The sequence below is a fragment of the Aegilops tauschii genome, chromosome 1 (genome assembly GCF_002575655.3).
Source record: "Aegilops tauschii subsp. strangulata cultivar AL8/78 chromosome 1, Aet v6.0, whole genome shotgun sequence".
NCBI classification, from domain to species: Eukaryota; Viridiplantae; Streptophyta; class Magnoliopsida; order Poales; family Poaceae; genus Aegilops; species Aegilops tauschii.
The window spans coordinates 152077970-152222148 of record NC_053035.3 but is presented as its reverse complement, the minus strand read 5'-3'; the positions used below and the strand labels follow the sequence as shown (position 1 = coordinate 152222148).

The following is a 144179-nucleotide window of genomic DNA, read 5'->3' as shown; positions in this document are numbered from 1 at the left end:
TCTTCCGTTCTTCTTTAATATGTACTCTCTCCGTTCCTAAATACAAGTCTTTGTATAGATTCCACCATGGACTACATATGGAGCAAAATGAGTGAATCTACACTCTCAAATGTATCTGGATACATCTGTATGTGATCCATAGTGGAAATCTCTACCAAGACTTATATTTTGGAACGGAGGGAGTATGATAGTAGTACAGTATGTTCCTTGTACTGAAGATGAGCAGGGACATTTGCAGTGTAGAGGTCTATACGGTCGGTTGTGATGGACACTTTGAGCCTCTTTGATTTGTAGGATCTTGTAAACATAGGAATAGGATTTGTAGTGGCCTGCCCACTTGAATCCTATAAGAATAGCAAGGAAATGCGGGGAGTTGTGTCGCCTTTGAGAGTTACACTGATATTAACAGTACCACACCTTCACTTGAAGAGAGCTGGTATCCGAAGCCTTTCTAGCCATACCGGCAATACTAGCACATATATTCCAGCAAGTTCCACTTTGCTGATTTTACTCTGATGCTTAAGGTTTTCCCGTTATATCTACACTATGATGTATCTAGCTGCTTTGTGTCGCACTAGTAGTAGTCCACTCTTGAAGCTAAACACTGCAATGACTTACAAAATTGGCACCAAGGCATTGAGTGCCATTCTGGATGCAATGAAACTCATACGCTCCCCACCTGTTGATTCTTGTTCAGAATATGATCCTAATGACTATTCTAACCTCGAGGAGTCAAAGGCAGATGGCCTGTCCTGTTCACCCATCAAGGTGCATGTTCTAATTTGGCAATGTTTTATTGATTGCGGGTATCTTGCATATGTTGTCTTGCATTTCTTCTACTTTGTTGCACCGCCATCTGCTTAGTTTACTCATCATATATGTCAAGATGCCATGCCCATCCATTATCAATACATATTCCATCTGTCATCATACCATGTTTTTCCACTCAAATGCTGTTCTTGTGCATCAGACATCAAAAAGGAAGAGGGTGATTGCCGAACCTGAAGGAGCACCAGCAAAGTCCTTGAAAAACGTGGTGGTGCCGGAGAAATCAGACATCACCCCACTTATATTGGTTGTACAACCAGTGACACAAAACGTAGGACCGAGTCCAGCAGACTGTACCCATACTTCACTAGCCACACCACTAGCCCCACCACACAGGACCTGCACTCCAGCAAAAGGTATACCGATTTCATTTGCCATAGCACCAGCTGTACCACAGAAAAATCCCACTCCAGCAAAAAGTACAGCAAGTCCACCGGCCGAAGACCTATCCCTACTGCAGAGACGGCCAATTCCTGCAGATTGGAACCCCATTCCATTTATTCCCAGTTTAAAAGACAATGCTTTCAATGTTGTTAGGGACTACGTGCATATATTCCCATCATGGGAAGATTATTTTGAAGACAAACACCATTTTCACATCTTCCTGTCCAACTTACGTGTAAGTGCTATTATTCATGGTTATTATTTTCCTGTTTTCTACTGATTGAACACATCAATGATTTACATTACATTGTTGTAACTAGGCGAGGGTCAATCTGGATAGTCATGACGAGCAAAGCTTGCTTGTGCTTTTCAAGGAAGCATTGCAGCAGTATCGGTGTTACCTGAGGAAATCACACTTTGATGGCAAGTCTATAAACGAATTTCTGGTGAAGTCTCCTGTGCTAAATTTAGAAGACATTGAATGGAAAACCCTTGTTATGCACTGGTCTCGTTCCCAGGATGAGGTACTATCTATGAAATCACATGACAATTTGAACTTCTACTTTTCCGCATGTGCCTTACGGATCTTTTTTGCAGGAAATCTGCTCGAAGAAGATTCCGGTTTGACAAGAACGACAGGATATCGCAAATATGCTGCCCGCTGCTTTGCTCTTGTTAGTACCTGTTGTCTTGTATCACTATACTTGCATACATACCTGGTTCATTATGTGACAGCAGTATGCATGATAGCTTGCTTATCAATTGTTTGATCCAAATTATCTGATCTGTATGAATGGTTACATTAGTGTAGAATATATCCAATGCCAATGTTTTTTTAGCTCTGCATTGTTCTTGTAAGTACATGCTGTCCTTTATCAGTGTACTTATAATGACATGTAGTTGTTCATGTACCATCACTCTGCAGCTTATTTTCCTTTGCCCTCCATTTTCTACACATCAGATCTATATTTACTCTTACCATAAGGTTGGTACTGAAGAAGTTTAGCTGTGCATTGCTCTTGGTTGTACCTTTTGCCTGTATCGCTGCACTTACATTTATAGCTACTTGGTTATGTAGCATCACTCTTCATCTTATCTTAAATATTCTCCATTTTTCGAATATTATCACATCTATATTTACTCTTAACAAAATGTAGAATAAAGGCAATGCTTTTGAAGAAGATTCTGTGGTAAACTTCTTGAATTGCCCCCCCCCCCATCAGCATGGACAAGGCCTTTATAGAGCCTGTCTTCACCAATAATGTAAGTTTGTCCATCTCAAGCCTTCAAACTTTGTTGTATATATTTGGTTAGGCATGACTGCAACAGCTGTTTATTTTTGGTGTTTGCATCAAATTGCTTGTTTAAAGTTTATTATGTAGTTCATAAACAAAAGTTTGTCCTTTCTCAATTTAAGTTTTCAGTTGTAAAACCAAGTTCCTTCTTCATACCATGTAAATTAAACTATACAGAGCAAGTGATCTTCTTCTGCACTGCATGTATGCTTCTGTTCTTCATCCGTAATCCAGTGGTGTGGTGAACCTACCCACGACAGCACAATGTCATATTCTGCAATGTCTTAACTATGAACAATGTCATATCATTCTACTATTATTTAAACCGTCTCTTTATTTGCCAATCTGAAATGGTATAAATTGACAGCACACTAACCATTGATACTTATGAGTTCTTGATCTGTAATCCAGTGGTGTCGTGAAGCTGCCAACTCCTTCACAATGTCATTTCCTGCCATGTCTTGACCTGAACAATACCATATTGTGTTAATGCAATTTTAAACTGTGTCACTTTATTCGTCAGTAAGAAATGTGATGAATTGTCAGCACTGATACTTTTATGTGCAAAACCTGTCATCTGTCTGCTTGTTTATCTTTCAGAGTGAGGAAGATATAAGGGTTGAACAAGCGCAGTCTCATCATCTTGCTCAGCTGCTTGCGCTGCAGCTCCCCAGCAGGGCTAACCTTTCTTGAACTCTATTGAAGTGCTGTCGGTTTTGTATATTATTTTGTCGGCGTGTTTATTTGCACCGGTGGCGATCTTTGATGCCCAGTGTATGTAATCTGCTGTCTGCTTGTGCTTTATGATCATAGTGGCGAACTTTGATGCCCAGTGGATGTAATATGCCTTAATTTCTTTATTGTATAGTCTAGGTTTTTTCTTATTCACGATGCTGTAGTTATTTTACTGTATATATATCCTGTCTTCGTAGTAAACCGGCCAAACCGTAAAATTACGGTACATAATCGGGCCGTCATGCAATCACGATGTAGGTTGGGCCTGAAACATGCCGAACAGCTCACGGGCCGGCAGCAACCCGAAATGAACCCCGGCCCATGATTGTGCGAATCAAATCACGGGCTTTTAACAGGCCAAAATTGTCTCGGTCCTTGTTTGGCCCAATCAGATATCGGCTGCGAGCAGGCCGGATGCAAACCGGGCCGTAGTTAGGCCCAACTATATGACGGGCTTTTAACAGGCCGAAATTAATATAGGGACGAAATGTTAAACGGGCCCTGAACAGGCCAAAACTAATATCAGGCCGAATTACTAAGTGGGCCTTTAGCAAGTGGGCCCAAAAGCATAGTGTCCAGTTGACGGGCCGAATCTGATATGGGCCATAATTGAGCCCAAAGCCTCTTAAAGGGCCGGACCTGATCTGGGCCGTAATTTGGCCCAGAACATGGTAGGCTTTTAACAGGCCGGATCTCATATGGGCCACTATTAGGCCCGGAGCGTGGCAGACCATTAATGGACCGGATCAAATATGGGCCGGCATTTGGCCCAAAACATGGCAGCCAGTTAATGGGCCGGCCTACTAGGGTCCTCAAAATCTTGTGGGCCTACAGCTGGGCCGGCCCATTAATGTTGGCGAAATCTTGTGGGCCTTTAGCTGGGCCGGCCCATTATGATCCGCAAGAATCTTGTGGGCCTTTACCTGGGTCGGCCCATTGTGGCACACAAAAATCTTGTGGGCCTTTACCTGGGCCGGCCCATTATGGCCCGCAAAATCTTGTGGGCCTTTAGCTGGGCCAGCCCATTATGGTCCAGAAAATCTTGTGGGCCTTTAGCTGGGCCGGCCCATTATGGTCCGCAAAATCTTGTGGGCCTTCAGTTGGGCCGGCCCATTTAAACTTGATGGGCTGGTCCACGTGTCAACATATCATAGGCCCGTCTCGCCCATTGGATGAGTGACACCTGTGCCAACGCGGACCTGACACGTGTCTCCTCCAGCCAATGATGATTTTACACGTGGAAAATCCCCATTGGTCGGGGCTGTTAACGGGTTATCAGATCCAAAACCCGACCCGATAGCTTAACGGCGTTCCGTTACGGTGGATGCCACGTGTCGGTCACCCTTGACGAAAGCACTTCTGTGACGCGCGCTTTATCATCATGGAAGTGGACACTTCCGTGATGATAATTTTGGTAATGTCATGGAACACTTCTACGACAGCACATGTATGACTATCTTGATTCTGTCATAAATTTGTCATGGATGTACATGCATGACAAAAAACGCGACCTACTGTGAAAAACATGTATCATCACGGAAGTGTATTTTTTTTGTAGTGAGGGAAGACGCCGCAGTGGATGTCCACGCGGAGAGGAGTACGAGGATTTACTGCTTCGGCTGCAGTGTGAGGCTGCCGTCGCCGGATAATAACAGGAGGTCTGGGTGAGTACAGGGATGGCCAGGCCAGCAATGGTAGTAGGGTGGGGCGGTGAGGCCTGCGTAGCAGCACAGCCGGCCACAAGATGCAGGAGCAGGCGGCACGGGCGGCGATGGTTTGGACGGCTGGAGAAAGAAGACCAGAGGTTGAAGAAGCACGATGGGCGTTGGATGGACATCGTACGGTCGTTGCAACTAGAATCATTTATATTGACTAAGTTGACAAATCCTGCATCCCCGTCAACTTAGTAGGCCCACATGTCATCCTCCAAATAAGGTGGGTCCCAGCTAGCAGGGGGAGTATTCTTTTTTTGTGCGTAGTAAGGAGGCACTTCCTTGCGTTTGAAGATATAGCTGGTGTGGGTCCAAGCTGTCAGTGGGAGGAATGTTTTTTCACGAAATACCGAGGCCCTTCCCGTGGGTCCTCGCTGTCAGGTGGAGCAATCATTATTTTGCGTGTAATAAGGAGGCACTTACTTGCGTACGACCGTGGACCCAACTGTCATCCTCTCCACGTACAGTCCTCTTCCGATGGATGGCATTCGTTGACCACCTTCACCACGCCGTGCCGATAGCACCAGGGCAGTGGACAATGGCGAGGCCTAGGAAGGGAACGACCTGGAGCCGGGGAAGACACGGCAGTGGTTGCCCACGCAGTGGGGAGTACGAGGGTTTACTGGTTCGGCTGCCGTCACCGAAAAATAACAGGAGGTGTGGGTGAGTAGAGGAATGGCCTGGCCAGCGATGGAATAGGGTGGGGTGGTGTGGCTTGTGCGGCAGCACAGCCGGCCACGGGAGGCAGGAGCAGGCAGTCCCACCGGCACTGGTTTGGGCGGCTAGAGCAAGAAGATCAGATATTGAAGAAGCAGCACGGCCGTTGGATTAACATCCAATGGTCACTGCTGCTAGAATCATTTGTGGACTAAGCTGACAAAGCCTTTCGTACACGTCAACCTAGTAGACCCACAAGTCATCCTCCAAATCTGTCCCAAATAGCATACAACCCGAAATTTCTAGCCAGATTCAAATTAATTTAAATACTAAACTTACCTTTACTTAAATCCAATGAAATTTTACCCGCACAAAAACAATGTAATTTAGAATATCAAAATCCGAAAGAAAAAGTATTTTGGAACTAATTGCCTCTTTGCTGTATTTTTTCATTTTACAACCCATTTCTTATTACTTATAGCCCATTTTTTGTGCCCGAATGCATCCCTCCTCGTCTTGAAAGATTCCCGGCCCAGCAGGGCATAGAAAAGCAAGTAGGCCTACATTGGTTATTCTGCGAAAAAACAAAATAGTTGGCTAGCAATTTTTAGGAAGGAAAAAAACTGGGCTAGTCATGTGGTAAACATATGAAATAAAAGCCTGGGCTAGACGGGCCACAGCTCCCGCACAATCCAGTTGATACCCTTCTTCGTACCGAAAACAAAAAAATATTGTGCGCGCTGGTGGGCCCTGGGTGTCTGCCGCTCCTTGTGCAGTTATCTCGCTTATTGACTACGTTGATAGTGGCGTGCGACCCAGATGTCAGGAAACCATCAAGAGGAACCCTTTTTTTCTTGTAATAAAGGAGGAACTTGCTTGCCTACCGCCATGACCCTGGTGAGTCCCTACTATCATCCTCACCATGTACAGTCATCTCCTTATTCCTCTCGATTGTTGACCATGTTGACAACACCGGTGGGTGGTGCCGCGACAAGCGAACCAAGGCAAAGGACGACGGTGAGGCCTCGGACGGGAACGAACAGTTGTAGGGGAAGATGCGTAGAGTTTTAGGGTGCAATGTGGCCATGATGCATGCGTGGCACCACAGCCAGCTGTGGGAGGCGTGAGCAGGCGGTCCTGCCGGCGCTGGTTTGGCTTTGGCGGCTGGAGGAAGAAGAGACTGAAGAAACACAATGGATGTTGAATGTCAATCCAACGGTCAAGGTTGGCACAATCGTTTGTTGACTAAGCCGACACCATGTAGCATACTTTTTATAGGAAGAAAAGAAAATTTGGGGTCGTTCGCCAGATAACATTCCCGAAACTGCGATCGTTTGATCTTGCATCGCAACTAAAACTGCCAGGAAAATGCGTTCGTTTGCCGTCATCCTCCCCGGGAACGTTCGCAACATAAGTGACTAGCACCCTTCCTTTTCAACCGAGAGGTCTTGGGTATCAGTCCCGGGAACCCTCAATTTTCTCCTCCTTCCTTCCTCGCAGAAAAATCAAAGACTTGAGAAGGCGTACAGAACAAGCTAGTGTACGAGTAAAGAGACGTTGCTGAGTTTTAGAAAAAAGAGAGACATGCTCCTGTAGCTGGTTCGAATCCAAACATAGACTATGACTATATATGGTGCTATGCTACTCTACAAGTAATGAAACTGACATATCCAATGTTCGCTTCTCCTCTTCTCTACTTACTCTGCCTAGCATCAGAAGCTCTAGCCGCAACAACCATGTCCGCTGGCGGCTCGTCCACCTGCTCTTCAGCAGGCAACAACCAGATATGCACCAAGTCGACACCCGTACCATCGCCTGTGGGTCTCATCACACCCCCGCCGGCACACGCACCGCAGCCGGTTGCTCATCACAACCTGCTACCGTTGGTGTCGTGCCACTGCTGCAAATCATGGAGAGTCATCCGTCGCGTCTCAACCACAATCCTCAACCCTGGCCGAGTCTTCTACAAATGCTCGAATCATGGGGTAATAATGTGTTTAAGTGTTGTTCCGCTCCTTTTAGTTGCTTGTTTTTTTAATAGTTTGGTTGATCTTCCAATTTGATTCATGTAAAAAAGGGAAGATACGTGTGATTTGTATTTCTGGGAAGTTGCTGATGTGGGGGAATGGAACTATGATGATTATTTGGTTAGCTGAGGAATCCCAATACCAGCAGGTTGGGGTGTTGGACAAATAACTGAAGGAACAGCAGAAGAGGAAGATGCAGAGCAGAAGGTTAAAGATGCAGTTCCTCTGATCATGGCCAAGCCACATCTTCTTAACGGCCTTGACAACAATGAGGAGATGAAAGAGCTTGTGAAGATAATGGGAAAAATCGACGTGCTCTGTAGGATGATTGTCTCTTTATTTGCAGTGTATGTAGCACTCGTGATGTATTCAGTGGGATGACATGAGCACTTTGCTGAAACTAGTAATGAATGAAACATGTTTAACAGGCTTGGCGTAGTGTTGTGAACATCTAATGATTTCTATTAATGGAAATTAGGGGTATCCCCTTTTGCTCATAAATAAATAAATAGTAGAGGCCCTTTTGCTAATAAATAAATAAATTAGCAGAGGCCCTGTCGGGTCAGCTTCGTTCCCATTCGAAGACGTAGAGCAAATTGCAGTCCAACGGCAAACTATGTAATCAAATACAAGTTTCACAGCCAAATATGAGTACAACTAAACAATAATGTCATCATGTTTTAGTCGTCATACAATGACCAAACACAAATCAACATACATAATAAGTGATGTTCTCACAGCAAAATACTAAACAACAACTTCATCAGGTTTCAGTTGTCATAGCAAACACAATTTCACATAGTAGATAAAAAGTCGTCTTCTGTCAGGCAAATACGACAAAAGCAATCTAATCATCATCCACAGCAGCAGCGTCAACATCTTCGCCATGTGTATCAGTCTGAATAGTAATTCCCCCCAGTGTCATCTTCTTCTTCATCCTCAATGTCCTCGAACGTTGGCGTCTTATTGATCAACTCGCGTATGTCCACAGCCCGACAGGCAATCTTTTCGCCAGTGTTATTGACGTGATGGTTCTCAAAGATATTAGGAACATCTGTGGAATCTTCTACATCTTGTTATGCAACTTCATTAAATGAATTCCTTTGCTCAAACCTTTGCAATACTATCCAGTCATCGCTACGTGGATATGTGTCTTCCAAGAAAAATATCTATGTTGCTTGATTTGCCAAAATAAAAGGCTCGTCGGTGTGGTACGCCGCCTTGACATTGATGGATTTGAAATAATCATCAACTCTGGATTTTGCGATCCTGGAAAACAGGTTATACCAACGACAACACAACAGAACCACACACCGATGAACCTCGAAGCTGGAGATATACTGCAATTGAACAATGTCTGTTATGTTAGCATACATTTCAGTTGTCTCTTTGTCGTACGTATCCGTGCTCATGATGTCATTGTTTTGTGTCTTCCTACCTTCATCGTGTGCAAGGGTGTTGTAGCGCACATCTCCAACAACGCAAGATTCATAATGTCTTACCCGAGTATCAGGACCCATTGCTAGTGTGTAAAGGGCGTCATCAACTGCCTGCCCATCCTCCCGCATCTTCTTAACCTATGGTTAGAAAATAGACAAGCTAATCATCTTATGTACTCAATATATTAAAAAACTGGCAGTGCAATTCAAAAGCTTGCATGGCTCTTGAACCATTTCGTAAATCTTGCCATAACTAGTTTGTCAATGTTTCTTGGATTTTGCGGCAGTAACTCCTTTTTGTAGATGCTGCACAACATAGTGATCGCGTCAAACATCTAAATATATAAGAATGTGCTGCAAGTTTAGTAGATTACGATGTATAAGTTGCAATACTTAGCACTTACGTGATATAAGGTAGAATCTCAGGACAGTTATTCAACACATACCAAACCATTTTGTCCAAATCTTTAGGTTTGTCGTCTTGTCGACTCTTCCTTGTAACTCAAACAGAACAATCGAAAACATTGACCTCGGGATTGTCTTCACCCACCTCTTTGCTAAGCTGATCAGTTGTTTCAATGTATTTTGAACAGAATGTCAACACTTCTGTAGCAATGTAGGCCTCTACGATGGAACCCTCGGGTCTAGCTCTGTTCCTAACATAGCCCTTGAAAGTGCCTAGTCGCCTTTCAATAGGATACATCCGGCCATACTTTACTGGACCTCTAACTAGTGCCTCATCGGGCAGATGAACAGCCAAATGCACCATCACATCAAAGAAGACTGGAGGATACATCTTCTCAAGGTCGCATAGGATAGTTGGTATCTTGTCTCTAAGACGCTCCAAAGCATCTATCCTGATATTTCTACTGCAGAGTTCCCTAAAGAATTGTCCCAACTCTGCAACTGCTCTGTATAAGTCAGGGTGGCCCAATCCTCTAAGAATAACAGGTAAAACCCTTTGAAGTAGGACGTGGTAGTCATGACACTACTGCAGGATGCTGCTAATGCGACACTACGATCAGAGACCCTTCGACAAAACTGTGTGTGATGCAATAATCGCAAATGGTGGTGTAAAAAACCGTCAAAAAAGGTGCAAATTTTTTGCGATGATGGATGCATCAAACACGGTTTAGATTTTAGTTGCATGTGCGATGCAGGGCATACGATTCAGTTCAATTAACTGTTTGCGATGAGGAGGAACAAAAGAAACAGGCAGCCAGATGAAGGTGTGTGCGATATACAACATACGGTTCACTCGGATGAACTATTTGTGATTAGGAAACACAAAAGAAACGGTCAGCCAGATCAAGGTGTGTGCGATATACGGCATGCGGTTCACTCGGATGAACTGTTTGTGTTGAGACAAGAGAACAGAAACGGTTCAATATAACAAGATGTGTGTGTGATACGCGGCAAACAGGTATGTAATCTGAAATGTGTGTGAAGACCGATAATAACACAAACGATTGCTTCTAATAAGACGTATGTGATATGTTGTGTCTACACAACATCTATTGGCCATTGGGCGACGGGCGGTCATCCAGGTACGCAATAAGGATGCGAAGAGGCATCCTATATCAGTAAGGACTAGCTGTTCCACCAATAGCTCATGTAAGAGAACTCTCAAGTTAACTGTGCTCAGGCTGGAGCAGCCATCAGATGGGTGACTGGATGGGAATTTGCCTTCATGTTAAATTAACTGATGGGATGGGTCATACATGTCAAATTAAATGACCTCTATGATCCATCCCATCAGTTAAATTAACCTCAAGGTCCTTGTGTTTTTAACACATGTTAAAGAAGGTCTACCGCATTACTTTCTGACAATGTGCGATACGTGGCATATAGTTGATCCATCCGACCTGTTTGTGATGGAATAAGCCGTGTGTGTTGAGGGCAAACCCTTTCTAGTAAACAATCGTTTGTGATTGATGAATTCATCACCGACGGGTTCCCTAGTGTGGTCTGTGTTCATCTAATCATCATCTACTTCTTGTGCTAGCTCGATGTTCCTTATATGCTAAGTTTCCATTAATTGATGGTGTTTTATGAACGCGCCACCGTTTCCTGCCATTTCCTCACCTGTTCCCGCCACCCAGTGATATTGTGCATAAACCTAGGCGGCGCACGACGCACGGAGGCAACAAGCACAGCCTGTAGCACATCCACCTTTTCCAAGCATGCCAACCCACCAAAGCGCCACCTCTCCCATCAACCTCGTCGACGAGGAAAACGAGCAGGCACCACGGCCCGTCGAGGCTGGGCCACTCCCTGGCAACGCGATGGACGACGCCGTGATGCACATCATCACCAGGGTTGAGCAGACCCTTGGCGCATGGCGCTTCAGCGCCGCGGATCAAGATAGGCATGTCAGCGCTGAGAGGCTGTAGCTCGCCGCACAACATGATCGATGGCGCGCCGTAGAGCAAGCTAGGCACGTCCGCGCCAATAGGCTGCGGCTCGCCGCACGGCGAGACCGTTGGAGCGCTGCAGAGCGAGAGGTGCGGCGTGCCGCACATCAAGACCGGATCCATCGGCACTTTCCTGCTATCAACAAGGCGTCGCAGCTGGGTACACGTCCCGTCAGTACCCCCATTCCTCGCCAGGAGTGGGCAAAGGCCCTCTGCGTTGTACTTGCACCAGAGGCCGGCCGCGCCATACTTGCACTGGACGCCCGCCGCGCCGTTCGCATGGGTCGCGCCGTTCGCATTGTCCGCGACCCACTCGATGCCAACGCGCTGGTCGGTAGGCTCGACCGCCTCCTTGGCCCAGTTGTCCACCTGGGCGCAGTAGAGGAACATGGTCGTCGCATCCTCGAGTTGGTGATCTCCGGTGAAATAGCCAACTTGGAGCTCGAGATCGCGCTCCAGATGTACCGCGAGCGTGTCAACCGCTTGGACGAACGCCTGCACGAGTTCAAGCAGAGCCAAGAGCTACCGTAGGCAAGGGCTGTTGGTCATGGTCTCATGGACGCATTTTATTTTGTTGAGTCGTTTCGACTAGGATAGCTGTGTATGCACAACAATCATAGCATTGCTCTGTTTCAATGTGTGTACTCTGTTTTCCGTTCTTATATGTTCTATTTAAATGTGTGTATTACGCTTTCCATTCTATATATGTGGATGATAACAGCTAGATTCAAATTAGTATAGAAAAACATATAGAAAATGGAATTCATAATATATTAATTGTTCATTAGTTCATCACAGAATACACAATATATTACAGAAAAACAGCTAGATTCAAATTAGTTCATCACAGAATATATATAATATCATCACATATACGTGATGATACTTAACTACTAGGTACGATGCATAAAATTGAAAACGAACAATACTAAAACTAATAATCCCTCCTCGGGCCAGTATTCTGGCAGCCCCTCGCCAGCAGCTCCCTAGTGTGCGGCGTCTTCCCAGTGCGGAGGCAGTACTTCGCCTCCTCCGCCTCGCAGCGCTTGACGTACCGATCTGCCTCTTACTGGCGGACGAGCGCGAACGATCTTGCCATTTCATTGGGCACCCACCGGAGCTCCTCATCAGTGGCATGCTGGAGTTTATCGGCCCACCTCCACGCAGCGACGAGGTGCCCAGCACCTTTGACCTTCCTCGCGAAGGTCCTGTCTTCGTACACCTCCTCCACATGACAATGCGCCCGCCCCCAAAGCTCCTCCGCCTCCTTTTTCAGGCAGCATCACGAGCTTCACATGTCGCCTAGTCCCTGACTTCCTCCTCCGCCATCTCCTTCTTGAACGCCACTTGCCTGGCTTTCTCAGCCGACGGCAGTGACTTCCACAGACAAAGATTGTACTGGCCCCAAAACCAATCCAAAGTTGGGAGATTCGGCGCAACCTCATCCGGCGGCGCGTAAGGGTCCTCTTCGCTACTATTCGAGTGAGCGTCCTCGGGGGGCGGCGAATCCTCGTCGGGGCATGGGCAGACCGGCGGCGCCATGGCAGAGATTTGAGAGAGAGAGAGGGCAAGCGAGGGGAGGATGTAGATGAGAATGCAGGCGGGACGACGTGAGCAAGGTAGCATTTATTGGCGGCCGGAATCTAGATCGACGGGAACAGTACACACGTCGGTCGCCGGAATTTACGAGTACTGTAGTTTAAATTACACACGATTCCCGCAGCAAAATCCGTGTGTGAACTTAATAGCTAACGGTTTCCAATATAGAACAGTGTCTGATTAATGAACCCCGCCACTCACCGACCAAACCTCGAGTTGCGAAATGGAGTGCCAATCGTGTGGGGGCCAGTTGTCCTGCCAGATCTTTACATTTTCTTTTACCAGATATTTACATCATTTGATGATTTTTTAACTCGCACACAAGTACACAAAAATATGATTTTTCAAACCGTTATGGTTAGCCGTTGCATGTAGATGTAGTACAAATTTGAATATACAATAATTAAATTGCTAGAAAATCACTTAAATGTCTTTAAAAGGTCAAATGACCCCTAGAATTTTCCAAATTTTCACATGGCAGTTGTAGTAGTGCATGTTAAACATACAAAAATTGAAAGGCCGTAGATGGAAGCTATCTCCCGTTCGTCATCAAACATGCATTGTTCCCTCTCGGAACCACGAGCGTTCTAGTGAGTTGCTCCAGTTTGTGAGGGGTGTGTGTCCAAACTTTCGTCAAACAGGCCATTTTTTTACCACATCATCTTGGTGGCATGACATTACATCAAACAAGGTTTTATGTTTTTCTGATCATTTTTTAATTTTTTGGAATTAAAATGCCATGGCACTCCATGCATGTGTCCATGCCGTGAGACCAATATGTTTGAAAATTCCTTCTAATTTACTGCACATGGAAGTAACATGCACACAAGTAAACAAATATGGTTTTTCAAACCGTTATGGTTAGCCGTTGCATGTGGATGTAGTTCAAATTTGAATTACGGTCATTAAATGGATAGAAAATCACTTAAATGTCTTTGAAAGGTCAAATGACCCCTCAGATTTCCCAAATTTTCACATGATAGTTGTATTAGTGCACGTTAAATGTAGAAAAAAAATTGAAGGCCATCAGAGGAAGTTGTCTCCCGTTCGTCATCAAACATGCATTGATCCCTCTCGGAACCACGGGCCTTCTAGGGAGTTGCTCCGGTTTGTGAGGGGGGTGTGTCCAAACTTTCGTCAAACAGGCCAATTTTTTACCACATCATCTTGGTGGCATGAAATTACATCAAGCAAGGTTTCATGTTTTTCTGATCATTTTTTTATTTTTTGGAATTTAAATGCCATGGCACTCCATGCATGTTTCCATGCCGTGAGATCAATATGTTTGAAAATTCCTTCTAATTTACTACACATCGAATTAATATGCACAAAGTACACAAATATGATTTTTCAAACCGTTATGGTTAGCTGTTGCATGTAGATGTAGTTCAAATTTGAATTACGGTCATTAAATGGCTAGAAAATGACTTAAATGTCTTTAAAAGGTCAAATGACCCCTGGAATTTTCCAAATTCTCAAATGGCAGTTGTATTAGTGCATGTTAAATGTAGAAAAAAATTGAAGGGCGTCAGAGGAAGTTGTCTCCCGTTCGTCATCAAACATGCATTGTTCCCTCTCGGAACCACCGGCCTTTTAGTGAGTTGCTCCAGTTTTTGAGGGGGTGTGTCCAAACTTTCGTTAAACAGGCCAATTTTTTTACCACATCATCTTGGTGGCATGACATTACATCAAGCAAGGTTTCATGTTTTTCTGATCATCTTTTTATTTTTTGGAATTTAAATGCCATGGCACTCCATGCATGTGTCCATGCCGTGAGATCAATATGTTTGAAAATTCCTTCTAATTTACTACGTATGGAATTAACATGCACACAAGTACATAAATATGATTTTTCAAACCGTTATGGTTAGCTGTTGCATATAGATGTAGTTCAAATTTGAATTACGGTCATTAAATGGCTAGAAAATGACTTAAATGTATTTAAAAGGTCAAATGACCCCTCGAATTTTCCAAATTTTCACATGACAGTTGTATTAGTGCATGTTAAATGTAGAAAAAAAATTGAAGGCCGTCAGAGGAAGTTGTCTCCCGTTCGTCATCAAACATGCATTGTTCCCTCCGAGAACCACGAGCCTTCTAGTGAGTTGCTCCGGTTTGCGAGGGGGTGTGTCCAAAATTTCGTCAAACAGGCCAATTTTTTTACCACATCAACTTGGTGGCATGACATTACATCAAGCAAGGTTTCATGTTTTTCTGATCATTTTTTTATTTTTTGGAATTTAAATGCCATGGCACTCCATGCATGTGTCCATGCCGTGAGACCAATATGTTTGAAAATTCCTTCTAATTTACTGCACATGGAAGTAACACGCGCACAAGTAAACAAATATGGTTTTTCAAACCGTTATGGTTAGCTGTTGCATGTAGATGTAGTTCAAATTTGAATTCTGGTCATTAAATGGCAAGAAAATCACTTAAATGTCTTTAAAAGCTCAAATGACCCCTGGAATTTTCCAAATTTTCACATGACAGTTGTATTAGTGCATGTTAAATGTGGAAAAAAATTGAAGGCCGTCAGTGGAAGTTGTCTCTCGTTTGTCATAAACATGCATTGTTCCCTCTCGGAACCACGAGCCTTCTAGTGAGTTGCTCCGGTTTGTGAGGGGGGTGTGTCCAAACTTTCGTTAAACAGGCCAATTTTTTTACCACATCATCTTGGTGGCATGACATTACATCAAGTAAGGTTTCATGTTTTTCTGATCATTTTTTTTATTTTTTTGATTTAAAATGCCATGGCACTCCATGCATGTGTCCATGCCGTGAGACCAATATGTTTGAAAATTCCTTCTAATTTACTGCACATGGAATTAACTCGCACACAACTACACAAATATGATTTTTCAAACCGTTATGGTTAGCCGTTGCATGTAGATGTAGTTCAGATTTGAATTATGGTTATTAAATTGCTAGAAAATGACTTAACAACTCGTTTGGCTCCTATCATTTGGGTGGAAATTCGCGGATTTCATTTCCGAATTCCGATCCCAACTTGTTTGGCTGTCACGGAATTGGACCTTGGAATTCATTTCTCAAATCCATTGAATAGGTACCATACCTAGACCAAAATCCCTCCCTAGACCCTATCATTTGCGTGGATTCGACGCAGCTCTCCTCTCCCGACGCCAACTACTCCACCCCACCGCCACTCTCCTCCGGCAAGCTCACCCTCCCAGGTTCCCTCTCCTCCGGCAAGGTCACCCCGCCCCGCTCCCTCTCCTCCGCCACGGTCGCCCCGCCCTGCTTCTTCTCCTCCGCCAAGGTCGCCCCGTCCCGCTCCCTCTCCTCCGCCCAGGTCCTCTCCTCCGGCAAGGTCGCAAGGAAACATCGGAATGACACCATTGCATCAAGGTTTCTCGTCCCTCTCGCCGCCGATAAGGCTTCTCATCTGCCTCTTATTCCCACTACCTTCTATCGCATCTCGCAACCTTAACCAGTTCACTCTATCGACAGCAGGACGGCATCCTCATCAATCTGCTCTCATCCACTGCAATCTTTTGCGGGATCCGTTCACCTCTTGCCGTCTCCGCTGCAGATCGATCCATTGACACTGCCCCATTCTATCTCCGCTGCAGATCCCGACCTTCAAGCCCACCTTGTTTCGGCACCTTGCAAGGTACATTAACAACTAGTACTAGAGGCTCATGCACTTGATTGTAAAGTGGCTCCATTGGCCATGAAGTACTCTTCTCTGTGTGATTCTTGCAACATGAATAGCATGGATGGACGAGAACGAGATATCACTTTTATCTTGTCCTGCTTTTCTAGAACAGACGATCACCAAGGCATCTATCTATATCTGTGTAATTAGTAGTACTTGGTAGTGCTTGTTCACATAAATAATGTTTGGTCGTTATGGTAGATGGTACCTGCTGTCTCTCTGGAGTTAGGAGATGGTCGGTGTTCATCACGGTTAATTAGGGCGTCTATTAATCTTGTGAGCATTGAATTATCATCATCGCAAAGCTGCTCTGCTTGCCTTGCTACATGGAAGCTGCTCTGCTTGCCTTGCTACATGGAAGCTGCTCTGCTTGGCCTCACTCTCTGCCTTTCCTGGATAACTGAATGATGGATTGTAGTTTCTGTTTGGTTTTCTTGTCGAAACTACTAAAACAGATAACTGATGTTTATTATTCCATAAAAAATCTTGGATTGTTTGTTTTAGTTACGAGTAAGAATCCATGACTAGATTAATCATCCCAAAGCGTTGCTTGGCCTTACTTCATCTCAGCCAGCAGCTTCTCAATCCTGCCTCACTAACTCACTCACTAATGAAGTTTCAGTACTAGTAGAACAAGGTTTGCAAGTTATGCCGCTAACCAACTGAACCATATTTTGAACATACATAACAAGGTTTAATGGTTATTTCTTGACCTGGTGTACGTATATGTATACTCTCTAACCTGATCTATAGCTTTTTGTTTACTCAGGCTGTAACTACAAATTGTCAGGTTGTACGTATAATGTATGGAACCTGATGCAATTACAAAGAGAATGATAACCTTACAAATTTAACCTGGCAATTTACAAATTACTAATGCTACATCTCTATATGGAACAAAAGCTATTGACCAATTTGTACATATTGTTATGACAAATTTGGCAGTGTAATTTAAGTCTTTGTCTTGCTAACATTATATGTGAAGGGTAGGGTAGTATACTCTTTGACAATAATTCTGGAAGGAAACAAGCTATCCAGCAAGGTTATTTTCAGGTTTTGAAACTTCATATGCAAAGCAAAGTACAAACCACCTGGTCTAGTTTGTAATCGATTCCTTTCTTGCCTGATGTATAATGTCAGGTTAATTTTGTTCTTGTTATTATTGCTTAATTCCTCTTCAATTTATGTGCTTCTTTTATTTTATTTTTCACTACGATATGTGCATGTAGACAAACAATGATCTTGAGTTCTTTTTTGTGTATCACTAGTAATTGAGCATGAGTTTTTGTGTATCGCGAGAAACCCTCCTCTCCTGAAGAAACACTTGATGCTCTCAATGCAATTGCTCGACTGGATCATGATGACTTGCTGGCAGCTTATGATATCCTCATAGCAGATGACCGCAAGTTCAAGGCCCTGTAAACCATGAAATGCACATATTTTGCTTGCACATAAATATTCAGTGTGTTTGAAGGTCTGTCATGAATTGGTCTTTTTTTCTTCAGTCGAGAAGTGGCATTAGTAGTCTAGAATATATCAACTAGATGCACTTATTTAGTGGCTGAACAAATATATGTGCTTACTATATAAATACCCTCTGTTTTATCTAGTCTCTTACCAACTTGGTTTCAGTCCTACTTAACCTACTCGGGTTGATGGTTTGTCGCTATTACCTTCGATTCATGATAATACACTCTGTCCTTCTGTATTCGGTTGTGGAAATGAAGTGCAAGATGACCTTTGAGCAATTTCTATGTGAAGTTGAGGTTTTTTAACCCTTCCTGAAGATTGTTGCCAAATGAAATCTAGATAGAGATTTCATTTCATTTCATTTCAGCCAAATGAAATGAAATCAGGGGAGCCAAACGAGCTGTAAATGTATTTGAAAGGTCAAATGACCCCTGAAATTTTCCAAATTTTCACATGACAGTTGTATTAGTGCACGTTAAATGTAGAAAACATTTGAAGGCTGTCAGGGGAAGCTATCTCCCGTTCGTCATCAAACATGCATTGTTCCCTCTCGGAACCATGAGCCTTCTAGTGAGTTTCTCCGATTTGTGAGGGGTGTGTGTCCAAACTTTCGTCAAACAGGCCTATTTTTTACCACATCATCTTGGTGACATGACATTACATCAAGCAAGGTTTCATGTTTTTCTGATCATTTTTTTTATTTTTTGGAATTTAATGCCATGGCACTCCATGCATGTGTCCATGCCGTGAAATCAATATGTTTGAAAATTCCTTCTAATTTACTCCACATGGAATTAACACGCACACAAGTACACAAATATGATTTTTCAAACCGTTATGGTTAGCTATTGCATGTAGATGTAGTTCAAATTTGAATTACGGTCATTAAATGGCTAGAAAATGACTTAAATGTCTTTAAAAGGTCAAATGACCCCAGAAATTTTCCAAATTTTCACATGACAGTTGTATTAGTGCACATTAAATGTAGAAAAAAATTGAAGGCCGTAATGGGAAGCTATCTCCCGTTCGTCATCAAACATGCATTGTTCCCTCTCGGAACCACGAGCCTTCTAGTGAGTTGCTCCGGTTTGTGAGGGGGTGTGTCCAAACTTTCGTCAAACAGGCCATTTTTTACCACATCATCTTAGTGGCATGACATTACATCAAGCAAAGTTTCATGTTTTTCTGATCATTTTTTTATTTTTTGGAATTTAAATGCCATGGCACTCCATGCATGTGTCCATGCCGTGAGACCAATATGTTTCAAAATTCCTTCTAATTTACTGCACATGGAATTAACACGCACACAAGTAAACCAATATGATTTTTCAAACCGTTATGGTCAGCTGTTGCATGTAGATGTAGTTCAAATTTGAATCATGGTCATTAAATGGCTAGAAAATCACTTAAATGTCTTTAAAGCTCAAATGACCCGTGAAACTTTCCAAATTTTCACATGACAATTGTATTAGTGCATGTTAAATGTAGAAAAAAATTGCCGTAAGAGGAAGCTATCTCCCGTTCGTCATTTAACATGCATTGATCCCTCTCGGAACCACGAGCCTTCTAGTGAGTTCCTCCGGTTTGTGAGGGTTGTGTGTCCAAACTTTCGTCAAACATGCCAATTTTTTACCACATAATCTTGGTGGCATGACATTACATCAAGCAAGGTTTCATGTTTTTCTAATCATTTTTTACTTTTTTTGAATTAAAATGCCATGGCACTCCATGCATGTGTCCATGCCGTGAGACCAATATGTTTGAAAATTCCTTCTAATTTACTGCACATGGAATTAAATCACACACAAGTACACCAATATGATTTTTCAAACTATTATGGTTAGCCGTTGCATGTAGATGTAGTTAAAATTTGAATTACAGTCATTAGATGGCTAGAAAACCACTTAAATGTCTTTAAAAGGTCAATGACCCCTGAAATTTTCCAAATTTTCACATGACAGTTTTATTAGTGCACGTAAAATGTAGAAAAAATTTGAAGTCCGTAAGGGGAAGCTATCTCTCGTTCGTCATCAACATTTCCCTCTCGGAAACACGAGCCTTCTAGTGAGTTGCTTCGGTTTGTGAGGGGTATGTGTCCAAACTTTTGTCAAACATGCCAAATTTTATACCACATCATCTTGGTGGCATGACATTATATCAAGCAAGGTTTCATGTGTTTCTGGTCTTTTTTATTTTTTGGGAATTTAAATGCCATGTCACTGCATGCTTAATTGTGTCAGTGCCGTTAGACCAATATGTTTGAAAATTCCTTCCAATTTACTGCACATGGAATTAGATCGCACATAAGTACACAAAATATGAATTTTCAAACCGTTATGGTTAGCTGTTGCATGTACATGTAGTTCAAATTTGAATTCCGGTCATTAAATGGCTAGAAAATCACTTAAATGTCTTAAAAGGTCAAATGACCCCTGAAATTTTCCAAAATTTGACATGACAGTTGTATTAGTACTACAAATTTTCTCGTACATTTAAAACACCAACCATTGCCACTTTACTCCAAATTCGTCTTTCACAGCTAATAAAAAATATCGAACATCACACACAATATTTTTGTAGGAACCGTTCGTGATGAAAATTCCTGGGTCTATTTAAGTTTTCCTCTTTAAGCTTCGCCGGCTCGTCTGCTCCAGTGCCCGCAACCCCCGAATCCACGAATCTCGATCCCCATTCCCGCACCCCTTTTTGCAAAGATGATGTTGTGAAAACGCTTCATGAAGGCCCGTACGATGGCCGCATCCTCCCCGAGCGCTGCCGCCTGCGCCGAGAGCGCGGCCGCCTACGCCGAGAGTGCCGCCGCATCCGCCGAGAGGGCGTCTGCGGTAGCCGAAGGGTAGCTGCAGCAGCCGAGATGGCTGCAGCTGCTGTTCGATGGCGGCTGCAAACGCCGAGAGCGCTCGAGCTGCCGTCCGTGCCACTGATGTCGCCCTGGCCCGGGTCGAGGCCATCCATGCAAGTCGAGGACGCACACGCCAAGATATTCTTGGCCACCTCAGAATCCAGTAAGCAACCCACGTATGAAAAGGCGGCGGTGGCCATGGAGCACCTGCTTCCTCATGAGATCACCAAGCGGGAGCTCGAGATGCAGGAGGCAGCGGAGATTGAGGAGCGCTCGGAGGAGGAGTTGCAAGTGGCCGAGGTCGAGGTAGAGAAGAGTCTGTCCATCAAGGAATCGGTGATGGAGTACCAATGCGAGCTCTGGTGCAGCCACTACTACGAGCACTACAACCTTGAGGACGGCGCGGAGGACGAGGACGTGGACGCGGTCGAGTTCAGCAGGGGGGATGTGGAGTCCACCAACGGCGGCATTTCGCCAGGACAAGTCATCGACGTCTCATCTCACACCGGTGATGCATAGGCCGCCTGGCGGCGGATTTGTTAAAATTATGCGTACTTAGGCTTTGTTTTTAATGCTGGTCTTTTGTTAGAGCAATCTTTAGGTCAACTGGCTCTATTTAATTACTAAAATTGCTCGATTCAGGAAGTGTGGTCTGTGTGCTATATGCTCTTTTGTGTGCCCAAATTAGCAAGCGATGTTAAATTATGCAATGACGTACCCAGGGAAATTTCCACCAAAATTTGAATAATCAAACTCATCCCATGCGTGTAAAGCAGAAGAATCGTTTGCAATGAACACAATCGTTCAAAGTGAATGGTGTCCGGCGGCACCCCGCACAAAGTTTCCCTCCACATTTCCAAAATTTTGGCCTACCGCCAAAATATCTACCCCCGCCCCCTTTTCTCCCCAACCACAAGTCACATTTCCCCTATTTCCTCCTTCCTTCCTTCCTAAGCTATAGCCGCTTCCTCGCTTGCTTCCTCGCTCTCGCCGTCTCGCATCCTACCGATGGGGTCGCCATGGTCTTCTTGAATGACCTCTCCAGCGGTTCCTCCTCTAACGATGACTCCTTCACCACCCGGGTACGCCTCTCTTCTCTCTCTCTCGGGCTATGACTTGGAATAAAGGATTTTAACCCAACGGTCGATTTGAGTCATTTCTTCCTCTTGTAGCTCCCTAGGACCATCAGTTGCAACGAATGGGGTGGGGTGGCTCAAGATCTGTCTGCTCGTTCTCACCATCAATCTCCATGCATGAAGCTAGTTGCGTTTGAATTGGTGGACAGTTTGAGGAAGTTTCTGGCATGTGCAAAGAAGGTGAGACCCTCTTTCGTGGTTACAAATCATTTGTTAGATGTGATTCAGACACTGTCACGGTTCCAACCCATTCAAACCACACCTTCAACCAAACACATCCTAAGACAGTGTCACGGTTTGTATCTAGTATCTAAACATGTTGCCATCTCATTAGCGGTGCCATTAGAAAATTATTTGGCACCGCTTCAGCAGTTTGTGCAGCCAACTTTGGTCCACACATCCGAGCAGCCAAGCAGTAAAATATTAAATCTTTATGGCATGAAGGAACTGGGCATCGGAGCAACTAGGTGCTCTAGAGTGCTGGTCCCTGATTCTTTTCTGCTGCATCGGCTCGCCATTGCAGGGCACTGGTGCGAGATGCAGCAACAGTTGTCTTTACACTGGTTTTGGCATACATAGTGGACGACCTTAGTGCTATTAGTTCTATGTTACTAAATTTGTGCATGTACACACCTATTAGTATCAATTTGCTGTCATCCAAACACTGTCGCTATGCTGTTGCAGTTATACTTACCTTCCTCATAAAATGTTCAATTTGTTGTTTATAGTACATGAGTAAGAACTTGTAGCATTGTTGTAGTTAATTATAGCTTCTGATGTTTCAGAATTTGGTTGTTGTCTCAGTAGCAATTAATTCATTTGCACATTGATCTTTTTCAGAAGATATGTCATAATTAACCTGTTTCTTCAGTTTTTCAAAATAAGTATTGGTGATTTTTTTTATGTTGCTATAAACCCATTTCCCCTACAATTGTTACTGATCTAGTTTTAAATATTATAGGATGAATGGAAGTGTTCTTACTTGGAGTGGGTTGATCAAGAGTGGCCACAGTCTTTGAAGATGTCCCTAGCAAAGCTCTGGAGCATGTATGAGGAAGAGAACAGAGGAAGGCTTAGAGAAAGTGTTGTCAACGCTGAAGAATATTTGAAGATGCGGGATAAAAAGAGGAAGGTGGAGAATGAGCTCAAATTTTTTTAAATCACACTTTGCGAAGATGGTGTTGGCGAAGGAGGAGGCACTTTCCCAGTTGGACAGTGCAAAACAGTTTCTTACTGAACTAAAAGCAGAGGTGGATAAGACGTGCCTGGATGATCTCGATTAGGGAAATGTATATATTGTTCTAATATTGTTCTTATGAAGTTGAACTAGCAATATGTTGTACTGTGTTGTTTCCAGGTAGCTATCGTACTATGATGTTAAAATATATTTATGTGCCTCATATGAAATTGGCAAACGGTTGTTCGATATGAAATGTGAATTTGCGTAATACTGGAATTATTTATTGTAAACTAATAAACCTGCTAAATGGGTCATGGAACTTTGCAAACGGTTCTGGCAATAAAAGCGCTTGTGATGGATAGCCCAATGCCACACAGTTTTCTTCATCAAATCGTGTGTGATGTAGTTGATAAAAGCAAACGGTTAACAAAGGCAGAGCGTGTGTGATAGTTACACCTTTCACACACGAGCCTATATATAAAACTGTGTGGGATGTACATATGAACGGAAACGTTTTCCCTGGATTGACTGTGTGGGATGTACATAAGAACGGAAACATATTCCTTGGATTGACTGTGTGTGATATACATACGAACGGAAATGTTTTCCCTAGATTTTTTTTTGACTATGTACTGTGAAGAAAAAGCTCCACAATCTTTTATTTAATATTAAAAGGATAGAGGTCCGCCTATATACAAACTAGAAAGGCAGAAAAGAAACTTACCTACTTACCTATGCTACAAAATACAACAATCTAAGGAAGATTATTAACCCAAGCTAAGAAAGCAGGTTTAACACTCTCCCTCACTCTATGGTACAACAAGTTGATATCATGTACAAATTTACCCCTCCACATGCCAAACGAGGCCCTCTCTGATCTGAAGATCTTCCCATTCCTAGTAGTCCAAATGCACCAGGCCGCAGTGAGCATAACCTCAAAGAAGAATGGTTGCTGAAAATTCTTCTTGGCGTGCAAAAGGCAGAAGGTCACATCATGTCCGCCCAACCAATCAATCTGGAGATAAGACCAGACCCGTTGACTGAAATTGCAGTTGAAGAAGAGATGGAACCTATCCTCATGCAGACGGGCGGGACAAAGTACACAAAGGTTAGCCTCTTGATCAGTCCTCCAATGTCTCCTAAGAAGGAGGTCTCGAGTGTTTAGCCAATCAAAAAAGAGCAACCAACCAAAAACCTTGATTTTCATCGTGCATGAACTTCTCCAAAGCCAAACACAAGGCGTAATTGTCGAAAGGTGTGTGTGCATTATGGTGTAAAAGCTCTTAGCAGAGTAACCAGTCTTTGAAGGCCAAGACCACACATCAGGAGCAGTAGCATCTCTTTGCAACATAGTGACCCAAAGAAGGAGGTGATCAAGTTCTGAAGCTGCTGCGCTCGAGATTGGCAAATGAAACATTGATGTCACATCCTCAGAATCCGGGAAATCCATGGCAGAGATCTTGTCATCCTTGACAAAGGAGAATAAGTGAGGCAGCCGGTCCCGAAGTGGTCTGTTTGAATTGTGTAGTATCCAACTGTCAGACCAGAACAAAATAGAATCTCCCTGATTCACAGTGGCTGTAGAGATTGCTCTGTAAGAATCAGCCAGCTTGAAAACGTCCCTCCACCAGAAAGAGCCACACAACACCGTGGCCTGGGGTACAACACCATCATAATAAGAGTTCCAGATAAGAGAGACCCAAGGGATGTCTTCCTTATTGAAAAACTTATGAAGATGCTTAATGAGTAATCCTTGGTTCTGAAGGTGCAAGTTAATTATGCCAAGACCACCTTTATCCTTGGGCCTGCAAACCAACTCCCATGTTGCAAGTGACTGTTTGGGTGTGTCTGAATTGCCACGCCAGAGGCATTGTCGTTGAATTCATTCCAGTTGCTTAATAATGCCAATTAGAATGTCCAATGATCAAAGGAAATAAATGGGCATAGAGGACAACACAGAGGTCAGCAACTGAAGCCGGGAGCCTTGATTCAGCATGGCAGAGCTAGCAGTAAGCCTTCTTTCCATCCTATCAACCAAAGGCAAAAGATCAATAATCCTTGGCTTAGTAGTTCCCATGGGGAGACCTAGGTAAGTGAAAGGAAGCGTCCCCAAAGAGCATCCAAACACAGCAGCAAGCCTAATGGCCTCCTCATTGTCAATGTTAAGGGGCACCATTGTGGATTTCTGGAAATTCACTTTGAGGCCAGTTGAGGCATAGAAAACATCCAACATTTCCTTGAGAGCAATGAGCTGGGAGTCCACTACAGGTACAGTTAATATAGTATCATCAGCATATTGGATGATTGGAAAATGTGGATCATGGGAGGGAATTGGTAGGGTGAGGACTCCATCAACCAGCATTCTGTTGACAACTGATTGCAGAAGATCGGCAACGATTACAAAGAGCAGAGGAGATAAAGGGTCCCCTTGCCTAACACCGCACTTGCACTGAAATTGTTTGCCTGGCACTCCATTTAACAAAACCGAAGAAGAACCAGAAGATAAGATTTCCTTAACCCAAGCTAGCCATTTGACATCAAAGCCCTTCTACTACAGGATTAACAATATTGCTTCATGCTTGATCATGTCAAAAGCCTTGGCAAAATCCAGCTTCAAAATCAGTATAGGTCTCCGAGATTGCTTGACTGTGTGGGATATTGTTTTCCCTAGATTGACTGTGTGGGATGTACATAAGAACGGAAACGTATTCCTTGGATTGACTGTGTGTGATATACATAAGAACGGGAATGTTTTTCTGGGATTCACCATGTGGGATGTACATACGAACGGAAATGATTGGGTTTCGATGCCTCGCCTAATCGCACACGAGCTCATTTTGCCCCAGCCTGTGTGCCAGGAGGGCCTATCCCCGGCGGTTTCTGGGTCATGTGGGAAGGACCCCCCTATCGCCCACACTCACTTGGCGACGGTTCCAAATGTCGTCGCGGAAAGGGGTTAAAAACCGTTTGTATAGCACTGATGCGTACCAGTGTGAGTTTTCAACCCTTTTACCTTGTTTGCATCTGCACTGACTCTCCTTTCAGGGTTGGAAGCAAATCCATGTGGGAATCTCACACGTGATAGGACCTTGCAGAATTCTTTTCTATTTACCTTGTACAAGACATACACAGCTGGTGCCATATCCCGTGGTTTACCTTCATCTTCCACCTGCAAATCCTTTCTGATACCCAGGTGTGTCAAATCAATATTAGATTTTAAGGTATCTTTCGTCTTGCCTTCAGTATTAAGAAGTGTGCCGATAATGTTGTCACATATATTTTTCTCGATGTGCATCACATCAAGATTATGCCGCAGATCCAAATCTTTCCAATACTACAAGTCCCACAAAGTGGACCTGTGGGTAAATAATAATCTCTCTTCTGCCCTGCCACGCTTCCTTTTCCTGCTACCATTATCAGGATGGTTTCCTGGCGTAATATGCCTGACCTTCTCTAATTCCACTTGCACCTCATCGCCGGTGAGCCTCTTTGGTGCATCACGGTTTTCATGCTTTGCATTGAACACATTTTTTCGGTATTTTGTAGGACACGGCTTGTCCTTGGCAAGGAAACTGTGGTGTCCAATGTAACAGATATTGCTAAGTATTGCATATGACAGCGGATTCTTGTCACAGCGAACACATGCATTGTAACCATGTGTCGTTCACCCTGACATAGTGCCCAAAGACGGATAATCATGGATGCACCAAATTATAACAACACGCAGAAAGAAATCAGCTGGTGAGCTGCTATATAGGCTTGAGTGAGAACACCCCTCCATAGCTATTGAAATTCCTCCACAAGAGGCTCCATGAATAAATCAAAATCCTTTCCAGGACTTTTTGGACCTGGGATGAGAAAGGCCATCATGTAGTTTGATTCTTTGGTGTAGACATTTGGAGGCATGTTGTAAGGGATAACAAGCACTTGCCACATGCTATATGTGGCGCTCTGGTGGCCAAATGGGTTAAATCCATCTGTAGCTAAGCCAATTCTAATGTTTCTCGGGTCAGCAGCAAACTTTTTGTGTTTTTGATTGAAGCTTTTCCAGTCACTACCATGGGATGGATGGCTCATTACATTCTGATCTCTGTACTCCTAGTTCCTAGAATGACACACTACATCCTCTCTTGTTTCAGCATCATGAAACAACCTCTGCAATCTTGGTATAATTGGAAAATGTCTGTGAACATTATGAGGAATCCTCTTCACAGCATCGCCACCTTTCCATCTTGATGATTTGCATTTTGGGCATTCACTTAAGTTGGCATAATCCTTCCGGAATATAACACAATTATTCTTACAAACATGGATCATATCATATCCAATGCCAACTGCACGAAGGAAATTCTTCATTTTATTGTAGGTGTGTGGCAGATCAGACGCATCTGGGAAAGATTTGCGGAAAGCAGCCAACATCGCATCGAATCATTTGTTGGTCATCCGCTCAGATGTCTTCACCTGAAGAAAGGTGACCATAGTTGAGAATACTGACGGCTTATTTCCTGGGGTGACAACCATGTTGCATTGTTCCAACATGCGGGCCCGCCGTTTTTCTTCTGCAGGTGAAAGTGCATGAAATGCGCGAGCATTTCGTACATTGTTTCAATGTTGGTAAAACTCACTGGCTCCGCCACCACCACCTCCTCCTCCTCCTCTTCCACCTGAGCATCAGGCAGATCAAGATGGTGATCTGCTGCTTCCACATAATCAGTAACATTGACGTTCACAGCTTCCCCATGATGAACCCACCTAGTATATGTGACTGACATCCCATACAAGTGTAGATGATTTTGCATAGTTGACTGGGGTCTTGTAACCGAATTCATACAACTGCTACACGGGCAGAGCACATCTAATTTCGGACCACCGTACTCACCTCTGATAAAGTTCATGAAGTTTTCAACCCCCTCGACATATGCAGCGGAGAATCTTCGAGCAGAAGTTATCCAAGTCATGTCCATCTATTAGACATACAAATTAGTTCTTCTACTAGATATTACAGGAAAAACAAATATGCTTTTTTATGAAGTCGAGAAAAAATACCTAGGTCGATGTCTAAAGCTATGGAAAGATATTTGGACAATCAGATCTAAGTAACGAAATATATGTAAAGCTAATTCAGCAAACAGATTTGAGTGCTAAATTATGGCAGCCTATTTCTACAGTCAATGAGGCCGAGCACGTAGCCATCGAAGGCCATCTTAGCACAAAGATCGAGTATACAATGGTGTAGCACTATTTGAAAGGATCGAGAAGAGGTGTCTAGAGGGGGGTAATTAGACCCTGAACAAAGAAAAGTAGCAGTTTTTTAATTTCTTCAAGTTAAGGTGGAGTTTTAGCACAAGTTTAAACATTCACAATACATTTCAAGCAAGCATCACTACAAACAAAAGACACATCCGTGACATTTTGGGCCGAACGAATTTTTTTCTGTCATACTTATGACACTTCTATGACGATAATTGTGACAAAACCCGGTATCATCATAGATGTGGTGGGGTCCTACTTCTATGACCAAAAATCATGACAGAAAATGGGCTTTTCATCCTGGGAGGGCCGGAGACGCAGCTGCATGACATTCTTTGGGCCGTCCATGATGGAAAAAACTATGGTAGAAGCGAGGGCGAGGAAAATATCGGGGAGTTCCCGGTTACGGTGGCCGGTCGGGGGGCGAGCGATGCGCGTTTCTCTCGTATGTATGCGCGTGTGTGCGAGGCGTTGGGCTCTAACTGAACCCGAGCGAAGCGTTGGGCTCTAACTGGACCCGAGCGATTGCACTGCAGGCTACGCGTTACTGAACCCGAGCGATTGATCGATCCCTTGCTGTTAACTGAACCCAAGTGTGATTCCTTCGCTACTGCTGCTAACTGAAGCCTATCGATGCTGCCTCTGGATGAACAGTGAGCGTTGTTGAGGGGTTTTGGATGAATAGTTCCTGGTGGGGGTTGGATGAACAGGACCCCGTGGTAGTAGAGGTCGTTGCCGCTGGATGAACAGTACCCCCGATCGATCGAGCCGGTGGATGAACAGGACCCCGTGGAGGGCTGGACGAACAGGACCCCGTGGAGGGCTGGACGAACAGGACCCCGTGGAGGGCTGGTTGAATAGTAGCCGGTGGAGGGCTGGATGAATAGTAGCCCGTGGAGGGGTCGTTGAACAGGACCCCGTGGAGAGGGCTGGTTGAACAGTAGCCGGTGGAGGAGCGCGCGGTAGAGGCTGGATGAACAGGAGCCCGTGGATGAACAGTCGACGGTGGATGAACAGTAGCCCGTGGAGGCAGTCGACGGTGGAGATGAACAGTATCCCGTGGAGTCCCGTTTTGCGGTACGCCACACCCCTCCCGATGAACAGGACCCCCGTTTCGACCGTAGCGCTCCAACACAAGTCAGTTTCCTCCGTTTTGCGGTACGCCACACCCCTCCCAATCAACAGGACCCCGTTTCGACCGTAGGAGGTCCATTTCCTCTGTTTTGCGGTACGCCAGACCCCTCACGATGAACAGGATCCCGTTTCCACCGTGGCCGGTCGAACACAAGGCCGTTTCCTCCGTTCTGTGGTACGCTAGGCCTCGTTTCCATCGGCTGTTCCATCCAAGCCAGTTGGCTCCCGATGAACAGCACACGTTCCGTTGCCTCCCGATGAACACGACGCATTCTGTTTCCTCCCCATGAACACGACGACGACGCAGTTTCTCCATTCCGACCCAGCCATGTACACGAGCCCTGGCCGTACATATGCGCGAGTAGGCGTTCAAGACCCCGCCCGTATGTACGTACGTGGCCGTATTTACTTCCTTGCAACATGGCCGCTGTACGTACGTGTACATGCTACGCGGGCGCCTCTACTACCACACGTGCGCGCCTCTACTACCACAAGTGCCTTCCTTACACGGCCACGGTTCATCGCTGCAACCTGCAGACAGATTGAACGACCAGTATGTATGTACACGTTCGCGACCAGAATGACAACGCTACGTATGCTTCGACCGGGTGGGTCCCAGCAGTTAGGGGGGAATCATTTTTTTTGCCCGTAATATGGACGCACTTCCTTGCGTGCGAAGATGTAGCTTGTGGGTCCCAGCAGTCAGGGGGGAAACAGTTTTTCGTGAAATACGGTGGCCCATCCGATGGGTCCCTGCTGTCACGTGGATGAATAATTATTTTTTGCGTAATAAGGAGGCACTTCCTTGCTCCGGCCGTGGACCCAGCTATCAGCCTCTCCACGTATAGTACTCGTCCGATGGAAGTCGGTCGTTGACCACATTGACCACGCCGCGCTGACAGCACCAAGGCGGTGGACGACGGCGAGGCCTAGGAAGGGGACAACGCAGAGCCGGGGAAGACACGGCAGTGGATGCCCACGCGGAGAGGAGTACGAGGGTTCATTGGTTCGGCTGCGGTGTGAGGATGCCATCGCCGCAGGGCCTGGCCAGCGGTGGGAGTGGTAGGGGGAGGTAAGGCCTCCGCGGCAGCACATCCGGCCACGGGAGGCAGGAGCGGGCGGCACGACCGGCGTTGCTTTGGGAGGCTCGAGCAAGAAGACCAGAGGTTGAAGAATCACAACGGCCGTTGGATGGACATCGTACGATCACTGCAACTAGAATCGTTTATATTGACTAAGTTGACAAAGCCCTTGGTACGCGTCAACTTAGTAGGCCCACAGGTCTGCCTCCGAAACGGTGCGCCCCAGATGTCAGGGGGAGGAATCATTTTTTGGGCGGTTGAAGCTAGAATATCCGAGATTGAAGAAGAAGCACGACATCTGTTGGATGGACATCCAACGGACACTGCTGCTAGAACCGTGTGTTGACTATAAGTTGACAAAGCCTTGCATACGCGTCAACTTAGTAGGCCCACAAGTGTGTGGCAGAGAACTTATAGCCCATTTGCGATTTGTAAGAATGTACAGCCCATTTTTGAATTCTAATGGAATTTACTACAGCCCATTTACAGTTTGTTAAAAGTACAGCCCATTTTCTAGCTAGGACAACGATTAATAATTTCAACCAACCGTTCAAAACAGAATTCAATAAAATTTCCCACATTTTAAGGGGTCCGAAATATTTTTATCCCAAAATTTCTAGTCAGATTAAATACGATTTCAATATGAATTTGTATTACGTAAAAATCCAAAAAAACATTGCGCGCACAACAATTAATGAAATTAAAATTTTCAAAATCTAGAAATATTATTTTATAAAGTAATTACGTGTTTGGTGCATTTTTTTATATTTACTGCCCAGTTTTTATAATTACACCCCATTTATTATTTCTTAAAGCCCATTTTCTTGTTAAGCCTAATGCATCCCTCCTAGGAAAGATTTGCAGCCCAGCGGGGCGGAGAATAACAAGTTGACCTTGCCTGGGTATTCCTAAAAAAAAAGTATAGCTAGGCTAGCCATTTTCAGCTTGAAAAAAATTAATATCTAGGTTGGATATCTGGCCTAGGCTAGACGGGCCACAGCCCGCCCAGTTAATACCCTGCTCTCCTTTGAACAACAACGAAAACATCACTCAAGAAAAACTCTACAGTGCTCACACCTCAAAAAGACAAATACTGCTCGAGCTGCTTGGTCCCAGTTGTTGGTCGCTCCTTGTGCAATTCTGTAGCGACCAGACCTCAGACAGTCTAGTCTCTGTGCATTAGTGTCATGCCTGGATCGGTAATGCTGACACGCACAGTACTTGAAGGATTTATAACAGAGTAGCAATCACACACTTATTACATCGAATATCTCAAAAGAGAACATAATACAATAAATACGGCTTAAGGCCATCTAAAAACGATAATAGCGGAAGGCTTGGAAGATAGAGTGAGTCCATCAACTCCAACGGCATCACTGAGTATAAGACCACGACCTATGGCACCTTACTCGTCGTCTGAAAAGTCTGCAACATGATACGTTGTAGCCCGAAAACGGGTCAGCACATGGAATATGCTGGCAATGTAACACATAGAGAGTAATGAACAGAATAATGCTATCACTACATGCATAGTTGGCGGGTGGAAAGCTCTATGGTTACAGTTTTGCGAAAAGCCAATTTTTCCCTACCACGAAGGAATAAATTTTATTTAACTATCATGGTGGTTGTTAAACATTGAGAAGGTACCTCCAACTCAATCCCAATTAAGAACGTGATTAACCCAATCAAATTAAATTAAGTAACATGATGATGAGATTCACATGATAATCCAAGAACTAGATACTCAAGATGTCCATAACCGGAGACACGGCTAACCATAATTAGATTTTACACTCTGCAGAGGTTTGCGCACTTTTCCCCACAAGACTCGATCGCCTCCGCTTGATTTCTCGCACTACACTGTGTTTGAGAAACGGATGACCGAGACACAGTCTTTCAGAAACAATACTCTTTACTCCGGGTGGACAGATACACCTACTTTCCCCTACATCTGCTAGCCCACCTCTTCAAGAGGTCATGCAACCTACTCAACTATTCTAGAGCCCATAATAGCTTGTGGCTGCACACGGAACTTTCTAGCATGAATAATCTCATGATCCCTTTGAGTCTGGGTGGCGGTCCATAGGATGATCACACGGGTACTCCGGGATATCCAAAAATACAGGCAACACTGGGTTCTCCAGGTGCCTCAATCCACCCAGATGTAAATTAAAGTAGCCACCTTGAGTTGAACCATTAATTAACAATCTCACATCTGTCTGGAAAACTCTCAAACCCAATCCACGTCTACGAGCATAGCATAGCAATATAAGCAAACATAGAAGTAACTCCCAATGGTTTGATATAAACAGGGCAATAGGTACTACCTCAACTACTTCCCAAAACCCACATTTTAATCAGATCCTAATCATGCAATAGTTTGAGGATTGATCTAATGCAATAAAACTGGGTGGTAAAGAGGTATGATCAAAGTGTTACTTGCCTTGCTGATGATCCGTGAAACCTAGAGACTCGTAGTAGCACACTTCGCACTCCGGGTACTCTATCGCAAACAAACAATACATACATAAGCAATCAAGCAAGGGTGCACCGATAAAACTCAAAATAAGAGATCTAACCAGAAAGTTCAACTTAAGAACTCCGGTTTGCGAAAAGAATCAAATCGAACGAAGCAACGAAACTCAAACGGCGAACGAAACAAGCTTCATTTACTAATCTAGACCTAAGTCAAATTTTACAGTACCAAAATCTTGTTCAAGTTGGTTAAACAGAAAGAGGGTTTCGAGAGACGAAACTCTAGGCGCTTGAATCGCCTGATTCCGATAAACACCGAAAAGTTATACTAAAACGAAAAACAGATCGGAAATCGCGATCGAAAATAATCGCGAAAAATCCTAGAACAAGAAAAACTAACGAACAGGCTAACGAACGAACGTTCGTTGTCTGTAACTATCGGGGGAAAACCGTTCGTTAAAACGAACGTACGGACGAACGTCCGCAAAATAAATAAACCGGAAAAAAAACTAAACCGATCTATATATATAAAAAACAAACGCGGGTTTTATATAAAAAACCGATCGGTTTTCCGGGAAAGACCGGCGGCGGCGGCTACCTCGGGTCCGGCGGGATTCCGGCGAGGCGCGGGACGACGGCGGCTCCGGCGGCGGGCTCCGGCGGGGTTGGCGTCGAGCGGCGGGGCGGCGGTGAGGGCGGGCGGTGGCGGCGGCGGAACGGCGACGACGGCAGCATTCGGCGGCGCGGGCGGCGGCGTTCGCTGGCGGGGCGGCTCGGCTCGGGGTGGGCAAGAGGTGGCGGCGGGCGGGGTACTTAAAGGGGTTGGGGGCGTCCGACTTGGGGGAGGGGGCACCCCCGGGCGGCGACGGCGGCGCTGACCCGGACTCCGGCGGGAGTCCGGCCCAGCCACGCTCGGGCGAGGCGGCGCGGGCAGATGGGCCGGCTGGGCCTTCGGCCCAGTTCGGTCCGCGGGCGAAAAAAATATGAAAAAAACAATTTCGCCAAAATTTAAATAAATCCTAGAAAAATAAATAAAAATCTAAAAATGCCAAAACAAATTTTCTCCATCTAAATAAAATATTTAGAAAAAGATGAACATTTATTTGGGCCTAAAATGCAATTTTGAAAAACGCATATTTTTTCCTAGTTCAAATAAAATCAAATATTTGTTTTTAATATTTTTCCTCCAATATTTCATTATTTTTGGAGAAGTCATATTATCCCCTCTCATATAATTGATATGAAATATTTTCGGAGAGAAAAATAATTAAAACAAATTATCCTATTTACAAAATTTGAGAAAACCCAAATATGAAAATAATGAAATCCCCAACTCTCTCCGTGGGTCCTTGAGTTGCATAGAATTTCTAGGATCGCAAAACAAAATGCAATAAAATATGTTATGCAAGAATGATCTATGTATAACATTCCAAATTGAAAATTTGGGATGTTAGAAACCTACCCCCCTTAAGATGAATCTCGCCCTCGAGATTCGGGTTGGCTAGAAAATAGGTGAGAGTGGTCCTTCCGTAGATCTTCCTCTCGCTCCCAGGTGGCTTCATCCTCGGTATGGTGACTCCACTGAACTTTGCAAAACTTGATAACCTTGCTGCGGGTGACTCGGCTGGCATATTCGAGAATCTTGACTGGTTTCTCCTCATAGGTCAAATCGCTATCCAGCTGAATCGCTTCCAATGGCATTGTATCTCTCAGTGGTATCTCAGCCATCTCTGCGTGGCACTTCTTCAGCTGAGAAACATGGAACACATCGTGAACTCCCAACAATCCTCCGGGCAATTCCAACTTGTAGGCAACTTCACCCATACGCTCCAAAAATTTGTATGGTCCTACAAAACATGGCGCTAACTTTCCCTTAACTCCAAAGCGCTTCACTCCTCGAAGTGGTGATACTCGAAGATAAACTCTGTCTCCGACTTCGTAAACTGTCTCCTTGCGTTTAGAATCCGCATAACTCTTCTGCCTGGACTGGGCCACCTTGAGCCTATCGGGAATCAACTTCACTTTCTGTTCAGACTCTTTAATCAAATCTGGTCCAAACAACCGGCGGTCTCCAACTTCGTCCCACAACAACGGTGTCCTGCACCTCCTTCCATACATAGCTTCAAAAGGGGCCATCTTCAAACTGGATTGATAACTGTTGTTGTAAGAGAACTCTGCATACGGAAAATTGTCGTCCCAACTAGATCCATAATCTAGCACACAAGCTCTCAGCATGTCCTCCAAAATCTGATCGACTCTCTCGGTCTGTCCGTCTGTCTGTGGATGAAAGGTTGTACTGAACTCTAGCCTGGTACCCAAAGTTTCGTGCAATTGATTCCAAAACTTTGAAGTAAGCTGGGTTCCTCTATCTGATACAATGGTCCTCGGAACTCCATGCAGACATACGATCCTGGTCATGTATATCTTTGCCAACTTAGCACTTGTATAAGTGGTCTTAACTGGGATGAAATGAGCTACCTTCGTCAAACGATCGACTACAACCCATATCGAGTCATAGCCTGAACGAGTCCTGGGCAATCCTGTGATAAAATCCATGCCTAGCTTATCCCACTTCCATTCGGGTATCGGCAATGGTTGTAGCAATCCTGCTGGCTTCTGATGCTCTGCCTTTACTCTCTGACATACATCACAAACTGCTACATACTCCGCAGTATGCTTCTTCATTCCGGTCCACCAGAATCTGTCCCTTAAATCCAGGTACATCTTGGTATTTCCTGGGTGAATCGAATATGGTGAATCATGGGCCTCTTGCAAGATCAACTTCCTGATCTCTGGATCATTGGGCACATAAATGCGGTCCTCCAACCATAAGGTATCATGCTCATCCTCACGAAATCCCTTGGCTTTTCCTTTACTCATCCTTTCCTTTATCTCGGCAATTTCCTTGTCTGTCTTCTGAGCTTCTCTGATCTTATCCATCAAAGTAGACTGAATCTCCCATGCTGCTACATAGCTTCTCGAAACTATTTTGAAACATAGTTCACGAAGATCTTCTGCTAACTCCTTGGGTAACTCTCCAGTCATGAGTGTGTTGACATGGCTCTTGCGGCTCAACGCATTGGCTACTACGTTAGCCTTCCCTGGGTGATAATGCAATCTCATATCATAATCCTTAATGAGCTCCAACCATCTCCTTTGCCTGAGATTCAACTCCTTCTGCGTGAAAATGTACTTCAAACTCTTGTGATCCGTGTACACCTCACAATGGTTTCCGATGAGAAAATGTCTCCACGTCTTCAACGCATGTACTACGGCTGCTAACTCCAAATCATGTGTAGCATAATTCAACTCATGGGGTTTAAGCTGTCGTGAGGCATATGAAACAACTCTTCCCTCCTGCATTAGTACCGCTCCAAGTCCTCGACGAGAAGCGTCACAATATACTTCATAATCCTTGCGTTGATCTGGCAAAATCAACACTGGCGCTGTAACCAAACGTTTCTTCAACTCCTGGAAACTAGCCCCACATTTCTCAGTCCAATTGAATTTGGGGTCCTTCTTCAACAACTCCGTCATAGGCTTTGCAATCTTCGAGAAATTCTCGATGAATCTCCGGTAATATCCTGTGAGTCCCAGAAAACTCCGGATTACTCCAACTGTCGTGGGTGACTCCCAATTTGTCACAGTGTTAACCTTGGTGGGATCTACTGCTATTCCTTCTCCGGATATAACATGTCCAAGGAATCCAACTTCCTTTAACCAAAACTCGCACTTGCTGAACTTGGCATATAACTGATGTTCTTTGAGCTTTCCAAGTACCAAACTTAAATGCTCCTTATGCTCTTCTTCATTCTTCGAATAGACCAGAATATCATCAATGAATACTACGATGAACTTATCCAAAAACTCCATAAACACTTTGTTCATCATGTTCATGAAATAGGCGGGTGTGTTAGTCGGGCCAAATGACATAACAGTGTACTCATATAGCCCATACCTTGTGGTAAAAGCTGTCTTGGGTATATCCTGCTCTCGAATCTTCAACTGGTGGTATCCTGATCGCAAATCAATCTTCAAAAATACATTAGCTCCTTGTAGTCGGTCAAACAGATCATCGGCAGTGGGTACTTGTTCTTAATTGTTACTTCATTCAATCCACGATAATCAACAACCATCCTCAACGATCCATCTTTCTTCTCCACTAGAAGTACGGGTGATCCCCAAGGTGACGAACTTGGGCGAATATATCCTTTATCCAGTAACTCCTTAATCTGCTTCTTAATTTCTTCCAAATCCTTAGCGGGCATCCTGTACGGTCTCTTAGATATTGGCCCAGTGCCTGGCAAAAGCTCAATCAAAAACTCGATGTCTCTATCCGGTGGCATGCCTGGCAACTCCTCTGGAAATACGTCAGGGAAATCCTTTACCACTGGCACTTCCTCCTGTACAACTCCTGATAAGGAATTCACTTGAGTCCTCTTCGGCAAATGCCGGGATACATACTTAATCCTTCTTCCTTCTGGGGTAGTAAGCAGAATCGTCTTACTGGCGCAATCGATGTTTCCTCCATACATAGATAGCCAATCCATTCCCAAAATCACATCCAAACCTTGCGACTCCAAAACTATTAGGTCTGAGGGGAAAACATGCCTACCTATGGTCAATGGCATCTGAAAACATCCTTGGCTTGCCATATACTCTGCTCCTGGCGAGGTTACTAACATAGGTGTTCTAAGAACTTTGGTGGGCAACTTAAACTTATCCACAAATCCCCTTGATATGTATGAATGTGATGCACCAGTATCAAAAAGAACGATTGCAGTAAATGACTTAACCAAAAACTTACCTATTACTGCATCAGGCTGTGCTTCAATCTCCTCCACATTAACGTGGTTCACCTGTCCCCTGTTGAAAGGGTTCGGCTTCTTCCCCGAGCTTCCATTGCCATTTCCATTCTTAGCTTCCGGACATTCACTTGCATAATGTCCAGTCTTCTGGCACTTGAAACAAGTAACGTGGCTTAGATCCCTCTTGGCTGGGGTTGATGGGTTGGTACGGTTCTGTCCGTTGCTTCCTCCGTTCCCATTGCCATTCTTGGGGCCACTATGATTGTGCGAGCTCCCTCCATTGTGATTGTGACCTCCATGGTTATGCTGAAGGTGTCCTCCCGAGTTCGGGGTAAAACGAGGCTTCTGGTGAGCTCCTGTACTGTACTTTCCTTGTCCATACTTCCTCTTACGGCTCTCAATCTGCTGTTGCTTCCCTTCAATCATGAGAGCTCTATCTACCAACTCCTGGTAGTTGTTAAAAGTTGCCACCATCAACTGCATGCTCAGCTCATCATTCAGTCGTTCCAGAAACTTCTCCTGCTTAGCTGCATCCGTAGCAACGTCATCCTGGGCATAACGTGCTAACTTACTGAAATCCTCCACATACTGGCCAACGGTACGTCCTCCTTGGCTTAAGTTGCGAAACTCACGCTTCTTCATGCCCATAGCTCCTGCTGAAACGTGGGCAGTACGGAAAGCTTGCTGAAACTGGTCCGATGTGACGGTGTCAATGGGGTGAGTGGCTGTGTAATTCTCGCACCATGATGCTGCGGGTCCATCAAGCTGATGTGCGGCAAAATGCACTCTCTCCGCATCTGTGCATCCTGCAGTGATCAGCTCCCTTCCAACCTTGCAGAGCCAATCATCTGCCACAATCGGCTCGGTGCTACTGGAGAACACCGGCGGATTCAGCCTAAGAAAACGGGCTAAGTGATCAACAGGTGGTGGTGGTGGTGGGTTGTTGTTGTTGCCTTGGTTCTGAACTAGTGCTTGCGTCAGGGCATTCTGCTGCTGAATCAACTGAGTGATCTCCGGTGGGGAAAAAATCTGGTGTCGCGTCTCGGAGGCAACTGATGGGTTTGGAAAAGATGAGAAAATAGGATAGAATGAGGTCTAGAGGGAAAACACTACCCATATGCACATGAGACAATCACAATCATATCACTCCAATCAATTCAAACAAGGCATACAATCGATCTAACTATCGTTACAAAGTGCTTGGACTATACTATATACATGGTGGAATACTGCTACTAATTTGGTGGTCTACTAGAAAAATTGCTCAGTCGAAGACTCCATGATATCTGCTCCGGCTTCATCCTCCCAATCATCATCACTGGGGTCCGAGTCAGTGTCGTCGATGATGATGTAGTTCTCCGGGCAAGTAGAATCGTCATCATCTCCTCCTAGTGCTGGGTCTCCCATGAAAACTCCTAGCTTCTTTGTCAGGTCGTCATTCTTCTCCAACAATGTTGCGATTTCCTCCTCATATCCATCGCATGTAGCCTTGAGTTCTTCCTCCAGTTCCATGATCCTTGTCTTTGCCTTCTTCAGTTCTATCATGTCTGCGCACATCTGGTCCTCCTGGCGACGAATGTGCTGGTTTAACTCCTAAATGAAAGCTGCAATAGATCTATCCTTCCTGGTGTTGATCATCTCCCATTGCTCGTCTCGGCGTCCACAAATCTGATAGATAGTGTCCTTGAGATCATTGTGGTACACTTCTCCAATGCGTCCCATGGTGATGTGGGCTGCCATGCTCTTTCCTAGACTCTAGGTTGGTGCATCAAAGGAAAACTCTATGGGCTCAGTGGCTGGCATGAATGTCCTTCCTGGAACTTGAACTTGAATCATCCAGCGCTCCTCTTCTGGTAGTGTGGCGTTGTAGGTTCCGGTGAAGCTTGGTATTCCGATGTTCAGGTACTTAGTAACTTCCTTCAAGTGTCGTCCAAAAGGTGTATCCTCATCCGGTTGCGCGAACTTGTTCCTTGCATCCGCCATCCTAAAAGAGTGGAAGAGGAGGAGAGGCGTTAGAAATGAGAAGAGAGTAGTGATCTAGGGCTTTAGCATAGTGGTCATGTCCTACAGTCAGCGTGTGCTCTGATACCCTCTTTGTAGCGACCAGACCTCAAACAGTCTAGTCTCTGTGCATCAGTGTCATCCCTGGATCGGTAATGCTGACACGCACAGTACTTGAAGGATTTATAACAGAGTAGCAATCACACACTTATTACATCGAATATCTCAAAATAGAACTTAATACAATAAATACGGCTTAAGGCCATCTAAAAACGATAACAGCGGAAGGCTTGGAAGATAGAGTGAGTCCATCAACTCCAACGGCATCACTGAGTATAAGACCACGACCTATGGCACCTTACTCGTCGTCTGAAAAGTCTGCAACACGATACGTTGCAGCCCGAAAACGGGTCAGCACATGGAATATGCTGGCAATGTAACACATAGAGAGTAATGAACAGAATAATGCTATCACTACATGCATATTTGGCGGGTGGAAAGCTCTATGGTTACAGTTTTGCGAAAAGCCAATTTTTCCCTACCACAAAGGAATAAATTTTATTTAACTATCATGGTGGTTGTTAAACATTGAGAAGGTACCTCCAACTCAATCCCAATTAAGAACGTGATTAACCCAATCAAATCAAATTAAGTAACATGATGATGAGATTAACATGATAATCCAAGAACTAGATACTCAAGATGTCCATAACCGGGGACACGGCTAACCATGATTAGATTGTACACTCTGCAGAGGTTTGCGCACTTTTCCTCACAAGACTCGATCGCCTCCGCTTGATTTCTCGCACTACACGGTGTTTGAGAAACGGATGACCGAGACACAGTCTTTCAGAAACAATACTCTTTACTCCGGGTGGACAGTTACACCTACTTTCCCCTACATCTGCTAGCCCACCACTTCAAGAGGTCATGCAACCTACTCAACTATGCTAGAGCCCATAATAGCTTGTGGCTGCACACGGAAGTTTCTAGCATGAATAATCTCATGATCCCTTTGAGTCTGGGTGGCGGTCCATAGGATGATCACACGGGTACTCCAGGATATCCAAAAATACAGGCAACACTGGGTTCTCCAGGTGCCTCAATCCACCCAGATGTAAATTAAAGTAGCCACCTTGAGTTGAACCATTAATTAACAATCTCACATCTGTCATGGAAAACTCTCAAACCCAATCCACGTCTACGAGCATAGCATAGCAATATAAGCAAACGTAGAAGTAACTCCCAATGGTTTGATATAAACAGGGCAATAGGTACTACCTCAACTACTTCCCAAAACCCACATTTTAATCAGATCCTAATCATGCAATAGTTTGAGGATTGATCTAATGCAATAAAACTGGGTGGTAAAGAGGTATGATCAAAGTGTTACTTGCCTTGCTGATGATCCGTGAAACCTAGAGACTCGTAGTAGCACGCTTCGCACTCCGGGTACTCTATCGCAACCAAACAATACATACATAAGCAATCAAGCAAGGATGCATGGATAAAACTGAAAATAAGAGATCTAACCAGAAAGTTCAACTTAAGAACTCCGGTTTGCGAAAAGAATCAAATCGAACGAAGCAACGAAACTCAAATGGCGAACGAAACAAGCTTTGTTTACTAATCTGGACCTAAGTCAAATTTTACAGTACCAAAATCTTGTTCAAGTTGGTTAAACAGAAAGAGGGTTTCGAGACGAAACTCTAGGCGCGTGAATCGCCTAATTCCGATAAACGAGCGAAAAGTTATACTAAAACGAAAAACAGATCGGAAATCGCGATCGAAAATAATCGCGAAAAATCCGAGAAAAATAAAAACTGATGAACAGGCAAACGAACGAACGTTCGTTGTCTATAACTATCGGGCGAAAACCGTACGTTAAAACGAACGTATGGACAAACGTCCGCAAAATAAATAAACCGGAAAAAAATAAACCGATCTGTATATATAAAAAACAACCGCGGGTTTTATATAAAAAAACAGATCGGTTTTCCGGGAAAGACCGGCGGCGGCGGCTACCTCGGGTCCGGCGGGATTGGCGTCGGGCGGCGGGGCGGCGGTGAGGGCGGGCGGCGGCGGCTCCCTGCGGCGGCGGCGGAACGGCGACAACGGCGGCGTTCGGCGGCGCGGGCGGCGGCGTTCGGTGGCGGGGCGGCTCGGCTCGGGTGGGGAAGAGGTGGCGGCGGGCGGGGTACTTAAAGGGGTCGGGGGCGTCCGACTTGGGGGAGGGGGCACCCCCGGGCGGCGGCGGCGGCGCTGACCCGGACTCCGGCGGGAGTCCGGCTCGACCACGCTCGGGCGAGGCGGCGCGGGCAGATGGGCCGGCTGGGCCTTCGGCCCAGTTCGGTCCGCTGGCTAATTTTATTTTTAAAAAAAACCAATTTCATCGAAACTTAAATAAATCCTAGAAAAATAAATAAAAATCTAAAAATGCCAAAACAAATTTTCTCCGTCTAAATAAAATATTTAGAACAAGATGAACATTTATTTGGGCCTAAAATGCAATTTTGAAAAACACATATTTTTTCCTAGTTGAAATAAAATCAAATAAAATCCAGATAAAATCAAATATTTGTTTTCAATATTTTTCCTCCAATATTTCATTATTTTTGGAGAAGTCATATTATCCCCTCTCATATAATTGATATGAAATATTTTCGGGGAGAAAAATAATTTAAAAAAATGATCCTATTTTCAAAATTTGAGAAAACCCAAATATGAAAATAATGAAATCCCCAACTCTCTCCGTGGGTCCTTGAGTTGCGTAGAATTTCTAGGATCACAAAACAAAATGCAATAAAATATGTTATGCAAGAATGATCTATGTATAACATTCCAAATTGAAAATTTGGGATGTTACAAATTCTCTTGTTTATTGACTACATAGGTTGACAATGGTGTGGGACCGTGATGTCAGGAAACCAGGAGGAAGCAAAAAATATTACAGTTGTATATAATAAGGAGGCACTTGCGTACGTGCGGCTATGGCCTGGTGGGTCCCCACTGTCATCCTCTCCAAGTAAAGTCATCTCCTCATTCCTCATGTCGTTGACCATGTTGACAACGCGAGACGGCGGCGCCGCGGAGAGCGCAACAACTCGAAGGACGACGAAGAGGGCCTCGCAGGCCCAACGGATGGTCTGATACAGCGCCCTCTGCTCATTCGGGAAGCCAGGATCATAGGGCCACATGTCCGCAATGGCATTGTCGTTTGCTTGTTCACCGGTGCTCGTTGAGGAGACGGAGGTTGCAGCACAGGTCCTCCTGTGCTGGTAGCTCTTCCGCCATTAGGGCGTCGAAGTGGGCCGCACCTGCTCTATGGTGAACACGGCATGAACCGGCCTGGACAGTGGCGCTGGCTCCTGGTCGAAAGCTACGCCCATCGTCTGATTGTCGTCGCTCAGCTCGGCGAGGTCGCTGGCGAGCCAGCATGTCTCGGCTGCTGGACCGACCCGCTGCAAAGCACGAGTCTGACTGCCCTGGCCCACCCAGACCGCCTCCCTCGCCCGCGCGTGCTTTTCGCCCGAAACGGTCAGCGCCGCCCGCCCTGCTTCCCGGTGCAGGCGATTGCTCCGCCTTTAAACAACACAAGTGTCGTCCGTCCGTCCGTCTGCCGCGCACATTAATGATACGCGGTTGCCGAGGCGGCTACTCCGGCGCCACACGTCCATCCCTCCGCCGCCCACCATTGCTATATAAGCTGCTGTGCCGGCCATAGCCGCAGTTATCCACCTCCGTTCCCTTTCTCCTGTCCACACCACTACTCCCACCATGGCTTACTCGCGCTCTAGCGCTCTTCGGGACGGGCGGACGATGAACCACAAGGAGATGTCAGCCATTGCTACTGACTGGCTGGCCGGCAGGTAGCCGGAGGACGACGACGTCCCAATGGAGAACATGGTAGTCGACGATCCGGCGCCAACCCCCTCCTGTGCGCCATCCTCGCCGGTGCATTGCACCATGACCATCGGCGAGGCCCGTGCCCAATACATGGACACGGTGAGGCAGAAGCGTCAGGAGCAGTTCCGGGAGGCGCAGGCGGATGCCGCCTACAACCACCATCTCCTCCAAGAGCACCTGCAGGCGGAGGAGCAGATCACCGCGGAGCAGGAGGCGCTGCTCGACTCATACCGCTCCGCCCGCGAGGGCCGCCTCGAGCGCTAGCGGTACCGCATGAAGGTGGTGGAGGCTGCGGCCGCCTACAAAGAAGGTGATGAAGCGGGCGAGGCGCTGTTTGGCGAGACCGAGGACGAGGCAGAGGACAATGCCAGCTCCGACGAGTCCCCGCTCCACTGGCGCCTACAAGGCCCTGCTTCGCCGAGGCCCCGCGGCGCCAACAACGAGGTAGAGGACACCGCCGGCTCTGTCGAGGCCCCGCCCCACCAACAATGAGGCAGAGGACATCGCCGGCTCAGCTGAGGCCCCACCCTACCGGCAACGAGGGGGAGGATTTCCCCCGCTCCGCCGAGGCGCCGCCCCGCCGGCAACGAGGCAGAGGACATCGCTGGCTCCGTCGAGGCCACGCCCCGCTGCCAACGAGGCCGCACCACACAGAAAACGAGGAAGAGTAGAACACGGTAGGTCGCTGCCGCTCGGGTCCAAGTAAGGCCACCGCTGCTACCCTCCGGTTGAAGCCAAGCTAGGCGGGTTGACCATTGACGGCCGATTAGCTTCTTGGCGGCGACGTGGAGTCGGAGAGCTATGTTGGAGAAGTACGCTGCTTCAGTTACTTAACTGCAGGTGCAGTTGGTTCACTGGCATGTGGGCCCAAGAGGCATTTGGCCCACATGTAAGTCATGCAACTGCACCTGTTGTTATGTCACTGAAGCTCAGTCCGCTGGAGAAGAAACTTCTGTTCGGCTCAGCCGGACACGGGTGCTACGGTTAATTAATTATAGCTCCAGCGCACCCCTTTTTAGTTGAAGAATGTATGAAATGTAATCAAATCTGGCATGTTTATATGAAATCCTGCAGTGTATGAATGAATTTAGTTCGATTTGTTTGAATTCTTGTATCACTGGCATTAGATGAACATGCAAAACAGTACATACTAGCATTATTTCCAGGGTGATCACCTCGTTTGCAGCAGTTTCACATGTACTCCCTCCGGTCCTTTTTAGTCTGCATATAAGTTTTGTCTGAAGTCAAAGTATCTATACTTTGACCAATCTTACAGGAAAAAAGTATCAACATTCACAATGTAAAATCAACTGACTTGAAAGAAATCTAGTATGCTAAGTAAAAAGGAACAAAGGGAGTACAAAATTTAGCGTTCCTGTACATTGCAATCAACACACATGCCTGGCAATTCATAGAGAACATTCAAAACAATCGATGATTATGCATCTCAGTGATTCACATGTCAGAGCCAATATTTACTTCACAACTAAAGAATAAAGAAAAATCGATAGACGCTGCTAACAGCAAAGGGCGTCCCATTCGAAAATATCAAACGCATGTCTTCTTGCTAACAGCAATGAGCAAAATTTGACAAGTTTGTCCCATTCCAAAATATCAAATGCGTGTTGTTTTGCATACATCAATGAGCAAACTTTGACAAGGTTTTCCCATTCCAAAATATCAAATGCCTACGATTGTGGAATGGCATCCGTTCGAACATTGACATGGCACCTCATGCTAAATAAACCAGCTGTTCTTTTTGTGCAGTTCCACCAAAATCAACCAAATTCGTGCGTAGATTGTATGATTTCGCCTTTATATGTTGCAACGCCTTGAACATATCGGCACCTCCTTTCTTGTGGCGAAAATGAATGATTCGAGAATATTCGATGTATTCGTGAACATTTTGTGCAGTTCCCATTGAAATCAAGCTGAGCACCCCTGTTTGCACAAATACAAAAAAGTGATTAGTATAAAGCAAACTGTACTATGAATTGACAGTTTAAACAGTCAACCTACATGATCCATGCAGAGCACACATTAAAAAATGGAACTCACCGGAAGGAATCGTAAAACAACATTGTACTGGCCATCACAACAACAAAGATGCAGATCCTTGAGTCCTTCTGAGCTGAAGTTAGTTTGTTCTTGTGGGAAATAATGTAACCATCCTTCAAATACACCCTTCTTAAGAAGAGAGGCTTGGCTTCTTTATCCTGGCATAATCAGAACTAAGCACTTCACGTACTCCATATTCTTCTTCAGAGGTGGATGATCCTGTTGTGCAAAGACAAGAGGACAACTAAATGCTAGCATCCTTGTTTGCTCGAAAAAAAGGAAAGGAAATATTTAAAACAACACAGATGAAGCACTTCTCAAGGACAATACCACTTTCTCATGACAGTATCTAAACAGTAGCACAACACCAATAGAGATGAGGAAGCTCAATCATATGGATGAAATCCGTGGGCGAGTACCAACCTTTGTCAGGAGGCTTATTGTGTAGAGCATACAGATCAAGCACTTCTCCGGAACCATCAGTTGTTTTCTACTGTGGTTGCCATGCTTACTATATACTCCTCGATTAGTTTAATGTTTCCAACATCTTCTTGTGCAGTTCCACTAAAATATATGGTATCTTCAAAGAAGATCCCTGTTTGCACAAGTAGAGATAATTACATATTACATTAAGAGTAGCATCAAATCAGTGGCAAAACAATTGCTCGTTCCAGCCATAGCAATAAATTAAGATGCAAAACTATATCATTACTTGTGTCATCCAAGTTCCAGTGCTTCATTACAGCATCGGGAGTTGATTTTTGTTTTTCTTCCGCTTGTTCTTCCCCTTCATAACTTGGTTCAATAACAGACAAGCTTCGCCTTCAATGTAAGATTTGGCATGCCAATTAGGGAGCACAAGTATAGCACTAAACAACGAAGTTAATTTTCAGATGAAAGTGGCAAAATACAGGCCAACAGTTGTGAAATATCCTTATCTTACCTCAATGGGATATTACGTTGCACATACAGATTGGAAGTCTTGTCTCCATTTGTCCAGTTCCCTAAAATCAAGCAACATTAGCATACAAGTAGCACAACATATGAAAGCACACTGCACAATCATGTGAAAGAAGGCTAGTACTGACCTCTCATGACGGGGAATTCAAACAACTCACAAGAAGAAGATCTGAACCAAATTTGCCAACACGGATATGAAGTAAGATCTCCTCTTGTGCAGTTCCACTAAGATCAAGCAATCAAGCAACGTTGTCGGTGTGACATTTTGGTTGAACTGCACAAAACACTCTTAAAACAAAAGTGTTTAGTGCAGTGCAACAAAAGGTCACAATAGCAACGAGGTGAAGTAGATAACCCTGTTTACACAGAGGTGCAAAGGAAATAACTAGTGGTCAATAACGGTGGATGACATAGAAGCCAACAAAAAGAAGCATCTAACTTATCTAAATGGGAGAAAGCAAGACAGTAGCATTTCTCAAACGGTGTCATTTATTAATATTAACAGAGATATTATATTAACAATAAAATTTGTTAAACATGTAATTTGCTTTTAACTGTGGCATTGCATCAATTTTCCAGCGGCATTATTAGAGGGTGTTTGTTTACAGGGACATTTTGGTGTAGGGACTAAAAAAAGTCCGTTTCAGTCCCATCTAAACCAAACAGGAGGGACTTTTAGGGACTAAAGAAAGAGGACCCCAAGGGAGAGTCTTTTTGGGACTTTTCCAACAGATTGGGACTTTTTCCAACAGTTGCCCCTGCCCCGCATCGCAGCTTGTCTGTATTAGTTCATTACTGGGGGTAACATGGTCTTTTAGCATGTCATTTAATAACCTCTAGTCCATGTTTAGCCCCTGGAACCAAGAAGGTAGGGACTAGGGAGTTTTTAACCAAACAGGGCCTTAGATTAACAACAGCTAAAGAGTTGCACGGGACAGTGGACGCACCAGCACCATGTGCATCTACTGATGTATGAAGGGGTGATGCATAGTCTGTTGCAACAAAGAACAAAAAGAACCAAGGAGCATATTTGTGTTGGTCCTAGTTTTGTTATCTTTAGACACCTTTCCCTATGTGAGCGCAGCAAATCTAGTCCCGCTCAAACTCTACAGCCTTGTCCCCCAAAACAAAAGATCAGTTCGTTATAGATGTGCGTACAACATTTGTCATTGTTTCCCCTTTTCGACCAACGTAGGTGCTGGATAGCCAGTCTGTACTAGTACTTTCCCCCCTTCCTTTCCTCTTTGAACCACGTCCTAGATTCATGCTATACAACTTTCCCCACTACTTTCCTGTTTGATCCAACACCTAGATTCGAGTGCAGAAGCAGAAAAAGCCCACATGCAGCTAGAGCAATGCATGTGGAATAGGTAAATTATACCTTAAGGTTCTTGGGGTGGGGTTCGGTGGGCGACTAGAGGCTGTTCGGCCCACACTATGTACGACGACGAGGAAGAAGGGGTCGGAGGCCCTCCCGCACCGCCGCTGGGTGAAAGAGAACTGTTGCGCCAGTAGTGGATTCCCTTCCTCGCCGATGGCGACAACGTTAAGCCTCCTTCCCTTCCCGGCGGATGGATCCTGCCGGCTCTTTGACCAGCAGTGAGGGGAGAGAGAGAGGCCAACAAAGTCTTGTTTAGATCTGGAGAGGGTGAGAGAGTGTGAAGAGAGCAACTACAAGCGTTGAGGCTCCAGCGTGTGTATATATACTGGAGAGAGAGTGTGAAGAGTGCAAACCCTAGAAAACAAGCGTCGAGGCTGTAGCGTATATGTGATGAGGTGATTAAATGCTCACTACGAGATCGTATAGCTCCATATCCATCCATTTTGACCAGTCAAAGAATCCTCCTGGCACTGCCCCAGATCACTTTCTCTCTCTGTCATGCGGGGCCTACCTGTCATTGGGTGGAAGAAAGAAGTCGAACAAAAACAAAATTATGCTCAAGTGTAGTTATCGAACCCGAGACCTCAAGTTTGATGAGCGAATAGCCTAACTAGGTACACCACCCCCACGTTATGTTTTACGAGAGGAAAATAAGCTTTAATACATTACTGCATTCGTGTGACAAGCATGCCGTGTTTTTTTGCGTGGGAGTCATTGGGATTTAAATCATAATCGTGTCACGTGGCTTTGCTGGTAAGGTCTTTTGGGATTTAAAGCAGTGCTGGTAGTACAGAAATAATGCAGCCTTAGTCACCTTACTTTTCTCCACGTAGTACGTTGGGTCCCACCAGTCACAGGGTGAAACAAACAAATCAATAAGAAAAATTATAAGCGCCAGCGGTGTATCTTACCTCACACATCTCGGTACTGCTCGTGAACAATGTCCAATTGATCCCTCTGTTCGCTCACGTACTGTTTTAAGTGAATCCGTATTATAACATGCACACAATTTTGGGCACTTGTATTCGACCTAAGTCAGTGTGCCACTGTATCTCGTACTACTCCCTCCGTCTAGGTGTAATAAGTCACGTTAGAAGGTGCAGCAGGACCAAGGTGCAAGAAGATTTTTTTTTGAAACAAGGTGCAGGCAGATTGGAGGAGAAGGAGAAACTTGACCGGTCCTTCCTCCAATCAAAGCCCTGATTTCTGTCTCTAAACACAACAATTAATCACAATAACTAAGAGATGCCGTTTTAGCTACCATGCAGGGCCATGTATTAACTCGCATGCATCAACGCGTAGTTGCGCTCCATGCATTGGGTTTCCGGGGGAGATAACAAGGCAGAGTAAGGAGCGTTTGGTTACATTGCTAGGCTGGTCATAGTGGTGAGTAACTTGGACTAGTAACATGCATATGTTACTAGTCTATGTTACTAATTTCATAGTAGGTAGTAACATATGGATGGTAACATGCAAGTCTTCATTAATTGAGATATAGACTCATTTTACCTCGGCGTGTGTGTGTGTGTGTGTGTTTAACAACATGTGTGTGTTAGAGAGAGCGACACATCGACCTACTCCTACAGAGAGATGGTGTGTAGTGTACAATTTAGCCGCGAGAGTCGGTGCATCCTCTCGTTTCCGGGCGTCCGGTCGGGACAGGCGGGACAGCTGCCACACCCGCTCCTGACCAGCCTGGCCCACCCAAAGCCCCTCCATCGCCCGCGCGCGCTTCCCGCCCGAAACGGTCAGCGCCGCTCCAAAGAATCGGTGCCGCATTCATGCCCGGGCAGAGCGAACGCGACCTCTCACTGACGCCTGCGTTGAAGGGAGAAGCGGATTCAAGAGTGATGGTTGCTTTGTCCGTCCAACTTACTGCTGGGTCTATGTGATTTGACGGCTCATTGGTCGTTATTACTGAGGTGGTAGGACTGCTGGATGTCCCATGCTTTCGGTGAAAGGAGGTACTACTAGATTACAATTTTCTCCATTCTCAGCGGAGGAGTGCGAGAGCAGTGAAAACACGCAGGCTCAGTGATTGCATGGCCCACCTCACACTATCACCATATTTTCTAGACACCGTGCGACACCTAACTCTTTACATAGTACTAGTATAGTACGTACTATAATTTATCAGCGAGATAAATTTTTACAATGCTATGAAGCTTCCAGCTTCTGTTTCATGTATCTTGCATCCAAGGTTGCCCGTTGCAACATTTCATCAAATACAAAGGAGACTAACATGCATGCTATTGCATCTCAATGATTGACAGATCATAGCCAATATATACTCCCTCCGTTCCAAAATAAGTGTCTCAACTTTATGCAAGCTTTAGTACAAAGTTGTACTACTACTAAAGTTGACACTTATTTTGGAACAGAGACAGCTAAAGAAAAAATGATCCATGCAGTCCCTAGCCCTTGAACCATAAACCCTAACCAGGCTTTAATTTTCTGGCAACGTTGGAGCATCCGAAGAAATGAAGTTTGCAACCCTTTGACCATCAGATCATTTTGTGCAGTTTCACCAAAATCGAGATGAGCATCCCTGTGGCAAAGAAATTGAAGAAGCGTGATTAGAATAAGATTACTAGGACTAGTTGATGAGACATAAACTCATCACAAATATAGTACGTACAGCCAGTAGAGGTATGTGTGGGGCAAAGAAGTAGAGAAATATCCACATGGAGTGATGTGGGCAGCTGGAGCAGTGGTGCAAGCCGGCTGTAAAGGGAGTTGTACCTGAGGGATGTCTGGACGTAGCTCAACCTAGAGGAGGGCGGCGGGAGGAGGCAACTGCCCACGTCGCGGCAGTGAGCAATGGACGAAGGCAACCTCACCGGCTTTGTGAGAGAGAACGGCGGGGACCCCTGATCGGGACGTGCCGATAGTGGGTTTTCGCCGTCGGCGACGGCGACCGCACCTACACTAAGCATCCACTCCTTCCCCCGGCGGACGTGATCCGCCGGGATGTTAGAGATGTGGCCACAGCCAGTTTGTGCGAGAGAGTGTGAAGACTGAAGAGAGCAACCCCAGCAAGCAACCGTGTAGGCTCGTCCTGCCTATGTATATAGTGGAGCGGTTTCCTTTTCTCTCCATATGAACCTATTTGTATTGCGTACGTGACACTGAAGAAAAAAACATTATTTATAAATGATGCGGCACCTACTACTCGTTCTCCTATAAACCTTGCGCTTGGCATCTCCAAAATATTAACCTTGCGATTGGCTCTTCGCCTCTTCGGGAAGTCGAGCAATAATGGTACTGCAGTATATATCGTTCTGGATATATGAGACCGAATGAATTGTTGCACGTCCACCACGTGGGCGAGGGTCGAGGGGCGAGGGAGAGTGCGTACTATTACGTATGTTTCAATATGGACTACATACGGAGCAAAATGAGTGAATCTACACTCTAAAATACGTCAATATACATCAGCGTTTGGAGTATGTACTAGTAGTTCATATTGAAATCTACTAAAGGACATATATTCCAAACAATATGATAATCTCTCTAACCAAGGTAGGGACGAGGAGTAAACGAGGGGAGTAGCAAAATTTTCTCCTCGTCCAGCGAGCCACCGTGCGCGTGGGCGAGGGAGCGGGCGTAAGGCGTACTAGTAAGCAAGCTTCACCTCATCCTGTGAGCCACCGTGCCCGTGGGCGGGGGAGACGGCGTACTAAGCAAGCTTCTCCTCGTTCTACGAGTTGACGGGACACATCAAAAGTACTCTAGTGTATAGAGCCTTGCCTCTAAGGTAGGCCCCACATGGTTTGCCTCTTTTTTAACATAACGCGTCAAGTCGCAATTTGTTTGTTCACCCGTGGTAGACGATCCTCCATCAAGTGAACAACCAGTACACGTGCCAAATTACCACGTGGGCTGCCTTTTCCTACAGAAATGAGCTCCACCTGTACCCGCGCGGGTGTGGTTGGGAAAGAGACGTGAGTACGTGCGCCGTGCGTGCACCTCTTCTCTTCGTGCAAGTCCCCCACCTACGTCGGTGTGTGTAAGAGAGATACAAACCTAGACAGATGGCGTGTGTGTTCGTGAGTGTTTTTTGTTTTTTTGGGGGGGGGGTGGTGATTTCGTGAATGTATTTGTGGGAATATGTGTCGATGACATCTCAAACAAAATTTTGCATGCAATGTGTGTGAAATAGAGGGATATCCATATCATATAGAGAGGGCCAGAGGGGGCGATCCACGAGAAGAGAGGGAGGGATCATAGATATCGATAGAGTCAAAGAGAGGATCAAGTGGGTTGGTGCGAGATGGATGAAGAGAGCCATCGAAAATGTGTGTGTGCAAGTCAAAGATATAGGGCGATTGACCTACCAGAACGTCAGAGGGCACAAGGCAAGTTTGTGTGTGGCAGGGAGACATGACTAGAGCGCTCGAGGTAGCGGTGTGTGTGTGGGGGTGGGGGTGGGGGGAGGGGAGAGGCAGAGGCCTAACTAAAGAGGTAGAACGACTCGTATATGTGTTGAGAAGGAAAGACCCAGCTATGTCTTGAGGGAGATGGGTCAACATCCATACATAACTGAAGGACGGGAAATAGGTTGGGACAGAGAGAGAGAGAGAGAGAGAGAGAGAGAGAGAGAGAGAGAGAGAGAGGGAGGGAGAGGGGTAGAGTGCTGGATGGGTGATGGAGTTGCTTCTCGAAGATGGTGGGAGAAGCCTACTAGACAAACTGAGGGTAGAACTGCAATATTACAATAAGAGTGGGGATGTGTTTCTGTGTGTGCCTGTGCGTGATAGATCTGTCGGGACGCATGCATGGATGATGAAGGGGAACCATGTGTTTGCTAAGCAAACCTAACTAGATCGGTAGATCAATTGTTGTTTGTCGGAGGAAGGGAGAGACATAACTAACGAGGTAGATCGACCGACGCGTGGGAAAAAATGAGTTATAATTAAGGACCTAGCTAGCTATATGTATAGCGGGAGATTGGTCGGTGTACTTCCATTATTTAGAGGCAAATAAGGCCCAGCGAGACGGATAGACAGAGAGAATGGAGCTAGGAGGTGGTGCGAGAGGCCAAGCTACTAGATAGATAGGGGGGAGTGTGCGGTTGTGAGATCGATGAAAAGAGGGGCGAGAGTTTACACATGTGTGGGACCGTATGAGAGACACGAGGCATGGACACAGAAAGGAGGAGATGGAAGGTGCGTGTGTACGTATGTTGTAAGCAGACGCTGGAGAGGTTTATCGATCAGTGTGTGTCGGAAAGGAGTTGTGGAGACAGTGGGAGAACGACCTAAAGAAAAAAAATGATTGTGCGCGATGGATAGAATGCTGTGGAAGGGGGAGGGCGAGGAGGGTGTGTGCATGCACGAGACAAAGTTAGTGCTAGCTACAAAGGTTAGAGGATTGTGTGGGTGTAAGAGACTAACAAAGATCATAATTTGATATGAAAGTGGATTCATATATTTGAATAGGAGATCATAGTGTTATAAACATATGCATGCATGAATATAGCGGTGATACGCGTGTTGTGGTTTTGCACATGTTATACCATAATGTGATAATGCATGGCGTTTGCTACTCACAGCTAAATGTCGAACAATCTAAACCATACTATATATCGAACAATCTCACATTTTATTTGAATTTGTGATAATGTGTGGCGTTAGAAACTTACAACTAAATATCGAACAATCTAAACAATACTATATATCGAACAATCTCACATTTTATTTGAATTTGTGGTAATGTGTGGTGTTTGCAACTCACATCTAAATACTTGTAGGCGTAGGGGGCGGGGCACCATACATTATGTGATAAACACATTATACATATGAGACATGGTTTAGATTATGAAGATCTAGCTAGAGCTTGAAATGTACTGTGATTTGAAATCAACATAAAGTGGATTTAAAAAATCGAGTTCGAGTTCATATAGTACACATAGTTCATATCTAACTCGAGAGTAATCATGTGGTGTGCTGTGAAGATAATACACAAACGATGGTTTAACTTGACAATAATGATGATTGTATATCTTATTAAAATAGAGAAACGAATTCAAATGGTTTGACTTCACAACAATCATCATTGTAGATCTTATTCAAACAGAGAAACGAATTCAAATTTAGTTCATATTGAAGCGGTAGTATATACGTTTGGAATGCACTAAAACGTTCATTTGAGTAGCAGGTTGCATGCATTATACACGTAGCGAAATATTTTAATTGAGCATAACATGAATTCAAAGTTTTGAATGACATTTGTAGTGCGAATTGATTTGGTACAGTACACGGGACTAGACTCTCTTGTGTGTTGCGAATTGATTTCTTTTTGTTTTTTCGTCGACGGAAGTGCGAATTGATTTGGTACAGTACACGTTGGGCTTGTCCGGAAATTTCAACCCGCGCCTTGTTACCCCGAAATATTTAAGATATATATTTGTCTCGTTGTGCTCCGACAACTCCCTCCATCTCAACCCGCGCCTTGCTATTCCAAAATTACAACGCGCGCAAAAACTCCCACCTCCTGTGAAATCCCGACACACGAAATGCCCGTGATACCCTTGAACCGAAAGAACCGCCTAGCTCAAATCGGTGGGGTTAATTTTGTAACTTACCCCACATTTCGGACAAGCGCGTCCCTAAGCCATGGTTCCCCACTCCCATCCCATCCGCCCACCCATTCTTACACCGAGGCCGCGAAAACCCGCGAAGCCCCACACCCTCCTCCATCTGCCACCCAGCCGGAGCCTCTTCCCCGATGATGTCGTCCACAGCAACACCTCGACGTCCCTCATCCACCGTACCGGATGAGGATCCGTCATTGATCGCATTGTCTCGCCGGTTCAGCCACCCCGTCCTCCACCTCCAAGGAGCTGTCCCGACGTTCCCCTCGTCTTTCGCACCACCTCCATTCCCACACCACCGTCTTCACCTGCACCACCAAAAGAGCATCATCATCACCGCTTCCTCAGATGGAGCTGAGGCCTAATCGGCGCCACCAAAGAGGTTGTACACTAATCGCCGCATTTTCTTCTTGATTCGATCTCACGGTGCTGCCGGCGCTTGTTCCCGAGCCTCCACGGCGTGGCTCCATCCACGGCGGTGTCGCCGGCCACTTCCTCCATGGCGTCGCTCCCTCGGCGGCGATGTCCACATCAGTAGGAGCTGCTGCTCCTTTAGCTCTCGCTCGCGCTGCTGCTCTACTCTTGCTCTCGGTCCCCTGCTTGGTCTACTCTTGCTATTGATCTTGCTCTTGCTCGCGCTGCTGCTCTCGCTCTTGCTCTTGCTTGCGATGCTGCTCCGATTTAGCTACACTTCAATCGACTGAATCGACTTTTGGGCCAGTCAATTTTCATGGGGTGGGGGGGCTCGCCGGAGTTAAGAAAGAACCAGCTGCAGCGGGGAGGGGGGCTCACCGGAGAGGTACCCCACTATCTATCTTAGGGTTCAGGGTGAGGGCGGTGCTCGCCGGCGGTGGTGGGGCGGTGGCGTGGGGAACGCCGGAGAAAAAGCTAGGAACGGGGGGGGCTATAGGGATGGTCGGGGCGGCGGCGGACTGGCGGTGGGGAGTGGTTTTGTGGCATGCGGGGCGGCACACCACCGGCCGTGGGCGGCGGAGGGCGGCGGTTTGGTCGGTGGTGGCTGGCGGCTCAGGGGGCTAGAGGTTGAAGTTGAACTGCAGGCCTTGATTTTGTATCCAAAGGCTGGAAAATCGACTGACCAGAGATGAAAAATTCAGTCGACCGGCTCTCGCACGCGCTGCTGTTGCTGCTACTGCTTTTCTGCTACTAGCTAGTGCAGTCAGTTTCGACAGTAAAATTCAGTTTCGACAGCAAAATTCAGTTTCGACCGCAAAATTCAGTTTCGACAGTTAAGTTTAGTTTCGACAGTTAAATTCAGTTTCAACAGTTAAGTTCAGAGATGAGCGGCTGATGTATTTTACACCTAGCACTTTGTGGTTATGTATTTTACGTCATCTATTGGAGATGCTATTAGAATTCCACTCAAGTTAACGTTGTCTCTCATGTCCTGCTTCAGCCTCGGCGTCGTACAACTCACCGGAGCTGCTCCAACGACGAAACCCTCCATCACAGCGGAGCAGTACCCCGGGCTCCATCTCAAGATGCCTAAGATCTTCTTCCCCTCCTCTAACAACCAAGTCAGCCGGATCATCCTCACCGACCAACCCAATCATGCTGAGATCGACATGGCTTCGCCAAAGAGGTTGTACACTTGTTGCATCTCTTTTCTACTCTACATGTTATATATATTGTCCATTGAGCACACGCAGTAACATGAAATACGATTAGTTTCTCCTACTATATGACAAGCACTGAGGTACCAGGCAACTTAGCTATCCGTGATGGACTCTCTTGAATGCCATCATTATTTATCTCTGCATGTTTGAGCTGTGCATTTGTCGACGGGCCTGGGAGTTGTGCTAGTACGGCAGTGGCCTGGGTCCAAAGTAGTAGAAGTAGGCAAGTAGCACAAAAACAGTTTTTGAGTGTAGCTTTTCCTTGCTCAAGCCTGCCTACTAGAATCGCCAGTGCTTGAAAGGAAAAGTGAAGGAAAAACATAGGAATTGGAAAGTTTCCTATGGTACTACTATTCATGCATTTGGTTCAAAGAAATGGAGCAAAGGAAAACTGTAGGATTTGTTCCTTTAGTGTCTCCTTGAAAGAAAAGCCGTACGGATTTTAATTTCCACATGTCCTCCTTTTCAAATTCCTATTCATGAAGGACAAGACTAAGAGATAGTAGCATAATAGCATTATAACCGTACATTTTCTTGTGGTTTGACTTAATCTCACCATGCTTCTTTGCATCCTATGATCTTCCAATTCTTATGAACCAAACACCCAGATTGGCAGAAATCCTGTGTTTTTAAATTCTATGTTTTGCACATGCATTCCTATCCTATTATTGTGTATTTCCTACCCTTGTGTTGTTAGAATCCTCCAATTCAAATGAGCCCTTATAGAATTACTTCTCTTACAGATAGTTGTCAAAGAAAACCTTGTGTGGTTTGTCCCGCTCCTGCTGCGCCGTAGTCCACCCAAGCTCAGCTGCTCCAACGACAGAAAGGTCCAGCACAGCAGGGACCCGGCCTCCAGACTGTCTTTCGCCGCCTCAGATCTTCTTCCCCGCCGCCGGCAGCCATGACAACTGCATTACCATCATCAACCGAGCAGATGACCTCGAGGACTACACGGGTCCGCAAGAGAGGTTGCACTCTTTCGTGTCTGGTTACGTTATGCATCGCTTAATATTACATGCTACTTTATCGTCCTGTTCACCGATTAGACTCAGCTCCAAACTAATGGTCAAACTTGAGTTTTTAAATGGTTGTGGGGTACATATCGGGGCCGCAATCAATAGTATATATCTACTATCTGGTTAATCTCTGGTGTCGACTATGAGTTTCATGTTGGGTGGGAAACAAACAGTAAAGAAGCCATTATCTATATTTTTTAACTGAAGCCATTATCTGCCTGCTATCATTGGTTTTGGGTCTATCCACAGGTTGCTACCATCACTCTGGATTTCTGCATGCACTCCTTACATAATCTCACTATGTTTTATTCCTATGCATGTCAGTTATTGTACACAATGGAACTGAACATGTAGAGCAAAAGAGACGAGCCTTGTGTGACAATAAAATTTCATGCAGACGTCGCTCCATGGTAGGCGCAAAGGCAGCCCCCCTCCACCCATTTCAGATTGTAATCGAGAGGAAGATATCTGTTCTGAGGGGGATTCAGAAGGAGAAGACCACTCCTATTTACCCCCTGAGGTCTTCGCTCTAACTTGGCATGTTGATGTTGGTTATATCATGCATATGGTGCCTTGCATTGCTTACTTTATACATCAATTATGTCAACTTCTTAGTTTAGACATGCTTTGTGTGAATGCGATTTGTTTAGTTTATTCATCGTTTATGTGAATTATGCAATGCCATCTTGTTTAGCCAGGCATCATATGTGAATTTTGCAATGCCATCCTGCTTAGCCAGTCATCTTATATGTGAATTATATCAGGCCATCCTTTTTTCGTTACATATTACATTTGTCAACAATGTTAGTACATTCAACTACTCTTCGTGTGCATCAGCCATTTGACACGGTGATGGAAAATTCTGGAGTGAAAACAAGGTCTTCAGAGTAGACTATGCTATCTGATGAAGCGCATATCTCGCTGGTTACGGATAGCTCCTCAGAGGAGGATTCAAAGACAGATGACCAGTGCTATTTCCCCCCGAGGTGTATGCTCTAACTTGGCAGGGTTATGTTGCTCATATCATGCGTATGGTGTCTTGCATTACTATGTCATTTGATTAGTTTATACATGCTTTGTGTGAATGCCACCTGTTCAGTGTCTAATTACCATATATGTGAATTATGCATTGCCATCTTGTTGCAAGACATTATATATGTGAATTATGCAATGCTATCTTGTTGCAAAGGCATTATATATGTGAATTATGCAATGCCATGCTGTTGAGCCAATCATCATGTATGTGAATTATATCATGCTATCATTTTTTTGTATTACGTGTTCCATTTGTCGACAATGTTTGTATATTCAACTAGTCTTCCTGTGCATCAGCCATTTGAAGCGGTGATGGAAGTATCTGGAGTGAAAACAAGGTATTCAGAGCAGACAATGCTACCTGCTGAAGCAGACATCTTGCTGGATACAGAGAGCTCCTCAGAGGAGGATTCAGAGACTGATGACCAGTCCTATTTCCCCCCTGAGGTCTATGCTCAAACTTGGCAGGGTTATATTACCCATGTCATGCATGTTTTCTTGCATTGCTTAGTTTTTACATCATATATGGATTGTCATCTGCTTACTTGCTTACTATATAAATCATATATTTGAATTATATCATGCCATCATGTTTACATACACAGCATCTATCTGAATTATGGCATGGCAACCCATTTAATAAATACATCATCTAGTTATATCATCTCATCCTGTTTAGTGTTTACAGACATCATATTTTGAATTATGTCATTCTATTCGGGAATTATATCATGCTATCATGTTTCCATAGGCGGCATGTATGTGAATTATGGCATGTCATCCTGTTTACATAGTCATCATATTTTGAACTATGTCTTTCCATCTTTTTTAGTTAGCCATCATAATGTGAAATTGTGTCATCCTATCCTGTTTAGTTACCATCATATATGTGAAATTGTGTCATGCTATCCTGTTTGGTTAGACAACATAAATGTGAATTATTTCATGCCCTCTTTTATTCCCCACTATCCATTGCACCTGTCTATCATACAATGTTTGTACATTCAATTACTTTTCTTGTTTATCAGCCATTTGAATTGGAGAGGGTGATGGCAGTATCTAAGGGAGTAACAAGACGGTCTTCAAAAAAGATAGTGCTACTAGTTGATGCAGATAGAACCACGGTTGTACTTGCACAAGAACCAGCCCCACCACACATAACCCAGACTCTCGCAGACTGTACCCCTACCCAGTTGGACAGAGAACCAGCTACACCCCTTCTAACCCCAACCCCAGCAGATAGTAACCCAGTTCCAGTTGACACAGCACCGTCTCCACCACAGAGCAGCCAAACACGAGTTGTTAGTAAGGGAATTGCAGTGCCCAAAGCACGAGGACCACCACTCCAAATCCCAACTCAATGCTTAAAGGAGAAGAAGAATTTTTCTCAGGTCAGGTTCTGTAGCTATGGTTCATACTCCTTTGCTCTTGCATCACTGTATTTACTCAGACCAACTATTTTCAAATTTGAAGGATAGAATTGAAACTCCAATGGCGCAACAGGTATGTTTTAAACCTGTTTCTTTAACTGGTTTGCTGTTGTAACTTGCTCTATGTTGATTTCAGTTTCAATTGAATAAACAATTATGTTCTCATGTCATGCACATTACAAGTGTTGTTATTGCTCTATAGTTTCCCACAATTATATTCTGTCTATTATGCTTTGTCTTGAACAAATATTATTTGAACTGTGTCTCTATCTTGATTTGGCAACAAAAACTAGAATGATATAGACCATAAAGTGACCATGGTAAATAGATATATGTTTGTTTCATGCTGTTATCATGTGCACTTTACTACTGAACTGATTTACCAAAATGAGTTTCATATACAACATGACCTGTGATGTGTCTGCTTGTTTCTCTTTTAGAATGCGGACAAAATATTGGAGAACAGTACCCCGTTATGCAATGGTAAAGGAAGTAATGCAGATAAGGTTCAAGATAGTGAGACATCCCTATTGGTCTCCAAGAAAGCTGATAAAAACTACCTTGACGACAGTGAGAGAACCCAAAAGTCCTGTCTTGATGTAGTGTTCGAGTTACAGGCCACTACTGCTGGCACAAGCTCTTCGAACTTGCTGCCTGAATCAGTTTGTCTTCTTGAGTCTCAACTTCAAGTTGAAAGACATGAAGGACTGAGGAAGTCCCTGCAGAATTCAGATGCATACTTTCTGGTGCAACAGCAAGCGCTGGAGGATTTAAGCGCCAAACAAGAGAAAGTTAATAAGCTTGCTAAGCATCTTGCCAGCATTATGGGTACCCAGGATATTGTTTCTTGAGATCTTCTTAAGTGGTTTCAGTTCTGGACTTGTTTTGCTGCGGCGTTTATTTGCACCGGTCGCCAACTTTCACAACCAGTGTATATGATATGCTGCTTTGTTCCCTATATTTGCACTGGTGGCGAACTTTGATGCCCAGTGGATGTAATATGTGTAATAGACGTGATAGCCTAGCGTAAGTTGCTTTCTTATTTATTTCCTTGTTGTCTTGTTTATTTGTTTGCTTGTAGTCAGTGTTGTTCTTTTTCCGCGGTTTGCTAGTGGCCGCAATAACCTATTTTTTAAAACTAGGCCACAATAACCATGGGCTACATATTTACTGTAGTTACCATGGGCCTCCTACGGGCCATAGAAACAATGGGCCTTCTTAGGGCCATAGAAAGAATGGGCCTTCCACGGTCCGTAGCATCAATGGGCCTTCTACGGGCCATAGCATCAATGGGCCTTCTACGTGCCGTATGATCGATAGGCCAAACATGGGCCAATAACAGACCGCATTATGGGCCGTAAACGGGCTAGATTTGGAATCGTCCGTTCATGGGCCGACAATAACAGGCCGTCGTTAATCGGCCATATTTGATGACGTTATGAAAACGGCCCAATGGAGTAACGGGCCGCAAACGGGCCGATTGTAACCGCGGGCTGAATTTGGCCCACAGGCAGAAAAGGCCAATGATGGGCCGTAAGTAACCGAATGCTGGAAATGAGCCCAAGAATAAATGGGCCCTGAGAAGACCGAAAGATAACACGGATTGGAAACGGCCCAATGGAATAATGGGCCGTTAATGGGTATAAAGGGGTACACTGTTCATTGCGGGCCAGATTCACCACGGGCCGTTAATGGGCCAAGAGTTACAAATGGTCTCGTATGGGCCGAAAGACATCATGGGCCATACATGGGCCGGAAGTTACAACGGGCTGGAATCATATTGGAAGGCCCTGATGAAGCTACTGGGCTTAATTCGGATAGGCCGTAACGGGCCGCGAGTTAGTGGGCCGTAAATGGGCTATATACGAACAGGCCGTTAACAGGCTTTCCGCGGGCCAGCCCGGTACCTTTTGACCAAGTCACACGGGCTGGCCTTTTCACCGGAATGGGCCTCTGTTGGGCTGTGCCACGTGTGGACGTATCATAGGCGCCTCCTGTCCAATGAATGGATGACATCTGTCCCAACGGTGAGCCAACATGTGTTTCCTCCAGCCAATGAGAATTTTACACGTGGAAAATCCTCATTGGTCTGGGCTGTTAGCGGGTTATCGGATCCAAAACCGGACCCGATAGCTTAACGGCGTTCCGTTACGGTGGATGCCACGTGTCGGTCACCCTTGACGAAAGCACTTCCATGACGCGCGATTTATCATCATGGAAGTGGACACTTCCGTGATGATAATTTTGGTAATGTCATGGAACACTTCTACGATAGCACAGGTATGACTATCTTGATTCTGTCATAAATTTGTCATGGATGTACGTGCATGACAGAAAACGTGACCTACTGTGTCAAAAATGTATCATCACGGAAGTGTCTTTTTTTTGTAGTGCATGACAAGAGTGTATGAGCAGCAGAAAGTAAAGCATGCAAGTTGCAAGAATGTAAAGGGATGGGATTGGAGTATGCAAACGCAATTGGAGACACGGAGATTTTTGGCGTGGTTCCGATAGGTGGTGCTATTGTACATCCACGTTGATGGAGACATCAACCCACGAAGGGTAACGGTTGCACAAGTCCACGGAGGGCTCCACCCACGAAGGGTCCACGAAGAAGCAACCTTGTCTATCCCACCATGACCGTCGCCCATGAAGGACTTGCCTCAGTAGGGTAGATCTTCACGAAGTAGGCGATCTCCTTGCCCTTACAAACTCCTTGGTTCAAATCCACAATCTTGACGGAGGCTCCCAAGTGACACCTAACCAATCTAGGAGACACCACTCTCCAAAAGGTAATAGATGGTGTGTTGATGATGAACTCCTTGCTCTTGTGCTTCAAATGATAGTCTTCCCAACACTCAACTCTCTCTCACAGATTTGGATTTGGTGGAAAGATGATTTTAGTGGAAAGCAACTTGGGGAAGGCTAGAGATCAAGATTCTTGTGGTAGGAATGGAATATCTTGGTCTCAACACGTGAGTAGGTGGTTCTCTCTCAGAAAATGAATGCTGGAAGTGTAGGCACGTTCTGATGGCTCTCTCCATGAATGAAGAGTGGGTGGAGGGGTATATATAGCCTCCACACAAAATCTAACCGTTACACACAATTTACCAAACTCGGTGGGACTGAAACATGAAACTCGGTCGGACCGATTCAGTTCAAAATGTGAACGTTAGAGTTTTCGGTGGGACCGATATGATCAACTCGGTGGACCGATGTGCTAGGGTTAGGGTAAAACCTCAACTCGGTTTGACCAATTACACAAACTCGGTGAGACCGATTTTGGTAATAAGCAAAATAGAGAGTTGGTCAAGCAAACTCGGTGGGACTGATTGCATATCTTAGTGAGACCGAAATAATTGCAACAGGCAACAAAGAGTTTGCAAGCCCATCTCGGTGAGACCGAGATCCCATCGGTGAGACCAAACTGATTAGGGTTTCTGGCAGTGGCTATGTCAAGTGAACTCGGTGGCACCGGATAGATCAAATCGGTGGGGCCGAGTTTGACTTTAGGTTTGGGACATATGTGGAAATGTGAAAGTGGTTGAGGGCTTTGGAGCATATCACTAAGCATTTTGAGCAAGCAAGCCATTAAGCAACACCTCATCCCCTTTTAATAGTATTGGCTTTTCCTATGGACTCAATGTGATCTTGGATCACTAAAATGAAAATGGAGAGTCTTGGGCTTTTGCCAATTTTCTGTCCTTAGCATCTTGAAGGGGTTCCACATCCTCTTGTCCACGCCACTCCACTGTTGAACTCATCTGAAATATACTAGGAGAAAATATTAGTCCAACAAGAGATATGTTGGCATTAATTACCAAAATCACCCAGGGAGCACTTGTGCTTTCAATCTCCCCCTTTTTGGTAATTGATGACAACATACATCAAAGCTTTGGATAAAGATATAAAGAATAACAAGTAAACCTTTGGAAGGACATGTAACATGCATATGCTCCCCCTACATGTATGCAATCATGTCAATATGGAATATAAGAGCATGTGAGTGCATAAGCATGACAGAGCAAGCAATGAGTTACATGTATCTTGGCTATATGCATCAGAGCAAATGATGTAAATATGGGAAATGTACCTTCATGTTCATGAGTCCTCCTTGCAAACAATATGTACATCAGCAAGAGATCATCATGCACATGAGTGTGATGCATATACTTACCTTGTGGTCTTGAGCTGGCTTTGGAAGAGATGAACCTGAGTAAACAAGTTTAGATAACACAGAAACATCTACTAAACAGAGAAAACAGCAAACCACAAGAGAACCAAGATTGGGATGACATGTAGAGAGTGAGTACTAGGTACTCTATTGGATATAGACATGTCCCCAAAGAGTAAAGATATGCAGTGAATTCGAAGATTTCCTTCCCTTAGATGTCTTACTCCCCCTGAATCTTATGTTGGATACTGGGAGAAGATAGGGAAAAGAAAATCAAAGCAGCAGGATAAGATCAGAACACAACAATCATAACACATACTAACATGTTTTCCCCTCTAAAACACATGTGACTTCTCTCCTCTTGAATACCAAGCATCTGGGGCTCTCTCTCTCTTGAGGTGATTAAGCACCCTTCCCCTTTGATTTTGATGTGATTATGCTTTGATGTGATCTCTCTCTCCCCCTTTGACATCAATTTCCAAGAAGGGGTCTTCTGGAGTGTGAGTCGAATAGGTTTGGTCCTTGAGTCACATGACAAAGCAGCATGTAGAATGTGATGCAGGTAGAGGACAAGAATCGTTGAGTGGAGCTGGAACAAATATGCAGGCTGCAAATCGCAAAATGTCTCCCAGCATTGAAATCGGTAACACCTAGTTCAGTGGCACCGAAATGGTTCGGTTTGACTGAAAGAGACAAACCGGTGTGTTCGAGTTCAACACAGATAGAACATTTGTCATCTCATCTCACTAGGCAAATAAGATCTCGCAAAGATTTGCAAGGAATTTACTGAAAGATTTGCAATGAATTGGATGCAGGCAATGCAGAACATAATAGAGAAAATAAAGAGATCTAGATGAAGTTTTTTTAATAAAGAAGGGGAACAAATATGCAAGAGACAAATGCAATCATCATAGATAAACACTAGAGAACTTCATCTAGAATTGATCGGCGACAAAGTCACCTATGTTAGGGTATATTGACTCAGGAGTCAAGTGAGAACACTTGATCGTAGGTCATACTCATTGTTTAAGCTCAAAATGAGGTTACCATTTTTCGTTTAAGCATTTTGATGTATTCACATCTTGTTGAGTTGCTTTGACCCATGACTTGGGGTAAAGCTTCTCTAAGATGGAATAACATACCTTGGGTGGTGGTGTTGATCTTGATCATGTAGTTGAACTTGTGTGGGAAGCTCAAAGTTGATGTAGCACATCAAGAGTTGGGAGCACCACTTGTGGTTTGAGTTCATCTACCTACATGGGTTAGTTTTGCAAGGAAGAGCACTTGTGTATCCAAAATGAAAATCATGAAAGTTTGATATCAAAAGAAATTGTCAAAGGATATGTTAAAAGGATCCATGATTCCTTGTCTTCAACCACCATATTATAGAGACTTGGTGATGTAAAGATCGCTCAAGATGTGAGTGATTTGCAATCTCTTAGATTTAGATTCAACCAAGTACCTACAAGAGTTAGATAGCATGCAAGGGTGCAAATGTATCCAAGACATATGATCATCATCATAAGAGAAATATCAAGGATTAGTCAAAGGCTCATGCCTTGCATGTATCCAAATGGAGTTTCTACTCCAAATTTGAAGCATCAATGATGTTCCATTCACCTCTGAAATGGTAAAATACTTTCTCATCAAGCGGTTTGGTGAATATATCCGCCAATTGCTTATCGGTACGAACATGTTTAAGATCGATATCCCCTTTAGCAACATGATCTCGAATGAAATGATGACGAACTTGAATATGCTTAGTTCGAGAATGTTGCATGGGATTGTGAACAATCTTAATAGCACTTTCATTGTCACAAAGCAATGGAACATGTTTCGCATAGATCCCATAATCTTTAAGAGTTTGGGTCATCCAAAGTAACTGAGCAATGATTCTCTACCTGGTAATAGCTGGCTGGGATCTTTTTGGTGGAAGGCAAACCTTAAGCTGATTGATAACTATAAATCCTTGGCCAGATGCAACATAGGTGATGGAAAGAGTGCTTATTTTTGGACTGATCTTTGGCACTCACACTGCTTGCAAGACATGTTCCCCCACCTATTCTCATTTGTGAAAAACAAGGATGCTACTGTTCACACCTTTCTCCAAACTGAATACTTAGAGGACCTATTTCATCTGCCTCTGACTGTGCAAGCTTTCCAGGAATTTGAAGCTATAGAGGACATCTGCATTACTTGAAGGGCCTCTGATACTTTGGATTGCACAGATACATGGAGCTACATCTGGGGAACTGAGCAATTCTCTGTGGCTAAGGCATACAAAGTGCTGATGGGAGTCAAAGTTGTGCCACAGCAGTTCAATTGGATCTGGAGCAGTTCTTGTCAGCCAAAACATAAGGTGTTCTTTTGGAGACTACTTCATGACAGGCTCAATACTAGAAATCTTCTGAGAAGGAAATCATTTCAGCTGGGCAACTATAACTATGTTGTCAACAATTGCCCACAGGAAGAGACTCTCCAGCACCTTTTCTGGACTTGCCCTTTTGCTGCACAGTGTTGGGATCTGATCTGCCCTTCAAGACAGGCAAATGTGTCAATCATGGAAGCTTTTCTTGACCTCAAGCAGAAACTTCATGTTCCTTTCTTCATGGAGATAGTCATCCTTGCCTCTTGGGCTATTTGGATCTCCAGGAACAACATGATTTTCCAAGCAATTCAACCCAGCATTCAAAGGTGGAAAGCCATCTTCAGGGAGGAGCTCTCTCTTCTCAGATTTAGAATTAAAAAGAGCTATGCTGGAGCATACTGTTTTTGGCTGGATAATCTTGTGCTGTAATCCTTGTTTTTTTCTTAGTTGTTTAGTTGTTTTTTTTCTTTCTTTCCTATTTCTTTTGTTTTTCCTTCTTGGCTTATCTCAAGCCTTTTGTACTCTGGTTCCTTTCTGGGACTTTACCTTTTTTAGATTAATATAAACAAAAAATTGCAGTGGGGTTTTGCCCTACTGTGTACAGTCAAAAAAAACTGAGCACAACATGAACCGGCGGCAATGTATTCCGCTTCGGCGGTGGATAAGGATACCTAGTTTTGTTTCTTGGAGGACCAAGACACAAGAGATCTACCAATAAATTGACAAGTACCTGAAGTGGACTTTCTATCAACCTTGTCACCAACATAGTCCGAATCGGAGTAGCCAACAAGATCAAAAGAAGACCTCATAGGATACCAAATGCCAAAATTTGGTGTATGAATTAAGTATCTCACTATCCTTTTCACAGCCTTAAGATGACATTCTTTGGGGGTCGCTTGATATCGTGCACACATGTGCACACTTAGCATAATATCGGGACAGGAGGCACATAGATATAACAATGAACCAATCATAGAGCGGTAAACCTTTTGGTCAACTGATTTGCCATCCTTAGTCAAGTCAAGATGTCCACTAGTAGGCATGGGTGTTTTGATACCTTTGTTTTCTTGCATGTTGAACTTCTTGAATAAGTCCTTAGTATACTTTGTTTGAGAAACAAAGGTACCCTCCTTATTTTTCTTGATTTGCAAACCAAGAAAGAACTTGAGTTCACTCATCATAGACATCTCAAACTTCTCCGACATTAGCTTTCCAAACTTTTCACTAAAATGAGGGTTAGTTGAACCAAATATGATATCATCAACATAAATTTGGCACACAAATAATTCACCATTAACCCTCTTAGTAAAAAGAGTATAATCTATCTTTCCAATCTCAAAGCCTTTTTCAATAGGAACTAGGTCAAGCATTTATACCATGCTCTAGGAGCTTGTTTAAGACCATAAAGAGCTTTGTGAAGTTTGTAAACATGATCAGGTTTCTTAGGATTAACAAAGCCGGGAGGTTGTTTAACATAAACTTCCTCCTCAATTTCACCATTTAGAAAAAGCACTTTTAATGTCCATTTGGTACAAGGTGATATCATGGTGATAAGCATCAGCAAGTAAGATGCGGATCGACTCAAGTCTAGCAACGGGGGCATATGTCTCACCATAGTCCATACCTTCGACTTGAGTGTAGCCTTGGGCGACGAGACGTGCTTTGTTGCGAACGACTTGTCCATCTTCGTCTTGTTTGTTGCGAAACACCCATTTGGTACCAATGATGTTGTGGTTGTTGTCGGGCTTCTCGACCAATGTCCACACTTGGTTCCTCTCAAAGTTGTGTAGCTCTTCATGCATGGTATTTATCCAATCTGGATCTTCTAATGCTTCTTCAACCTTCATAGGTTCAATGCTAGAGATGAATGAATAATGTTCACAAAAATTAGCCAAAAGAGTTTTTAAGCGAGTGATTCTCCCGGTTTGGATATCATTGAAGATTTGTTCGACGGGATGGTCTCTTGAGTCTCTTGCTCGAACTCGTGAGAGCTTTTGCTTGGGTCGGGGCGGAACATCTTGTTCATCATCTTGTTCTTCTTCTTGGCCTTCTTCGTTGTTGACGTTGTCGTTCTCTTGTCTAGGTGGAGAAGAAGGTTGATGAGGTTCATCTTGGTGTACTTCCTCGTTTTCTTCCTCTTGGCATGTCCCACTTGTGGATGCTTCCATGTCAACTCTAGGTGCACCTTGTCGTGAGGTAGAAGCTTCCAATTGGACGGACGAGGTACTCTCCTTCACCGCCGTTGGACGAATCTTGCCAACAGACAAGTATTGGATTGCTTCCGAAGGGTCTTTGTCTCCTACATCAATTGGCAATTGCTCTACTTGCGAGCCGTTAGATTCATCAAACTTCACATTACCGTCTCTTCAACCTTTCGGGTGAAATTGTTGTAGACACGGTAAGTGTGAGAGTTTGAGCCATAACCAAGTAGGAAACCCTCATGAGATTTAGGAGAAAATTTAGAATGACGATCCTTATCAAGAATATAGCACTTTGAGCTGAATACTCGAAAGTATCCAACTTGGGTTTTGTTACCGATGAGAAGCTCGTATTCCGTCTTGCTGAGTAGCTTGTGAAGATACAAGCGATTTGTTGCATGACAAGCTGTCTCAACCGCTTCCTCCCAAAAGTGTTTTGGCGTCTTGTACTCATCAAGCATCGTTCTCGCCATCTCAATAAGAGTCTGGTTCTTCCTCTCAACAACACCATTTTGTTGAGGCGTGTACATAGCCGAGAACTCGTGTGAAATCCCTTCTTCGTCAAGAAAGGTATCCACATTTTCATTCTTGAACTCCGTTCTGTTGTCGCTGTGAACCTTCTTGATCTTCACTTCAAATTGATATTGGGCCTTCCTAGCAAAGTTCTTGAAGATCTTTTGGACCTGTGATTTATCATCAAGAAAGAACACCCACGTAAATCTTGAAAAATCATCGACTATGACTAGACCAAATGAGTTTCCACCGAGACTTTTATAGGCACTGGGACCAAAGAGATCCATATGAAGTAGCTCGAGCGGTCTTCTCGTGGTCATGATGTTCTTCACGGGGTGGCTTCCTCCAACTTGTTTTCCTGCCTGACAAGCACTGCACAGTCTATCCTTGTCAAATATAACATCTTTCACTCCAAGGATATGATCACCTTTAATAAGCTTGTCAAGATTCGCATGCCCACATGACCTAACCTTCTATGCCACAACCAGCCTTTAGAGGATTTAGCAATTAATCAAGTTCTAGGTTGAGCCTTTTTAGTGAAATCAACAATGTAAAGATCACCTCTACGTATACCCATAAAGACCATATTATGATTATCTCTACGAAACATTTGGTAATCTACTTCAGTGAATAGGACATTGAAACCAAAGTCAGCAAGTCTAGATACGGAAAGTAAATTGTAGCCAAGAGATTCAACTAGCATAATATTTTGTATGGAGCTATCATGTGAGATGGCCACCTTACCAAGGCCAACCACCTTACCCTTTGAGTTATCACCAAAGGTGACATACTTTCGAGGGCCGTCGTTTTCAGCTAGCTCACGAAACATATCCTTGTCTCCGATCATGTGATCAGTATATCAACTATCAAGAACCCATTCCTTTCCTCTAGCCATGTAGCCGCGAAGATTAGCCATAAGACCAAAGTGTCTCATAGACTCATCGAGATCAAAGTCACTATCATCATCCTTGTCGGTGTCAAAACCGGCGGATCTTGGGTAGGGGGTCCCGAACTGTGCGTCTAGGATCGATGGTAACAGGAGACGGGGGACACGATGTTTACCCAGGTTCGGGCCCTCTCTATGGAGGTAATACCCTACTTCCTTCTTGATTGATCTTGATGAATATGAGTGTTACAAGAGTTGATCTACCATGAGATCGTTTTTTTTTTTGAATATTTACTATGAGGCAAAGCCCCACAGCCCTTTATTAAAGAAAGCACAACTGTACAAACAAATTACAGACTATACAAGGAATGAAAAAGAAAAGAGTCTACCTATGGCTAAACAACCCTACCTGCTTTACAACAAAGAATCAACCCAAGCCAAGAGTTTTGGTTTAATACAATCCTTCACCCTATGAGCAAGCAAAGAAATATCATGGATGAATTTACACTTCCAAGCACTGAAAGTAGCTCTCTCAGCTCTGAAGGTTCTGCCATTTCTTAAAATCCAAATATTCCATGCTGCTGTTAGCATAACTTCAAAGAAGAAAGGGTGCGTGAAGCTGGACCTAGCATGCATGATACATTGCAGAATATCTGAGCCTCCAAACCAATCGATGCCCAAGTAACTCCAGACTCTACAGCTGAAGGTGCAGTTAAAAACAGATGGATTCTATCCTCATACACCAGCTCACTGCAAATGAGACATAGATTGTCATCCTGGTTTGAGCGCCAGTGTCTCCTAACCATCATGTCCTTGGTGTTAAGTCTGTCAAAGAATAATAGCCAGCCGAACACCTTGATCTTCATGGTGCACTTACTCTGCCATAGCCATTTGCAAGGTTGTATTGTAGGTAGGTATGAGTGCATGATCAGGTAGAAACTTTTGGCAGTGTATCCTTCTGATTGACCAGGCCATATCCAAACATCAGGTATAGCGGGGTCTCTGTCTAACTGCATGATCCAACCTTCCAGCATGTGTAACTCAGCAGCAGCCTCATGAGAAAGAGGCAAATAAAACATAGAGTAAAGATCCTGGGATTGAAGAAATTCCTGCACAGAGATCCTATCATTATTGACAAATGAAACAACCTTGGCAATCTCCAACATAGGGGTCTAGCAGAGCCCCCAATGTGCCAAGAATCTGTCCAGAACAGAGCAGAATCACCCATGTTGATATGAGCTGAGGCAATAGCAGTATAAGCCTCATGCAGCTTCAGAACATCCCTCCACCAGAAAGATCCAGCATGAGCTATTGCCTGTGGAACCCCATGATCATAGTAGCTGTTCCAAATCAGGGTCACCCAAGGAACATCAACCTTGTTATAGAATTTGTGAAGATGCTTGATAAGAAGTCCTTTATTCTGGATGTTCAGATTAATAATACCTAAACCCCCTTTATCTCTTGGCCTGCAAACCAGCTCCCAAGCAGCCAGAGACTATTTTGGAGCATCACTATTACCCCTCCAAAGACATTGCCTGAAGATTCTATCTAACTGCTTAATGATCCCTGCTGGAATATTGAGGCTGCACATCTACCACGAGATCGTAATGGCTAAACCTTAGGAGCCTAGCCTATATGAGTATTTGGTAATGAATGTGTCCTATCCGGACTATGCTCTCCGGTTTATATAGACACCGGAGAGATCTAGTGTTACATGGAGTCGGTTACATAAGAAGGAATCTTCACAGCTGGTCGCCTAGCTTGCCTTCCATGCCAAGGAGAGTCCAATCCGGACACGAGTATGGTCTTCGGTCTTCATGTCTTCACAGCCCATCAGTCCGGCCCATGGATAACAGGTCGGACGCCCGAGGACCCCTTAGTCCAGGACTCCCTCAGTAGCCCCTGAACCTGGCTTCAATGACGAGGAGTCCGGCGCGCAGATTGTCTTCGGCATTGCAAGGCGGGTTCCCTCACTCCAAACTCCGGAATAGTCTTCGGATGCAGTTGATATATCCGGACCTGTGTATATAATTGCAGAAAATACAATATTCCATGAGTTTAATTTGTCGGTAACTATTTATGACATTGCATCACGCCTGCCCGGTTGCTATTTCCAACCGTTGGCTGGCATGTCGCCCCACGTCTCGGGACGCGGTTTTACTGGCACGTCTTGTCAAGGAAGAGATCATGTTCCCTTATTTACGGGATTTTCATTAATGCAGGCATGGGTAACCCAACCGTCCCCCGGGTACAACTCTCCGAAGATTGGTAAGTTTCGAGACCCAGGCGGATACGCTTAGTATTTGGGGTCTTTATATAGGGTCCCAGACTCGTCTTCTTCCTTTGCGCTTGCTTCTTCCTCAACCCTAGCCACCCCAAGTTTCAACCCTCGGGTTCCCATCGCCACCAGCCCTAATCATGTCCGGATCCAGCCGTCAAGGCCGGTGGGTGGCTTCTTCTGTCACAGAGGAGGATATTGCGAAGCTCCGCGCGGCGAGGTATCTGACCCCGGAAATCCTTCACCGCCTTCCTGCACAGGGGCAGGTCGTTCCTACCCCCAAATCCGGCGAGAGGGTAGTGTTTGTGTCCCACTTCCTCCATGGGTTAGGGTTTGCGCTCAACCCCTTCGTCCGGGGGCTCATGTTCTACTATGGGCTGGACTTTCACGATCTGGCCCCGGACTCTATTCTCCTCATCTCCACATTTATCGTCACGTGTGAGGCCTTCCTTCGGACTCCTCTGCACTTTGGTTTATGGCTCAATACCTTTGACGTGCGGCCGCAGGTGGCAGAGGAGGAGTAGGCAGAGTGCGGCAGCGTCACAATTGGCAAGCTTGCCAGTGCGGTTTGGTTTGAAAGATCTTTCGCCAAGTCTTCCGACCTATGGCAGCAGGGTTGGTTTTATATCAACGAGCCGCAGGGCTCCAAGTGGGCGGCCACGCTTGCATTCCGACCCGGCCCTCCAATTCAGCTTGCTTCATGGATCAATAAGGGACTGGACTGGGGATCCGTCAATGAAGTGCAGACTCTGCAAGGTCGCATCCGAAGCCTTACCGAGAAGGGCATCCGTCTTGTGAATGTCGTTCAAGTAATGCTAGTCCGCCAGACCCTGCCATGCCAGCGGCAGCCTCTCCGTATGTGGGAGTTTAATCCAGAAGGGCGGCGGCCTCTTCAGCACTTCTTCGGCACCACGCACGAAGGAATGTGGAAATTATATTTCGGGGAACGAGAGCAATGGCCGGACACCACCGAAGATGTCGGCCTTGACTGCAATCATCCGGACACTGCGGTAAGTACTCAAACTCCGAACACCTTCCATTCAAGCATCTCTCGACAAGATACTGAACAACCAGTCCCTATACAGGGCTGGATAAAGAAAGCGGTGTTAATCTGGTGTCCGGCGCCCCTTCTCGAAGACTCTGCGACCGCCCTGCTGATGAGAATGCTGATTCCCACACCGTACCAGGTGTCTGCAGAGGGGGGCGAGAGCGGGGAGCCCGAAGGTGATACCCGGCCTGCGAGCAAATTAGACGCTGTGTTCGGGCAAACCGAAACTCTTTTGCCCAAGGGCAAAGGTGTGGAGGAAGCTCTTCATGGCAAAAAGAGGGTTGCTTCCGAAGATCGGGAGGGGAAGCCTCCCAAGAGAGGAAAAATGCCATCATCGGGTGGCTTGGACCGGGCAAGCGATGTTGCCGCAGAGCTTTATGATGAGGATAAACCTCTGGCCAAACCGTAAGTGCAGCAGGGTACTTTAATAATACCTCATTCCTTTCTTATTACTGAAGTAATCTTCCGACATACGTACGTCTTCGCGGGTTAACGCCTGGTGTTTCTCAATCGTCCTCCTCCTCGGGAGACCTTCTTCCAGAAATGATGGAGAGTGACACGCCTTCTCCGGCCTCCTCGCCCAACAGGGCGGATAATTCTGAGGTATCGTCCCGGGGGGCTCCTCCCGGTCGATGAGTAGTGCAGGAAATGGGGAAGGCATTACCCGAAGGTGGCGCCTCTGTCACTCAAGGTTTGGGCATCAAGCATGACGGCCCCGCACTATCCGGTTTACAGCCAGAGACGATTCTCGAGGCGAGTGAGCAGATTCCTTCAAAGGAATGCCGTACTTCGGCGGCGGTCTCCGGAGACCCAGAAGCGCCGGCAATGCTGATGGACATGCTGTGACAAGCGTCCGTTTCGGAGGAACACCGTGCCTTGATGGCTACGGTGGTCGAAAAGGTTCTATCCGCGAAGAGCGGGTTGAACGAGGCCTTCACGAGCCTCCTAAAGGGTTTTGAGGTTTGTGATGTAATTTTGCCAATGGAGTTTTATTGAGAATGCACCTGTTGTATATGCAGTAGCCCCTGAGACTCGGATTGCCTTCCAAAGGAGCGATCGGAGGATCGAAAAGATATTCTCAGGTACTAACCTTGATTTCTTGGAATACAGGCTGCCTCCCCTCCGGCGGCTACCCGAAATACGGAAGTGGCCGAACTGCAGCGAAAGCTGGATATTGCGGAGGATGACATTGCATTGATCAACAGGGTATATATTCCGAGCATTCCTTACACCAATGTGCTTGTAATTTAAGTCGTACTCTAAAAAGAGTTTTATATGAAATGTGCATGAATGCAGATGGTGCTGCCGCCGTGGAGGCCCTTCGGGCGGAGCTAGCCCGGGCCAAGGAGCAGGCCCGGCTTAGTAATGCGGCTGCCGAAAAGGCATTGGCTGAGTTGAAAGCCGAACAAGCTGCACGGCGCCAAGACAAAGAGAAGATGTCCACCATGGCGCACGAGTTAGAGAATGCAGCTGGCCGCTGTAAACTTCTTGAGAAGGAAAATAAAGCCAAAATGGCTGAACTTGACAAGGCCTTACGAGAGGCGAGAGAAGCATGGTCTGAATCCAGAGCGGCCCGTGAGGAAATCCGGCTGGTGGGGAGATTGCGGCTGGCAAGCCCTTTTTGCTGCAGACTAAGTTCGACAATCCGAACTATGTTCAGCTTAACCAAGTATGGAGTTCTCCAGACAAATTTTTGGACTTACCGAAGATTTCTTCTGATGCGGTGCAGTTTTACAACGCACAAGAGGGATATGCAACGGAGAAGCTTTTCTGGTCATAATCGGCGCGTCAAAGCGTCCTCTGTTGCTCAATGAACAGATGTCCCAGTGGGCCGAGCTTCATAGGATATCTGGCGACGCCATGAAGAACGTCATAATCCGGTTGTGGCCAAGTGAGCCTATTCCGAGTAGTTATTTTGGCCTGGTGCAGCGGCTTGTTGACGCGGTGCTACATATCGACGCTGTGAAGCGGTCGGCCTGCATTGAGGGTGCACGGATGGCCTTTGCCCAAGTCAAAACATTTTGGGGAAAGATGAAGGCCATTGATGTTGCGGCGAGGAGTCCACCCTAGGGCCAGGACCGTAATGAGCCGGAGCACTATTTTGAAGACGTCTTAGATGCCGCCCGCTTGATAGAGGGTCAATGCTCGAAAGATATAATGTTCGAATGATTTATATAATGGTGTAACAGACAACTTTATAGTTAATCTATTTATATTTACTCAAAAGCTTGAATTCCTCCTGTGTGGCCGTTTTAGTATAATCTGAAAGTTTTCCAGTCGTCGGCTTCAGCCCCCTTGTAGGAAGTACGGGGGTGTTCGGAAAAGCATTTAATCACTCTTTATCCAACGTCTTGGTCCATAAAGGAGGTGATAATGCGGCGAACTAGGCAATCGGACTATAGGGCGTTAACACTTTCACTTAGCCATAGGAGTTTTATGGTGGGGCTACGACATAGCCCCTGGTATGTATACGGCGCATAGTGCCTTACATATGTTGATCAAAAAAAGATCCCTCGTGTGACACGGAGAATCACTAAAGATTCGAATAAGTCGTCAAGTGGTTGACCAGCTCTCGCCGCATCATGACAGTCAGTTTTCGGCTTTCTCTACTGAGGTGCTCATCCGGTCTAGGCCGGGGCACAATCGCAGTAGTTCTCCCTTTACTACCCTAGCCGATAGAGCGGAACGTAGGGTAGCAAGCACAGGAGCCGGGTAACCCAACTATTGACCAAAGACAATGATTCGGAGCTGATGCATATAAGGCCAAACTTGCGACACCGAAGTACGCTATAGAGATGTTCGGACTTTTATTGGCGACTCGTTTGTTCCCATACCGGGCCCCTGGCAAGTTATGCCGAGGCGCGTCTTGTAAGGCAGCCGTTACGGCCGGACTCATTGTAGAAAGAGCATGAAAGATTAGTTCGGTTAAAGTTTACTGGGAGCAGAGCGATATGCCAATGATGAATATATATAAAGAGTACAAACCACAACCCAGCTATTTGACATGCTCGGGGTTGGGAACAGAGGAAAAGGGCATGGTACAGGCTCAAAAGAAAGAGTGTGGTCTACAAAAGCTTATTTTGGACCTCCTGTCGCACGTCTGCGCCGCCCGTCCCCGGGGAGGGGAATCTTTGATGGGAGTGTCCCCTTAGGTGAGTGTGCGGATCCGAACTTCGATAAAGTCCGATGTAGATGTTGTCCTAATGATCACCTATTTTTAAGAAATGATACAGAAAAATAAGAAAAACGGATAAAACGTTACGGGGATTCTTGCAGGGTTGTCCATATTGCGCTTCCGCCGATGCCCATGGTATCTTGAGTGCGTAGTGATGTACGCGTGGTGTAAACTTTGCCAGTACAGTAGGTGGGTGGCGGAAGCCGAACTGCTATTTCCGTTCTGGGAGCGGTCGAACTTCAGAGGGAAAGTGTTTCTGGCCCCTGGTGTTCGGCTGGCGAGCCGATCCGTCGTCTCTATCGCTTGGTGGCCTCCTCCCCTTGTGATCGGCGTTGAGCTTGCCTGCCTGCTTGAGGACCCAACAATTTCTGTTGGTATGATTAGCTAGCCTATCAGGTTGACCGTGAATCTGACAAGGTCGGTCCAATATCCTGCCAAGGGTGGATGGTCCATCCTAGTTTGCCTTTAGCGGCTTCTTCCATTGACCGGGCTTCGGATTGTGAAATCCAGTGTTCACCGCTGTGTCGCATATATTACTGTGACTGTTGTGTTCGGTTCGTCGTGGCTTACCGTTGCCGTCTCGAATTTCGGAAATGCCCGGGTCGCTGGCGTTGTTGCTTTTACGAGCGAGCCAGTTGTCTTCTCCTGCACAAAAGTGAGTCATTAGAGCGGTAAGGGCTGTCATGGACTTGGGTCCTTCCTGGCCGAGGTGACGCGCTAGCCATTCATCCCGGACGCCATGTTTGAAGGCTGCGAGGGCTTGTGCATCCGGATAGTCGACAATTTGGTTCTTTTTTGACTAAGAACCTAGTCCAGAGCTCCCTGGCTGACTCGCCAAGCTTCTGGACAATATGACTTAAGTCATCGGCATCTAGTGGCCGGACATATGTTCCTTGGAAGTTGTCTCGAAAGGCGTCTTCCAAGTCTTCCCAGCTACCAATAGAATTTCTGGTAAACTATTTAGCCAGTAGCGAGCTGGCCCTTTAAGCTTGAGAGGTATGTATTTAATGGCATGAAGGTCGTCTCCACGAGCCATGTGAATATGGAGGAGGTAATCCTCGATCCATACCGCGGGATCTATTGTTCCATCGTATGATTCGATGTTAATGGGTTTGAACCCGTCCGGGAATTCGTGCTCCATTACCTCGTCGGTGAAGCAGAGAGGGTGTGCGGCTCCTCTATGTTGGGCCACACTGTGAAGCACCTCCGGCGGACTCCGCTTACTGTTTTTGGACCGAGCGTGGTTGGGTCTGTTGAGATAACCGTCGTTACTGGTCGGGGCATGTCCCCGCAATCTGGGTGTCGGTTTTGTGTGTCCTGTTCTACCCTCCAGGTCTTGTTGGATGTCGCGAGTGTTCCCCCAAGTTGCTGCTTTGTCCGGACCAAATTGTGGTCGGCCCACCGTGTTGTTTGATGGTGATGTGGGCTCCAACGCCCTGCCATCGTATCGAGGGAGCCACCTACTCTTGGGGTGGCTTTCGTCTGGGCCGCTAAGGTTATATTCTTCAGCGGCCAGGACCTCGGTCCATCTATCATTGAGCAAATCCTGGCTTGCTTGAAGCTGCAGCTGCTTCTTCCTTAGGCTCCTTGCGGTGGCCATAAGCCGGCGTTTAAAGTGTTCCTGCTCGAGAGGTTCCTTAGGCATGATAAAATCCTCGCTGCCGAGGATCTCCTCTTCCTCGGAGGGTGGGAGATAATTGCTGTCCTCCGAGTCTCCATATGTGGCCTGTTCATCAGGGCTGTCCTGCCCGCTCTCCTGTTCCTCTGGTTCGGATTCTACCTTAACAGGGTCTTCATTGTCCGGAGTGTTGTCTTTTCTGGTGCTAGCAGTGTTTTCTCTTGGGCGATGTGGCTTGGAGCGGCGCCGTGGGCACCGGTGTTCGGACTGTATACCAAGAGGTTTATTCTCGACTAGATCCTCCTTGTCATCGTCGAGAGCGCCGTTGGGTGTGTCTATCATACACACATCATACCAGGAAGTGGCCATCCCATGTCTAGCGGGTAGAAAGCTCTGGCCCTGCCCCTCATCATCGTCCATACCGGTGATGTCTTCGGAGCGGGGGTCAGGCGTGTTGGTTGGGTCTTCGACGGTGGCTATAAAGTGGGTGGCGGGTGGGAGGCAAAATTCTCCATCGTCTGCCGTAAGTTCGAACCGAACATAGTTCAGCGATGAGCCATCTGCCAGGGATAGGTTTTTTAATGAGTTAAGCAGGTCGCCCATGGGCGAGAGTTGGAAGACATCTGCGGCGCTGAACTTGAAGAACGATAACCGATCGAGTTTGGTATCCGCGGGATTGCAGGGTTCGGAACTCGATACCGGAGAAAAGTCCGGGGTTCCATTGATGCAGATGCCATACGCAGTGGAATCTGCGAGCGGCTCCAATGCCGCAGAATCGGTAGCCCCCGCAATGGGGTTGAGCTTCCCATCTTCGGGGGACTTGATCTGCTCCGGATCTAAGGCCAGAGTTGCTGCAGGAGCTCTCTCCTGGATGCGGCCCGATGACAGGTTTAAGCCATGTCCATCGGGGCGGCGGGGAGCGATTGCCGCGGTCTCGAATCCATCGAAGATCAAGTCTCCACGGATGTCCGCAACGTAGTTCAAGCTTCCGAATCTGACCTGATGGCCAGGGGCGTAGCTGTCGATCTGCTCCAGATGGCCAAGCGAGTTGGCCCGCAGTACGAAGCCGCCGAACACGAAGATCTGTCTGGGGAGAAAGGTTTCTCCCTAGACAGCGTCATCATCGATGATTGAAGGGGCCATCAAACCTTTTGTCGACGGCACAGTGGAACTCTCAATGAAAGCACCAATGTCGGTGTCAAAACCGGCGGATGTCGGGTAGGGGGTCCCGAACTGTGCGTCTAGGATCGATGGTAACAGGAGACGGGGGACACGATGTTTACCCAGGTTCGGGCCCTCTCTATGGAGGTAATACCCTACTTCCTGCTTGATTGATCTTGATGAATATGAGTGTTACAAGAGTTGATCTACCATGAGATTGTAATGGCTAAACCCTAGGAGCCTAGCCTATATGAGTATTTGGTAATGAATGTGTCCTATCCGGACTATGCTCTCCAGTTTATATAGACACTGGAGAGATCTAGGGTAACATGGAGTCGGTTACATAAGAAGGAATCTTCACAGCTGGTCGCCTAGCTTGCCTTCCACGCCAAGGAGAGTCTAATCCGGACACGAGTATGGTCTTCGGTCTTCATGTCTTCACAGCCCATCAGTCCGGCCCATGGATAACAGGCCGGACGCCCGGGGACCCCTTAGTCCAGGACTCCCTCAATCTTCATCATAGTATCCATGTTCAACATTGTCTTGTGATGGATCAATTCCTACAGAGAGTGATTCATTAGATAAATGATCATCACAATATTCATCTCTATGGATTCTAATGGCTTCGGAGATGATATTGCTAATGATTCCAACATCTCCTTTGGCACGCATGAGGTTAGTAAGCTCAAATAGACAATCACCAAACTTAGGATCATTGGAATTCATCTTACTCAAGGCAATAGACTTATGAAGAATCTCATTTAGGTTTTTCAAGGAATAGTTTGGAAATCGTTCCTCAAGAAATCTCCATATAGTGTAAGCACAATCAAGAGTAGGCAAGCAACCAAGCAAATTTCTAGGCAAACCTCTAGTAATAAGATTGACGGTTCTAAGGTTGCGAATCATGTCAATGGACTCATCAAGGGTAGGATGCATAGGATCAACAAGGGGTGCACAAGGGCTAGTAATGTACTTGTTGAAATAATATTCGTTGAAAATCTCAAGCATCTCAATTTTCCGCTCATGAAAGAACTCTCCATCAAGTATAGGCACTCTATGTCTAAGACTCCCCAACGTAGACTCATCCATCTTCCTCCAATGGTGATTAAACCAAAGCAATGGATACCAATGCTCTAATACCAATTAAAAGGATCGAGAAGAGGTGTCTAGAGGGGGTGATTAGACCCTCAACAAAGAAAAGTAGCAGTTTTTAATTTCTTCAAGTTAAGGTGGAGTTTTAGCACAAGTTTAAACATTCACAATACATTTCAAGCAAGCATGACAAGAGTATATGAGCAGCGGAAAGTAAAGCATGCAAGTTGCAAGAATGTAAAGGGATGGGATTGGAGTATGCAAAAGCAATTGGAGACACAAATATTTTTGGCGTGGTTCCGATAGATGGTGCTATCGTACATCCACGTTGATCGAGACTTCAACCCACGAAGGGTAATGGTTGCGTGAGTCCATGGAGGGCTCCACCCACGAAGGGTCCATGAAGAAGCAACCTTGTCTATCCCACCATGGCCGTCGCCCACGAAGGACTTGCCTCACTAGGGTAGATCTTCATGAAGTAGGCGATCTCCTTGACCTTACAAACTCCTTGGTTCAACTCCACAATCTTGACGGAGGCTCCCAAGTGACACCTAAACAATCTAGGAGACACCACTCTCCAAAGGTAATAGATGGTGTGTTGATGATGAACTGCTTGCTCTTGTGCTTCAAATGATAGTCTCCCCAACACTCAACTCTTCCTCACAGATTTGGATTTGGTGTAAACATGATTTGAGTGGAAAGCAACTTGGGGAAGGCTAGTGATCAAGATTCTAGTGGTAGGAATGGAATATATTTTTCGCGTAATAAGGAGGCAGTTGATTGCGTGCTGTCAGGCCAGCAGAGGGAGTAGGGTGGGCCGGTGAAGCTTGCGCGGCATGACAGCGGGCCACAAGAGGAGGGAGCAGGCACTCCCGCCGGCACTGGTTTAGGCGGCTGGAGCAGGAAGAACAGAGATTGAAGAAGCACGTCGGCCGTTGGATGGACATCCAACAGTCACTGCTGCTAGAATCGTGTGTTGACTGACAAAGCCTTGCGTAAACAAGTCAGCCTCGAAATTTGTGGCGTGTACAACCCATTTGCTATTATTTTTATAATTTTTACTCATTTTCTAATTCATATGGAATGTATTGCAGCCCATTTTCCATTTTTAGAATTGCTGCCCATTTTCTGGCCAGTACCAAGGTTAAAAAATTGAACTAAAAATGTGCGAAATTTTGAAAATTTGCAATTTTTTGCCGGGGAACAAAATATTCTTAATCCAAAAATTATTAGCCATACTAAAACAAATTTAAAAATTAAATTAGTACTATGTCATGTTAAAATCCAATGAAATATAAAATATCAGTGAAGAAAAAAACAAAAAAAGAAACTAATTTTCCCATTTACTTTTAACAGATACTGACCAAACTCGTTGGCCAGGCCGGAATGCATCCCTCCTCGTCTCAAAATATTTGCAGCCCAGTAAGTCAGAGAAGAAAAATAGGCCTAGCTTGGGTATTCTTCAAAAAGAAATAGTGGCCTACCTATTTTCCCAAAGAAAAAACTGTTTGGCTGGTCATGTTGTTAGACGGGCCACAGAGACCGCACAACCCAGTTTATAGCTTGCTCCTCCGAACAAATCCTCAAAAAAAATTGCAATTCTGTCGTTAATTGACTATACGTTGAAAATGATGCGGGTCCCAGATATCAGCAGGGTGGATTAGAGTAAAAAAACGAGGGGTGCATCTGAGTAGTAAAAGAGGCGCTTTGCTTGTGTTCGGGAGTGGACCTGGTGGGTCCGTACTGTCATACTCACATCTACAGTCCTCTCCCGATTCACTATGTTGACAGGGCCGGACGGCGGTGCCGCGGTGAGCGCACCAAGGCGGAGGATAAAGTGTTGTCGCCAATGTGCTGGGCTGGGTTGGACATTCTTATTGAAAAATAAAAATGACTGGAACTATTTACGACGTTGACTACGATTTGCATGGGTCCGCTGGTTGCAGGAAGAAAATGGTGGGAGAAAGAAGACTGGTCTCTATCTTTGCCTAAGAATTATATCGACTGAATGTAACGACAGTGTCATAGGAAATAATATCCTCCTGTTAAATCATAGGAAATAACGACAGTGTCATAAAGAACTGGTGCATGAGCATTTAGCTTTATTTATTTATTTACTTATTTATGTTTAGGGGACCATGAGCATGTACCTGGGCCGGATTCATGTGAGAGCCTCCCTTCCAGTTAATTATGGGCCCCTCTATTGGGCCTTCATCAGTGGGATGCATGTTATCAACAAGTGGAAAATGTGTTCCTACGAAAAATAGTATGCGCTACGTACGGTACGGGGCACTAAAGGATCGGACCATGCAACGACTTCCAAAACATTGTGTTTGTCGTTCTAACAACAAATTTATTCAACCAACAGACGAAATATACTACTGATTGTACATTGAAAATAGCAACAGTAGCAACCAGGGCTGGGGGTGCAACAGAAGCAGTAAGCAGGCCAGAAGAATAAAGACGCAACTCTCTTTTCCAAACCAAACATCAGCCATCATTACTAAAGGGCTACCAAAAAAGAACAAGTGTATGCATGAAACTAAATAAAGATCCTACTACACCAAGTGTATGCAGCTAACTAACTGGCTCAGTTAGACGTTACTATTTATTAAGCTGTGGAGATTGGATGACGGCTTGAACCAGATGGGTGCCTGATGGGGGAAACTCCAGCCAGCAGGTCGAAGTCTGATACTTGCGACCCTCTCTCCTACTTTGGGCTGCAGAGCGTGGCGGCACATATCAGGGTATGGTGCATGCAGAGACGCATGGTACATTGTGTACACACATTTTTGCCTGATGAACAAAACCGCGATGCCATCATGATCCTTGTCATCGGTTATCTCCTGGTTAATCGGATAATTCAGTCTGAGAAACAGAGAGCGTGTACCAAGACTACTTACCAGCCTCCAGTCAAAAATTCCTGAAGGCCCAGAGAAGCTGGGATCCTGCTCAAAGACCTTGCAGTGACTGTGATTGTATTCCGTGAAACAACACGTCCTGTACATGTGAACGATCATCAATCGTTCGCCGTCGTCTGATCGAGCCAGGAACCACCTGCAACTGCCCTCTTTTCTTTGAAAGGTTCTGGGATTAGGAAGGGTAGGGACACCAGGCAGCCTACAACATCATATCAAGTTGGAGTCAAATAAAAAAGGGCTCTTAATGTAGTCAATCTTAAGAACAGCATGTTATGAGCATGAATATTTTTTCAGTAAATGTTGACAGTAATATAAGCAAGCCATCATGATATCATAGGAAAGTAACATACTGCTGTAACAGCCGTTTGCAGCGATGACTGGAGTAGGCCAGCAATATGTCCAGCCATAGAAGGAGTCGACAGCGTAAATGAATCCCTTGTGTTCAATGGCATCAGAGAACCATGGAGGATGTATGATCCTGCGATGGACGTGCAGATTTATCCACTTACCGCAGTGACCTGTCAGATAGGCAAGACCGTGGTTGAAGAACGCAATTAGCCTGAAGTCTTTATAATTCGCAGATCTTGTGGGCACTTGGCAGATTACAACCTTGAGCAAATCAAACTTGGTATCATGTTGGCTACTGTAAGATTCCGAGTATTCTGGGCCGTGGTGCCAAAGCAGTGCAGTGTTAATCGAAGGAAGGGGGATCAATCGCCTGGTGTAGACCTCCACGAGCATCCAGCTGCCGCCACCATCGACGAGCAACATCCAAGACGTGTTCATGCCGACCGAGTACATACCGTTAATGTAGTTGAGGGTGACCGGGATCGGATCGCAGTCAAGAGGGTTGATGCTCGCCACCCTACGATCGTTATGCTGCGTGACACGCCATTTCTGAAGATCAGGCGGCATCAGCAAGCAAGGAGCTAGCTTAAAAAGGTCCGGCCAGAGGGCTTTGGGTAAACAGTACAGCCCCAACGAGCACGCAGCGAGCGGCATGGTACTGAGATTGTCCACACGCGAAAGAATGAGCTTGATTACCTCTGTGGGGAGCAAATTCCAGCCACTCTTTCGGCGTACGCTGCTCGGTTTTGCCATTGTTAGTTCTTGGGTTTCGGAAGAGGGCGGAGGCGCCTTAGCGGGGATGGAATATTGGACGATTATGTGCGGACAAGGATGGAGAAACGAATATGTGTTGCGGGAAGTGTACAGGTGATGATGACTACAGCACGCCGCTTGACTTACGAGACACGTACCAGCAGCGTAGGGTCATATCGATGCCAGACAACTTGCTTGAGTGATCATAGTACCGGTACTCCCTACAGTACCTACTACTATGCCCTAACTTGCTTGACTAGAGTAGTAGTGGAGCAGGACTCTGCTCTACTACTAGCACCGGAGGATTAGTATTCTAATCTGAAATAGTTACAAACTTCAATGCAAGTAATGTACACTGTACTGACAGTGGAACCCACAGAGTACTTAGAATACAAGATTAAGGATGCAATTAACTTTTTATAGAGGGAGAATCATACACGCAATTAACTCAAATGGATTGGACGTGACTCTATTATTCTCCAACGGCAACCGGCAAATTTCCTTCCGCGGGCCGGAGTAGGTTTCTCGGTTTGCATGCGGGTTTAACGGAGGGGTTTGATGGAGGCGAGGAGGCGTGTTCAGCCGGGCGTGCAGCGGGCGGTGTAGTACTATTCGACTTGACAGCTACTAGTATATTATAAAAAAGAAAGAAGAGTAGTAGAGATAGAGATAAGAGTAGAGATAGAGACTACTCCCTCCTTTCCGGTTAATAAGGCTTATCTCAAAATCTTAGTTTTTCCATTTTATAAGGCTCAATTTGGTTGTTCCCCATCACAAGTTCAGATTCCAAGGTGCATTAAATAATTGCATGCAAGTATTAAGAGAAAATTGACCAATGCATGTAATTTATGCATGCATGCATTGCAATGAATACATTGGTAAACATAATTTTTTTAGGAAAACAAGAGTATTAATTGGGTGCTTTTGCAAATTACAAAAAGTATTCCACCACTCACCATCTACCTTGGTTGGTGAGATTTTTGAATTGAGCCCTATAAACCGGAAAGGAGGGAGTAGGGAGGAGCACCATGTACTGCTTCATGTGCTACTCCTGTGCTCCATTCGGCCGCCGCAACCTCCCCTGCAGCCACTCCCTCCTGCGCTTCATTCGGCGGGCGCTGTTCAAATTTGGGGAGCGCACTCTCACGACTGCTGGCAGCAACGACTTCACCGACGACGACTTCTTCCCGGCCTCGGCAACCTCTTCCTCAACGACATGGGCGACAACCTCAACGCCAACGGTGCTGCTCCCGTTGCACCGTATGTGTTTTTGTCCTTCCTGTTTGAAATCGTGGTAGAATTCATGTTTCTAGTCGGTGTCCTAGATTTGATCTGTTCATCTACTATGCTATTCCACATGATTAGTTTAATCTCTATTATAGTCGTCATGATTCATTTTATGCTTATTCCGACTAAATCTCGTAGTAACTTGCTCATATATTCAACTGGCGCACCGTCCCCTACAGCCACTCCCGTTTCATGGACGGCCTGGTCGATGCCTCCAAGGAACCCATCGTCTACTGCTATGAGTGCCCGATGCCGTTTTGGGGCTCACCGGCGGACCTCGTGCATCACCTCACGCAGCCCTCCGTCTATCACTACTGGCCCTTGGCGGAGAACATCAAGCACGAGACGTGCTACCCGTTCACCGTGCCAGAGTCGCTGGAGGATCACCGCCGCCTGCTAGTCTCGAAGGAGGACGACAACGTCTTCCTCTTGATCGTGGGCACCGGCGAGGCCCGCGCAGGCCGCCGCCCCGTCTCTGTAGTGTGCGTCAGGGGCGACGCCGCTGACGCTGACACTGACACGAGGCCGATGTACGGGTGCGTGCTCACTGTTACTACCCCTCCGAGTTACGTGGGCGGCAACACTGGCAACAGGAAGCTGACTAGGACTGTGCCAAGCTGGGACCTTCCCGCCGATGTGGACATGGAAGACGCATGGTATGATTCCCCCCCCCCCCCCCAACGTGGTGCACGGGGACTCCAAGGAGGTTCACCTGGACATATGCATTACCAAGTTAAATGTTGATCATTAGTCTTCGCTCAATGCAATGCGCTGTCTAAGCATGTGGAGACTTCCATGCATGATCTTGCTCTATTGGAGTACTGCGCATGAATAAAACTGTATCCATTTATGGTTTACTCTAGAATCTTCGATGTATGAAATTTTTACTACAGTACTGGTGAAAGACTTATGATGAACCATTTCTTACATCTCCTCTGCCCGCTTCCAAGTCATACTGATTTAATCCCTCCGTCTAGGTGTATAAGGGCATGGTTAATACTTAATAGTATAGCCAACTGTTGAGTATAAGAAAGTGCCATGTCATCTGTAGCCAACATGTATAACAATCGATACTCAAAAACTAATTCTTAAAGATCATTTCTTGCAAAGCACAATAAGTGTTATTTCTTCACAAGTTTTGGATGCAGGTTGAGCAGTTGAACGCTTTTGTTTGCAAAAGATACTTTTTTTATCTATTTCACCCGGATGTTTGTGAGCTCTAGAGATGAAATAATATCCGAAGAAACCTATTGATACCCGTTACACATGAGATGACCCCCACATCCTTTGTCAAAATAAACAACTCCCCAATCAATGCATTTCACTGTTCTGTGCAACGCACGGAACCTTACTATAGATTAGTACGACCAAAAATTGAACTAACATTATATATAGTACGGTAAATGCTGATGCATGTCACCTAAAATTATATCGTTGAAAACTATGTTCAAATACGAATCCAACGATATAGTTTTTGTTGACATGCACTAACATTATGCAGTTAAATATTCAGTCAAATTCAATGGAGGACTAATAAACCACGACTGATGTAGTACTAGTGTAGAGGCGGCGCTGCACGCGAGTCTCACCCCACTCGTGGCGCGGCAGTAAAGCCGTCATATCACAAAACCCAACCACTCCCAGTAATTAGTGGCCTGGTAAAATAAACGGACAAGCAACCATCACATCCCTTCATCTTTTTTGCATTTCATCTCTCTGCATTTACTTTCTCCGGTTCATCTCGCACACTCGATCCCTAGCTACTACCCCTAGTATCCCTAGCTACCACTCCTAGGGCCAGTTCTTTTGGCGGCTTAAAAAATAAGTTGTCTCTTCCCCAACTTTTCTGATAAGACTAGTCATAGTGGAGAGTAACATTAAGGCGCCTCACTCATTTATTTGGGCTTCTAAACTACTACTAGTACCTCCGTCCTGGTTTATTCGTCACCATTGTAATTTGTGCTAAATTTTGACCAAAGATTTAACTGATAAAATGTTAGTGCATGTGACATATGCACGTACTTACAAAATGCATACAGATACACAACGTTTCAAACTTTTCCTTTTACATACTTAATTAAGGACGCTAATAATACCCGAACGTTCGGGAATTATCATTTGCATCCTAAAACTAATGAGGTCGCCTTACGAAACTAAATTATATTCCTAATAAAAGCCATGGCGCTCGCAGGAGCGCTTGCGGCGCGCCACGAGTGCCCTGGTGCGTGGCCGTTTTCCAGTGCGCCGACACAACGCCTCTTCCTCAGCCTCGCAACTCGCGAGGTGCTGACTAGCGGCTTGACGGCGGGCGAGCGCGATCTCACCGGTGTGGTGATCCGACGCCAAGAGGTACTCCTCCTCGCTGGAAGCGTGCACCCGGTCCACGTACCGCCAAGCGTAGATGAGGCGCTTGGGCCCGACTGCACTCAGGGCTTTGGCACGGGCGTCCTCCGCCACCCTCACGACCCTCGCACGAGCCTTCTGCCAAAGAGCCAATTGCCTGACTCTCTCGGACGCGACATAGGCCTGCCAGGCAGCTTGCCCCGCGGCGCACTTCTCTTCCTCGGCCTTCTTCTCCGCCTCTATTTTGGCGCGCTCTGCCGGAGGCAAAGCCTCCCACAAGGCGACATCCATTTCTTTCCAAAGCTCCTCAAGGCTGGGGGGCTCGGCGGGCGGCGCGGCGTTCTCCTCGTAGCGGGGAGCCGACGCGCGTGCTGGCGAGATTGGGAACGCCGACGCGTCCACCTCGACGCGTCGCGGAGAGGAACGGAACGCCGGCGCGTCCTCCTCGACTAGTGGTGGCGAGAAATGGAACGGCGACGCGTCCTCCTCGACTAGTGGTGGCGAGGAACCGAACGGCGATGCGTGACCGTCCGCGCGGTGCAGCGAGGGGCGCCTAGGGCTTGGGAGGGGGATGCCATGGTGGTCGACGTCAGAGGGAGGGGGGAGATAGCGATGAACGTGAGTGTTCTTCCGAATGCCGTGGGAGGCGCAATATTTATAGCGAGCAATGGCACACCTACGTAATGTATGGACTGAGCTTCACTGACTGAACTGCAGGTCCTGTTGAGTCACTGACATGTGGGCCAGATGCCTGTTGGACCCACATGTCAGTGACCTAATGCACCTATAGTTAAGTAACTGAAGCAACTACTTAGGCATATTTGTTGGAGGTGACCTAATGCACCTATAGTTAAGTAACTGAAGCAACTACTTAGGCATATTTGTTGGAGTAAATTATGGGTGAGGAAAGGTGTGGAAATATTGCTGGTCACAACGGATTGGACGAGCGCGGGGGAGGAGAGTCATGCATGCGGATTTATTCCACACGGAGTGGAGTGGTGGGACTGCTGGCGGGAGAAGGAGAGTCAAGCAGGCGTTCAGATTTCAAGGTGCACTAAATTATTGCATGCGATGATTAAAGCTGGCCATAGTGGTGTTAATGTGGTACTCCCTCCTTTCCGATTTATAGGGCTTAATTTTAAAATCTCTTCCATCAAGGTAGATGATGAATGGTGGAATTAATTCCGTAGTTTGTAGAAGTACTTAATTAGTACTCTTGTTTTTCTCAAAAACTAGCAAGATGCCCGTGCTACGCTACGGAGGGAGTCACAAAAGATCGGGTGGACAATGTTTACTCAATAAGTGGAGCCTACTGAACAATAAAAGATGCACCAAGATATCAATCAAAGTGATGCCATATTGTTGCTAAGTACATATCGAGCAAAATCAAACATATGGTTTCCGGCCGATGAACCCTGTCGTCCAACCCAAATATTTTCTTCTCAATTTTCACCTTGCAGAAGACTTGTTGTTCTCCCTACCTAGCTTTCTCATTGATCTCGACAGAGAACATGCGGAAGATGAAAAATATGTCCACACACATTTGGCAATTGCGACGACGCCAACCAGCTTTTATTTAACACATGCTTCTGTAGTATATTTAGACAAAGGAAAAAAAGAATAGACGTCACTTACATACATTTTGTATGGGGCAATGAAACAAAATGCTAGTAAAAGTTGCTCCTGAATCATATGTACATATGAGTGAGTGTGCATATACGTACGTACAAAACTATTAGTACAGGATTAATTGTAACTTTCTTACATCTGGATGTAGCTTGAAAGATTGGATGTGGAGCTACCAAGCAAAGAAAGGCGCTGATGACAAAGAGACTTGCTGTAGGCAGCCTCCGATTTTTTTTTCAATCAGAGAGAGTAATAAAGACAGCTATTAAAAACAATTCAAACACACGTATGAATATTTTTACAAAAATAGTAATCGTGAATGCTAAAGCAAGTGCCTAGTTGTCTTTCTGAAAGTCCTCTCCACTGGGAGCAGACATGCTTCTCCACATATGCACAATCTGAAGTCAATACAAGCAATGGACATAGAGAAACATAACATATAACTAACGCAGAAGTAACACTTTTCTCATAAAGGAAGGAATGCAGAATTAACAAAACAAACGCTGCAACCACAACATTTTTCAGTGACAATTTACTCGCTGCATCTATCAAGGATGAAAATGATACAATAGGCATATGGTACAACTACAGTCCGGCACACAGAGGCAAATGCTAATTATTTTATCTCTAGGGCATAAGCCAACAATAATGAACGACAATAGTGCTGCTGTACTTGGGTGCTCGTGATGAAATTACATCTATTGGCAGCAAGGACACAAATAAATAGAACTTGCCGGAGTGCATTACTTGTATTAGGAATTTAAACAGAGATCATCCACCTAAATACTGAAAGTAAAGTGGCAGCTCTGAACTATTGGAAACGCTAGTTTACAGAATTTTGAAGCTCACCTTGCAGATAAAAAGAATAACCTGACGATATAATTACTCATGCATGAGCTTTTACATGGTCAAGCATGTCAAGCATACAAGCTTCCTCTAAAGGTATTTACAGATTTGTACTTCGATTATCCGGAACTTTAATTATGTGCATGAAACTTTTCTCCGTGCAACAATGAGCTGCTCATATGTGTTGGAGCACACAACAACAACAACCAACAATTATAGAAGAGAACCTAATGATCTATTTACTATTGTGATCCAAATTCTGAGCATAGGCAAGAAAAAATATAGAAGTATAAGCAGAGATCCATGCTGTTGTTCGACATATAGCTATAGATGAGTATCCGCTCATCGCATTCACTGAAGTAAGCAAGGAGGCGGACAACATTGTCGTGCCCGAGCCTAGCCATCACCTCCATTTCTCTTGCGAAATCACTATTGCATTTCCTTGTCAGCAGACTGCCTAAGCCTCTTCAACCATCGTTCTCCCTGTCTCCCATCAGCTAATTGGCCCTAGTGATTACAAGTTATTAAGCTACTGTATTGATTAGTCTATATCTCTAAAAAGAGCTGATTAAACTATTGCAGACCCGAAGTTGATCAAATAAGCAATATTGGGGATGAAATATATGTGCGTACACACCAGCACTGACATTGGGCACGGTGCACCAATGGAGGCCAGTGCAGCTCCACGTCCTTGGCAACGACAGCCTGGACATCCCGCCGGGTGGCCGGGAGCGCAGGCCAGGACGACGCGGCCATCTTTCTTGGTGGGATAATTTGGGATATCACTGAGGAAGAAACCTATTAGATTTAAGAAAAAAAGTGTATATGACCCCATAAGTATTACATTTTGGCCACATAGCCCCCCTGAGGCCCTGACCTCTAAAACCGGGATCTTAATCCCCTCTACTTTCTAAAACCAGACAAATCAACCCCGATGCTCTGGTAGGTGGTTTTGCTCACGTGGTGGTGAGGTGAGATGGGAAAGCACCAATGTGATAGCCATTCCGTCGAACACTTTAGGTGCCCCCATTAGCGTGCTCCCAGCATACATGTCGACCGCATCTCCTCCAAGAAATGCCACAGGATGAACCTGGTGAGCACCGACGCACGACTAACTCTACAGACTACAACCCATACACATGCCTCCACAAAGCCTACCTCAATGGAAGCCACTGGAGGACACAAGGAGCCGACCGGCAGCACGCGTTCGAAACCGGCGGCACGAGCGTCTACCTCACTTTCGACCCACTGTCGCGTTAGATCATCTACCACTCCAGCCTCCAGGGATTTCGGCTCTCGTGAGCAGGGCCGGTGAAGAAATTTCGGGGGCCCGGGGCAAGGTAACACAGAGGGGCCCTGACACCACATAAACATATGAGTATTCATATTACTATTTTTTGCAAAAAAAACTCAGTACACTATAATCTATGTTGCATTGAGTATTTATATTACTATTTTTTGCAAAAAAAAAAAGTCAGTACACTATAATCTATGTTGCATTCTGATCTAGAGTACGAAAAAACGAGATCATGAACATTGAAGGTAAAAGTTGTTCGTTCTTGTCCATCGACACTTATATGCGGAATATTAGGTAAATTCGGTACACTTTCGTACCCACTCAAGTTATTATCATCCTTAATTTTTCACAGGTTGTTTTTAACAGTAACTAAAGCTAATTATTCAGAATTATAAGCAGTTGCATCTGTTCTAAAAAAGTGTCAATAGTTCATTTCTATGACTCCATCAAGTCATTAGCAGATGGATACATTCTAGATGACATCTTGGTAAATTAAGAGCAGTCTTGTAGTTACTGGAGCAAGGCATGGAATTAGCACACAAACATATGATAGAAGAAACTAAAAACGCTGCTGATTAAACTAAAAAAAATGCAAAGGAGGGCATGGAACCAGGCACCTGAATCACGTAGATGGCTAGAAAAGAAAATTAGAAATTGCAAGATCTTGTTGCTGCTTACAGTTCACGGACAAAAATCTGGGTTCCTCTTTTCTAACTCCAATCAACACGAGCAATCAGAGTGCTTGACACAGCGATGTAGGAGGATGACCTTCACGCAAGACCTTGCCTTCACGAACAAATGAACAATCAGAAAAGCCTGTAAAGGGAGAGACGGGATTTGCAAACTGCATTATGTTCTTCCATTAATCACGCCAACAACTAAAAATCACAATTAGACTAAGCAGACGAGGCGCCGTGGACCTGCCTGATTTTCCGCCAATCTAGGGGAAGAGAAGGAGTAGAGGCCGAGGAGACTGCGCGCGCGGAGTGCCCTCAGGACCGGCCCTGCTCGCGAGTACTTCGCGGTGTGCAGCTGTGCGCGGTGCTGCAGTGCGACGACTTCAGGTACCACTCCCGGGAGTACGCGGTGCCGCCGCCGCCCCTGCCAGTGGCGGACGACACGCTGCTCGCCTGCGTCGGCGCGGTGTTGTACTAGATGAGCGACCCGCCAGAAGGCTGTCGTATTCCTTCGTCCCGCACCAGCCGTGCTACCAGACAAGACGGAGGACAACAACTTGAACATCGGAGCATGCGCGCAGCAAGAGCGACCGGTGCCCATGTCTGAGCGCCCGGAGCCGCCGAACCTTGTCATCCCGATCCGCGTGCCCCATGGCCAACCGGGTCTTCGCGCCCGCGTCGAGGTCAAACTTGGATACGGCAGCAACCACCTCCATGTCTCCTTCTCCAACAGCCTGCACCGCTGCACGCCAGATCTAGAACGAAGGAGTGACGCCGGGGAAATATCAAATCCAAATCTGCTTTATTGAGACCGTAACTACAACTAATCTGGGACGTGACACTCCGTCCAACTCAACTCCGGCGGTCGCCGCGGAGGAGAGCGGAAGGGCCGACAACGTGAAAATTGGGAGGGGTTCTAGAAGAATCTGTTTCACGAGGGAAAGAGAAACCTCCAGAGAGGCAGAGACCATGGTGTTTCGGCTGTTGCACATCTCAGTCACAATCTCAGCCTTAGATTACAGATCCGACGGTACATATCGCCCAAAGGCAGACACACCATCATCACCAACTTGCATTTTTATAGGAGTAGAGATTTGTGTAAACCGATGCATTAATTACACCACATGCATGCATGACCACTCCTATAAAAATCTCAGTTGGTGGTGATGGTATGTCTGCCTCTGGACAACGTGAGCTGTTCGATCTACTTGGAACCAACGGCTGAGATGTGTGTGCATAGAGACATGGCCTTGCCACCGGAGGTACTGTATAGCAGATATTTACCCACCTCTGCCACTGTATAAATACGGAACTACTCATTCCAGCCTCATTTCCTTTCTGGTTCATCTCCTTGCATTCTTGCCGACGGCAGCGAAGGTTTCTGAAGATGGAGTCCAGACTCTAGAAACCACTACAAAAACTATTCCACCGCCTCTATCTTGGTAAGAGTACATGAAATTTTTGAATCGAGCCCTTTAAACTAGAAGGAAGGTAATGGTACTCTAATAGTTAACCTTGTTGTGATGACTAGATAGGACATGGCACGCACCTGGACGGAGGAACTAGTCTGCATTGTGCATTTAAGTTTTATCTAAAGTCAATGTACCTCTACTTTGACCAAACTTATAGAAAAATGTACATCAACATTCACAATGTCAAATCAATATTTTTATACTCATTATAAAACGTAGTTTTTATACTCATTATAATCAGTATTGTAGATATTGATATTTTTAGTATAAATTTGGTCAAAAACTTGGCAAACGGTTGACGGAAGTAAAAAGGACCAGAGGGAGTATCATGCACGCGGAGTAGGCAAAAGAAAATTGCTCATTTATAGCCGGTTGAAGTCCCAAAGGGCGCGACCGCGCGAGGGAGGCGAAGGTCGTGGGAGGCGCGACGGTTAAGGGAATTAAGTGAAGTTACATCCACGCGCCGGCATGGTGTGCGAACAGGAATAAGCTATACCGTCAGGCCTACGATATGAGTCTAGTAGACATGACATCTAGTGGGTCCCGCATAGTACTCGAGAACTCTTTGGGGGCTTGCGGCCGTTTATCCACCGGGCAAGCCAACAACCCCACACCGTTCGCACGCCCTACTCGTCCCCGTCTTCTACCTTACAATAGTTCGCTCCCAGTCGTCCCGTCTGTCGGATCTGGGGTTCCGGCAAAACCCTTAAGGTTCAAACTCTGGGGTGCGCGCGAAGTCTTTCCTTCCTACCGATCTACGCCCTAGCTCGCTAAGATCTCGCGGACGAACTCGACGAACTCGCAACACAGAAAGACACGAGATTTATACTGGTTCGGGCCACCGTTGTGGTGTAATACCCTACTCCAGTGTGTGGTGGTGGATTGCCTCTTGGGCTGATGATGAACAGTACAAGGGGAAGAACAGCCTCCTGAGATTGAGGTGTTCTTGTGCTCGTCGGACTTGAGTGGATGTGAGCATGGAGTGGATCCAGCCCAAGAGGAGATGCCTCTACAGTGGTGGCTAGTTCTACTTATATAGGCCCTGGTCCTCTCCCCAAATATTGAGCGGGAAGGGAGCCAACAACAGCGGGCAATTTGAAAGAGGACAGCTAATACAGGCTATCCTGACAAAAGCGGTCTTCGCCTGCGAAAGGGCTCTGGTGATGACGCCGTCTTGGGCTCCACGGTGACCTCCGTCCTGCTGGCCCGCTGGTCTTGGTCTCGTTGCACCGATATGGAAACCCTTGCCTGATGCCTCGGTACTCCATGCCTGCGCCTGCCTGGTGTCGATCATCATGGCTCACGTCATGAGAGCCTCGCGAGGTTTGGCCCGCCTTGATATCTCCGCTCCTCGTGAGCCTGCCTGGGGAGGCCGCTCCTGAGGAGGTCTTGGGTCGCCCGCCTCGCGAGGCTTGGCCCCTTGCGAGGGTCTTGAATGCTTTGTTGATGAAGATGGGCCGTACAGGCCCGCTAGCACAGCCACGCCGTGGGCCGCAGGCAGGCAAGTCTGGGGACCCCGTTCCCAGAACGCCAACAATAGCCCCCGGGCCCAAGGTGCGCTCGGGCTTGGCTTCGAGGTGAAGCCAAAGGTCAAGCACGAAGCGCCACGGGGCCAAAAAGCCTGCGGCCTTGGTCGACGCGTGGCGGTTGATTGGACGTGGGCGTCTCCACTTCCCCACGCTGCCTTGGTAACTGCCCGACTTGACAAGTCCTTGCGACATGCAAGGAAAACCATCATTACCTGTGATCGTGGAAGGCGCCGGTTGGCCTTGTTTTGCTATAAATGGGGAGGGGCGGAGCCCCCGTCGCCCATCTCTTCCTCGCTTGCTTGCTTCTTTCCTCCTTGCTCCCCTGCTTGCAACAATGGCGCCATCGAAGAGGTTCTCCGCCGCGGAGAAGGGCAAGGCCCTTCGGGAGGGTCCCGGCTCCCCGGCGCCCAAGCATGGACGTGGCCGTCCCCGCAAGCATGCCACGACCCCCGCCGTGGCCCCCGGCTCTCAGGGTGGCGCCGCAGCGTGCGGCAGGAGTCGCTCTGGTCGCAGCAGTCCCGTCGACGAGAGGAGACATGCCGTGGTTGCGCGACCTCCCCGACCGCGGTTCCATGCGTCTGAGGTGCTGCCGGAGTTCGTTGTCTGGTCGGAGGATCCGGCCTCTGGATGCAGGCAGACGGTTGCTGCAGCCGGGCTTCTTGGGTCGCGGTCGAGGTCCCCGTCGCGGGCAACATAGCTCTGGCCTTGGCGATGGTCGGGACGAGGAGGAGGATGAACCCGCCGGCCGCGCTTCGTCCGGCTATGGTGGCTCCTCCCTTGACGACAGCTCCAGCAGCGGCGGCCGTGATCAGCCGCCGCGCCCGCTTCGAAGGTGGTTGCGGGTCGTCCCGTCGCCGCGCATCGGTGAAGTGCGAGGAGGGGTCCGACTAGACCCGGGACGTTGCCGAGGCCCTGCCCCGTCGGCTGCTGCAGGGGTGAGCGCCGCTTTTGTCATGTTCCCCTTTTCCTTCCTGCATCGAAATGAAACCAGCATGGACCCGGAGGGGCGTGTATCGAACCATAACTCGTTAACCATTATGCTACGCTTGTTGTTTCAGTGCCGCGTGGTTATTTTGCGCAAAGATAACTTAGCCTGGTGCATCCGGGGCGCCTTCCCCCTCACGAGGCGTTTATTTCCTCGTGTCCATCTTGACCTTGTGGTCTGCGATTGCTCAGGAACTGCAAAAAATTCGTTAGGGAGTTTGCCAGGAGATTTGTCACTCACCCAAGCCTTGACCCGGCGCTTTGTATCGCGGTACCCATGGGGCACGGATTAAGAGAGATGCGCCAGCTTTCGGGCTCGAACGAGGGTGGCTCGCGAGAAGGCAGAGAGAAGAAAAACGCTCGCGAGGGCACCTGCCTAGCCCCCGTCCCGAGATATGCGAGAGAGATTACACGAGCGAACCAGAGCCAGAAACTGCGGTAAGAGGCGAGGGAACCGAATCGGCAAGGAACACCAAAAGCAAACTTCGATTAAGGAAAAGCGAGCCAACTACGGAAAGCAAATGAAAAGCCGCGTCCGGCACCTAATCTAGTCTTTAAGTCTTCTCACCAGCGCCGAGCTAAGTGCTGCCACTAGGCATGGGAGGGAGCCCCAGGGCCTGAGGCCGGCGCTCCTGAGACTCCGGGGCATGTACAGCCACACTCATTATTACGTGAGAGTGTCACGAGCGGTGATTCTTCACAGGCACCGGGCCTTCTTCACAGGCTCTGGGCCTATCTTCACAGGCTCTGGGCCTTGCTTCATGGGTAGAACTTCCGGAGGTGCTGGATGTTCCAAGCGTTCTGGATGGGTATCCCGTCCTGTGTCTCCAGGCGCGCGGCGCCAGGCCTGGAGACATGGACGACCCTGAACGGGCCCTCCCACATGGGTGAAAGCTTGTGCAGCCCTTCCCTGGAGAGGACCCGCCTCAGGACGAGGTCGCCCACCTCGAGCGTCCTGGAGCGGATGCTGCGGCAGTGGTATCGCCGCAGCGCCTGCTAGTACCTTGCCGCCCTTAGTGCAGCTTTGCGACGGCGCCCCCCCCCCCCAGCACGAGGTCCATCCCCTGCGTGGTGTCCTGCTGTGTTTCATCGAACGCCAGGACCCGTGCGGAGCGATGCTTGACCTCGTGGGGAAGGACTGCTTCAGCTCCGTAGACAAGGAAGAATGGGGTCTCGCCCGTTGGCTTGGTGGCGGTGGTGCGGATAGACCACAGCACGGACTAGAGCTCGTCGTGCCAGCCCCTGCCACAGGCCTCGAGCTTCTTCCTGAAGGTCCTGGTCTTGAGGCCCCTCGGGACCTCCGCGTTGACCGAAGCGTAGCAGATCTACGTTCTAAGGTTAGCACAATAGGTTTTGAAGAGGTTACTAGTGAACTGCGAGCCGTTATCTGTGATGATGCGGTTGGGGACCCCGAAGTGGCTCACGAGGCCCTTGATGAACTTGACAGTAGAGCCAGCTGGGATAGTGCGGACGGCCTCCACTTCCGCCCACTTGGTGAACTTGTCGATGGCGATGTAGAGGTAGCGGTAGCCCCCAGGCGCTCGAGGGATCGGGCCCAGGATGTCCAGCCCCCAGACCGCGAACGACCACGTGAGCGGAATGGTTTGGAGGCCCTGAGCCGGCTGATGAATTTGCTTGGCGTGGAACTGGCAGGCTTCACAGGACTTCACCAGCTCAGGTGCGTCGTTGAGCGTAGTGGGCCAGTAGAACCCACTACGGAATACCTTGCCGACGAGGGTCCGTGATGACGAGTGGTGCCCGCAGTCCCCATCGTGTATGTCAGCTAGCAGCTCCTTCCCCTGGTCCTTGGAAATGCAGCGCAGGGAAACTTCATTTGGCCGCTTCCTGTACAACTCACCATCCTGGATGCAGTACGCCGTGGCTTGCCGAACCACACACTCTGCATCCTCCTCATTCCCTGGCAGCTCCCCTTGCATCAGATATTCCTTGAATTCCTTGGTCCAGCATCCCTCTTGAGGCTCGAGCGCCAAGAGCAAGCGAGCTCCTGAGTTCGGGCCACAGGCTGGGGCTCCTGAGGCAGGAGGCGGCGGGAGCTCCTCCCGAGGCTGAGCCATGCTTGACAGTGGTGGTGTCGCCGATGGCTTGAAGAGTCGTTCCTCAAAGACACCGGGCTCTTGTGGCTGCCGCTTGGATGCTCTTCTGGCGATGTCATCGGCTTCCTTGTTGGTGCCCCGGGGCACGTGCTGCAGCTCCAGGCCCAAGAACTGCTTCTCCATCTTGCGCACCTCCGCGAGGTATGCCTCCATATGCTCGTCCTTTGGCTCATATTCTTTGTTGGAGAAGTTGACGAGGAGTTGCGAGTCGCCTCTGACGGTAATGCGCTTCACCCCCAGAGCTGCTGCGGCCTTCAGGCCAGCTATGAGGCCTTCGTATTCTGTGATGTTGTTGGAGACCTTCTCGCCCTGCTGAAAGCAGAGCTACACGGCGTAGTAGAGCTTATCTTGAGTGGGCGAGATGAGTACTGCTCCAGCCCCTGCGCCCTGATGCGCGAAGGCGCCATCGAAGTACATGACCCAACCGTCCGGTGCCTCACTTCCAGGCGAGGTGGAACGGTCTTCGCCTACCTCAAGTGTCGGGACGTCCGTCCATTCCGCCACAAAATCAGCGAGCGCGGCTCCCTTGATGACCCTGGTAGTGCTGAACTCTAACTTGAATGCTTGCAGCTCGATGTTCCACTTGACGACCCTTCCAGCAGAATTGGGGCTCCTGAGCACCCTTTCCAATGGGTAGGCTGAGACGACCTTGATGGGGTGGCCCTGGAAGTAGTGTCGTAGCTTGCGCGAGGCCACCAAGAGTGCGAGCAGGAGCTTCTGAGGCATGGGATATCGTGCCCTCGCGTCCCGCAACACCGTGCTGACAAAATACACTAGGTGCTCGACAAGGGCTGGCGTGTTTGTGAGGCTTGTGTCTTGCGGGGGCCCGGACGTCTCCTGAGGTGGTGGATCTCCTGGTCCCTGGTCGCTTGCGGGGGTCTCTGTGACGTCGTCCTGCCGAGCTTGGTCTTTCGTTGATGCCACCGCGGCTCCCGGGGCGCCTTCCTGATCTTGCGTCATTTCAGCTGCAGCTTGGCGCAGCGTGCCCTTGGCTTGGTGCTCCTCCCGAATCGCCACCAGCGCCGCGCTGGCAGAGTACGAGGTGGCGGCCAGGTAGAGCACCATGGGCTCGAGAGGCCGTGGTGCCACCATCACCGGTGGGCTAGTTAGGTATCTCTTGAGGTCTTGGAAGGCTTGGTCGGCCTCCGGGGTCCACTCAAACGGGCCTTTCTTCTTCATCAGCTTGAAGAAGGGCAAGGCGCGTTCTCCTAGCTTGGAGATGAAGTGTCCCAATGCAGTCACCCGACCGGCCAGCTTGTGCATTTCTTTGAGGGTCTGCGGTGGGCTCATGTCCTCAATGGCTTTGATCTTCTCCGGGTTTGCCTCGATCCCTCTGTGGGACATGAGAAATCCCAACAACTTGCCGGAAGGGACACCGAACACACACTTCTCTGGGTTAAGCCACAAGTTCACCTGGCGCAGGCTCTCGAAGGTCTCTTCCAGGTCTTGGATTAGGGTCCTCGCCTCCTGAGATTTCACCACGATGTCATCGACGTAGGCCTCCGTGTTCCTTCCGAGCTGTCGCCCTAAGGCGATGTGCATCAGTCGCTGAAAGGTTGCGCCCGCGTTGCGCAATCCAAAGGGCATGCAGGTGTAGCAGTACACCCCACACGGGGTCAGGAAGGCTGTCTTCTCCACATCTTCTACCGCCATCTTGATCTGGTGATATCCTGAGAATGCGTCCAGGAAGCATAGCAGGTCACACTCGGCGGTAGAGTCGATGATTTGATCGATGCGTGGGAGAGGGAACGGATCTTGGGGGCAGGCTTTGTTAAGGTTGGTGAAGTCGACGCACATCCGTTCTTTCCCGCCTTTCTTCGGCACCACGACGGGGTTCGCCAGCCACTCGGGATACCGAACCTCGCGAATGGCACCCGCCGCCTCCAGCTTGCGGGTCTCTTGGATGATGAAGGCCTGCTTTTCAGTGGACTGCCATTTCGCCCGCTGCTTCACGGGGCGTACATTGGGGCATACCCTTAAATGATGTTGAATCACCTCTCTCGGGACTCCTACCAGCTGATTGGACTCCCACGCGAATATATCCTTGTTTGCGCGCAAGAACTTCACCAGTGCTTCCTCTTGACCTTGGTTGAGGCTGGCACTATGGTGAAGGTGGCTCCTGAGGACCCGTCCTCATTGACTGGCACCTGCTTGGTTTCTGCCTTGTCTTGGGTGAATAGCTGCTTCTTCTTGGTAGGTGCGGCCTCCTTGGCCTCGAGGGTACCAACGCTGGCGGGCCACGTCGCCGCTGCGGTCTTGAAGGCGAGCTTGAGTGCCATCACAGCCTCCTTGGTGTCCCCCTTGATGGTGAGGACACCTTTGCTTCCAGGCATCTTCATGAGGTTATAGGCCGGATGAGTCGCCCCCATGAACTGGGCCGGAGCTGGGTACTCGAGAATGGCGTTGTACGGGAGGCCGATGCGGGCGATGTCGAAGTCGACCAGCTCGGTGCGGTAGTTGTCGCGCGTGCTGAAGGTGACGTGTCAGGACCCCGATCCTAAGTCACACCGATCTAGCATGTAACACATCATATCACTTTGCGGCCTCACGCACGGTATTCCCACGGGTGCCACCTTACCTGGCCCGGGACCGTTTGCGCCTTTTGGCTCACATATATGATAGTGTCGCTAGCATCCATATGACAAAGAACCCGGGCCGACATGACTAGTCGTGAACCCAAAGTGGCACTAACTTACGGGGACAGGCATACATGAACCAGCATCAAACGTGTCGGTCATCAGCGTGTGAATCCGGGCTGTAGCAACTGGGCTAACAGGACTCCGGGAACCCGGGCTGTAGCAGGCTAGCAGGACTCCGGAAGTCACCGCGTGACATTTCCCCGAAGGGACAGACACAGGAACGAAGTGGATCACATGCCGGCCAGTCTAAGTGTTCCGGAGCAGTAGTAACTGGGCTAGCAGGACTCCGGTAAACCGGGCTGTAGTAGACTACCATGGCTCAGTGGAAGCACTAGACTACATTTCCCCATAAGAGAGGCTACCAAGGATAAACAACTAGGTTGTCAGATCCCACACATGCCAAGCATTTCAATCATACACACAATATGCCCGATATGTGTAAATACAACATGGCATCACAACAAAACTCTACAACTCAAAGTATTTATTCATAAGACTCCGAAGAGTTAGATATTACAGACATGGGTCTCATGACCCAACATTAAAGTCATAAAAGGAATAGCACAAGCGGAAGCTTAAACAATTCTGAGTACAGATAACTACAAATGAAAAAGGCTGAGAAGCCTAACTATCTACAAGACCCACCCGGGGTACAAGATCGTAGCTGAGGTAACAAACTAAACGCGAAGTCCACGCGGAACTACTAGCGAGACTGAAGTCTCTCTGCAAAAACATAATTTAAGCAAACGTGAGTGCAAATGTACCCAGCAAGACTTACATCAGAAATATCTACACATGCATCAGTATCAACAAAGGGGGTGGTGGAGTTTAACTGCAGCAAGCCAGCTTTGACTCGGTGGCTATCCTGAACTACGATTGCAAGTAACTCTTTTGAGGTGGCGCACACGAGTCCACATATTCACCATATCATTACACCACTATGGATCCGCTCCCGTCTCCCTACGAGAAGGCCATCCATAGCACTCACGCTTATCTTGCGCATTTTAGAGTATCCACTTTCACTTGTCTATGAACTGTACAGGCAAGCTAGAAGTCCTTTACCGTGGACACGGCTATTCGAATAGATCATGTTAACCCTGCAGAGGTGTACTTCTTCACGCACGCTCTTTCCACTTACCACCTTGTACACGTCGTGTATCTCGGCAACCTTCAAGCGGAAGCCTGGCGAGGGAGTCGGCCACGACCTGACTAACCACACAAGTCTCTAGTCCAGGTTTATCGCCTATTCGGGTTCCATCCGCAAGGAGATCCGGCCGAGGTGTCGCTCACGGCCCCAAACGATGTGTGCAGGGTTCCCAAGCCCACATCGACGGATGGATCTACGCTTGGTACACCATGCCACGGTGCCTAGTCTGTCCCAAGCCCACCTGTACCGGGTACCACTTGGTAGACTACTAACACAACCTACAAACACCAGAAACTAGTTGCAACTCCTGGACAAAGATCAGGTTGATTAATAAGTCGAGAGGGGCACTTAAGCATTCCAATGCGTGGTAGTAGCTGTTCATGGATCACAAACACAGAACTCAGTTCCTGAGGACGGCTTCAATGAGACAACCCACCATGTACTCCTACATGGCCTCTCACCGATACCTTTACCAAATCGTGTTCACACACCTAGCTCACAACAGTAGGACATGTTCACATACCTCTAATTCATCCCCGATGAATCAGACCTGACTCAACTCTAAGCAGTAGCAGGCATGACAAACAAGCATGAATGAGTAGGCACATCAGGGCTCAAACAACTCCTACTCATGCTAGTGGGTTTCATCTATTTACTGTGGCAATGACAGGTCATGCAGAGGAAAGGGGTTCAACTACCACAGCATGTAACAGTTGAATCGTTGTTGTCCTAATGCAGTAAAAGAGAGCATGAGCGAGAGAGTGGGATTGTATCGGGATGAACAAGGGGTTTTTGCTTGCCTGGCACTTCTGAAGATGATATAGCTCTTCATCGGTCTCATTGAATTCATCATCGGAACATACGTCTACCGAGGGGGAACAACCACCGGCAACAGAGAAAGAACACAATCAATGCAATGCAACAATATGATGCATGATCATGGCATGGTAATATGTTGTTGATTGAGCTAATGCAACTAGTAACACAATTAAATGAAGTTGGTTTGAATCCAAGGTTCAAATTCAAACTCCACATGTGGTTATTTAAATGCCATTCATTTGATTTGTCCTAAACAGTAGCCATAAGTTGTTCTAGCATGCATGTAAATGGTACAGATGGATAGATTGGATTTTTTTGATAAATTTTCATATATAAATCATTTAATTTGGAGTTACGGTTGAATTTCTATGATTTTTAGATGTTTAGGGTATTTTCTAAAAATAAATAAATCATTTAGATTTATTTAAATTCCAGAATAGGCTTTACTGCGTCAGCATGACGTCGGTGTGACATCAGCAAGTCAACAGGAGGCGGTCCAGGTCAAACCTGACCGGTGGGGCCCACTGGTCAGTGACCCAGTGCTGCGTAGAGTCACAGGCAGGTGGGGTCGGGTCAACGGCCACGTCAGCACAGTCAACTCTGACGTGTGGGTCCCGCTTGGTTATAATCTAATCTAAGCAGAAATAAACCGTGGTTAATTAGGGTGTGGGGCCCTTGTGTCAGTGAACTAGGGGGTTAGTTAGTGGCGTCTTTAGCCACTAATGATGGTGCCACGTCGGCACGGCCGGGGTTAGGCCGCCGGCGACCATCCAGTGCGGCGGCGGCTCGCCGGGGTGGCGCTAGGGGCCGCGACTGGGTGCGCTGAGGGCACCAGGAGGGAGCCCTCGCTTGCCCGCATCTAGGGGTGTACGCAGCTGGGCGCAGGGGGCCGGGGTCGACGGCGGCGACTACTTGGGCGGCTGCAACCACTTGGGCGGCGGCCGGAGCTACGGTGTTGAGCGGGGCGGGGCTGCAGAGCTCGAGTAGCTGGTCAAAGGGGGCTCTCTGGCATCCTGGAAGAGCGCCGGCAGTAGTGGCTTTTCTGACCATGGTGGCGACGAGGTACGGCGGCGGCGAGCTTCGGAGCTCAAGGGGACGACGTCTATGATGAGAGATAAACCACGGGGTCAGGGGAAAACGGTGGCAGAGCTCACCACGGTTGCAGCACCAGTCTCGGCGAGCTCGGGGAGGGGCTAGGAACGGCGTGGGGTCACCGGCGATCTCCGCGGCCGAAGGAGGAAGAAGGGGTCGGGGAGGACACATCGGGGATCTTCGGGTCACGTGAGCCGTCGGAGAGGACGAGGGAGACGCGGCGGTGCTTCTGAGATCAGCGGCAGAGCGAGGGGAGCATGGTGGGCGTGGCTATGGCGACGATGAACTCGAGCACGCGTCGGCCATGGCGTCAGGGGGGAGGAGAGAGCAGGGGAGGGAAAGAGAGGGCCGGCTCGATCGGGACGGCACCGAGGAGAAGATCCGTGGCGTCGCGCTGGCAGGAGGAGGCAGGCAGGCGCCCTGGTGGCGCGTGTGCCTTGCGTGCCCGCACGTCGACCACGCGCCTAGTCGACTGGCGCCAGGAGGACGACGACGCCTGGTGGGCTGGGCCTCTACTACAGGAGCACGCCGGGTGAGGTAAGCCCAGGTTAGCTTTCCTTTCTCTCTCTCTTTTCTAATTCTTTTCCATTTACCATTTTTCTGTAGTCTGTTTTTTGAATTTAGTTTCACCACCAAATTCAATTTTGTTGCTTCTGTAAATTTATTGTGTGAACTATTTGGATTAATCCAAAGCCACACAATAATTTTTAGAACTATTGGAGTTACAAAAATAATTATAGGCATTTATAACCCCAACTCAAATACCTATTGATTTAATACAATGACCATAAATGTCAAGGAAAAATGGGCATCATCTCTGCTTAGGGTGTTCACCCTTTTCCATAAATAATGAACATTTTTTAAAGACATTTTTGGTTCACTGAAAAATATTTTAGTTGAACCTATTTGAATTTTATTGATGCTAGGGTTTGAATCATCCCCATTTGAAGTTTCAAATAAATTTAGACATGATGCATGGGTGCTTATGCAACTATTTGCAATCAAATTCTAGGGCTGTGACATGACGGGAAGGCGGATCTGCCCCAGGGAGTGGGCAGCACCGCCACCAACTCCTGAGAAAGGCTTGCTGAGGGTGAGCCGCTCGAGCGGTACATGAAGGAGGCTGAAGGCTTCCACGGAGAGCAAGTTGAGGCCAGCACCGCTGTCGATGAGGGTCTTGGTGACGGCCACGTGGCAGATGGTGGGCATGCAGAGCATCGGGAGCATGCCCGTGCCGGCGGTGGAGTCGGGGTGGTCTTCCGAGCTGAAGGTGAGGTCAGCCTCCGGCGCAGCCCAACCCGGCGGAGCCCCCGGGCGCTTGGAAGCGGCACCAATCTGGCGGAGGAACGGCTTGACGTGGCGATCTGAAGGCGGTGCTTGAGAGCCGCCCAGCAGGGCCGCGACTGCGTGGTGCGCCGATACCGCGTAACAAGCAGTGAAGAGGTCGCGGAGTTCCCCCCAGGATGCCACCGTGGATACAAGGAGGTTGAGCAGGCAGGCGCATGGCTCGCCGGTGATGGCCATGGGAGCCAGTTGGCCATGACCTTGTCGTCGCCTCTGGCCTCGAGGACGGCCTCCTCGTATGCCAACAGGAAAACTGACGGGTCCGCCGCACCGTCGTAGCGCGGCGGCATCTCCGGCGTGAACTTGGGTGGCCATTGCACCCGCCGCAAGGCGGGGGCCAGGGCTCGAAGCCCCCTGGCCCCATCGTTAGCACCGGCCGCTGGAGCAGGTGGCGGGGCACCTGCCATGGGGGCGAAGTGCGGTGGCATGGAGCGTAGGCTGGCGGAGAGGAGCTACGGCGCACCCCTACCTGGCGCGCCAAATGTCGGATCTGGGGTTCCGACAAAACCCTTAAGGTTCGAACTCTGGGTTGCGTGCGAAGTCTTTCCTTCCTACCGATCTATGCCCTAGCTCGCTAAGATCTCGCGGACGAACTCGACGAACTCGCAACACAAAAAGACACGAGATTTATACTAGTTCGGGCCACCGTTGTGGTGTAATACCCTACTCCAGTGTGTGGTGGTGGATTGCCTCTTGGGCTGATGATGAACAATACAAGGGGAAGAACAGCCTCCTGAGGTTGAGGTGTTCTTGTGCTCGTCGGACTTGAGTGGATGTGAGCATGGAGTGGATCCAGTCCAAGAGGAGATGCCTCTATAGTGGTGGCTAGTTCTACTTATATAGGTCCTGGTCCTCTCCCCAAATATTGAGCGGGAAGGGAGCCAACAACGGCGGGCAATTTGAAAGGGGACAGCTAGTACAGGCTATCCTGACAAAAGCGGTCTTCGCCTGCGAAAGGGCTCTGGTGATGACGCCATCTTGGGCTCCACGGTGACCTCCATCCTGATGGCCCGCTGGTCTTGGTCTCATTGCACCGATATGGAAACCCTTGCCTGATGCCTCGGTACTCCACGCCTGCGCCTGCCTGGTGTCGATCGTCATGGCTCACGTCATGAGAGCCTCGCGAGGTTTGCCCCGCCTTGATATCTCCGCTCCTCATGAGCCTGCCTGGGGAGGCCGCTCCTGAGGAGGTATTGGGTCGCCCGCCTCGCGAGGCTTGGCCCCTTGCGAGGGTCTTGAATGCTCTGTTGATGAAGATTGGCCGTACAGGCCCGCTAGCACAGCCACGCCGTGGGCCGCAGGCAGGCAAATCTGGGGACCCCCGTTCCCAGAACGCCGACACCATCCTTTCAGATTACACCAGTTCAACTTCTCCTAACCCTCCTCCAAAATCCATGGCCTCCCAAATCTCCATGGTCGCCGCTGAGTACCAGGTTAGAGCCATCACCGGCGATGAGTTCATGGTCATCTACACCCGTGGATCCGCGACGGTGAAAGGATGCCTTGCTCGCTTCAGAAGCATGTTCGAAAACTCAAAGGATGAGTGGGTCGCTGGGCTAGACGTTGAGTACACCACAGTCCTGGAAAGCGAGATTATTCTAAAGCGAGCAGAGAAGAAGAAACCCGCCATGATCCAGGTTTGCGTACATAACATGCGCTTGGTCTACCACATATGCCATGCCGACGTTGAGTGCCAGGATTTTAAGAACTTCCTCAAGGACGAAAGAGTGAAATTTGTTACTGTAGGCTTTAGGAACGATAGGGATGTCCTAGGTCAGATAGGCCTCATTGTAGGCCAGCCCTTTGATCTCCAGAAGCCAAGCCTGGTGTTCTCCTCTCAGCCTTCAATGTTGACCCTGGCAGCAGCCATGATTGATCCTTCGTACGCTAAACTGAAGAAACCTCACCACGAGTTTCATCATGCATGGGAGTCGAAGACAATAGATGAAGATCACATCATGTACGCAGCAATGGATTCCTACCTTTGTTTAAATATCTACAAGGGTTGGATGAAGAAGCAGAGCCCAGTGTCTGGTTCAAGCAAAGAAGCGGCGGCGAAGAGGAAGAGGAAAGGGACGAGGACGAAGTCGAGGACGTGGACGTGGACTCGGACTCGGACTCCGAGTAAGGTGGCAGTGTTGTCGCTCATGCTGGTTCTACTACAGTGTCAAACGCACTAGTTGCTTAGTTTTATTTCAGGCGTGTGTTGTGCTGAGCCCCCGGCAGAACTATGTTTATGTTCTTTCTCGTTATTTGAACTCTTTAGTATGTACAGTATTACTAGTACTATGTCTTACTACTGTTCTTCCCGCAGCTCGTACTACTGCTCGTACCTTCGTGTTCCTACTGTACTTAATACGTTCGTACTAGTAGTATAATTTGGGTCAGTTGATTTGTGAAAGAAGTTCGACGGAGCGAAGGAAGAAGACGGCAGAGAATCTACCCCAGTATCTACATTAGGGTGGCAGGGTGCCCATGATCTATCTTATGAGTGTTGGGTGTGGAATGCAGTTCGCTGGAAAAAATGGATCGTGCCCGGGGTTAAACGGATGGCGGCGGTGGGGGGAGCGTGGAGGTGGCAGGCGGTTCAGGGGAGGGCGGGGCGGCGGTGGCAGGCGGTTAGGCGTGTGGCGGGCTGAAAAGATGAACACTGCATCAATTTCAGAGGTTGAAGAAGCCCTTCTAGCCATCCATGTTACATCCAATGGCTCACAAGAGTCGACTGACCCAAATTGCTCCTTCAGATTGCAGGATCCACATGGCATTCAAGGTCTCGAAGGTAGATTCCGCATCCGCACCCGGTTTGCGGGCTCGGCGCGGGCGCGACCGGCTTCTGCCGCGACAGCCACCATGCGCGCCTCCTCCGCGCGGGCGGAGACGACAATGACATGCTAGTTCCTCCTCGCCGGCGTGCTGGAGCGCGCGCTCGTCCTCCTCTTCATATGCTGCGTGCATAGACGCGGCTCCACCAATTGCTCGCGTGCTTGGCAGCACGGCGGCATTGCGAGGAGGGACTGCAGACGACGTGAGCGGGCGAGCCTTCGGCTTCATGGTACAGGGATGGCGGCGACACGGCGGTGATGGGCCAGAAATGGTTGGCCGGAGCAAGCGGGCGCCGGCATACGCAACGGCGGCGGAGCATATTGATGAGTGCGCGTATGGGAGCTTAGTTTAGTTTTATATAGGGTTGGTCAAACTTAAAAGAAAATCGTACTAGTACACGTAAACATTAGACTGAGGTAGCGCTTATATTAGTTACCACAACCATGATACAGAATCATGTGCAAGCGCGTGAACTGTGGCCGCGCGGTCGATCGAACGGTGTGTCACCGTGTCGCGCTCGAAGGACACCCACCGAGCCTGTTTGTGTGTGTGAAAACAATCCCTGAATATTACTCAACTTTTTTTCTTGGAAAAGTTCTTGACGCTACAATATTTTCATATATTTGAATTTAGCTCTAGCTTGTGTTTATTTGGATTTGGACGTTTTAGGTGCGCCCTAGTTTGTTTTAATACTGATTTTCTGTGTGTGACTAAGAGAGAACGTGTGTATGTGTCCATATGTGTGTTGTGGCAGAAGGGCAATGTGGAGACGGTGTGCGTGTGATAGAGACATAGAGAGGTGTGAATGTGCAAATGATCATGCATGAGTGAGACATAGACAGACGCCGATACGTTGTGTATACATGAGAGAACGGTCTTCTATTTGTACTTGTGTGTGTGGGGGTGTGTGTGTGAGAGAGAGAGGAGCATCCGTAACACAACAACCATCTCTCTCGATTCGTCCATCCCTCGCACGATCGCATGTAACACATGCACCAACGCACACATTTTGACACCCTCACCCGGCCCCTGCCCACCTCAAAGCCCGCACATCGCTCTCTATCTCGCACGCACAATCTCTTCATGAAAACCCTATTTAGAATGTAGCTTTCCATCACATACACACACATTTCTCTCCGTAGGTTTGATTTCTCTCAATAACTGACACACACACACACACACCGCACACACACTCCCCCTCCCCCGAGCACACAATTCATCCCCATCCAAGGCTATATGGCGACCACTCTCGCTTGTGCTTCTCTGCACCCTAGCATGCACAACACCTCAACCTTCAAAGAGGGCATCCAGGAGATCGAAGACGGCGACCACACTGCACTAGAGAATGCGGGGCCATGTGGAAGCAGGATGATGTGACGACGGCTGACTGACTCCCCCCCTCTCCCGCACAAAATTACCAATCCCTCTCTCTCCCGCACAAAATTATCCATCCCTCAACCCACGAGATCCTTCCCCTCTCGCCCATGTTTTTCCAGTTCTCTCATCAAACCTGTTGTTGCTTCTCCTTCCATGTCTACAGAATCCGGATGCACACACGTCTCACGTATATTACATGTCTCCATCTATCTCATAAAACTAACTTCTTCCTCTCTCTCTCTCTCGTTAGGTTTGTCTCCTACTGTCTTGTCCACATACACACAATCTTTACCGCCCTATCTGCTCCATCTTCGCAAGCTCTCTCTACACGTTTCATTCACACATTGGGATGTGTTCAAAATGTTTCTTTTATAATGGATGATGTAGAACTATGAAATGCATTTAGATTCTCATTTGATTGGGATTATGTGAGTTTGAGCATATAGTGAAGTACTATAGACCTCGTATACATCTTGGAATTCAACAATGATTGTAACTATTGAATTGTATAGACCATTACATTCAAAGTCAGCAGCCTAATATATTTATTTCACAATTACAACAAATGATTAATTCACTACAAACTAAGAAAACAAATGTGTACTCCCTCCATTTTTATTTAAGTCCGCGTATTAGCATTGGTCAAAGTCAAGTTTTGTATACTCTCAGAAAGTTTATAACAAAAATTATTAACATATACAATAACAAATAAATACCATTATATTCATTATTGAATGTACTTTCACATCATACATATTTGTTATGGTAAATGTTTATGTTTTTCTATAAACTTGGTCAAACTTTAGGAAGTTTGACTTCGGTCAAATCTAATATGCAGAGTTAATAAAATCGGAGGGAGTACTAGTAACTACTAGTACTACTCGCTAGTTGCTTAGCCCAATCACCCAACACGCCACACGGGGAGTTCAGTGGCACAAAATTTTGAGGTCGGCGGGAAAATCTCCCGCGACCCTGATTCGAGCAGTGCAAAGTTACCATCATAACCTTCGGAACAGGTCTACGGATTACGCTTGGTAGGGGCTTCTTTTCGTAACTTCAGGTTCACCCTACCCAGCCAACCCCACCCCGGCACCCAGAGTAGTACACCTGAATACTCCCCATTTTCTATCCCCACACCAAAATAGACTTATCCACGGCACCGCAGCCTTCGTGCTCCTCCCCTTCTCCATCGGCGCACTCGTCCATCGCAGCACATCTTCCTCATCGAGGACCTCGTACGCCGCACTGGAGCCGGTCTACCGTCGTCGTCGTACATGGACCCTCTTCCCCGGCACCGTCTTCCACGGTCTCGGATCTGCTTCCCGGAAGCCGACGCCAAGCGCAGAAGCACCACCGTCATGGACGATGAACTGACTCCCGTTGCTGACCATGATGCACAGAGGCCGCCGCGACCATCGTCCTCCTCCTCGATTGGTTATGTGTATATTGAATCACTTAGCAGTACATGTGCAGTTCCAATTACCTACCCTTCAAATTTCCTGGTTGCTATTGTTCCCGTAAAAGTAATTGGTTATAGCCTCCATTGTCCAACAGAATATCAGCTTGTAATTGTGCGTCGCTCGTGTATCGTGTTGTGCTTGGGTAGGTTCTTCATCTGCAACCAGTATTGTGGCAAATGATGGAAAGTTTTTTAGAACTAGCAAGATGCCCATGCGTTGTATAGAACATCAAGAGGCATTTGTATGAGTAGTTTATCTTGTAGGAGAAAAGGATGAACGAGGGAAGGCCTTATCTGCAAATTTGGAGAGGGGTCCGGGTATCTCTTTGCAAAATTGTCATAGTTTGCTTTCTATCCGTCAGATATAGATCGGACGGTCTATATTACAGGATGGCAGGTGCACCATCATCACCAACTCGGTTTTTTATAAGAGTAGAGAGTAGAGAAAAGAAAAGAAAGTAGAAAAAAAGAGTAGAGAGTAGAGTAGTAGAGATAAATATTAAATATAAAATAAATATAACAGTAGAGAAGGAGTAGAGATAAATATTAAATAAAATAAATATAACAGTAGAGAAGAGAGTAGAGATAGCAGGGACGTCGGGAAAGGATTGCGCGCGCGCAGGAAAAAGTGGTCGGGCGCACGCTAGTTTTGGCGCGCGGCGTCCGGCGCGCTTTATAAAATCCAATGCCCTCCCACCGCTCTGTGCCTTGCCACTGCTCTCTCCCCGCTCTGTGCCTCGCCACCGCTCTCTCCCCGCTCTGCGCCTCGCCACCGCTCTCTCCCCGCTCTTTCTCTCCTCGCCACCGCCACGCCACCATGCCGCCACATCACCGGGAAACTTAGGGATACCACGGCGTCCGCGCGCGCCCCTCTGGCGGCTTCTCCGCCGAGATCTGGTTCTGCGGGATGCGCCTCAGCCTCGGCAATTTCGACACCTCCAACGAGGCCGCCCACGCGTACGACGCGGCGGCGTGGCGCCTCCGGTGGCCTCATAGAACATTGAACTTCCCCAACGTGCCGACGCGGGAGCGGGCGCAGGAGCTCGCGCCTCTACCGCGGCTTATCACCGACGAGGATCATCGCGACAACCGGAGGCGGGAGCACCATCTCGGCATCACCGAGATGGACGAGGAAGGCATGGCGCTATGGCGCCAACGCTTCCCGCAGGACATCATCAATGTGCGCGAGTTCTACGCACAAAGGAGGGCGGAGAGGGAGAAGAGGAGGGCGGAGCGAGCCGCCTATCGCGAGGACAAGCGTACGCGAAAAGCTGACGCTCAATTCAACATGAGGCTAGGAGCAGCGTCGCCCTGGGAATCGGACAACGATCGGTATCTTCACGCCTACATTGAGATGTCGGAGGAGGACATCACCGAGGAGGAGTCGGACAACGAGGAGTAGTTGAACTATCTATTTTTTATCTATCTATGCTATATCTATGCTGAGAACTATCTATGTCTCTACTCTCTATTTCTACTTCTTGATCTCAGCACCGTAAACGCTTTTTAAAGCGCTGCGCGTTGCGCTTCTATTGGAGATGGTCTAACATGGCAGACGAGTGCTTTAATGTTGCCCACAAGATGCGTGAGTATTACTATTATATTTTTCTTGCCATGTTGAGATTTTAAAACCACGAGTGCGAACATGTAGAGGAGCAATGAAGACCAAACATGGGATATTGAGGACATCTTCAAGGAGCGTGGCAAGTTAAAGAGGAGCTGCACCGAACCTGTAAAATGAGCTTTGGTAAGTAACACCCTTTCAATTACTTTCGTTTAGCCTCGTGTTCTTCGATGTGTATATGTTGTAGTTCCTTGTTTCTCTTAGCCTCGTGTTCTTTGATGTGTAATAAGAAGAGTCTTAATCGTCCTAGTGCTTTTGTTTTTAGCTTGATGTAGGAAGTGGGTGTTCTCACCTTGTAGTCTGTTTTTATATTTTTCCTTTTGAATTCACTTCTCCGAGTCCTGTTTATCTGGCTTCTACTAAATGGATCTGGGTTGCTTTGAGTATTGATCTAAAAAAGAAGTTACTTCATGTCAGGATGCAGTTCCTGCGAGGAGGGAAGTATGGTCAACCTCGAGATCATGTTTCCAAAATGAGGCTGGATTAGACACAAGGTGCCAGTTCCCTAATGATGTTGGATTAGACTCAAGGTGCAAATTCCCAGATGATGCTGGATTACACACAAGCCAGGTGGAGTCGTCAACTGTTCGTGTCCTTGTGGCTCTAGTAAAGGCTGAAAGAAAGTGTGCAGCAGCCCTTGAGAATGTAGCTGAGTTCCTGAAGAAGCGAAAAGAGCAATCAGATGCTCTCTTCACCCAAGCCAAAGAAGAGATGGAAGAAGCCAGAAAGAAGCTAGCAGAGGCAGAGCAGGCTAGGTGTCTCCTGCTATCTAAAACTGTTGTCAATACAAATTTTCCTTCATAATAGCTAGGTTCAAATGTTTATCCAGTCAGCATGCCTGTTACGATGTCCGTGCATCTACTGACGTGGCACAAAATAATTTTTTTCGGGTCATGTAATAACAGCAATTACTTTCCAAACAATAACAGATGAAGCATTGGACATGGTATAGTTCACGCGCAAGCCCAACATTCCAAGTTCAACTTCCACATCAAACTCATGTTCACAGATATCTGCACATTCATAGATAATGTCCACAACCATGATTCACTTCAAAGCCAAAAAAATGTGAGGAGAGTTATAAATAAAGAAAAACCTCTAGTTCCTACTACTAGTGCGAGCACAACAAGTCAAGACCATGCATAATTAATTATATTTTGGTCATTTTTTGACTAATCGCGAATAACTTCTAGAAGCAGGTATAATTTCTAATGCCGGCCTCGGCTGGGGTCCACGATGTTTTGAGCCAAACCAGGCAACACACCGGGTGTCTATGCCGGCGACACGGTGGTCGTAGCATTCGTGGGTTCAGAGCGGTGGCGGCTTCCATGGTCTACTATTCCTCGGTGTCGGTGATGGCCGCAAACGTGTTGGCCACCTCCGCCCCCATGCCGCGGTTCCGCCAACGTTTGCGTCGGATGGCGCGGCCAACCATGGTGCACTAGACGCCGTGGTCCCCCATGTGTCGGCGTACAACAACTGGCCACTCCTCTGCGAGCAGGCTTGGAGCTTCGAGTTGATGCACCAGGGGCCAGATTGGAGCGACGGCTTGCTCCTCCGCTTGCCCACCTGTAGCCTCGCCCATCGTACTGACGGCCTGGGGCAGGGAGGGAGGTGGGGCAGTGAGTTTCCTGGCTTGTCAGGGCACCCAGCCGGCTTTTATGCCAGAGAACTCGTCTTCCTGCTCACCGCATGCTGTGGAGAGTGTGGAGAAAATGGTGCAAGGAGGATATGGGGAGCAGCGGTGTGGTGCAGTTCTTGCCAGGCATCTGGCCTCGTTTAAATAGCGAGCGGACGAGAGGAGCCAGCTGACGTTGTGTTCTAAAATGCCAGCTAGCTCGCGGAAGGACGTGTTGCCGGCACACGCACGGATTCAATGGAGGCAGGCGGGGCAGTCTGAAGCCGATTGCATGTGGCGAGGAGGCGTGTTCAGCCTGGCCTGCAGCGAGTAGGGCCCTCTTGGCCGGTGCACCGATTCAATGCCTGCGCTATGAGAGGTTGCGTCCGTGTCAGAGCAATCACTCCCTCTAGTCCTTTTTTGTTTGGGTATAACAAACTCTCGTTTTCCATTCACATTTTACAAGTAAAATTCGTGGACAAACTTTGACCCAAAATACGATGGGGACAAGTAAACCATGATGGAGGTAGTAGTTTTTTTATCAAAGAAGGGTTTCCCCCTTCCGATTTTCATTACTGAAAACCAACATCTAAACCATAATATTTGCCCTAGAACTACCAGGTTCAACATCTCGGAACATAAGCCCATACAACCATACGCCAAGGAGGTAGTAGTTATGAATTCCATTTTCGCTCCATACCAATCGTTCTAAAAACTACTTAAGTACTTATAACGCGCCCTTGAAAATCGGAACTCTTACCCCACTAAAAATGATATTTTAAACGTGGCTACTCGATCTGTAGCAACTGGCGAGCCACCGCCTCCAGGTCGTTCACCTGTGGTCCCGACCATCAACTCCTACGGATCAAATTATCACGCGAGCTGACTATTCCTACAAAGGTGCGCTCCACCACGTACCCGTACCAGCGCATGTAGCAATCATGCACCTAGGGTTTTAGGGTTTATTTGTTAACGGTGCCTTTACGTAACTCACATGCGTGCGAGATAGCGAGAGACCGACTGCGTGGGTGCGCCTCTTCTCTTCGTATATGTACTCCACCGTTTGTCTGGTGTCCAAAAAATTATACAGTAGTAATAACTGCTAGCAATGTGCCAATGCATTGCCACACGATCAAGGTAGATTAATACATTTTCACCGATTTGATAGAAAAAAGAGTCTAGTTTTGAAATACTTGTATCACTAAAAATATCTTATGTTTCACTCAAAATATATTCCTTTGGCGGTTTTGATGAGATAAGGGAGGAATGTTGTTGGTTTCAAGATTCGAGAAGTGGTATATCTCTAATTTCTATTCTTACTAGCAAGATGCCCATGCATTGCACGGAACATCAAGATCTTGTGGGAGAAAAGGATGAACAAGGGAAGGCCTCATCTGCAAATGTGGAGAGGAGTGCGGGTAAATTGCCATAGTTTTCTTCCTATCCGTTAGATATAGATCGGATGGCTTATATTGCAGGATGGCAGGCACACCATCATCACCGACTATGCTTTTTATAAGAGTATATAATATAATATATATATATTAGAGATAAAAAACAGAGTTGGTGATGATGGTGTGCCTGCCATCCTGCAATAGAGGCTGTTCGATTTATATTTGACGGATAGGAAGGAAACTATGAAAATTTTGCAAAAAGATACCCAGACCCCTCTCCACATTTGCAAATAAGGCCTTCCCTCGTTCATCCTTTTCTCCCACAGATAAACTACTCATACAAATGCATCTTGATGTTCCGTGCAACGCAGGGGCATCTTGCTAGTAGTTGCAAAAAGCCCATGTGTGTGTGTGTGTGTGTTGTGTGTGAGAGAGAGAGGGAGAGAGGAGGAGGACGGAGTGCATGTGTGACGAAGACACAAAGAGTGTGTGTGCGAGAGGTATCAGCTTAAAATGAGGCGATAGTGTGTGTGTGCACGATCGAGAGGGCGTGTCTCAAGAAGGGACGAAAAATCTACATAGATACAAGGAGCGCGAGAGAGACATGTACGCGATAGTGGAAGCACGAGTGTGCGGGTGTATAAACCTATCTGGAGGCTAGTCGATCAATGATGTGAGACAAATATGTGTCAGGGGTGTGAAAGCGAGAGTTTTGTGTGTGTGATAGAGAGACGATAGTCGGGAAGGGGAGTGGGAGCAGGAGCTGTGTTTGTGTGTGTGAGAGAGAGCGGGGGGGGGGGAGTTTGTCTGATCGGTAAACAAATGAATAGTGTCAGTTTATAACTAGGATGGAGGCGGAAAGGAGACCGCAACAATTGTTGTGTCTGCAGGAGAGAGTAATTTTAGTGGTATGAGTCATATCTAGAGACATATAGGGTGTGTGAGAGAACCCCATAGAGAGAAAGACAAAGTGAAAGACGAGTGAGACTGTGTGTGTCGCGCTGAAAAAGAAAGCTTAGGTACCTAGTGATACCAGAGAACGGTAGAGACGTGAGACATAATGAAAACTGTGTAATGTATAATGATAGGGAGAGTGTGACACTTCTCAAGGGAGACGTCGAGAGACCATGTTTGCAAAGATAGGAGAAACATGAAGTGAGCGTGCGGGTGAGCTGGAGAAAAGAGAATGATAGCTACATGAAGGAGCATGCCAGAGAGATGGGCGTGAAAGGAGTCAACATAAAAGGGATTCAAATATTTGAATTCGAGATGATGATACATCTAATTCATACTCAAACCAAAATTGATCTATCAAACATGCATACTCATATGAATTCACGCGCATCTATGTTATTTAATATGTGGATATTACTGAACCATACATTTTAGTAGAACATAATTTGGTTTAATTTTTTTGAATTCAACCTTATGATTTTGAGATCATTGTATTGTAAATCATATTATATACATATAAAGGAGCAGAATTCTTTGTTGTGCTTTTGAAAGTATATTAAAAAATGATGTATATAGAATTTTATTCCAATCCCAAATGGATCCCGCCCGAACAAAAATAGAATACAAACTGGATTCGAATTGAGTCGGCAAGGTAAACGTGCACTCTTGCTCTGCAAAAATTTGAATGAAGCGGGGAAAGTCTTCGTAACCGCCCGAAACCAAAATCTGCGAGATGGAAATTACTGCCTATCCCTGACACGCAAAGCCTAACGACTCGATTTCTATAGGTTTCGATAGGCGTAGGTTTGTAATTTCACTCAAACGTGACATAACCGCCTCTCATCCGGATTCATACACGGTGGGCGCCAAAACATAGTGTCTCCTCGGCCGAAATCGACTCCCTCCCCGATTCATACACGGTGGGCGCCAAAAACAAACTCTCGTCGGCAAATATTCGGTGTATGCAAGATTACCGTCCTATCCCCAACGACTAATATTGCTGTGATGTAGGAAATTTTAAACGTGGGCTAAGTTTGTAAGTTTCCTCGCATTTGGGACAAGCGCACCCTGAAGACATGGTTCCCCCCTTCCTCTCTCCCTCCATTTCCCCATTCGTACTTCGTGGGCGCCAAAACAGCCTCTCCACCCCAGCCTCCTCCGTCCGCCACCCCATCCACCGCCGTCCTCCTCCACCATGCCAGAGCTGATACCCCGAAGCCGTTGTCCATTACAAGAGATCGACCTCTCTCATCCGGGGCTTCGGACTGGGATCCTTGCATCCCGTCCTCTCGCTTCATCCCCGTCGCCGTCCACCTTGCCGGCGCTGCTCCTACGACCGTCTCGTCCACGGCGCCCCGCCGCCACCGTCTACCCTCCTAGATCTGCTTTCATGCCGCCAATAGCCATCGCTACCGCAGCACCGTCAAATTCTCAGCAGATGCATACATGGCGCCGCACCAGAGGCGGTACTCTTTCGTATCTGCTCAACTTATTTATCGCAGCAAGAAAATAGATCGACACTACTTTACTTCGATTTCTTGTCCATCACTTACTTGCTAGTTGAAAGCAAACATTGGTTGCGAAGTTGCCTTTGTCCGGTTTGCACCTTCAGATCCTCCATGGCACGCTCAACACTATACTCGCAATGCTTATGGTTTTCCCCTTTTATATTCCACACTAGTTAAATGATAGTAGACTAAATTTCAAAATTGGGTCAGTCAATTTTTGAGAGCTCGCCGGAGTTCGCCGGTGCAAAGGAAGGGGCTCAGGTGAGGACGTTGGTTGTGGGGGGCGGTGGTGAGGCCTCACTGTTGGTGTCAAAACCGGCGGATCTCGGGTAGGGGGTCCTGAAGTGTGCGTCTAAGGTCGATGGTAACAGGAGACGGGGGACACGATGTTTACCCAGGTTCGGGCCCTCTTTATGGAGGTAATACCCTACTTCCTGCTTGATTGATCTTGATGAATATGAGGATTACAGGAGTTGATCTACCACGGGATCGTATTGGCTAAACCCTAGATGTCTAGCCTGTATGATTGTGATTGCCTCTACAGACTAAACCCTCTGGTTTATATAGACACCGGAGGGGCCTAGGGTTGTACAGAGTCGGTTTACAGAGGAAGGAATCTTCATATCCGAACGCTAAGCTTGCCATCCACGCAAAGGAGAGTCCCATCCGGACACGGGAGGAAGTCTTCTGTCTTGCATCTTCATGGCCCATCAGTCCGGCCTACGTCACATAGCCCGGACGCCCGTGGGCCCCTTAATCCTGGACTCCCTCAGGAGCCCCTGAACCAGGCTTCAATGACGATGTGTCCGGCGCGCAGATTGTCTTCGGCATTGCAAGGCGGGTTCCTCCTCCGAATACTCCAAAGCAGCCCTGCAAAACATGTTCGGCTCTGCAAACACGTTCGGCTCTGCAAAACAAGTACCACACACAACCACAGAGAGTATAATATTTCATGAGTCCCATCTACTGACAACTTTTGTAGCGAGACATTATGTCCCTGCCCGGTTATTATTTCGAACCATTTTTAGCCTCCCGCTCCATGTTTCGAGATGTGGTTTTCATTGGCACGTCTTGTCGAAGCAGAGATCGCATCCCCTTATTACGGGATTCTCATCAATACGGGCGTGGGTAATCCAACCGCTCCGTCCGCACGGCCCTTGGGGAATAGGCGAGTTTTAAGGCGAATGGGGAGGCGCTTGATATTCGCTGCCTTTATAAAGAGATACAGATTCATCTTTCCACCCATGCCTTCTTCCTCTCTGCCCACCCATTCTCGAGCTCCAGCGCCCAAGCTTCCATCCTTTCCGCCTCAAAAAAGCACTCCGACCATGTCCGGATCTGGAGCGCAGGGCAAGTGGATGGCCTCCTCCGTCACGGAGAAGGACATCACGAAGCTCCGGGAGGCAGGGTACTTGGCCCAGGAGATCGCCCACCGGCTTCCGGCTAAGGGGCAGATCGTCCCCACCCCAAAGCGCCATGAGAGGGTGGTATTCATCCCCCACTTTGTCCGTGGGTTGGGATTTCCTCTCCACCCATTCGTCCGCGGACTCATGTTCTACTACGGGCTAGGTTTCCATGATCTGGCCCCAAACTCCTTCCTCAACATCTCGGCATTCATTGTCATGTGCGAGGCCTTCCTCCGCATCCCACCCCACTTTGGATTGTGGTTGAAGACCTTCAATGTGAAGCCGAAGGTGGTGGATCGCCAACACGCAGAGTGCGGAGGCGCTATGGTGAGCAAATTGTCCAATGTCACGTGGCCCAAAGGCACCTTTCTGGAGACTGTCAAAGGGTGGCAGCAATAGTGGTTCTACGTCACAGAGCCCCGCGACACCACCTGGGCCGCGGCTCCCGAATTCAAGTCCGGGGCCCCAATGCGGCTTACCTCCTGGCTAGAAAAGGGCCTGGACTGGGCGTCGTCGGACGAGGTGTTAGCGCTGCAGACGCGCATCAAGAACATGGTGGACAAGAACATCAAGCTTGTCAATGTGATCCAGGTGATGCTTTTTCGCCGGATCCTTCCTTGCCAAAGCCGGACTTGCAATTCGTGGGAGTTCGATCCGGCCAAGCACCAGACCTTGCAACAGTTCTTCGGCTCCACGCACGAACGGCATCTGGAAGGTGCTTTTCAAGGCCAATGAGACGTGGCCGAAGACGACCGAGGACCGTGGGTACAACCTGACCCATCCAGCCAGTCCGGTAAGTTTTCTATATTTCGAGATGTATCCTTCACATGTACATTCAAGGAAGATGGCTAAGCTTCCCCATTTGTCTTTTCAGGGCTGGACAAAGAAGGTGGAGCGGATCCAGTGTCCGGCTCCGCTGCCCGAAAACCCAGCTATCCCACTTCTGACGAAGATGCTGATTCCGGTGCCCTACCAGGCACCGGAGAGGAAGGCCAAGAAGAAGGCCAAGGAGACCAGAAGTGGCCTCCACCGTCAAGGTACTTCGGACGCAACGTCCGAAGATGCCAAAACCCACTCCTCCCCCGCCGCTGAGGTCGACGAGGAGGAGGAGGAAAGCAACTCTCCCCCCGAGGGGAGAAGGAAGAAAAGGGTGGCCTCCATGGATCTGGAGGCAGAGGCGTCCAAGAAGGGGAAGGTCTCCCTCGCGGACAACTCCGCGTTGGACACTGATAGCAGCTCCAAATGGCGCCCAAAGGAGAAGCCCCTGGCCGAATCATAAGCACTCGAAGGCACTTATACACACATATATCCAACTTCTTTACTTCATGGTTTTAATATGTCGAATCATGCGCTGCAGTCCGGCCACGCCCACCCCCAGCGATCCTCATCTTCGGGGAATTTGCTGGATCCAAATGTGATGGACAGCGGGTCACTTCCGGCGGCCTCCTCTCCCAAGGCCACAGAAGACGCCGAGGTGCTGTCTCGAAGGACCTTCCCAGGCCAGGGAGAGGTACAGGAGGCCTTCAGGGTGGCACCAGAGGGTAATACCTCAGCCGCCGGACACATGGGGGAGCAAATCCCCTTGGAGACTGGCGATGGGGGCCATATCCAATTCGGCCCCCAGCAGAATACTATTCCGGAGACCCATACGGCTCCAGAATCAGGCAAGCAGCCTCCTTCAAAAGAAGGAGGTGCACCTATTCCACCGGTGACCTCTGTCCATCCAGAGGCACCGGATACTCTACTGGAAGCGCTGCAAAGTGCTTCCATTGTTGAGGAACACCGTATCCTTATGGGTACGGTGGTTGAGAGGGTTAAGTCTGCTAAGAGCGGAGTGACTGAAGCCTGCACCAGCCTTCTAATAGGCTTTGAGGTATGCGGCGTCATTATGCAAAAAGAATGTCATAGTATAGATAGCAGCCCCTGAGACTCTGTCCGGTGTTCGAAAAGAAAAGCTGGACAGAGGATCAAATAATTTTCGCAGGAGGCTAACCATACATGTCTATGTGAATAAGTAGGCGTCGATGCTGGCTTCGACCTCCCATTCTGCCGAAGTCTCCATATTGAAGCAGAATCTGGAGCGGGCCGAGGAAGAGCTCGGCCGCGTGAAAAAACAGCTAGAGGACAAGCAAGGTATGCAATGGCCTATTCAGATCTATAAAGATATGAATTGTTTGTGTTTATCATGATATTTCGTAGGAGCTGCGACCGAGGTGGAGCCCCTCAAGAACACGCTGGCCGAGGCCCAGAAGAGAGCGGCGAAGGAACAAGCCGCCCGCGAAAAACACGAGCCAAGGGTCGGGGAGGTCCAGCAGGAGCTCCAGGACGTCGTAAAGAAATGCGAGTCCTTAGAGCGCAAGATTGCGGACCAAGAGTCTGAACTTGCTAAGGCCCACCAAAGCACACAGGAGGCCCGGGTTGAAACCCAGGGCGCCCTCCAGGAAATCCAGGAGGCCAGGAAAATCGTGGCGGGTAAGGCCTTTATTATGCAGCGCAAATATGTGAAGAAAAGGTACCTCTTACTGACCCGGATTTGGAGTTCTCCAGGAGCATTTGCGGATCTGCCGTGCAGTGTTGCTGATGCTGCGGAGTTGTTCTGAGCCGAAGAGGGGAGCTCAACGGAGAAGCTGTTCTGGTCGCAATACCTTGCGCCAGAGCATCCGGTGCCCTTTAGCGATTAGCTGAAACAGCCGACCGAACTGCATAGGGTGGCTGAATTGGCCATGAAGGATTTGATAATCCGTCTATGGCCTGCCAAAGCCATACCCAGTAGCTACTTCGGGCTCATGAAGCGGCTGGTCGATCCCTGCCCTCGGCTTGATGCCATCAAGCGGTCGGTCTGCATCGAAGGTGCGCGGATGGCCTTTGCCCGTGTCAAGGTTCAGTGGGAGAAGATGGACGCCGTCAAGCTCGCGACCGAGGGACTGCCCGCGGGCAAGGAGTACCTCACGCCCGAGCGGTATTTTGATGATGTCCTGAAGGGATCCCGCATTGTAGAGGGCCAGTGTGCAAAAGACATTATATTTGAATGAATACATTCATGTTATCTCGTCCTGTATTATGAAACAAAGCCGATATGTAATATAATGCTTATTGTTTATTTAAAATTTTTCCTCCTGTGCGGCCATTTTATTAAATCTGAGAGTTGGCGAGTCGTCGGCTTCAGCCCCCACGTAGGTAGTACGGGGGTGTTCGGGTTGGAACCTAAACACTCTTGATCCAAGAATTTGGTACTTGAAGGAGGTGTTTAGCGCGACGAACCAGGAAATCGGACTATGTGGCTTTATCACCCTCACTTAGCCATAATAGTTTGACATTAGGAATGTAGGCGCAGTCCCCTAGTTAGTATTTGTTAATCCGGACTAGGGTGTTGTAGACACCTGATCGGGTGGAGGCCGATCCGTCGCATAACGCGCGAAAAAATTGCAAGAGATTTTAACCTCCGAATAGCTGACCAGCTCTCGCCGCATCATGACAGTCAGTTTTCAGCTTTCTCTACTGAGGTGTTTATCCGGATAAACCAGAAACACAATCGCAATAGTTCTCCCTTTACTACCCTAGCCGATAGGACGGAACGTAAGGTAGTAAGCACAGGAGCCAGTCAACCCAACTATTGACCAAAGACATGATTTGGAGCCGATGCATATAATGCTAAATTCAGGGTGCCGAACTATACTGTAAATGTGTTTGGACTTGTTGCCGCAGTATGGAGCGCAATGAAGCCCCTAGCGAATTAAGGCGTACCAAAGTGTACGGGTGCAATTGATAAGAATAATAAAATGAAGTAGTAAGCTAGTGCCACACAAGTTGGGCCACAAACTATTTCCATTATAGTTTGATTAATACGTCAAAGCGTATTTGTACAAATAGTGCGATAAGCAACATGGCTGTTTAACATGCCGAGACCAAGGGGGAGCTTCGTGCGGGTCCTGAGAACAGGTAGAGTGATCGTCAAGAAGACCACCTAGAGATTCCCCCGCACATCTATTCTATTTGCCGCCTTGGTATATCCGTCCTTCGAAAGGATCGATGATCAGGCCGTCGTGAGGGGCCTGTCGAAAAGAAACCTGAAAAAGGAAAAGGGAAAGTATGTGTGCCCAGGGAAGGTCGAGCCGTATTATGGACCACAATCGAGTTATGCCTCCGTCTTTGCCCATTGTATTTTGAGTGCGTAGTTATGTACACGCGGTACGTACGCCGCCATTTGGTTGGGACTGAGATGGAGGCCGAATTGCTAGTCAAACTCCTGACGAGCTGGACTGTCATGCTGCGGAGTAGTACGGACTCGTTTGACAGTGTCCGGGAGCTTGGCCGCTAAATTAATATTCTGCTTGATAAGGCCGTTCTGTACTTCCGCTGCCATGGCCGCGGTGTGCTCCTCGGTCCGGAGGGAGCGTTCCATGTTTCCATTGACTGTTATGACACCGCGTGGTCTGGGCATCTTGAGTTTGAGATAAGCATAGTGTGGCACCGCATTGAATCGAGCAAATGCAGTTCGTCCAAGCAGTGCGTGATAGCCACTGCGGAAGGGGACGATATCGAAGATCAAGTCTTCGCTTCGGAAGTTGTCCAGGGATCCGAAGACGACCTCCGATGTGATTGAGCCCATGCAGCGGGCCTCTACACCTGGTATTACTCCTTTAAAGGTAGTTTTTGTGGGCTTGATCCTTGATGGATCGATGCCCATCTTGCGGACAGTATCCTGATAGAGCAGGTTGAGGCTGCTGCCTCCGTCCATGAGGACTCGCGTGAGGTGGAATCCATCAATGATTAGGTCAAGCACCAGTGCGGCTGAACCACCATGACGGATACTGGTCGGATGGTCCATGCGATCGTAGGTGATCGGGCAGGACGACCATGGGTTGAATTTTGGGACGACTGGCTCTATCGCGTAGACGTCCCTGAGCGCACGTTTGCGCTCCCTCTTGGGGATATGGGTAACGTATATCATGCTCACCGTTTTAACCTGGGGGGACTTCTTCTGCCCCCCTGTGTTTGGTGGATGGGGCTCCTCGTCGTCGCCTCGCTTTGCGACCCCTTCTCCTTATTCTTGGTATTTAACTTGCCGGCCTATTTAAAGACCCAACAACTTTTGTTGGTATGATTGGCTGGTTTAACGGGCGTGTCGTGGATCTGACATGGACGATCGAGTATGCGGTCCAAGCTGGATGAGCCTGGATTATTTCTTTTAAATGGATTCTTCTGCTGGCTGGACTTGGAGCCACTGAATCTGGCGTTGACCGCCGTGTCATCGGTATTGTCACCGTTGCTTCGACGCTTGTGCTTGTTGCATCGGGGCTTGCCATTGCTATTTCTGGCTTCAGAGGTGCCAGGTTCGCTTGCATTGTTATTGCTAAGGGCTAGCCAGCTATCTTCGCCCGCGCAAAAGCGGGTCATAAGTGCCGTGAGGGCTGCCATGGACTTCGGCTTTTCTTGGCCGAGGTGTTGGGCAAGCCATTCGTCGCGGATGCTATGCTTAAATGCCACTAGGGCTTCTACATTCGGACAGTCGATGATCTGGTTCTTAGATCATCGGCATCCGAAGGTCGGACGTATGTACCTTGGAAGTTGTCACGGAAGGCGGCTTCCAAGTCCTCCCAGTTGCCAATAGAGTTTTCAGGCAGGCTGTTCAACCAGTGCCGAGCTAGTCCCTAGAGTTTTAGCGGGAGGTATTTGATGGCGTGAAGATCATCACCGCGGGTGATATGAATGTGGAGAAGAAAGTCCTCAATCCATACCGCGGGATCTTTTGTTCCATCATATGATTCGATATTCACGGGTTTGAACCCTTATGGGAATTCATGTTCCATTATTTCATCAGTGAAGCAGAGCGGGTGTGCGGCGCCTCTATATTGGGCCAAGTCGCGACGTAGCTCAGATGGAGTCTGTCTGCGGTTTTCGGCCTGGACGTGGTTGTGCTTGTCACATCCGGCTAGATAGCCATCGTCGTGCGCCGTTGCACGCCCCCGCGATCCATAGATCGATCTGGTCTGACCTACTCTATTTTCCAGGTCCTGCCGCGGGTCATATGTATATTCTTGAGCTATTGTGTCTCGTGCCGGTATTGCTGTATTTTTCACAGCGTGATTTAGAGCGGCGCCGCTAACGTCGGTGCTTTGGTTGTATCTCAGGAGGTTTATCCTCTACTAGATTTTTCTCGTTATCGCTGTTACCCTCTTTGGGTGTATCCACCATATACACCTCATACGAACAGGTGGCCGTCCAGCGTCCAGTAAACAGCGGGTTTTGGGCCTGCTCTTCTCCGGCATCATCGTCCATACCGTCGATGTCTCCGGAGCCTTAATCTAGCATGTCAGTTAAGTCCTCGACAGTGGCTATGAATTGGGTGGTGGGTGGGACGTAAAATTCCCCGCTCGCAGCCCCTAGTCCAGGCTGGGCGTAGTTTGGACATTGCTCGTCTGTAATGACGATGGATCGCATCGAGTCCAGAGCCTCGCTTAAAGGCGAGGTTTGGCCAGGGAGAAGAGAGTCCGTGGAGTACGGCGGGAAGGAGACTCCTTGGCCGAGCTCACACGATGCTGACTCCGAGTGTTTGGAGCCAGTGTACGGAGAAGAGTCCGGCTTCATGATGGTTGCCAACGACACTACTACCTCCGGCTCTCCCGTACTGGGCTTAGTGTCCACAGATAGTTCGGCGGGCTCAAGAATCCCGTATTCGGACCTGGCGATGCGCTCTCGATCTTAGGCCAGAGCGGAAGCTGGGTTCGCGAACCCTTGGAAGATCAAGTCTCCTCGGATATCAGTGACATAGTACTGGTTTCCAAAACTAATCTGGTGACCTAGGGCGTAGCTCTCGATCTGCTCTAGATGGCCAAGTGAGTTGGCCCGTAGTGTGAAGTCGCCGAATACAAAGATCTGGCCGGGGAGAAAAACCTCCCCCAGGGCGGCATTGTTGTAGATGACTGATGGAGCCATCGAACCTTCTGATGACGACACAGCGGAACTCTCAATGAAAGCACCAATGTCAGTGTCAAAACCAGCGGATCTCGGGTAGGGGGTCCCGAACTGTGCGTCTAAGGTCGATGCTAACAGGAGATGGGGGACACGATGTTTACCTAGGTTCGGGCCCTCTTGATGGAGGTAATACCCTACTTCCTGCTTGATTGATCTTGATGAATATGAGGATTACAAGAATTGATCTACCACGAGATCGTATTGGCTAAACCCTAGATATCTAGCATGTATGATTGTGATTGCCTCTACAGACTAAACCCTCCAGTTTATATAGACACCAGAGGGGCCTAGGGTTGTACAGAGTCAGTTTACAGAGGAATGAATCTTCATATCCGAACGCTAAGCTTGCCATCCACACAAAGGAGAGTCCCATCCGGACACGGGAGGAAGTCTTCTGTCTTGCATCTTCATGGCCCATCAGTCCGGCCTACGTCACATAGCCCGGACGCACGAGGACCCCTTAATCCTGGACTCCCTCACTCGCGGAATGAAGAAAATTCGACGCGGGTGGGGGCGGGGGTGGGGGTGGGGTGGTGGAGGAACACAGGCGATGGGGGCCGGCGGTTCGGCCGGCGGCCCGTGCAGTGTTCTGTATGGGAAGGATCAAAGACGAGGAAGAAGAAGGATTAGGAGACGTAGGATCTTCATCCAACCGCCTGAAATGGTCGACTGACCCAAATGACAAAAGTCACGCGACTTGCATGCAGACATGCCTTTACATTCAGTACCATCATCGTACCTGCTTCGCACTGCTCCTGAATCCATCAAGCTAAACAACGTGCCACTCATAATTCCAAACTTGTTGCTCAAATATGAATCTGATATGATGATGATATTACTAAAACAGATAGCGTTTAATTGGTCAGCTAATGTTCCTACTTTACTTTCGAAAAGCACATGCACCACATATAGAGAGACAGCAGGGAGTTGCATTCTTAATGCGCTCTGGTTCATCATGTGTGGGCACTGCGCAACAAACATTTTATTATCCAAAATCTGCTTGCTCTTCTTTAGCATGTTCCTCTTCCATTCTTCTTTAATAAGCACTCTCTCCGTTCCTAAATACAAGTCTTTGTATAGATTCCACCATGGACTACATATGGAGCAAAATGAGTGAATCTACACTCTAAAATGTATCTGTATACATCTGTACGTGATCCATAGTGGAAATCTCTACAAAGACTTATATTTTGGAACGGAGGGAGTATGATAGCAGTACAGTATGTCCCTTGTAGTGAAGATGAGCAGGGAAATTTGCAGTGTAGAGGTCTATATGGTCGGTTGTGATGGACACTTTGAACTCTTCGGGCCTCTTTGATTCGTAGGATTTTGTAAACATAGGAATAGGATTTGTAGTGGCCTGCCCACTTGAATCCTATAAGATTAGCAAGGAAATGTGGGGAGATGTGTCGCCTTTGAGAGTTACACTGATATTAACAGTACCGCACCTTCAGTTGAGGAGAGCTGGTATCCGAAGCCTTTCTAGCCGTACCGGCAATACTAGCACATATATTCCAGCAAGTTCCACTTTGCTGATTTTACTCCTGATGCTTACGGTTTTCCCGTTATATCTACACTATGATCTGTGTAGCTGCTATGTGTCGCACTAGCAGCAGTCCACTCTTGAAGCTAAACAACACACAAATCATAAGTCCAAAGCTTACTTCTTCAAATACGAATTGTGATATGATACTGATATTAGTTAACAGACACACATTTAATTGGTCAGGTAATGCTCCCACTTTATTTTCCAAATGCATGTGGCCACATATAGAGAGACAACATGGAATTGCATTTCTTTGGGCGCCGGGCAACCAACATTGTATGCAATGCAGCGGAACCTCAATAATATGCTGCCTCTTCTGTTCTTTAACATGTTCCTCTTTTGTTATTCTGTATTTAGTACGTACAGTATGTTCCTTGTCCGGAAGGGGAGCAGGGACATCTGCAGTCAACAGCTGATAGAGCCGGCCTGTAATCGATAGGCTTTCAATTAGTAGCCGCAATACAACACCGTATTTTCCAGCCAGTTCCACTTTCCCGATTTATATATCGTGGTTATGGTGTACCCCATTTATGTACACTACGATCTGCCTAGTTGCCGTGTGCTCTTATTATCATGGTTTGGCAATAAACTCTCTATACAGTATATTATGAACCTATCATCTGCCAACTATCCTTACTTCTGGAACCTATTTTTTTGTGTACTTGTGCCAGATTATATTAATGCACGCACCATATTACAGCACACATGAGCTCTCTCATCAGAATCCAGTGATAGCACATAAGGGTTTACAGGGGCGCCCCTATATTAGAATATCCTCTGCATTACAAAGATAATCTCACTACTATCTACGTTTTCATGGTTCTCAGATATTATACGTAATTATATTGAATATCAGAATCTGCGCATCAGAAGAATATTGTGGAACACTGCAACGACTTACAAAATTGGCACCAAGGCATTGAGTGCCATTCTAGATGCAATGAGACTCAAATGCTCCCCACCTGTAGATTCTTGTTCAGAATATGATCCTAATGACTATTCTAACCTCGAGGAGTCAAAGGCAGATGGCCTGTCCTGTTCACCCATCAAGGTGACTGTTCTAATTTGGCAAGGTTTTATTGATTGCGCGTATCTTGCATATGTTGTCTTGCATTTCTTCTACTTTGTTGCACCGCCATGTGCTTAGTTTACTCATCATATATGTCAAGATGCCATGCCCATCCATTATCAATACATATTTCATCTGTCATCATACCATGTTTTTCCACTCAAATGTTGTTCTTGTGCATCAGTGTCACATCCTAGCTAGTTCATGCATTAGAGTGTTGCATCATGTTTACTTTTCCAGAAACTTGAAATGGAGATGACAGAACCCCCAGCACCCCCTGAAAAAACTAGGGTTTACTAAAATCATTTTCAATGAACCTGATAAACATGGCTTAAGGCCATCTAATAACGATAACAGCGGAAGACTTGGAAGATAAGTGAGTCCATCAACTCCAGCGGCATCACTGAGTATAAGACCACGACCTAAGGCACCTTACTCGTCGTCTGAAAAGTCTGCAACATGAAACGTTGCAGCCCGAAAATGGGTCAGCACATAGAATATGCTGGCAAAGTAGCACATAGAGAATAATGAACAATGGTAAGGCTATACTACATGCATATATGGCTGGTGGAAAGGCTCTATGGTTACAGTTTTTGCGAAAAAGCCAATTTTATCCTACTGCAAAGGAATAAATTTTATTTAACTATCATGGTGGTTGAAACATTGAGAAGGTACCTCCAACTCAATCCCAGTTAAGTAACATCATTAACCCAACAAAATTAATTATAAGTATCATGGTGATGAGATTCAAATGATAATCCAGATACTAGATACTCAAGTTGTCCATAACCGGGGACACGGCTAATCATGATCAGTTTGTACACTCTGCAGAGGTTTGTGCACTTTTCCCCACAAGACTCGATCGCCTCCGCTTGATTCTCGCACTACATGATGTTTGAGAAACGGATGACCGAGACACAGTCTTTCAGAAACAATCACTCTTTACTCTGGATGGACCGGTACACCTACTTTCCCCTACATCTGCTAGCCCACCTCTTCAAGAGATCTTGTAACCTACTCAACTATGCTAGAGCCCATAATAGCTTGTGGCTGCACACGGAAGTTTCTAGCATGAATAATCTTATGATCCCTTTGGGCCTGGGTGGCGGTCCTTATACAAACAGACAACACTAGGTTCTGTCATCATTGAAATTAATCTGTAACTCCAAATGCAAAGATTTATATATGAAATTTGATCAAAAAAATTCAATCTTTCCATCTGTACTAGTTTCATGCATGTCAGAACACTTTAACCTTGCTGTTTAGGTGAAACAAGTAAATGCACTAATATGACCTCTTATTTTGGGTTTGCATTTGAATCCTTGATTCAAATGAACTCAAACCAATCTGTCCTAAGTTGCATTAGCCAAAACACACTCATTTTGCCATGTCATTGCATGCATCATATTGTTGCATATTTCCATGTGGTGATTGTGTTTCGATGTGTTCTTCGTGGTAGGTTCTGCCTCCAAGGATATTCACGAGTATCCAACTGAAGGGCAGTATTCCACTACCACTCTGTCAGGCAAGCAGCCCCATTGATCATTTCGATACAAACCCATCTTCTCGCTTCTGCTCTCGTTTACTACATTAAGACAACACGTTTCAAACTGCTGTGTGTTGCGGTAGTTGAACCCACTTCCTGTACATGACCTGCCATTGCCACAGTAACTAGATGAAACCCACTAGCATGTGTAGGAGTTGATTGAGCCATGTTTGTGTTTCCTACCATGCTATGCTTGCTATGCTTAGAGTTATGTCAGGTCTGGCTCATCGGGGTGATGAACTAGAGTGAATGGTTGTGTCGGTAATGAGAGTGGAGTGTTGAATATGATTTGGTAAAGGTATCGATGAGAGGCCATGTAGGAGTACATGGTGGGTTGTTTCATTGAGGCCCTCCTTAAGAACTGAGATTTGTATGTGTGATTTAAGATTCAGCTACTACCACACATTGGGATCCTTAATTGACTCTCTCGACTTATTAATCACCCCGTCCTCTGTCCAGGAGTTGCAAGTAGTTTCTGGTGTTTGTAGTTGCTAGAGGCCGTGCACAGCGCTGACCTTAGGGGTGGGCTGTGATGCGGTAGGCTCGTGGCCCGGTGTACCGAGTCGCCCGTTTGGTGTCTCGGGAACCCTGCACACATCGTTTGGGGCCGTTGAGGACACCCCGGCCAGATTTCCTTGCGGATAGAACCCGAATAGGCGATAAACCTGGACTAGGGACTCGTGTGTTTAGTCAGGTCGTGGCCGACACCCTCGCTGGGCTTCCGCTTGAAGGTTGCCGAGTACATGTCGTGTAAACGGCGATAAGTGGTGAAAGCGTGTGTGATGAAGTACACCCCTGCAAGGTATAAAACTATTCGAATAGCCGCGTCCGCGGTAAAGGACTACTTGGTCGCTTATGCTGTTCGTAGACAAGTTAATGGTTACTACTAAAAGACTCAAGATAAGTGTGAGTACCGCGGATGGCCCTCTCGTAGGATGACGAGGGAGGATCCACGGTGGAGTATTGAGATGGTGATTAGTGGACTCGTGTGCGAAAACTATTTTACAAGTGGTGTCTCGTAGGATAGCTTAGCCAAGAGTCAAAGCTGGCTTGCTGCAATAACTCCACTACCTTCTTGAGAATGTGCATGTATAGTAGGATCTGTTGTAAGACTTGCTGAGTACCTTTGTACTCATGTTGCTTTGATTACTGTTTTCAGATGACAACACCGCCCCCTCCGATGGGTTCTATGTAGATCTCGACGTTGACGAGTGACTTGCCACCCAGGTGGTGATCTGAGCTTGTGAAGGCCCTATGTAGATAGACAGGCTTCGTCAAGCCTTCTTTCTTTCTAGTTGTCTGTACTCAGACAAGTTTGCTTCCGCATGTGCTTGTATGTTTGTATGACTTGAGTGTCGGGTCATGTGACCCATATCTGTATGAACATGTTATGTATGGCTCCCCGAAGCCTTTAAACAAAGTACTTTGAGTTGTAGAGTTTTGTTGTGATGCCATGTTGTATTTACACATATCGAGCATATTGTATGTATGATTGAAATGCTTGGTATGTGTGGGATCCGACAATCTAGTTGTTTATCCTTGGGAGCCTCTCTTATGGGGAAATGTAGTCTAGTGCTTCCATGAGCCATAGTAGTCCGCTACAGCCCGGTTCACCGGAGTCCTGCTAGCCCAGCACTACTACTCCGGAACACTTGACTGGCCGGCATGTGTTTCACTTCGTTCATGTGTCTGTCCCTTCGGGGAAATGTCACGCGGTGACATCCGGAGTCCTACCTAGCCTGCTACAGCCCGGGTTCCCGGAGTCCTGTTAGCCCAGTGCTACAGCCCGGATTCACACGCTGCTGACCGACATGCTCGATGTTGATTCATGTATGCCTGTCCCCGTAAGTTAGCGCCGCTTTGGGTTCACAACTAGCCATGTCGGCCCGGGTTCTCTGTCATATGGATGCTAGCAACACTATCATATACGTGAGCCAAAAGGCGCAAACGGTCCTGGGCCATGGTAAGGCGGCACCCGTGGGAATACCGTGCGTGAGGCCGCAATGTGATATGAGGTGTTACAGGCTAGATCGGTGTGACTTAGAATCGGGGTCCTGACAATCAGACATCAAAAAGGAAGAGGGTGATTGCCGAACCTGAAGGAGCACCAACAAAGTCCTTGAAAAACATGGTGGTGCCGTAGAAATCAGACAGCACCCCACTTATATTGTCTGTACAACCAGTGACACAAAACATAGGACCGACTCCAGCAGACTGTACTCATACTTCACTGGCCACACCACTAGCCCCACCACACAGGACCTGCACTCCAGCAAAAGGTATGCCGATTTCAGTTGCCATAGCAGCAGCCGTACCACAGAAAAATCCCACTCCAGCAAAAAGTACAGCAAGTCCACCAGCCAAAGACCTATCCCAACTGCAGAGACGGCCAATTCCTGCAGATTGGAACCCCATTCCAGTTATTCCCAGTTTCAAAGACAATGCTTTCAATGTTGTTAGGGACTATGTGCATATATTCCCATCATGGGAAGATTATAGTGAAGACAAACACCAATTTCACATCTTCCTATCCCACTTACGTGTAAGTGCTATTATTCATGGTGATTATTTTCCTGTTTTCTGCTGATTGAACACATCAATGATTTACATTACATTGTTGTAAGTAGGCGAGGGTCAATTTGGATAGTCATGACAAGCAAAGCTTGCTTGCGCTTTTCAAGGAAGCATTGCAGCAGTATCGGTATTACCTGAGGAAATCACACTTTGATGGCAAGTCTATAAACGAATTTCCGGTGAAGTATCCTATGCTAAATTTAGAAGACATTGAATGGAAAAATCTTGTTATGCACTGGTCTCGTTCCCAGAATGAGCTGCTGTCTATGATATCACATGACAGTTTGAACTTCTACTTTTTCGCATGTGCCTTACGGATCTTTTTTTTGCAGGAAATCAGCTTGAAGAAGAAATTCCGGTTTGAAAAGAACGACAGGATATTGCAAATATGCTGCCCACTGCTTTGCTCTTGTTAGTACCTGTTGTCATGTATCACTGTACTTGCATTCATACATGATTCATTATGTGACAGCAGTATGCATGATAGCTTGCTTATCAATTGTTCGCTCCAAATTATCTGATCTGTATGAATGGTTACATTAGTGTAGAATATATCCAATGCCAATGAATTTTTTTAGCTCTGCATTGTTCTTGTAAGTACCTGTTGTCCTTTATCAGTGTACTTATATTGACAGGTAGTTGTTCATGTACCATCACTCTGCAGCTTATTTTCTTTTGCCCTCCATTTTCTACGCATCAGATCTATATTTGCTCTTACCATAAGGTTGGATAACACCGATGGTCCTGAAGAAGTTTAGCTCTGCATTGCTCTTGGCTGTACCTTTTGCTTGTATCGCTGTACTTACATTTATAGCTACTTGGTCATGTAGCATCACTCTTCATCTTATCTTAAATATTCTCCATTTTTTCTTATATTATCACATCTATATTTACTCTTAACAAAATGTAGAATAAAGGCAATGCTTATGAAGAAGATTCTGTGGTAAACTTCTTGAATTGCCCCCCCCATCAGCATGGACAAGGGCTTTATAGGGCCTGTCTTCACCAATACTGTAAGTTTGTCCTTCTCAAGCCTTCAAACGTTGTTGTGTATATTTGGTTAGGCATGACTGCAACAGCTGTTTATTTTTGGTGTTTGCATCAAATTGCATGTTTAAAGTTTATTATGTAGTTCATAAACAAAAGTTTGTCCTTCTCAATTTAAGTTTTCAGTTGTACAACCAAGTTCCTTCTTCATACCATGTTAATTAAACTATACAGAGCAAGTGATCTTCTTTTGCACTGCATGTATGCTTCTATTCTTGATCCGTAATCCAGTGGTGTGGTGAGCTTACCCACTACACCACAATGTCATATTCTACAATGTCTTAAGTATGAATAATGCCATATCATTCTACTATTATTTAAACCGTCTCTTTATTTGCCAATCTGAAATGGGATAAATTGGCAGCACACTAACCATTGATACTTATGAGTTCTTGATCTGTAATCCAGTGGTGTCGTGAAGCTGCCAACTCCTTCACAATGTCATTTCCTGCCATGTCTTAACCTGAACAATACCATATTGTGTTAATGCTATTTTAAACTGTGTTACTCTATTCGTTAGTAAGAAATGCGATGAATTGTCAGCACAGATACTTATATTTGCAAAACCTGTCATCTGTCTGCTTGTTTATCTTTCAGAGTGAGGAGAATATAAGTGTCAAACAAGCGCAGTTTCATCAGCTTGCTCAGCTGCTTGCGCTGCAGCTCCCGAGCAGGGCTAACCTTTCTTGAACTCTATTGAAGTGTTGTCGGTTTTGTATATTATTTTGTCGGCGTGTTTATTTGCACTGGTGGCGATCTTTGATGCATAGCGTATGTAATCTGCTGTCTGCTTGTGCTTTATTATCATAGTGGCGAACTTTGATGCCCAGTGGATGTAATATGCTGTAATTTCTTTATTGTATAGTCTAGGTTTTTTCTTATTCACGATGCTGCAATTATTTTACTATATATATATATATCCTGTCTTCGCAGTAAACCGGCCAAACCGTAAAATTATGGTACATAATCGGGCAGTCATGCAAATCACTACATAATCGGTCCGTTAACAGGCCTAAATGTAAACTGGCCCACTAGTAGATTTGGGCCTCTAATAGGCCGAGTAAACTGCCGGCCCTATTTTCCACAAGAAAACTCAATGGGCTTTTAGGAGGCTGAAAAGTAGGTTGGGCCTGAAACGTGCCGAACAGCTCATGGGCCGGCAGCAGGCCGAAATAGACCCCAGCCCATGATTGTGCCAATCACATCACATGCCGTTAACAGGCCAAAATTGTCTCGGTCCTTGTTTGGCCCAATCAGATTATCGGCTATGAGCAGGCCGGATGCAAACCGGGCCGTAGTTAGGCCCAACTATATGACGGGCTTTTAACAGGCCGAAATAAATATAGGGCAGAAATGTTAAACAAGCCTTTAATAGGCCAAAACTAATATCAGGCCGAATTACTAAATGGGCCTTTAGCAAGTGGGCCCAAAAGCATAGCGTCCAGTTGACGGGCCGAATCTGATATGGGCCATAATTTAGCCCAAAGCCTCTTAAAGCGCCGGATCTGATCTAGGCCGTAATTTGGCCCAGAACGTGGTAGGCTTTTAACGAGCCAGATCTCATATGGGCCCTTATTGGGCCCGGAACGTGGCAGGCTATTAATGGACCGGATCAATTATGGGTCGGCATTTGGCCCAAAACATGGCAGCCTGTTAACGGGCAGGCCCATTAGTGACCTCAAAATCTTGTGGGCCTTTAGCTGGGTCGGCCCATTATGGTAGGAAAAATCTCGTGGGCGTTTAGCTGGGCCGGCCCATTATGGTCGGCGAAATCTCGCGGGCCTTTAGTTGGGCCGGCCCATTATGGTTGGCGAAATCTCGTGGGCCTTTAGTTGGGCCGGCCCATTTAATCTTTATGGACCACTTTCGGGCCGTCCACGTGTCAACATATCATAGGTGCATCTCGCCCATTGGATGAGTGACACCTGTGTCGACGCGGAGCTGACACGTGGTTCCGTCGGCCAATGAGAAATTTACACGTGGAAAATCGTCATTGGTCGTGGCTGTTAGCGGGTTATTGGATCCAAAACCGGACCCGATAGCTTAACGGCGACCCGTTATGGTGGATGCCACATGTCGGTCACCCTTGATGAAAGCACTTCCATGACGCGGCATTTATCGTCATGGAAGTGAACATTTCCGTGATGAAATGTCGTGGAACACTTCTACGACAGCACAGGTATGACTATCTTGATTCTGTCATAAAATCGTCATGGATGTACATGCATGACAGAAAACGTGACCTACTGTGACAAACACGTATCATCAAGGAAGTGTCTTTTTTTTGTAGTGATTCGGTTAACACATATATAGTGGTTACACTATTCGACAAAAGGAGGATCTTCGTAACACAGTTTTGACAACCATATGGTCCATATCTACATACTTAACATAGTAACAACTATCACATTTTAAGAGGCTAAGGGCCAACAACCATATGGTCCATATCTACATACTTAACATATATAGTAACAGCTAGCACATTTTAAGAGGCTGAGGGCCAACAACCACAACTATCCATTGGAAGCAGCATGATCACGACGACTCGACATATCGTCAATGAAAAGGAAGAGCCCTCCTATGCCTTGGTAGAGCATGAGTATAACAGTGTCTCCAATTTTCCAATATGGATGCATTGCCACGAGAAGCGAGAACTTGTTAATTTGAATGGTTCCATTTCAGCGGGAAATGTAGTACCTTTCAATCACTTTGGCGTTATTAGCAGGCACAAGTGTAATTCGACCACGCCGGGAAATCGATCCAGGAATTGCTACAGGGGGCAATTTATGTTGACATGTAGAATAAAAACCAATTGTAACATATCGTTGAAGATATATATAGTTTATGAGCATCAACATTAAAATAAGACTTTTTACCAGCGTTTTGTGCACACAATTGGTCTTGTTCAGTGTGTGCACCATAGGTCTAATTAATCCCATCCAAAATCCAGCATTCATACGCTATGCTATCTCTGTCAGATTATCAACAAAGTTTATGACATGCTTCAAGTCCTTCTAGTGAAATTTGGTACGCTTAGTAACATACAGATCATTCACTATGCATCCAACATATCCTGCTTAAAAGGTGGAAAGGTATTATTTATTTAGAACATGGCAGATGAATACATAGTGCGGATAAATTGGTAAATATAATTTGTTACTGCCTAGGAACGGAGTCAGAATATGATATCACAATTGGTTGCTTAAATAGTGATCAATTAGTCAGAACAAATACCCCGATTTTTCTAAGTAATATGACAACATGGAGAAAGTTGAAAGAACACTAACCTCGATCAGACTTTGATCGGCTGATGACTTTGGGGAAGTAAACATCCATGTTAATTAGACCAGGCTGTGCTGCACGCACTAGAATTTTATTGCCAGCTTTCAGTTCATAACACTTAGACATTTTTCTCCAAAGGTCTGCATTAAAATAGGAGTGACCATCTTTATCATGTTTTACGCTAACTATAATTGTAAATCCATGCTGTGTTGTCAATATGACATCCTGGGAGTCTTCAACAAAGTAAAGCCCAAGATTTCCTTCTACTCCTGTTCTTGCAAAGCAAGGGATGTACTGCTTGAAATGAAAATTAAGATCATAAATTAGATATATTGAAATAACAGAGCAAGATGCAAATATGGGAGTAACTGATAGAACAGATCCATATATAGATGAAAGCAAAGTACAAAAATATAGAATTAAAAATAGATAATGTAAAAAAGATTTGATGCAAATATATAGATAATGTAGCAACAGACGGTATATGTTCACAAATTTAGGCCATGCCGACCGTGGTGAGATAGAACTTCGTTTCCGACTGGCCACGACCACAGTTGCCCGATTTGTGCTCGCACTGTGGACACATGAATGAACACCCACGAATCAGCTAGAACAAAAATGATTCCACGGTGATTTCCGCCGGTTGATTAACAGCGACGGACGGACTACGATAAGAGATGAGTGAATATTTCGCTAAGTTGATTACCTTCTCCATGCCTGGCCAATCCACAGAAAACCCCAGTCGACCAGAGTATAGAATATCAGTGCAGATAGGCGGCGGAAAGCGGTAGGGGTGAAATCCCGTGTCGTTTGCAGCGCGACCTACGCCCGCCGCCAACAGCCGTCGAGCTTAGGGTGCAGAGTTGCGGAGGAGTCCGCGGCGAGTGAGTTGGGAAGAAGTGGGAGAGGGTTTTCTTTTTCCTTTTGCGAGGCGACGGAGATGAATCGTGTGCGATAGTAAATCACCGAGATTGAATGAGAATCCAAATTTCCTTTGTCCTTCATCCATGAGTTTTTTTTCTATGATGAAAATAAACCCTGCTAATCACCGTGTTCAAATTTGACACTTTTCCGGGTTCATTTACAATATTTAGGGGATTATGTGCATTTTGTAGGCATTAATGCACATAATTCAAATTCAAACAATTGGTGCTAGAAAAGGTGCACAAGAACGGTCCTGAAAATCCATACTCGTGGTATTTAGTAATTTCTCAAGCCTTTTACAAAGAATGGGCAGAGATTTCAATGGAATGTGTGGCAATAGTCAACCACAAACGCGTCATTTACTGGGTTATCAACTATAGAACAATGAAATATGTGCTTGAAAAACATGACGCGTGGCATGGTGCCATGGTATGGCCTCATCGTGCCCTGGTTAAAAGCTGCGAAGGTTTGATTTATGTCGTCATGCATGCCCTTCACAAATCGAACCATCACCGAGGAAGTTCAATGCTTTCGAGAGGGAAATCACCAAGATTGAAGGGGAATCCAAATTTCCGTCCTAGTTTATCATTCAGTTTTTTCCAACGATCAACATACCGCCTCAAATGCAACGTGTTCAAATTTTACATTTTTTCGAACTCAATTACCATATATAGGGGATTATGTGCATTTTCTAGGCATTAATTATGCACATAATTCAAATTCGAACAGTCGATGCATGAAAAGGTGCACAAGAACGGTCTGGAAAACCATGCTTGTGCTATTTAGTACATTCTCATGCCTTTTACAAGGAATGGGCAGATATTTCAAGGAAATGTGTGGCAAAACTCAACCATAAACGCATCGTTTACTGGGTTAACAACTATACAAAAATGAAATACATGCTTGGAAAACATGACGCCTGGTGTGGTGCCATGGTATGGCCTCACCTTGCCTTGGTAAAAATGTCGTCATGCACGCCTTTCATAAATCGAACCATCACCAAGGAAATTTCATGGTTTCGAGGGGGAAATCACCAAGACTGAGGGGGATCAAAATTTCCTTTGTCCTTTGTCCAGGAGTTTTTTCTATGATGAACATACAACCTGCAAATCACCGTCTTCACATTTGGCACTTTTCCCGGTTCATTTGCCATATTTAGGGGATTATGTGCATTTTCTAGGCATTAATGCACATAATTCAAGTTCAAACAATCGATGCATGAAAGGGTGCACAACAACGGCCTGGAAAACCATGCTCGTGCCATTTAGTAAATTCTCATGCCTTTTACAAGGAATGTACAGATATTTCGATGAAACGTGTGGCAATAGTCAACCATAAATGTTTGTTTGCTGGGTTTTCAACTATAGACAAAAATGATATAAATGCTTGAAAAACATGACGCCTGGGATGGTGCCATGATATGACCTCACCATGCCCTGGTAAAAATTTGAGAAGGTTTGGCTTATGTCGTCATGCACACCCTTCATAAATCGAACCATCACCGAGGAAGTTCCATGCTTTCGAGAGGGAGATCCCCAAGATTGAAGGAGAATCCAAATTTCCGTCCTAGTTTGTCATTCAGTTTTTTTCCAACGATCAACATGCCGCCTCAAATGCAACATGTTCAAATTTGACATTTTCCCGGGCTCATTTACCATATTTATGGGATTATGTGCATTTTCTAGGCATTAATGGACATAATTCAAATTTGAACAATCGGTGCATGAAAAGGTGCACAAGTACGGTCTGGAAAGCCATGCTCGTGTTATTTAGTACATTCTCATGCCTTTTACAAGGAATGGGCAAATATTTCAAGGAAATGTGTGGCAATAGTCAACCATAAACGCATCGTTTTCTGGGTTAACAACTATAAAAAAATGTAACACATGGTTGGAAAACATGACGCCCGGCGTGGTGCCATGGTATGGCCTCACCATGCCCTGGTAAAAATTGGAGAATGTTTTCCTTATGTCGTGATGCACGCCTTTCATAAATCGAACCATCACCGAGGAAGTTTCATGGTTTTGAGGGGGAAATCACCAAGATTGAAGGGGTCCAAATTTCCTTTGTCCTTTGTCCACGAGTTTTTTCTACGATGAACATACAATCTGCAAATCACCGTGTTCAAATTTGACACTTTTCCGTGTTCATTGGCCATATTTAGGGGATTATGTGCATTTCCTAGGCATTAATGCACATAATTCAAGTTCAAATAATCGGTACATGAAAGGGTGCACAAGAATATCCTGGAAAACCATGCTCGTGCCATTTAGTAAATTCTCGTGCCTTTTACAAGGAAGGGACATATATTTCGATGAAATGTGTGGCAATAGTCAACCATAAACGTTTGTTTATTAGGTTTTACACTATAGAAAAAATGAAAAAATGCTTGAAAAACATGACGCCTGGCATGGTGTGCCATGGTATGACCTCACCATGCCCTGGTAAAAATTTGAGAAGGTTTGGCTTATGTCGTCATGCACGCCCTTCATAAATCGAACCATCGCCGAGGAAGTTCCATGCTTTCGAGAGGGAAATCACCAAGATTGAAGGGGAATCCAAATTTTCTTCGTTCTTTGCCCTGGAGTTTTTTTTCTATGACGAACATACACCCTGCAAATCAGCGTGTTCAAATTTGGCATTTTCCAGGCTCGTTTACCATATTTAGGAGATTATGTACATTTTCTAGGCATTTAGTGCATATAAATCCAATCCAGCTACAGGTCCACGGGTGTGATGTGAGGGACGTGGATTGCCGTTCGATCGCGGTGCATCCTACGGTGCACACGCACGATCCGCATGGCTGGGGTTCTGGCCAATCATAATGCAACACACAATAGGCTCAGCGCACACTGTTTTCGGAAGCGACGTAGATCAACCGTGTGCGATAATGAATGAACGAAATTGTAAGGGAAGCCAAATTTCTGTTGTCGTTTGTCGTTGAGCTCTTGAATACCACCGCACTGTACGGCTGCCCGGCCCCTCCGTCCCAGAGCTCTCTCCAGGCGTCGTCCATGGCACCGCGGTGCACAGTAACTGTAAGGAAGCGATGGCATCCCGCCGCGCCGCGTTCCTCGCCGCCCGTGACCGCACACATGGTAAGGAAGCGATGGCATCTCGCTGCGCCGATTTCATCACCGCCGCCGGCCAGACAGTTACATGGGCGGACTTTGAGGCTGCCATGGCCAAATGGGTGGTGGATCTAGAGGCGGCCAAAGCCGCACAGAAGGAGCGGAAAAGGCAAAAAGCACTCAAGAAAAGAGAGTCCCGCCGCCGCAAGAAAAAAGAGGTCGCACGCCGGAGGAGAGATTGGCGAAGATCGAAGCACGGTGGGCTGCCGCCTATAAGTCCGGGAAGGAGAACGCCGGTGTCTGGCCAGCATGCCCCGATGGCAGCATGTGAGAAGTAGTTTAAGTTTGTAGTATTAGAGCAAATTACCAGTAGTACTTTAAGTTTGTAGTATTAACGTACCATGTTGGTAAGAGCATCCTTTGAGGGCTTTGAGCGTTGATTAGCATGTGTGCTCGCGTGCATTTTTTGTGTTAATCATTAGAAGATCACAAAACACACGGTTTCTATGCCATACCCGTCTGCGTTTTTTTGCGTTAATGATCCATAAGTCAGTTACCTGTGTGATGTTTCCTAATAAACCAGGCGAGATCTGCCAACTTTCTTTTTTTTCTCGCACACGAGTATTTTACGGGCTTCGTCTGCGTTGTGTTTTTCCCCCGCCCAAGTTTCAAGTTTCGCAACAAAATTTTTATGAGGCACGCGATTTTAGAATTTATTCCTCCAACCACATCCCCACCCTCAGTATCCCCCCCTCGCGCCTCCCCCTACTGGCATCTCAAACCGCCGTCGCCGCAACCACAGCTTCAACCACATCTACATTCTGCTCAGATCCAGTCAGGTAACCCACCGATCCCTATCACGACCCCAGCCTGATTGCTTAAATGGCGCATGCGAAACATCCTCATGCCTCGAAATCCCCACCACCAGGAGCTGGTGGCGGTCCATGGCGCGATGGCCGTTGTGCGTGTTGACCCGAAGGAACACCTCGCCTCCGCCGCCGCCGCCGATATGGTGCAGGCTCTGGCCCAGATGAAGTGCCCCAGCGACTACCCCCAGGACTTAACAGGTAAGATCTGACCAGCTAAATCTTACCAATACCACTTGCAACGGCTATGATTTGTACGGTTGATGTATTAAGCATGTTCGTGCCTTGTTTATCTCAGTACTACACACTGTGTGATGTTCAAATATTACCGTGTGCAGCTCAATTTCACCAATACCAGCAACAAACTTACAATACATGACTCAGGATATCACTAGAGATGCTGCCCATTTGCTATTTTTAGTGGATGCTAACCCTGTTGTACTTAACATGCCTGTTCATGTACTTACGCAGGGTCATAACAGCCGATGCTGTTGTTTGCCGTCGAGGTTAGATGCATCCCGTGTCTTACAGTATTTCACATCATTTGTGCAATTGTAGTTTAAATTCTACCATTTACTGGTTGCCTGTAGGTACACATGTCAGTGGCACTGATCCACGCTTCGACCCGGAGGAACAGCTCGCCTCCCCTGCCGTTGACTTTGGGCCGGCTCTGGCCAAGATGAAGTGCCCCAGCAACCACCTCTCAGGACTTACCAAGTATGTACTCACCAGTTCAATCTTACTAATACCAGTTTCAATTAATGGCTATGTTTTGTACGGTCGATGTATTAAGCATGTTGTAGAAACACGCCTAACACGTTTTAGATATTTTCCCTACCTTTTTATAGACAACTGGGCCATTATCTGCTCTGGCAACACCTGCCTTGTGATGTTTAACTCTACCAATTGCATTTTTATCAGTACTGATTTCAATGGCCATTAAGCATGTTGCAATTAATAGTTGTATCCATTTTTAAAGAGTTGTATTTCAATGTCTACAAAATTACAAAACATGAATTAGGATGTTGTTAAGCCTGTTGCAATTAATAGTTGTATACATGTTTTAATCCGTCCCTTTGCTACTGTGCTACTCTTTCGCAATGAAGATATCACTACAGATGCTGCCGTTTTATTACCATTTGCTATTTTTGGTGGATGTTAACCCTGTTCTAGTTAACATTGGC

The 144179-nt window shown here is 46.8% G+C and overlaps 1 long non-coding RNA gene across 5 annotated transcripts; it reads right to left on the bottom strand.

Annotated features, from left to right (window-relative positions):
• Nucleotides 1–89627: 89627 nt before the first annotated feature.
• On the bottom strand, nt 89628–93800 carry LOC109744369 (uncharacterized). Of its 5 annotated transcripts, XR_012204343.1 has the most exons (3): nt 93040–93748; nt 90112–92931; nt 89628–89935 (listed from the first exon to the last, which is right to left on the bottom strand). It is a non-coding gene; the product is annotated as an uncharacterized lncRNA (long non-coding RNA). The 5 variants fall into 5 exon arrangements; XR_012204333.1 differs by lacking the exon at nt 89628–89935 and having other exon boundaries at nt 90104–92931; nt 93036–93800; XR_012204344.1 differs by lacking the exon at nt 89628–89935 and having other exon boundaries at nt 90104–92901; nt 93036–93800.
• Between the last annotated feature and the right edge of the window lie 50379 nt (nt 93801–144179).